Raw genomic sequence first — 144179 nt, forward strand, 5'->3', positions numbered from 1 at the left:
CCTCTATGGAAAGGAGTCCCTTCAGTTCAAGACATTCTTACACTTTCCAAACAGGGATAGCAGTCGATTATGGGAAAATGCTGTCCCCTAGAGGTCACTGCAATGCAACACACTGTGTTTTCCATTAGCAAAGATGAACTATAGTAAAGTCCCATCAATCGCACCTCTTTGCCATCGTAAATTCACTTATCTGGGCAAACATTATGTACAATATTTCATTAGCCATGGTTTTCAGAGAAAAAATACTAGAAGAAAAGTTGGAGAAAAATGGGCGGCAAAATGAATATTTTAAAAATATGATGTGAAAGGTGTCCATGACTGGACTAGACCACACAGTTCCTGGACTGGAACACATGTTGTCTGTCATGGTGTTAACCTGGAATGTTTGCACATGGCTGGTTATAGTTATTATGATTTCATTTGTATCTACTGTGCAGGATCTGAGCAATCTTTTTAAGTCACCATTATTGAAAAATGAGTGACTCTGAACCAAGCAGTAAACATTCTAGAAAAGCAAAGACACTTACCGAAAAAAAAATGGCAATACTAAATAGGCTGAAAAGTGCCGGTGCTACTCAGCCTTGAGGCTAAGGTCAAGAGTCAGGTGAAGCCCAAGATGGGGTGCAATGCCTCATCTTGTCAGCTTGAATCTTGTTTGTCTCCCTGTGGGAGATTTTGAATTGGATTCAGTTGGATTTTGAATTTGGTTTTTGTAGCGAGCGAGGATTTAGGTTTTCCCGGTCCACTCTGAGCATTGGCTTTGTAACTTTAAAAAAAATCTTTAAAAGAGGATTTGTGCTACAATGATGGCCAGGAAATACAGTGATAATGAATCACCATTCGGTATATTAGGCAGTCTGAAGATAAAATAAGGGCCAGTGTTGGTGTTTCTGACAGTTACGCTTCCAGATTGATTCCTGTAAATAGGAGAGGTCCACCCTTTATTGTTTTTATTGTCTTTTATTCTCTGAACAGAATAACGTTTTGCATGATTGCAACTTCTCAGATTATAAAATATATTCAACATTTCCACTTGGTGTGTTTTTCCCAGATTATAACCCCGAGGCACAGTGGAATTTGCTGTATCCCTCAGAAAGCCTTCTGCATTGTAATGGTGATCTGCCCAAGGACAGGTCCTCTGTCTCTCTCGCTGCGAAGACTGTCCCATTTTTAATTTCAATGAACAATATGATTAGGGAAAAGAATACATGAGACGGTTCATAGAATCCTTACATTGCAGAAGGAGGCCATTCGACCCATCGAGTCGGCACTGACCACAATCCCACCTAGGCCCTATCCCCATAACCCTACATACTTACCTGCTAATCCCCCTGACACCAGGATTAATTTAGCATGGCCAATCCACCTAACCTGCACATCTTTGCACTGTGGGAGGAAACCGGAGCACCCAGATGAAACCCATGCAGACACAGGGAGAATGTGTAAACTCAAGACAGTGACCTGAGGCTGGACTTGAACCCAGGTCCCTGGCGCTGTGAGGCAGCACTGCTAACCACTATGCCACCGTTCCTGCAATAACTTTAAGGATTGGCTCCACCAGTTAATTATAAAACACACAATTTATTGCAACTGTAAACAACTATTTACAGATTGCTTTAAATGATCTTGCCACACTCAACTGTGGTGTCCAACTGCTGGTACAAGTCCCAACATTTTCCAGCAAATTCCCAACTCCATTCCTGCATGGACTAGCAGGTCACATGATTCTGCCCTCAGAGAATGCCCCTTAAAGAAGCCACACTTTCTATTGCCTTCCTCGTGCGTGCTTAATGGGAAAAAACAAACCCTCTTCTTGCAGGATCTTCCACCAAAGATGTTTGGGTTAGATTAATTGGTCCCTTAGTGTCAGGGGGATTAGCAGGGTAAATACCTGGGGTTATGGGGATAGGGCCTGGGTGGGATTGCTGTTAGTGCAGGCTGGATGGGCTGAATGGCCTCCCTCTATTCTATAAGCAGCCTTTGTCCCTCAAGGTTTTAGCTTTTCCACCATCACCACAAACAATTCAGCTTCTTCTACCATTGGCCATTGCTCATAACCCTGATCATGTGACACTGACATGGGCCTGGGGCAGCTCACAAAAGGGCAGGACGATTGCTCCCTCAGGTCTCAAACGATCCTACTACCTCACTCACTTTATGTAACGTATCCACTACTAATGTTCAATTAGATTTATCCTTCAAAAGTGAACACTTTGAAAGTTCCTTAATCAGAGGTTGAAGGCATAGTGTAGGATTCAAAGGCATAAATTTAGGATTTTCATTGACTGCAGCATTGCCAAAGGTTCTACTCTTTGTAGAGATATTTAACCGAGTCCCTTCTGCTACCCGGCCCATGTTCTACTGGACATTATGATTCCTCGACATTATTCAGAGAAGGGCAGTGAGTTCTCTTCCCTCGACTGGAACCTCACTGTTACTTATGGCACTTTGCTGTGTCCCAATTGGCTGTTGACAGACCAACATTCACTCAGGTTCCTGCATAAATGAAATCTTTTTTCAACTGATTCAAGGACATTTCTCCTTTGAAAGGTCGCAAAATGATGGGCTGATTCCTCACCCGGGAATGTGAGATGCTGTAGATCCATTTACCAGTGAACACTTATATTCTTCTTCTGAACCTACTGTTATTTGGAGAAAATCATTAGCATTGGCTGGAGGAGAGATGGGGAGGAGATGGGGAGGAGATGGGGGGGCGGGTGCAATGTTGTGGAGGAGACTTACAGGGCTGCTGCTCCCCAGTTATATTCTACCGGGACCTCTTAAAATCCAGAGCTTCAAGCTGTTAACTTCTGAAAAATGTGTTTTGGGTACAATATTTCTGGAGTACTTAAACTTAAAGTTAATTTATTAGTGTTACAAGCAGGCTTACATTAACACTGCAATGAAGTTACTGTGAAAATCCCCTAGTCACCAGCGCCTGCTCGGGTACACTGAGGGAGAATTTAGCATGGCCATTGCGCCTAACCAGGACGTCTTTCGGACTGTGGGAGGAAACTGGAGCATCTGGAGGAAACCCACACAAACACAGGGAGTCTCTGCACAGACAGTGATCCAAGCCAGGAATCAAACCCTGGTCCCTGGCTCTGTGAGGCAGCAGTGCTAACCACTGTGCTGCCCAGTCACGCTGTCAACCAAAACTCCCTCTTCAAAGAAGCCTCAGGCTTCCTCGCAGTCCTGAACCAAGTGTCTTCAAACAAGATCTCTTCACTCTTCCCTTACAGCAGGTCCTGCCTTGACCTGAATATCTAATACTAAAGCTGCCACTGGCCTTAATGTTACACTGACTCATTAATCTGCTTTAGCTACCTTCATAGACACAATGGATTCTCACTGTTGCTTCTATGCTTTGAAAAAATGTCTCATTGTCAATGTCAAATGTCTCAGGACAAAACAGTCCTGGAAACCACAGGGTGTATTTGCAATATCTAGGGGAGGTCCTTCCACAATATTCCATTGCACATCACAGTGCTCCTGTAATCTGGGTCGATGTATTAAATACCTGTGAAAACACCACATACACCCCAGGTATTACACAAATGCCCCAGGTATTACACAAGTGAAGCTTGTGGCTTACTCTTGGCACTTGGTTAAGCAGGTGAAGGGAATCGATGAAGGGTCAGGTGCCTCATGCAAAACAAGGCAGTGGTTTTAACTAAAATGAAATCTGTGCCAAATGGGCAAGAAAACACAGATGTTTTGAACCAAATCAGGTTTACTCTATTCTATAAGGGAGGGAAGGAGAAAATAAAAAAAAAATTGGCGAGTAGATTTACCCAAAGCAGCTTAACTCAATACGTGCTGGGAAAAAATTAGAGGAAGAAAATGTCCATGTTTCAGACTGGGGACAATCCGATAAGCACAATCAGCGAATGCTGCTCCCAAAAGCAAAATGCATTCCTGCGAAGTTCGGGGAATTTGCTTTGTTCCCATACAGGATTGCCATAGAATAATTCCACCTCCCTGAGTACACTGGGGGCAGTGCAAGGAAACCTTGTTTTACTGTGACAGCAAGTTGGTGCGAATGGACTTTGGAAGCAGATACAGTAATAAAGGCCAAAAGAGAATTGATAAGGGAAAATGTTACAGCACTATGGGGTAAAAAGCAGTGGTTTGGGATTGACTTGACAAAACTGCTGGCACGTGAACAATGGGCTGAGTGGCCTCATTTTATGCTGAACCCTTTAACGATTCCAAACCAATATATAAGCATATATACGAGGACAAATTGCTTGCTCATACAACAGTCTGTGAGATTGGTTGTAGAGTGAATTCAGACATTAAATGAGGTTGAACACCAGTCAGCGTGCATTCCAAAGGAAAGCAGCAGGAATCTACGTTAGACAACAGATCTACCAGTTATCCATACTCTGCAACTCTGTATGTCTGTGTTGGGTGAACATAGGGTGAATGTTGAATGGCCTTGTGCACTCTAAAAGTCATACTCAACATAATTAAAAGTCCAGTTACATTAATGAATCCAGAAAGTCATCACTTATCCACACAAGACCAGAAACTCATTTAACAGAATCATAGCGTCCAACAATGCAGAAGGAGGCCATTTGACCTATTGATCCCACACCCACAACAATCCCACTCAGGCCCTATCCCTGTAAACCCACATATTTACCCCACTAATATCCCTGACACTAGGGGGCAATTTATCATGGCCAATCAACCTAACCTGCACATCTTTGGAGTGTGGGAGAAAACCGGAGCAAACCCATGCGGACACAGGGAGAACGTGCAGACTCCACACAGACAGTGACCCAAGCCGGGAATTGAACCCGGGTCCCTGGTGCTGTGAGGCAGCAGTGCTAACCACTGTGCTACCGTGCCGTGTTATTTGCATGGATAACATTATGCCAACAGATAGACAGGCCCCAGCAATGTAGGAGAACAGGTCCGTTCCCTTGGGCATCCTGATCTGTAGGTGTAGCTGGTTAAGGATTCTAGTTTCTTGCTCACTTACCACCACTAAACATTTTCATAAAAGCAAATTGACTGCAAAGTGGATTTTGCCACAGGCCTGTCATCTCTGTTAATAATCGACATTGTAACATCAACTCCACTTCACAAGTACTTCATTCCATAAAGTGCAATGGGACAGCCTGAGGCCTTTCTCCCTGGTCAAAATGACAAGTGGAACATTGGCCTTTGAAATAAAGGGAAGGAAAATCGAGGACAGAAATTAAGGAATAGAGAGGAGATCCAGTTACATTCCATGTTAGATTATTTCCGCAGTTAAAAAGTTGAAAGACCAGCTGGAAACCTATCTGTACAGAGGTCATGTGTAACCTGCTCTTGGGCTAAAATCACACATTGTTTACATTTAGATTTACTTTATCGCACTAACTGGAGACTCAGTTCTCCTTTCACTCCTTGCTAACCCAAACAATGATGCTTCCTGCAACACTGAGCATTTAGTGGGGACTGAGAAACATCTTGATGGGGGCTGGTACCGTGTGTACAGTCAGAAACAGTGGAAGTGGTAATAAAACCACTGCCACAAGTCAAGAGGTGAAGAAGGGAGACATCTGGAGGATTGAGATCAACTAACTTCAAATGTGAGCGACCACATCTTATGTCATCCTGATTTTAATCATTAACTTTCTTAATATTTAACTTCAATCATAAAAGTCAAGTGTACCTGTGTGTTAAATTATTCCTTGGTGTACAGGCACTGGACTGCAACATAATATTATGAAATTTACTTTTGTAGGACAAGTTTTGTTTCAGTTGTACATAATTTTGGTCAGAACTCATGAGGATCATTGCATTCAGTTCCGGGCACCCCATTTCAGGATGGATTTATCAAACTTAGAGACAGTACAATGCAGGCTAGCCAGAATGACATAGGGCTGAAAGGATTATATTCCTCCTCACAGCGCCAGAGACCCAGGTTTGGCTCCCGGCTTGGGTCAATATCCGTGTCTGTGTGGGTTTCCCCCGGGTGCTCCGGTTTCCTCCCACCGTCCAAAGATGTGCGGGTTAGATGAGGAAATTGTAGAAGCATTGGTGGTGATCTTCCAGGAATCGCTGGAGGCAGGGAGGGTCCCAGAGGACTGGAAAGTAGCTAATGTAACACAGCTGTTTAAGGGGGGAGGGAAGGAGCAGATGTGAAATTATAGGCTGCTTAGCCTGACTTCAGTCATTGGCAAGATTTTAGAGTCCATTATTAAAGATGAGGTCGCTGAGTGCTTGGAAGTGCATGATAAAATAGGACTGAGTTAGCACGGCTTCCTCAAGGGGAGATCATGTTCAAGATTCTTGTTCAAGATTCTCTTAAGGTTAACATACAGTTCAGTCAGCAGTTAGGAAGGCAAATGTCAGCATTCATGTCGAGAGGGCTAGAATACAAGAGCAGGGATGTACTCCTGAGACTGTATAAGGCGCTGGTTAGACCCCATTTGGAATATTGTCAGCAGTTTTGGGCCCCATACATAAGGAAGGATGTGCTGGCCTTTAAAAGGGTCCAGAAGAGGTTCACAAGAATAATGCCTGTAATGAAGAGCTCATCGTATGAGGAATGGTTGAAGACTCAGGTGCTGTGCTTGTTGGAGTTTAGAAGGATGATGGCAGATTTTATTGAAACTTACATGATACTGTGAGGCCTGGATAGAGTGGGTGTAGAGAGGCTGTTTCCACTAGTAGGAAAACTAGAACCAGAGGGCACAACCTCAGGCTAATTGGACGATCCTTTAAAACAGAGATGAGGAGGAATTTCTTCAGACAGAGAGTGGTGAGTCTGTGGAACTCTTCACTGCAGATGGCTGTGGAGGCCAGGTCATTGAGTGTCTTTGAGGCAGAGTTGATAGGATCTTGATTAATAAGAGGATCAGGGGTTATGGGGAAAAGGCAAGTGAATGGGGATGAGAAAAATATCAGCCATGATTAAATGGCATTCGATGGCTCGAGTGACCTAATTCTGTTCCTACCTCTTATGGACTTGTGGATGGCTATGCTAAATTGCCCCTTAGAGTCAGGGGTTTATCTAGGGTAAATGCATGGGATTATGGCGATAGGGCATGGGTGGGATTGTGGTCGTTGCAGACTCAATGGGCCAAATGGCCTCCTTCTGTACTGTGGGGATTCTATGATTATAATGACAGGTTGCATAAAGTTAGGTGGTACCCTTTGGGATTAGGATGTTGAGGGGCAATCTAATTGATCTAAACAGATAGAAGGATTGGATAGAGTAAATACGGAGGTGCTATTTCATCTGGTAAGGAAAGTCAGAATAATCTGGTGAGGGTACAATTAGAGCCCAGCCAGTCAGAAGTAAATTCAGGAAGCACTTTGCCTATCCAAAGGTGTTTTTTAAGAAGGACGTTGATTTCCATTCAGTTGTGAACTGATACTATTCATAGAATGTTTAGCGCATCTCCAACAAATAAAGCTCGTTGTTCCCTTTTTCAATCCAGCACAATTTGTCTTAACACAGATGAGGTACTTCCAGACGGCACAGAAATGAAAGTCATGAAGCTTGCTGTATAATACTGTTAAGGTTCAATGAAATGAATACAAATCAGAAGCAATAGGGTCCATTCAGTGCAATAAATGCAAGCAATCCACTAAAATTCAATATAGTGTATCCTTTCATAGAGATGTCATGGTAAAACACCAGAAACTTACCACATTGACACGCTCATTGTCACTAAATTAAAAAGCCGTCAACATTTATGAGCCGTGTTAGATGACTTTTTTCCAAATATTTCTCACCGATTGAATGTCTGAACCTGGCCAGGAAGAAGCTGCCAACTGCTCAGGGCAGGCCTGGCCTGTCCAGGGATGGAAGGTCAATCTCCAGGACACAGCTCTGTGCAAACCTGGAGGAAAATCATAGGAGCATTTTGAAAAAAATTGTCCTTTTTTTGTCATTTTCTTTGAACACTCGTCTTTCCCGAAGATGGAAATATTGAAAATGAAGGGAAAAAAACGCTAATTGACTGACAGTCGAGCATCACCCAAGTGGGTAATACGTCTTTCGCCTTTCCGATTGGCAAAGGAAGACACAAGAGTTGATGTGTTGGTTGACTGCAGGATGGAGTGTAGAGGAAACTCATGCAATGAAGTTTCCAGGAATACATTTATGACAGTTTCCGAACACAGCCAGGAACTATTTAGTTCTGAGGCCATTTCTTAAATTAAATGACCTATTAGTGGGTAAACGCACCCCTATTGTGTTTCCTTGGAAGGAATTCTTCAAATGCAAAACAATAAAAATAGAACAAAACTTACTCCAACTTATAAATCAAAGACAGGGTTTAATAAAGAAACTTCATTACTCTAAACTTGGGACCTCACCCTGAGCCACTCCAAAGTCCCCGCAATTCCCAACAGATTCTTATTTATAATGAGTCAGCTGACCACCACATCATTCTGTAATTAGTTCCATGGGTCAGCTGACCCTTACAGCTTTTTACCATTGGTCACATTACATCCAATACAAAGTTGTCAGTGGTTACATTCTAACACAGTGCAGCTAAGTACACCAGAAGATCACAGGTTCAAATCTTGGTCGATTCGAAGAGAGTTGTTTTCATCTAGAACAGCAGTTGGAGTACCACAAATTAGAGTTGGTGGCCTGCTTGAGGGTAGATGGAGACTAGGAAAACACAGACAGCCAAGGTTTCAACTCCTGTTCCTAATATATGAATATTATGGGCTGGGTGAGGACCTAGAAACTATCATTATTATGAAAGAGGTAGTGTTGGGCAAGTTAATGGGGCTAAAGGTAGACATATCATCTGATTCTGATGGAATGCATTCCAGGGTACTAAAAGAGATGGCGGGAGAAATAGCAAATGCACTAGTGGTAATTTACCAAAATTCGCTGGACTCTGGGGTGGTTCCCGCAGGTTGGAAAACAGCAAATGTGACATCACTGTCTAAAAAAGGAGGTAGACAAAAGGCAGGTAATTATAGGCCAATTAACTGCTGTAGTTGGGAAAATGCTTGAAGCTATCATCAAGAAAGAAAAAGCGAGACATCTGGATATAAATTGTCTCATTGGTAAGACACAGCATGGGTTCATGAAGGGAAGGTCATATTTGACTAATTTGATGGAATTCTTTGAGAACATTACATGTGCAGTGGACAATGGGGGACCTGAATATGGTGTATCTGGATTTCCAGAAGACATTTGACAAAGTGCTTCACCAAAGACTGCTACGTAAGATAAAGGTACACAGTGTTACGGATAACGTATTAACATGGATAAAGGATTGCTTAACTAACAAAAAGCAAAAAGAGTGGGGGTAAATGGGTGTTTTTCTGATTGGTGATTAGTGATCTGCCTCAGGGATCAGTGTTGGGACCGCAATTGTTTACGATTTTCATAGATATTTGGAGTTGGGGACCAAATGTAGTGTGTCAAAATTAGCAGATGACACTAAGATGAGCGACAGAGCAAAGTGTGCAGAGGACGCTGAAAGTCTGCAAAGGGATATAGATAGTCTAATGTTGATAAAATGCGAGATCATCCATTTTAGTAGGAATAACAGCAAAATGGATTATTATTTAAATGGTAAAAGATTGCAGCATGCTGCTGTATAGAGGAACCTGGGTGTCCTTGTGCAAGAATCACAAGGAATTTGTTTGCGGGTGCAGTAGATAATTACAAAGGCAAGTGGAATTTTGTCCTTCATTGCTAGAGGGATGGAGTTTAAAAAGAGCGAGATTATGTTGCAGCTGTATAAGGTGCTGGTGAGGCCACCCCTGGAGTACTGTGTACAGTTTTGATCTCCTTACTTGAGAAAGGATATACTGGCACTGGAAGGAGTGCAGAGGAAATTCACTAGGTTGATTCCAGAGTTGAGAGGGTTGGCTTATGAGGAGAGACTGAGCAGACCGGGATTATAGTCATTGGAATTCAGAAGAATGAGGGGAGATCTTATAGAAACATGTAAGATTATGATGGGAATAGATAAGATAGCAGCAGGGAAGTTGTTTCCACTGGCAGATGAAATTAGAACAAGAGGACATGGTCTCAAAATAAGAGGAAGCAGATTAGGACTGAGTTGAGGAGGAACTTGTTCATGCAAAGGTTTGTAAATCTGTGGAATTCCCTGTCCAGTTGAGGCTACGTCATTGAATGTTTTAAGGCAAGGATCGATAAATTTTTGAACTGTAAAGGAATTAAGGGTTATGGTGAGCGGGCAGGTAAGTGGGGCTGAGTCCACAAAAAGATCAGCCATGATCTTATTGAATGGCAGAGCAGGCTCAAGGGGCCAGATGGCCTACCCCTCCTCCTAGTTCTTATGGCCAAATCAAGTGTCAGACAGGCAATTTGCTGTGTGAAGTGGGGCTTCACACCCATGCGAGAGTCTAGACCAGGACGTCACGCAGCAGAGGGATTATGCCTTTCAACATTCTCTCAAGAATCTAATCAATATTCTTTTGAAATCATTGATTGTCTTCACTTCCGCCATCTTCATAGGCAGCCAATTCCATGTCATTACCACTTGCTGTGTAAAGATTAGTTCTTCCTTGCATAGCCCCCTGTAACTCTGGCCCAAAACCTTAAATCTGTGTCCCCTTAGTCATTGCATCATCAGCTGATTGGACATTTTGCACTTGTTTAACTCGTCTAAACATGTCATACCCTCATTATTCTACAAATGTAAAGTTCCCCTACTCTCTCAATCTTTCTTCATTTCTTATGGTGGGCACAGAAAGGTAAATGAATGAGTTTAATTAAAAAAACATCTTTACTAGCAGCATCTACTGTGGCCAAGGTCCCAGTGGCAGGCTTATCCTTCTGCTCTAATGTCATCTGGTCATAAAAGTCACATGATTGGTTCTAATGTATGCCTGTCGGTAATCCTGGGTAGCTTGGTTGTTAGAGATCTAAGGAAGGCTTTCACTTAGAAGAAAATGCAAAGTACTTCGGCTCGGCAATGGCAGCAGTCTCTGGGTTTACCATGAGTAGACTCTGAGCCTTCTAACATCTTAGAAAAGCGTAATAGGCATAGGGTTGACTATCACAACTGCACAAGAGGTGGTCATTGTGTCCATGCTGGTTCTCTTTAGAGCAATCCATTTTGCCCCATTATCCTGCTCCATGTACTCAGCCCTTCAGCTTTTCCTCAAATACAGCCAATTTCCTTTTGGAATCATTGTCTTAGCTTCCACTGTCTTCTTAGGCAGCCTATTCCAGCTGAATACTATTTGCTGTGTAGCATTCTTCCTTGCATCCCGCACCCCCCTGCCCCACCCCACCAAAAACTTTAAATGTGTCCCCTCATCATTCTACCATCATTTAATTGGAAGTTTGTCCATGTTTACCTTACCTAAACTTGTCATAATCTGTACAACTCTATACAATCTCTCCTCGACCTCCTTTGCTCCAAGAAAAGCTGCCCAGCTTCTCTTGTAGAAAAATTGCCTCATCCCTGGAACTATTCTGGTAAATCGTAACTGTATTGGCTGAGGGATTTTCACATCCTCCTTCTCAATTTCTTGTATTTGGCCTTGGCTCTCCCTTGAAGTTTTCAGTTAACGTACATCATTCATCCTCTTTTTATGTTTCTTCGTGTTCTCAATCTCCAGTGTAGTTCCATGAATATTAGATTTTTGGAATGTAGCTAGCCTGTACCCGAAATATCAGGTCCAGCAATGCCTCCTTTTCGGTTGGTCTGAGTCAAGGAAGTTCTCCTGAAAACAGTTCAAAATTCCTCCCCCTCCTTACCCTTTACTGTAACATTATCCCAATTGCTACTGAGCAGATCCCAATTACATCATACTACAGCTTTTCCACATCACTGTGATTTCTCAGCAGATTTGCTCTTTCATTTCTTTCTCATCATTGGGGATATATTCTTGGTCTCAAGTAATGTGATCAAACCCTTTTTGCTTCCCAACGCTAACCAAATACATTCTCTCCTTACCCCCTTAAGGGCATCCATTCTTTCCAACATTACACTGGCCAGGAATTTCCTGCCCCACTCGGGTCCCAAAGGAGGGATGCAGCAGATTACCCAAAAGTCTATCGAATTTAGGCGGGATTAGAAGATCCAGGCCAATGCCTTCTTTAATCATATTGTCATCTAACATCCTTTTTTCCCCTTGCCTATCTTTAGTGAATATTTTGTTCTGAATTTTTGCACATCAAATGGCAGGGGAGGTCCAGATCCAGACATCCTCTTCTCAAACAGGAATTGGGGCAGTTTCTAACGTGTGCACCATCGATTCATGCAGGCAATTACATATACTAAAGTGCAGTTAACTCAGACAAATTTGATTTTAGCTTGTGCACATCTAAAACACACCGGGTGGGATCTTCCAATCCTGCTGAAGTCAATGGCTGGATTGCTGCATCCACTGTAGAGGGACCCATTACGACAAGGCTGCAAAATCCTGGCCAACGTGTATACTTTATACCTGGTAGGAGATTATCGGATGGCACAGTGGTTAGCACTGCTGTGTCACAGCGCTAGGAACCCAGGTTCAGTTCCCAGCTTGGGAGACTGTGTGGATTTGCACATTTTCCCCCTGTGTCTCCGTGGGTTTCCTCCAGGTGCTCTGGTTTCCTCCCACAGTCCAAAGATGTGTGGGTTGGCCACGCTAAATTGCCCCTTACTGTCAGAGGTACTAGCTAGGGTAAATGCATGGGGTTGTGGCGATGGGGCCTGGGTGAGATTGTTATTGGTCCAGGCTTGATGGACAGAATAGCCTCTTTCTGCACTGTAAGATTCTAGGATTCTAAAAGTGCTGGAGTTCTTTGAAGAGAGAGTACCTTTTTGGATGTGGTCTCAAGCCACATTTGGGAGTAGTAAGGAATCCTTTGGGATTGTTAAAAGTAAACACGAAAGCATATAAAAAGTGCATAAACTCATTTCTACTGTGAAGCTGATTGCAACTCAGAATGGACCTCAGACACAACCTTCACTGGATGGAAAATCCCAGAAAAATGTAAGGAATTACCTTTGTACATGGCCTCTTTCAACCTCATAAAAACCTTTGACTCTGTCAACTGTGAACACTAATGGAGCATCCTCTACAAATTTGGCTTCCCTCTGGAACTTATCATTCTCTGCCGATTCCACAATGACATGCGCACTGATCCTCACCAAAAGAGCTGCCACAGATCCTACCTCAATGAAGAATAGCATTGAATGAGGTTGCATTATTGTATCAGACTTCTTCCCCATCTTCCTGGCTGCAGTATTGCTTCTCACCTCCAGAAAACTGGAACAGCGTGGGGCTCATTTACAAAAATGACAGGAAACTATTTAATCTTATTTAAGTCTCTGAAGCATATAGGAGCATTGGGCAAACCACAACACCACACTCAAGTTTGAGATTGTGCTCTGTAAATACACTATTTCTCAGTTGGATAAAAGCCAAGTTGGCACATTGAGATGAAGATGAATTTTATCATTGCGAGAAGGAGGAGAAGTCCCCAGGATCTGACGAGGTGTATCCCAGGACATTGTGGGAGGCTAGGGAGGACATTAAGGTCCTCTAGCCGAGATATTTGAATCATGGATAGTCACAGGTGAGGTACCTGAAGATTGGCGAGTGGCAAATGTTGTGCCTTTGTTTAAAAAGGGCTGCAGGGAAAAGCCTGGGAATTTCAGGCCAGTGAGCCTCACATTTGTAGTGGGTAAATTGTTGGAAGGTATTTTGAGAGAAAGGATCTATAGGCATTTAGAGATGCAATGACTGATTAGGGATAGTCAGCATGGCTTTGTGAGTGGAAAATCATGTCTCATAAATTTAATTGAGTTTTTTGAAGGGGTAATCAAGAAGGTAGATGAGGGCAGTGCACTTGATATTGTTTATATGGACTTTAGCAAGGCCTTTGACAAGGTACCGCATGGTAGTTTGTTGCATAAAGTTAAATCTCACGGGATCCATGGTGAGGTATCTAAATGGATACAAAATTGGCTTCTTGACATAAGCCAGATGGTGGTTGTAGAGAATTGTTTTTTCAAACTGGATGCCTGTGATCAGCTTGTGCCTCAGGAATCAGTGCCGGGCCTACTGTTATTTGTTGTTTATATTAATGAATTGGATGCGAATATAGGGGGCGTGGTTAGTAAGTTTGCAGATGACACCAAGATTGGTGGACAGTAAGGAAGGTTATCTCCAATTGCAGCAGAATCTTGATCAATTGGGCCAGTGGGCTGACAAATGGCAGATGGAATTTAATTTAGACAAATGCAAGGTGTTGCATTTTGGTAGATTGAACCAGGGCAGGACTTACTCAGTTAATGGTAGGGCGTTGGGGAAAGTTAAAAGAACAAAGAGATCTAGGGGTACATGTTCACAGCTCCTTGAAAGTAGAGTCACAGGTGAACAGAGTGGTGAAGAAGGCATTCGGCATGCTTGGTTTCATCGGTCAGAACATTGAGTACAGGAGTTGGGATGTCTTGTTGAAGTTGTACAAGACATTGGTTAGGCCACGCTTGGAATACTGTGTGCAGTTCTGGTCACCCGATTATAGAAAGAATATTATTAAACTAGAAAGAGTGCAGAAAAGATTTACTGGGATGCTACTGGGGCTTGATGGATTGGGTTATACAGAGATGCTGAATAGACTTTTTTCCTCTTAAACCTGGGAGGCTCAGGGGTGACCTTATAGAGGTCTATAAAATAATGAGGGGCATAGACAAGGTAGATAGTCAATATCTTTTCCCAAAGGTAGGGGAGTCTAAAACTAGAAGGCATAGGTTTAAGGTGAGAGGGTAGAGATACAAAAGTGTCCAGAGGGGCAATTTTTTCACACAAAGGGTGGTGAGTGTCTGGAACAAGCTGCCAGAGATAGCAGTAGAGGCAGGTATAATTTTATCTTTTAAAAAGCATTTAGGTAGTTGCATGGGTATGATAGGTATAGAGGGATATGGGCCAAATGCAAGAAATTGGGATTAGCTTAGGGCTTTTAAGAAATATGTAAGGGTGGTATGGACAAGTTGGGCTGAAGGGCCTGTTCCCATGCTGTAAACCTCTAAGGTTCCCAAGATAATGAAAATAGTCCACATTCTCCACATCTCACCTTTGGTTTTAATGAAAGGGGGAAGTGCTGTGCTGAGGGATCTATTTGGTGAGGCTAGTTTTAAGAACATAAGAAATAGGAGCAGGAGTAGGCCATCTAGCCCTTCGAGCCTGCCCCGCCATTCAATAAGATCATGGCTGATCTGTCGTGGCTCAGTTCCACTTTCCCGCCCTCTCCCCATAACCCTTAATCCCCTCTCTTATCAAGAACCCATCAACCCGCTTCTTAAAAATATTTAGCGAGGCAGCCTCCACCACTTCAACGGGCAGAGAATTCCAGAGATTCACCACCCTTTGAGTGAAGAAGTTCCTCCTCAACTCCGTTCTAAACCGCCTCCCCTTTATCTTGAGGCTGTGCCCCCTAGTCCTACTGTCTTTTTTCCTGGGTTCTTAATGAAAGGTACATTTTCTCTTACACCTCAGAGGCTCAACAATGACCTGCAGTTCAGTTACTGAGTGAGACTGTACACAAACTTTGTTTGCATACTGAAGCTCAATGATTAAGGTAGGAGTGATTTTGAATTGAAGGATGCATGGGTTGTTAACAGTTGCGCTGTAAAGTCTCCATCTACTAAGATGAAAGAGAGCTGAGGTCAAGATCAACAAATTAACATGTCTACCCAGCTACAGGGTTACAATGTGAGGGAAGGACAGAAGACATTCTGAGAACAGGTTACAGCCTTCCCTATGAATCCATAAACATCACAGACAAGAAGTTCCATGCGGTCAGCAGAAGAGAATGCTCCACTTTGTGAGCTACCATAGCCAAATGCATGAGGGAGATAGTCTCCAGTTGAAGAGACACATCTTTTAGTCTTCAATGGATTCAGGAAGATTTGTTCTGGCATGGTTGGGGAAAGAATCATCCATGTGGAGATGCTGGCGTTGGACTGGATCATCATCCAACAGGCTTTACTTACCGCTAGTGGTGGATTTCAGAAACTCCAAAAAGCTGCGGATAGCACCTAGACATTGTCACTCAAAAGCTAATATTTGCTGAAATGGGAGTACTGCAACCCAAAATCACAGAATTGTTACAGCGCAAAAGGAAGCCATTTGGCCTATTGTGTCTGCATTGGCTCTCCATATGAGCATCATGACTTAGTGCTATCCTCCTACCTTTTCCCTGTACCCCTGCACATTAATTGAATAAAAACAATCATCTGATGCCCTCTTGAATGCCTTGATTGAACCTGTCTCCACCATTCTGAGGCAGTGTTTTCCAGGTCAGAACTGCACATCGTATGAAAAAGATTTTTCTCATTACATTTGCTTCTTTTTCAGGTCACTTTGAAGCTGTGCCCTCTCATTCTTGATCCTTTTACAATTGGGAATAGTTTCTCCCTATCCACTCTGGCCATCTCTATCAGATGACCTCTTAGCCGCTTTCTCTCCAAAACCAAAGTTTTTCACCCCAGAACCATTGTTGTAAATCTCTTCTGCACTCTACAATGTGTTCACATTCTCCCTAAATTATGGTACACAGAACTGTACACAATTTTCCAGCTTAAACTCCTTGCTCTTGTATTCTATCCCTCTATTAATAAAGCCCAGAATACTATATATTTTACTTAGTTTTCTCCACCTGTTCTGCCACCTTCAATGAGCTATGCACATATACACCCAGCCCCCTCTGCTCCTGCACCCAAGAATTTGACCTTTTTGTTTTATGTTTTCTCTTCAAGTTCTTTCTACTAAAATGCATCACTTCTGCTTCTTGGTCTTGAACTTCACCTGCCACCTATCAGTCCACTCCACTAACTTGTCTATGTCCTTTCAAAGTTCTACAGTGTTCTCTTCGCAGTTTACAATACTTCCAAGTTTTATCTCATCCACAAACTTTGAAATTGTCCTGTACACACCAAGATATTTTATAGCAAGAAAAAGGGTCCCAATATCTGGGGAACACCATGACAAACATTGCTCTAGTTTGAAAAATATCCATTAGCCATTAATCTCTGATTCCCATTATTCAACCAATTTTATTCCAGGAGTTATAACTTTTCTCACAAGTCTGTTGGGTGACACTGCGTTGAATGTCTTCGAAAATCTATGTATACCATATCAACATCACCCTCATCACTCCTCAAAAATTAGCAAGTTAGTTTTCCCTTTAGAAGTCCATGCTGTTTCTTCCTAATCAACCCACGTTTTCCCATTTGACTGCTAATTCTAGCCCAAACGCTTGTTTCTAGAAATTTGCCCACCACTGACGTTAAACTGCCTGGTCTGAAAATGCTGGGGCTATCCTTACATCAAAACTTCTGCAATTCTCCAGTCATGTACTTCCCCTGAATATAGAGACTGGAAGATTATCACTAGCATTCCTAGTTTCCATTCTCACTTCCTTCAATATCCTTCGATGCATCCCATCTGGTCCACGTACCTTAAATTACCAATGGTCTATTCAACATTTCCTCATCAATTTTGAAATCTTCTAGAGTTTCATCTACCTCCTTGGTAAAGATGAATGCAGAGAATTCGTTTAATACCTCAGCAATGCCCCTAGCCTCATGTGTAAATTCCCTTTTAGTTCCTAACTGGTTCCATTTACCACCCTTGCATTACTCCAATAGAGGTCTTTGGGATTCTCCTATAGGTTGGCTGCCAGTCTTTTCTCACAATCCGTCTTCACTTCACCTCCCCTCAGAACCTTCCTCTTGGTTTTCAACTGTATTTTCTACCTGACACCTGTCATAAGAACAATTTTTCTTTATCTTAATTTATATCTGCCTTTTCATCCAGGGAACTTTGGTTTCATTTGTCCAACCTTTCCCTTTTAAGGGAATATATTTGACTGCCTGGACCATTTGTTTTGAAGATAGCCCATTGTTCAGCTACAGATTTATCTGCCAACCTTATGTTTCAGTTCCAGTCAACAAGGTTGTAGATCTTTGGAGTGTGTGATGGGTGATAAATATTCATGGCATTTTCTGTGGTTAAAGTTGCTTACCAAGGGAAAATAATGTTTAATCAATAATGTCTTCAGTCATTTATTACATTAGTTTTAAATCTTGCTGAAACAATCCTTCAGAGATGATGTGGTGATGCCAGCATTGGATTGAGGTGGGGCACAGTAAGAGTTCTCACAACACCATGTTAAAATCCAACAGGTTTATTTGGAATCATGAACTTTCGGAGCACTGCTCCTTCATCCATCTAATGAAGGAGCAGCCCTCTGAAAGCTCGTGATTCCAAATAAACCTGTTGGACTTTAACCTGGTGTTGTGAAAACCCTTCAGATAGTAACTGGAAGTTCAACTACCTTTTCAAGCACAATCAGTCTCTGTGGAAATCGTAACAAATCAGGGGCTCTTTGAGGGGTTTTATATCCACAGGCTAAGATGAGGACACTGGGATTTGCCATGATTTAGATGAACAAGATTTTACAGTGGATTTTGCTATATTCATTGAAATGTTAAAATTTATTATGTCTATTGCTGAAGAGAGAGGATTTGTCTGAGTACCTTTCAACAGTGAGCAAAGGTTAATTTGAAACCAGTGACGGAAAAGTTGAAAACAGTGCTGGAAGTAGGTGCTATAAAAGAACTAATTGAAGTACACTTGAGCCTTAAGGGAAGAAAAGGTAAAAAAACAAGTTGAGTTAGCCAGGATTCTGTTGGGAATGAAACAGCTGGAACTCGAATTCCAAAAAGAAATGGAAAGAAAATGTGAAAACCTGAAATTGAATTTCAGAGTATTAGAATGTCAGTTTTTCATTTCAGCTTTGATTTCTCTTCTGTTCATCTTTGCACTTTTTCTACATCCATTGGGGTGCGAGGGGAGCATGGCATTAGGAAGGGAGCTACTGAGTACAGCTCATTTTCTAATGGCTTGAAGGAGAAAAACTCTCTCCCCATTCTTCCCTATCTCTAACCCTCTCACACAGCTGTTGATGCCTTTGTCCCTTTTTGATCCCAGTACAATGTCACCTTCTGGTTTCACTGATATTGCATCCATGATATTTTGCACTTTGAACCATTTCCCTAGCCTATTATCATCTCCTCCTCACCACTAGCCTATTGTTACTGTTCTCTAGAGCATTTATCTATCCTGCATGGCTCATCCCCAATTTCCACAAATCAGGTTCCCTGCCCTACCCTCTCAGCTGTCATCAGCACCCCCATTCCCTGTCCTCAATACAATCCTCAAATTATTAATCTCCAGCCCTTTTGCAATTGCTATCAATCACACCCATACTCATTTCTGCCCTTCTGTGCTGTGTCTGCCATTCTCCCCTAATATTCCAATACTGCAAACCCACATGGATCAGTTAGACTAGGGATGCCAGGAAACAACCAGGAATGATACTTTCATTAAGTTTGGGTGGTTTACATTCTAGAACAGGCTAGTAAGTAGGACAGAGACTGGAGGCCAGGAGGGGATGGGGCTTTGTAGAATCTCTGACCATAGGGATAGCTAAAAACATAGAGAAGCCCAGTTATAGCATATGAACCTCTTATTTTGGGTGGCACAGAAGGGGGGGGGGGGGGGGGGGGGAAGATGGGATGTTGCTAACACATCAGCAAGGAGACACTTTCTTACCAATTTAATTCCAAGTGCTAGGTGGACTTGAATTCGGGAGTGTTTCAGATCTGACTTTTAGACTCATTCTCAGGTGACCCCATCTGCACTCTGCCTGAAAAAAAACAGCAAATCTGAATCATGCTGCAAAAGTTTGTGGGTGTGACCTAACACGCCCAAAACCCTGCAGCCTCTGATCGAAGCCTTTAACTGCGCATGAGCAGAAATAGAAAAACGCTCCCCCTGCCACATATCTCCAGGTAATGCCTCCCCCGGCCCCCACAGACATTGCCCCGCCCTACAACATAACTGACCCCCTTACCCCCCCCCACCCTCCGCTCACTAGATGATCGCAGCCCCCTGCCCATCACACGTACAGTGACAGCGGGCCCCTCCTTCACCCCCACTGATCGCTTGCAGAGTAGCCGCAAATCCCCCTGCCCCCCAGAGAAAAAAATCCCACAATACCAGTTTAAAGTCCAAACAGGTTTATTTGTAGCAAAAGCTGCAAGCTTTCAGGACAGCTTGTCCTTTCGTCAGGTGGCTGGGTGTTCTGATTGTAAAAATGACAGACACAAACTCAATTTACATGCATAATGATTGGAATGTGAGTCTTTACAGCTAATCAATTCTTAAAGGTACAGACAATTTCCACTCACATAGTCTGTACCTTTAAGAATTGATTAGCTGTAAAGACTCACATTCCAATCATTATGCATGTAAATTGAGTTTGTGTCTGTCATTTTTACGATCAGAACACCCAGCCACCTGATGAAGGGACAAGCTATCCTGAAAGTTTGCAGCTTTTGCTACAAATAAACCTGTTAGGACTTTAAACTGGTGTTGTGGGATTTCTTTCTGTTTTACCCCAGTCCAACGCCGGCATCTTTACATCATCCCCACTACAGAGCCATCTGAACCGCCTCCCTCCCCACGAGAGCCATCTGAACTGCCTCCCTCTTTCTCTCCACCATCGATCTGAGTCAGAGAGCCACCAGAGGTTCAGAACTTACATCTTCAGAAGCTGGAGCGCCCAAATTGGACCTTTGCGAACCATATCCGTTTCACCGAATTTAGGCGGGTGAATGCTGTGGTAAAGGGGAACATAACGGTAAGTTTGGGCATGCAGCCCATTAAGTCAATTTAAATACATGCAAATGATTTAAATTGACTCCATGCCCCTTTCAGGCACAGTCCCAACTGCAGCCATTGGTAAAGGGGGAACAGCACAGAGGCGGGCACGATTGCACTATTTGCCTCACACCCGACTTTACAAAGTTTTCGCGCAACTTGATGGTAAAATCGGGTCCTTGATTTCCTTTTGCTGTTCTGGTGTGCTTGCGAAAGGAACAAAATTGTCATCTAGTGCTGAGAGGTTTGTCATTATGGCCAAACAAAGCTTTTTTCATTATCATACAAAATTACAACTCAAAAATCATCACAATGGAAGCAAGAGTAATGTGGGCAAGAAGTGCAAAGCATGTGCAAACATTTAAATACACTGGTGAATTGGTTCATGGTAAAATAGTGAATTAGTTCATGAAAAAATAGTGATTTGGTTTATGGAAAAATAGTGAATTGGCTCATGGTAAAATGACAATTTATTTTTATGGCAGTGCCCAGTGCCATTAACAAGACTAGTTGCTGTTCTGCTAGGATGTAAGAAGTCAGTAAGTACACAACACTAAATGGAATGCTGTCTAGGTTAGCAAATTAAGGACAGCACAAGGAGCTTTACTCTGCTCTGAGGCTCATCCATAATAATTGTGGGATGTTAACAGTAAACCATTAGCAAAGATGGTGAGAATCCCTCTTTGTACAGATTGAAAATACCATTAATGAAGAACCATAATGAACAATTTGATACTGCAACTAGACAGTACCACGCTTAAATTCCTTACCATGGCTAAATACTGAACTCAACAGGTCTGGTGTAACACTTGGGCTGGGCTTTGAGTAACATTACTATGCTTCATTGGCTTGGAAGCATGCCAACAGTCATGCTGCACTCTTACATGGAAGATGTCCAAGTTCGGAGACTTTAGACCCTTGCACCACAGAGGTTGCTGATGACTAAATGTGGAACAATGTCTTTGGAACAGCAAATTACATGTTAAATGTTGATAGAAAGGTATGATGTAAAATTTCAATGGGGGCAGAGAGCATACAAAAATTTTCAATATATAGATGGGATTCAAGAAGTGGTCAAATAAACTGAACATTTTTATCCTGATATACATGCACGAAAGGAAAAATAAATCTTGAATAAGGCCTCAGATACAGCACAGAATGGAACAGAACCTGCTCTGTGTGACTGTTGACAGTCAGTCTTAAACGGGCTGCCACTTGAATCTTAACTCGCAGATTGGGTAGGGGTGAAGCGGGCTTATTTTAATCTCTGTGTCTAGAGACTGAATAAATGAGCGAAACTGTTAAGTGATCTGGTTCATAACCACTTCAGGAGTAAATTCCACAGAACGCACAGTCCTCCATTCCCAATCAAAATCCAAATGAAACACAAGAAAAAGTTACTTGCTTCAACGCAGTTACCAATACGTCAAATTAAAAAAGGCATAATGCATACAACGTTTGTAAAAGGCAAGCTAACCTGATTTAACGGTTTTATTGCAAGGTCAAGCATACCCTCTTATCACATACACAGGGAGGTTCTAATCAAGTCTGTGATAGCAGTGTGTATTTTTAAAAAAATAAGTGGGATCTCAACAAAAAAGAAACACTTAAGAAATATCTATTTCATAATGTAGTTTTTAAAATATGTAGTATTTACATGTTATCCAAGACACACCATAAATCAGATCTTTTCTCTCGACCCTCATGTACTCATCATAATTCATTTTCAGCAGTATTAACACAACAGATTCTATTCAAATCTCATTTTCTCCAGTACTAGGAAATCCAAAAGTAAGGTTTGGTGCATTTTGAATACACCAAAAGCTCCTCAGCTATTCAGAACATTAGGTTAGCAAAACCACTGAAGCAAAGTCAGTTTTTATTACAGCTGAATGATTGCGCTTGCAAAGCTCAAATCTCCATACTATACACGCTACATAGAAAAGGTGTTTATTCACCTACCCAGGAAGTAATGCTCAGCATCTTCATGCTTAAGGTGACATACTTACAAACTGTACGAAGTCCAGAAATGATTTTAAATGGAAGATTCCACATCATAAAACCAAGCCTCAAAATGCCCAATTTCAGCTTAGTTCCCTGTGAATTAGTGCACTACAGCAATCAGCTGTCTGATCACCACAAATTCACAAGGAAAAGTAGCTGGAAATGGTACAGCAGTTTTACTATCTGGTGACTTGCCAGATTAAACACATTTCATTGGTTAATAACACTCCCTGCATGATCACCACAGATCTCCAAAATTCAATTCACATTCATTTCAGTTCCATATTTAACTCATTACAGAGATCTAACAGTACACTAGTTTTCTGTGAAGAATCCTCAAAAGCTAGCAAAGAGAGAGAGAAATTTTGAAGCAGCATTTTTATCACTCTTTCACAGAGGAATTGTAGTGTTCTCCTGAAATACTGCTTGGACACTCTGTGCTTGTCTGTTGTGGAGATGAAATCCGTGCTAGTGCGGGCATCGGTTTGTTATTCTCTGAAGACTGCTCAGTCAATGCTGCTGATTCACCCTTTCCAGAAACCCTGATTAAGCCAAGGGGTGCCAACTTGGGCATTGGTCTCCAAAGCATGTCTAAACTGCTTGGAACTTCAGTATTTGTTGAAGGTGAGGGTGCCTTCATGTGCACTAGTGGGGGTGGGGAAACGTTTATCGAACTGCCTGCATCACAGGTAGGGTCGCCCTCAAAGTCCAGTGTGCCATCGTCCAACTCATTTTGGGAATCCACAGGCATCCCGCCACTAAGCAACTGCTCAACATTCAAGTCCTCCCCCTCCAACTGCAATACAAGGGGGCTAGTGGATCCACCACTCTCTCTCTCTGATACCTGCTTCAGTTCAGTGGCTTCATCAGCACCATCAATGTCCACTAGTCTTATTGGCCCGTGGATCAACGACAATTCATCCATGTCATCTCCTTGACTTCCAGTATCAATAAAGCCCAGTGCCGGGTGATCAGATATTGAAGATGCATCTGGATTTTCCTCATCATCAGAGAACTGCTGGTTTAAAAATGCAAGCTCATTTAAAAGTGAAGTGAATGGCTCGTACCCCTCAGTGTCCATTTCACCAGATGCCGTGCCATTTGCTTTCAACAATGGTTCAAGTAGCTGAGATGATGACAGTTCTGCATCTCCATCATTTAGCCCAATAGTTTTACCTGTGCTGCTTGTCTGCACCTGAAGCTCCAATTTATCTCCGAGGATTACTCCAGTTGTTGGCGCTGATCCATTCGAAGTCTCCTCTTGTGCCCAGGCCTTTTCTGTGCCAGATACACCATAGAGATCCAGTGCCTTTGGCGATCTACTGACCTTGTCAGAACTCATTACTCGAGGTGTTGGAACCTGTTTTTGTTGATGGTGACGTTCGGTCTTTGAAGCCTCTGACGACACAATAAGAAATGGCATGATCTCACTTTCGCCAAGTACAGTAAATTCCTCGGTTGCTTGTGAGCTGTTCTTTAGGTCAGATGTTCTTTTGCTGTCTGTGTAACTTTGCTGTCCTTGTGTTGTACGCTGCTTCTTCCCTTTCATGCTGAAGTCAAGAGCTTGAGAATCCACTTCTGCAAAGGAATCACTCATCCCTTCTAGATTCAGTGATGGAGCTTCCCCAGTAGCCAGCGAGGTTACATTCACTATCCTTGGCATCAGGAAGGAAGAAGTTTTATTATCTGGAGTGAGATAGAAAAGAAGTAAACATGTAAGTGTGAGTTACTGATGCTCTATAGGTACTACATTTTGTGCATTTAAAGTTACATTGTAGCAACAGTACACAAATAAATTATTTTTCTCTTAATTCATATACTCCATGTTGCTAGTCACAGAATATGCAAGCACCATATTCTATTGTCTACTATTGTTCTCTAAGTGGTCACTGAAGTATGCAACCTCAACTTGAATGAATTACTTTCTTCCAGCATTCCAGTGAAGTGCCTCCCTCGGAGAACAATGAGAAAAGCAACATGTCAGGAACTGCAAGCACCATCACCAGTCCTACAACGCTGTTTCATTACACTCAATCTTGCCTTGCAACAGTAATCAGTCTGCCTCAAATTGAGTCAAATGACAAAAATCATAACAGAGTCGAATAAATGTGGTTTTGTAAAAGCGAAATCATGGTTGACAAAACTTAAAGCTCTATGAGCTGTAACAAGCAAAGTGGATAAAGGGAAATCAGCAGATGTAATGCATTTCCAAAAGACATTCGATTAGGTGCCAGGTAAGGTAAGAACTCACGGTATTGGCGTAATATATTAGCACAAAGGGCTGGCTAATTAACAGGAAACAGTCAGGAAAGAAGGGTCATTTTCACAAAGCCAAATTGGAACTAATGGACTGCCAAAGGGATCAATGCTATTCACAATCTTCAGCTATTTACAATCTATATCAATGATTGGATGGAGTGAGTGACAGTACTGTAGTCAACTCTGCTAATGATATGAAGATTGGCAGGAAAACAAGTTATGAGGAGGATATTTGCAAAGGGACATAGTTGAGTAAAGTAAATGGGATAAAATATTGCAGATGAAGTATCATGTTGGAAAATGTGAGGCAACGCACTTTGGCAGGAAGAACAGAAAGCAGAATAATATTTAAATGACAAGATTTCAGAATACTGCAGGACTGAGGGACTAGGGATCCTTGTACATGAATCACAAAGGCTAGCCTGCAGGTACATCAAGGAATTAGGAAGGTAAATGGAAATGCTGGCCTATATTGTAAAAGAGATGGAGTATAAAAGTAGAGTGTCTTGGTAACAACTGTACAGAACATTGGTAAGATGACACCAGAGTACCGTGTAGAGTTCGGCTCTCAGTTGACCGGACAGCTGTTAGTGATGCAGAATAACATCAACAGCACGGGTTCAATTCCCATACTGGCTGAAACTATTCATGAAGGCCCTGCCCTCTCAATCTTGTCCCTCACCTGAAATGTGGTGATTCTGAAGTTAAATCACCACCAGTCAGCTCTCCCCTTCAAAACGGAGAGCAGTCTATGGTCACCTGGGACAGTGGCAACTTTACCTTTACTTAAGGAGGGACATGTTTTCATTGGAAGTAGTTCAGAAATGGTTCCCCAAACTGATTAATGGATTGAAGATTTTGTCTTATGAGGAAAGGTGGAACAGGTTCAGCCTATAAACTCACTGGAACCTAGAATTAGAAGTAATCTTACTTAAATCTATAAGATTCTGAAGGGCTCTGGACAAGCTAGATGCTGAGTGGATGTTTCCCATTGTGAGGGAATTTAGAACTAGGGAACACAGTTTCAAATTAAGACAGACATTTAGGAAGAATTTCTTCTCTCAATGCGTTGTTCGTGTTTGGAATTCTCTATCCAGCAAGCTGTGGAGGCTAGGTCGTTGAATGTAGTTAAAGCTGAGCTAGACAGATTTTTGACTGACAAAGGAATCAAGGGTTATTGGAGGCGGGGGCAAGCACAAAAGTGGAGATAAGCCTATAATCAGATCCAGCCATAATTTTACTCAATAAAGGAACAAACTCGTGGGGGCTGAATGGCCTACTCCTGCTCCTATTTCTTATGTTTTCATGACATCATAAGGTTAACCCCTCCGTTAACCCTGTCATGTGCCCATGCAGTCTCAAACATGTTGCTACAGAACTATCAGCGAAACTAACCTAAATATTAGGGTGCATACTTATAAAACACGACTCAACTGCACACTACACAAACAGCAAAGCACCAAATCAAACTCAATATTGTTTCAAAACGATTGTGGTGATTGAATTAGGATCCATCAAGACTTATACAACTAATGCTCCTTTAGATGTCTTTTCTGCCCCAAAGAGACTGGCTGGGGATGGGGTGGGTAGTGGATGCTGAACCATCCAGGCACCCATGTCCATTAAATTCCAACTGCTTTTTAATTCCCAGAGATGTTGGACAGCACACTCCCTGACACACTGTGGTCGACAGCTATCTGGTACTTTCATGATCTACAGCCATCTGGTACCTGTCCCTTCACTCATGGGACCAACACACTCAATGCTATGCACCAACTATTTTGCATATGACAACAAGAAGTGAAATACAATCCTGCAATAAATACAGTGATATTGATTCATTCCAAACCAATACATACTGTGGAAAACACTCAGCAAAGTATGGATGTATTATTTCTTACCAACTGAATCGGTTGAAGCTTCCGGTTTATGTTCTTTCCCTTGCGCCAAATCGGCTGAACCAGCACTTGCTACCTCAGTCCCAGAAGGCTTGGTGCTTGGCTGTGCAGAGGTCATCCCTGCAGATTTGTGAGATCCCTCAATGGTACTGTTGTTTACCTGAAGTGGAACTGGCAACCCCTGCAGCTGGATAGTAACTAGAGCAATGCCTGGAGAGACAGAAAGGAAGAATTTTCTCACACCAAGGTAAAGACAATCAGAGCTCATGTCTTGGAAGTAAAAATAACACAAAATGGGACAATGGTTCAGAGCAACATCTTCAGACAAAAATGATTTGGGCCACTGATGCATCAATACATTATGCGACTGATTTGTAGGATTCAGGTACTCTCTAGGAAGCACTGTTCTCCGTGCCTGCAAACATGTACACAATCAACCACATATCAAGCGCAGGTACTGAGGGTACCCGATCAAATGACGCGCGCAGAATACAAAATTCCTATTGGCCACCCATCTCCTTGATGGTGCATGCAACCCAGTGTTAGATGCAGTAATGAGTGGCTGCAAACCCAGCAGGCGTTTAGCCCCCATGGAGGGGGGTGTCTATATTATTAAGTGAGATTTCAGCCCTTTGTGGGTGTGAAAGTCCTGACACTGACAGTGAGGGCGGGGAAAAAAATTGAGAAATGCAACCTCTCTGGAGAGAATCACATTTCCCGAGTGTCTCTGGATTTTCTACTTGGGTTGCCATTCTCTCTGACAACAAATGCAGGCTGAAGATCCCCTCCTCTCACAACCCCCAATGTTTTTAAACTTAAATAAGGGCAATTACGAGGGCATAAAAGCAGAGCTGGTTAAACTGAATTGGCAAATTAGGTCAGTAGGGATACAATGGCAAATATTTAAGAGCATATTTCAGAATAGAAACATTCCAACAAGTAAGAAAAAGTCCAAGGGACAAACATCATCCGTGGTTAAGGAGAAAGTTGAAGATAGTATCAAACTCTAAAGAAAAGGCATATAATTGCGCAAAGACAGCTGGAACTAGATTGGACAGAATATAAGGAACAGCAAAGGATGACTAAAATATTAATAAGACGGCAAATTTTGAGTACGAGAGAAAGATGGTCAAAAATATAGAAACAGATAGTAAAAATTTCTATAAATGTTTTAAAAAGATGTCAACAAAATAAGCATTGGTTTGATAGAAAATGAGTCTGGAGAACTGATAATGGGAAACAAGGAAATAGCAGATTAATTGAATAGGTATTTTGCATCAGTCTTCACTATAGAGAATACATGCATCATCCCAGAAGCAGCTATAAAATCAGCAAATGGTAGGAACTCAGGAAGATTACAAACACCAGAAAGATGATATTGAGTAAAGTGTTGGAGTTGTGGGATGACAAGTGCCTGGATCCTGATGGACTTTATTCTAGTGTCTTAAAAGATGCGACTAGTGAGATAGGTGATGCAGTGTGGTGGCACAGTGGTTGGCACGGCTGCCCTATGGCGCCAGGGACCCGAGTTCGATTCCAGCCTTGGGTGACTGTCTGTTTGGAATTTGTACATCTCCCTTGCGTCTATGTGGATTTTCTCCAGGTGCCCGGTTTCCTCCTCATAACCTGCAAATTTGCAGGTTAGGTGGATTAATTACGCTAAATTGTCCCTTAGCATTCCAAGATATCTACATTAGGGGGGATTAACAGGTAAATATGTAGTGTTATTGGGATAGGGTATGGGGGGTGGGGCTGGGTAAGATGCACTGTTGGAGAGTCGACGGGCCAAATGGCCTCCTCCTGCACTCTAGGGATTCCATTCTATTTTTCCAGAACTCCCTAGATTTGGGGAAGGTCCCATTTGATTGGAAGATAGCAAATTATTATTCAAAAAGGAGTCAAAGTAGGAAACTACAGGTCATTTAGCTTAAAATCTGTCATAGGGAAAAGGTTTGAAGCTTTATTAAAGTTATAGCCAGGCACTTGGACAGGTTCACGGTAATCAGGCACAGTCAACATGGATTTGTGAGAGAAATCACGTTTAACAAATTTACTGGAGTTTTTTGAGGAAATAACATATGTTGTGGATAAAGGGGAACCGGTGGATGTATTGTTCCAAGAAGGGATGGATGGGATGGTTGTCAAATTTGCCAATGACACAAAGATAGGTAAGAAAGTAAATTGCAAAAAGGACATAAGTAGGCTACAAAATATATATATAGTTTGAGTGTGTAGGCAAAGGTCTAGCAAATGGAATATATTGTGGAAATTGTGAAACTGTCCATTTTAGCAGGAAGATTATCTAAATGGGGATAGATTGCAGAGCTCTGAGATGCAAAAGGGATCTGGGTGACTTAGTGCATGAATCGCAAAAGGCAAGTAATTAGGCAAGCTAATAAAATGCTATTATTTATTGCAGGGGGAATTGAACACAAAAGAAGGGAGGTTATGCTTCAACTATACAGAGCACTAATGAGACCACATCTAGAATACGCTGTACAGTGTTGCTTAAGGAAGGATTGTATTGCAAGCAAGTCAGTGAAGGTTTACCAGATGAATACCTAGAATGGGCAGGTTGTCTTATAGGGAAAGGCTGGACAGGCTTGGCTTTTATCTGCTGGCATTTAGAAAAGTAACAGGCAACTTGATTTGAACAAATAAGATCTTGAAGGTTCTTGACAGGTTGGACGTGGAGAGGATGCTTCCTCTAGTGGGAAAATCTAGAACTAGGGGTCAATATTCAAAACACTGGAAGGTCCACTAACCTGGAAAAGTTAGATTCTGCCTCTTCCTGTTTCTGCTTAGGGAGGAGACAAGTAATTTGCTTCTCATTGCACAGAGACCCTTGGTGATATCCCATCTACGGCTATGTATGGTGACTTAAAACATTTCAGTTTTGTCACCGGTTCCCGCCTGGAAGGATCAGCAGGTTTAGAAATTTCAGGCTAGTGACCTCAATTGTCACTGGCAGTGCTGTTGTCACCCTGCTCTGTGGTTGCAGGTCTGGTTGGAAGAGTAAGTACAGTTCTGCGACTGCCTAACTAGTGAAATATCATCGACAGATACTGTCCCTGGTTGAGTTGGAAGAGATATATTCTCTGAAGACCATAGATGGGCGAATACCTTCTTTAATCCCCATGAATGGAAGCAAGTTTTCTATTCAGAGGCTTTCAAATCCAAATCTCTCCTTTTGTCAACTCTTCCAATAACATAGTGCACAGTACTTCCATTTCATAAGTCATTAAGTTAACGAGACCAGCTTAACCATTGCACTCTGCAGTATCAAAAGAAAGTTAGAAGCAACTCCCATAAGAATTACATTCTGATCCCTTTAACACTGAAGGGGACGTGTGTGGCTGAATCTATGTTCAGCTGCGTGTGTGATTGAGTGGGCATTACCAAGACCTGTAAGACCCAAAAACAAAGGTCATGTGACAAACTAGTGTTAGAAGCTGACTAATGTCACAACCTGCCCATTCTGTAAGCTTCCAGCACATGCTACGAATATTCGTGCTATCATTTTTCACTGCATAATGATAGATGCAGGCCATGCCAGAAGGCTGCCAGCCCCTGTATACTGCTGCTAGTTGCAGTGCTAGAATTGAACTTTGTGGCCTTGCAGTGTAGTCACCTCCATAATAAAAGATGCAGCAATTTTAATTGAGATCATTAACAAACAGGCCTGGAGAGAGCATGAATTAGGAATAGGAGTAGGCCACTTAGGCCCATGTCCTGTCCCATCATGAGGAGTCAAAACAATTCCTCCCTTCCAACCAAAGACTCTTGTTGAGATTTTTTGCATGGCTCATTGTCATTAATTCCTTTATTCAGTGACTTAGTCTCATCGTGATATTACCTTCTGTATTTGTTTTTTTTCAGGGTTTTCATCTTCAAAAAGATAAGACAGCACAAATACTCAAAATTATATTTTTATATATAATATATATATACACACACACACATATAAAATCTTTTATTCTCATATACTCAGAAGCACATTCAACAGAAACTGTATGGGATAATTACTTGAATGGGGAAAAAGTTCAGAGCTGTGGAAAAAAGATCAGGGGACTAGAACTAATTGGATAACACTTATGGAGTTGGCATAGACAAAATGAGCCAAATAGCCTCCTTCTATGTTGTAGAATTTTATGAAATGGTTACATCTGGTTTAGTTAAGTTAATGATTTACAAAATGCAACCAATCTGGGGGCTTTTGGTCAGCCATGCAAATCACCTCACATCAGCATTTATCTTTTGCTATGTCAATGAGATTCGGACAAGAGGTGTTGGGACTTTTTGCTTAAATACTAACCTTCATGGCAGGACATCGGTAGTCCATAAAATCAATAACCTTTCACACAACCTTTTTCATCACAAAGAGTGACTCAGAATCACTTTTGATATTTTAGCTTTCTGTTCTATCGTTACAGAGCCTCTCCCAGCACGAGAGCTTAATGTTAGTAAGAAGTTAGTAATAGTAATGTTAGTGATCAAGGCGGCGAATAGAATGTTGGCCTCTATAGCAAGGGGGATAGAATATAAAAGCAGGGAGGTCTTGCTGCAACTGTACAAGGCACCGGTGAGTCCACAACTGGAGTACTGTGTGCAGTTTTGGTCGCCGCATTTGCGGAAGGATATATTGGCCTTGGAGGGAGTACAGAGAAGGTTCAACAGGCTGATACCGGAGATGAGGGGGTTAGCTTATGAGGAGAGATTGAATAGACTGGGCCTGTACTCGTTAGAGTTTAGAAGGCTGAGGGGGATCTTACATAGACTTACAAGATAATGAAGGGGCTAGATATCTTGCCCCTTCAAGCGGAAAGAATCTCTCTACCTCTCTAGAGGTAGAGAGATTCTTTCCGCTTAGAAAGGAAAACAGAACTAGAGGGCACAGCCTCAAAATAAGGGGGAGGCAGTTTAGAACGGAGTTGAGGAGGAACTTCTTCACTGAAAGGGTGGTGAATCTCTAGAATTCTCTGCCCATTGAAGTGGTGGAGGCTACCTCATTGAATATATTTAAGTCATGGGTAGATAGATTTCTGATAGACAAGGGAATTAAGGGTTACGGGGAGAAAGCGGGAAAGTGGAACTGATCCACTTCAGATCAGCCATGATCTTACTGAAAGCCAGGGCAGGCTTGAAGGGGTAGATGGCTTACTCCTGCTCCTATTTCTTATGTTCTTAAGAAAATTTAAATGGAACTGATCTTCCCTTCTCAGTTTCCTTACCCAACGCTACCACAGTATTACACAAAGTAAAATGGGACTGGTATCCTTGAAGATATCCGGAGTACAGGCAGCTCCTTCCGGGCCTAATCCCAGGGAGACAGAAAATTTGTACTGGAGGAGTAACTACTCTCGATTCTTTCCCGTGCTCACTGTTCCTCCAGTCAAACTCTTGCACTGATTTCCCATTCACAAAACACCTGCATCTGCAATTGTTCAGTCTAGGTAGAACCATTTCTTGATCTTTTCACTCTCTTTGCTTTCTTGCAGGATACTTGTGACATTGACAGCAAATTTGCCCACGCCCCCGTGCATTTTGAATCACACTCACCATTCAGTCAGTCTTTGTCCCAGATCTCTTCATACCTTTAGTTAATAGAGATCTGTCAATTGCAAATTTAAAACAAACAACTGACTTAGCATCCCCCATTGCCATTCATGGAAGAACATTCCAAACTTCTACCACCCTTTATATGTAGAACAGTTTCTAACTTTACTCCTGAGGGGTCTGGCTCTGACTCTGACTTTTTCACTATGTCCTCTAGTTCTCGGCTCTTCAACCAGCAGAAATAGTTTCTCTATCTTCCTATCTGTTTGAATCTGCATCAGAGATGCAATTCTGCAAGAGGTTAGAGAGAAGCAAGGCCATGAGGGATTTGAAAACAAGGACAAGAAATTTAATTTCAAGGGTATTGCTGCATCAGGAGCAAATGTATGTTGACAGGGGTGATAAAGACAAACTACTGAGAATGCATGAATGAGGACCTATATTCATTTTACTCAAATCTGTAACCCTTAAAGAAAAGACTTTCTTCTCCAATATAACTTCCTTACTTTTTGAATTCTTCCTCCATTTATAAAGCTTCCTGTTGAACTGAGGAATGGCAGTACTAGGAATAGAACTTTTTTTTTATTCTGAATGCCCAATATCATGGAATTGGAACTGATTCCGGATTATGAGTTTTTCCTTCTGTGTTCCAACAACCTGCTGTGTCAGAATTGGAATTCCATTTCCCATACAAGCTATCCCTGTGGCTGAAGTAACAACTGAACATCAGTGGGAGACAATAATTTTCCCCCAGTTTTTGCAAGAGGAGAATAAATGTTCGATTTGAAAGTTGGTTGGATTGCAAACCAGACCCTAGAGATGGAAGCACTAAGACATTGTGTTGTCTGTGTCTCAGTCACATCATTTAATTGTTGCAACATACATTTGCAAGAACAGAATGAATGCAAGATTGAGTCCAAAACTCAATTATATTACCTGCAATGCTTGTCCCAGTAGTGTCATCTCCCTTGGATATCAACTGGTTTCCATGTAGGAGTCCCTCAGTGGTGAAGACTGGGGTTTCGCCAGAAACAAGGGGGCCCTTTAAAGTTAGAACCTGACCCTGTGGCGTCATCAACAAACTCCCAGGAGTCAGAGAGACAGAAGAAGCTGGAGATTCTGGCAAAAAAAATATAGAAACAGCCCAATAAAAAAATGATGCACTGTTAATGCTGAATTTATCCTCTTATACTTCTCGATAAGATCCAAATAATATATTGTTGCCTGGTAAGCAATCCTCTTCTATTTCTTGTTTCCAAATATAATTTCCTTTTTCCAATTTTCTCTTTCCGCTTTTGAACATACTGACTCCTCTCTGCTTTGCAGGTCTATGTGATCCCACCCTTAACAATGTGCCTGTGCGTCAGCAGGTTATTCAATTGTGAAATTGTGATGCAGGAATGATGTATTTCTCGTCTTTAAATCAATACCATCTCCGAATTTCTTTGTCATTTTTCTAAGCTGCAAATGCATCATGTGAAGTTAAAGATCAGGGGGAGAGCAATTCCCCCATCCTGCTGCGCTGATTTTTTTAGTGTAGCAGGCTCCTAGTCAGAATAGGTCCCACCCACTGATATTTAATAATATTCAAGCTGGTGGCCTCCGCATTGTACAAGTGTGGGAGATTCTAGTGTGAACTCTCACTGTAAAAACCAGTGTGAATTACTCCTGCGAATTCAACACTTAAAATTTTTTGAGAGAGGATTCTGCCCCAGATTTGTATTGTTGTTTTCATTTTAACCTTACTAATTGTGTCCTGGTCCATTTGTCTGCTTTTTACTTCACTTTCTCAACAATAAAAAGTTAAACTTAGAAATCTTCAGGTAGAAGGTGCCATTCAAGATAAAGCCCAAAAAAACTTCAACAATTATCAAAATGATTTCACAAACATGAAACTAAACATACAATTTTCTGTAGTTATCAGATTGTGCAGATGAGAACCCTTTACAAGAATGGGAGCCAGTGATTATCTGTGCAGCTGCTCCCAGTTATATGAAATTTTACATGTTACTCTGCTGCAAAAGACTGCAGCTAAAACGCAAAGGTAGCAACAAACGATTAATTCTACAAAGAACAGCCTCCAGTGTTCCAAAAAAAGTAATGTTTTTTAATCCGTTTTGTATTATAAATGAGGAGACAACAGCTATACACTATTGCATCAATGGACACCCATGGAGGAATTTAATGAGGTGGCAGAGTGATGGTTGGGGTTCTCACCACCTTTCCTCCTCCATCCCAATTAAGTCAATAGCAGAAAGGCCCATAGGTGGACTTCCTGACCCATGTCAAATCGAGGTTCTCTAGTGAGCAATTAACTCCCTGTTGAAGGCCTCATCCCGTTGCCAGTGGTATTAATCCAGAGATGGGCTGGGGCTCACCATGCAGGGTGCACGACCAGCAAACTCCTGCAAGGTTGCTTGTGAGCACCCTGGAATTCCTTGTTCAAAGGCACTAAGTGCCTGATCAAGGGATTCAGCATTTTGGGGTGGGACGGGCATGCTGTCGACCCCTCTCATCCCCTGTGACAATTCTGCCACCATCACTCACCAGCGGCCTGGGCTCCAGCAACAAGTTGAGGGTACGTGTCATACTGACAGCAGCCACTACATTCCCACTTGTGCTGCCATTGAATGGAGCTGCCAGCTTCTAATTGGCCAGCATTTCTTGGCAGGTGGGACTTTTGCCTCCAGGGTCCATGATCCCAAAGAGAGCCTTGCTGCTGCCCAGTTAAGTGCCTGAATGGCACACGTGGCAGTCTTTTCTTAAGAGGTAACACAAGGCTCTCCGTGGCTCTCTAGCCTGTGAACAAGAGTCCCATCTCCTCCATTAAATACTGTCTTCAGTGTCCATTACTACAACATTGTCATGCTCCTATGTAGAAGGCAAAGTTACATACGTGAAGCCACTGATGATCTTTTCCTACTCAGAATAAGAGGTTTGCCAGCCTCGGGCACCAGGTCTTGCCCGCTTTTCAGCATAGTGACATTAGGTGGTTTCTGGATCTGTAAACTCATTGCCACCTTCTGGAGAGGATCCATAGTTTCAGATGAATTAGATGCTTTTCTCCAACTGCTACAGTTCTGCTTTCTTGTATCAGCTTCTTGCTGTAGGTTGTTTTTCTTCTGAACATCTAATGCTCTCTGTTTGGCACAGATGTACTCCAGTTTTTTCAAAATAACCTCCTCAGTCTTCCCTAAAAATAGGGCACACAATTATGAAAATTAACACAGTAATAATTAAGTCTTACTTAAGCTGACACAATCCCTTCTGCATCACCCTGAGTGGCGTTATCACTCTCTTATATCTCATGCCATCGAGTATCTGATCATTTGAGTTTTGATTTTAATTGTAAAATTAAACACTACTAGATCCAAAATGCAAGTGTGTTTAAGCTTTATCAAATGATGTAATCTTGATGTACAGCCAAGTACTACTGTGGCGGATGTGCATCATATATATTAACCATCACTGGCAAAACACATACAATTCCTCTGCCCACTGCTTTGAGGGAGGCATTAGCCTGTAATTTGATCTGAATCATCTGGCATATATCATACAGCCTAGTTTATATACAGTGTAAAAGGACAGGGCAGAGCCGAGAGAAAATACTTTGATATCTATACAAGATTCGCCAAATAAATTTTCAAGTACTGGGGCAAACGTAAAATACAGAAGTAAAATACTGTGGGAATGCCTAAAGTCTGAAATGAAAACAGAAAATATGGGAAGTAACTCAATTGGAAATAATCAGCAGAAAACCTGACTGAGCTCACCTAGTCCTAAAGGACATACCTACTAGACTGGGTCTGCAGCAGGGGATGAGGGAACCAACAGGAGGAAAAGAATTATTTAATCTTGTCCTCACCAATCTATCTGCTGAAGATGCAACCGTCCAAGATAATATTGGTAGGAGTAACCAGCCCACAAATCAACAATGACACTAGGTGATTTTTATTTAATAATTTTGTACATCTACACGCAAGAGACTTACTGTCTCGACTTTTGGAAACATCTTTTGATATGAAGTTAAATGTCCTCCAAAACCATGAGTGTGTATCAGGCATTTTCTATCTACAGTAACTGCAAGGTAAATTGTTACCAATGGCATTTTTCTGCCATTACCGAGAGTTGCAACCAGCTCTTACCTGTCAAGAAGGACACCTTTCGAATGAGCAAATCCCTTTTACGTGCCTGGATGCTTCTCTCAGCAGTTAGACGATCAGAGTGATCCTGCAGATTCTGGATTTCGGCAAATGCCTAAAACCGTACAGGAATTAACAATCATAAAATATTCCAGCCATCATAAAAAAAGTCACTACATTGTTAATTGGTAGTTCAGGTAAAAATACCCAATTCCGGAGCACTTCTCTCATAGAATAGAATCACTACAGTGCAGAAGGACGCCATTTGGTCCATCGTGCCTGCACCAACAACAATCCCACCCAGGCCCCATAACCCCATGCATTTACCTTGCTAATCCCCCTGACACTAAGGGGCAATTTACCATGGCTAATCAACTTAACTCATACATCTTTGGAAAGTGGGAGGAAACCCATGCAGACATAGGGAGAATGTGCAAGCTCCACACAGTCACCCGAAGCTGGAACTGACACAGTCTCTGGCACTGTGAGGCAGCAGTGCTAACCAATGTACCAGCAGGTTTCCTATTGTTCTTTCCCACGAAATTATTCTATTCACATGTGCACTGCACAAAATATACAAAAGTAACGAATTTCAACAAACCCTCACCAGAAGGGCCATGTTAAAATACTGTGATCTAGCAATGAAAACCATCTTCTCAGCCATTCAAATTACAACAGACAGGAACCAGCCCACTGACCACGTTTTTGCAAAAAGCAGTCTGAGATCTAACTAATATCCCAAAGTTGCAGTCTATGTCATCATGAATCATTAAAATTAATAGGGTTTCCATATCCCAGTCCTTGCTGGATTTTCTCCACAGTAGCCAACACCCTCCCTGCTATTAGCAGCACCAAAGACTGAAGCAAAATACAGAAGAAGACAATTAATGCAATCGGGTCAATCAATACCTTTGTTAAAATGGTAGAGAGGGGAATTTTCTACAAGTGTGTTAACTGTTCAAATGATAAGACAGTAAAAAGTCTGACAACACCAGGTTGATAAGATAACACAAATGATAAGACCCAGAAATAAACTCTACTGTTAAAATGCCTCAAAGATATAAAAAAATGTATAAACCTGTTTGAGAATGTAATGCTTTGAGGCCTTCTGTTCTCTTCGGAGTCCCAGAGTTCTCTTCAGTTTTTCGAAGAGTTCTCGCATCTCAGAACGCCGCCGCCTCTCATTCACTGTATGTGTGGTTCGATATACCATCAGGGCATCCAACTGAGCTTTTGCTTCCTTGCTGAGAAATGGGCTGGGTTTCTAAAGCAGAAAAAAAAATGCAGTAGAGGATTTTCAGTAAGCATCTTTCTGAAGTCACTTGATATTCAACAACAGAAACAACAAAACCCTCTGCATGTTAATCGATTTCCAAAATGTAAATCCACCTTGCCAAAAAAGCACCAATTACTGTTCCACCGATGCCACCAATAGTTCCAATGTACAGTCATCCTCTCCCTAGCGCAATAATTCTCTTGGGTTCTGAGACTCCTCCCACATTAATTCCCTCCACGTGATTTCTTACCTCCTTGGGTTTGGGTTCCTCTTCTGGTGCTTTTTTAATAAGGTATGGATTATGGAAATGGCATCTGGAAACAAAAGAAAATTAGATTATTACACATTGTGAAGAGGTCGAAAAATAAATCCTGTTCTTTTCACTCATTACAGACTGTAGAGACTTCTCATCAACACATTTTTGCAATTTCAAGATTGATCGATCCATCTCAAAATATAAGGACACAAGACCAAGTACTGAGCAACCCTCCCTATAAGTTTATTTTAATTCCAACCTTTGGTTTTGAAGACACACAAGCACGCAACATGGAGCCCACATACATTTAACCTTATATGTGGGCACCCTACAGGGGTTTGTGCTATGGCCTCAACTTTTTTGCAATTTACATCAATGACTTAAATGAGGGAACAAAGGCATGGTAGCAGACGACACAAAGATAGGCAGGAAAATATGTTCTGAAGGCATAAGGAATTTGCAGATAGATTCAGATATTTTGAATGAGTGGGCAAAATCTGGCAGATGGGAGCATAGTATGGGAAAATAGGATATTGTTCACTTTTTCAGGAAAAATATAAAAGATGCAGAGTATCACTTAAATGGAGAAAAACTGCATGTTAGTTTGCACATACAGCATATGATCAAGAAGGCTAATAGGATGCTATTGTTTATTATAATAGGAATTGAACATTAATGTAAGGATGCTATGGTAAGACCACATCTTCAATTATGTGTAGAGTTTGGTCTCCTTATTTAAAGAAAGATGTAAATGTGTTGGAAGAGTTCAGAGGAGATTATTAGATTGATGCCTGAAATGACTGAGTTGTGTTATGATGAAAGGTTGGGTAAGCTGCACTTACTTCCACAAGAGTTTAGAAGAATGAGGTGTTATTTGATTGAAGAGTAAGATCCTGAATGGTCTTGACAAGGTGGATGTGTAAAGGATGTTTCCTCTTGTGGGCAAGTCTGAACTAGGGGCCATGGTTTTAAAATTAGAGGTTGCCCTTCGAGAATGGAGTTGAGGGGACACTTTTCAGAGAGGGTTGCACAAGTTTGAAATTCTCTTGCCTCAGAAGGTGGGGGAAATGAGGTGTTCTTTTGCATGCCAAACAAGTAAACAAACTCAAATTAACTTAGGGATTGAATACTTTTAAAGCAGAGTAGATTAACTGATTAAGGTTATTGGGGGTAGATGCGATAGAATTCAAGACAGCTAGGATCTGGCCTACTTCTGCTCTTATTTTGTATGTTTATAATGTTAACTTCACATTCACATTTATTTGCAAATATCTCAAGTTGATGTAACCAACTGATCATGTTATTATGATTTAGGATTTATCAATGAGCCAAAGCACAGAAAAAGACATTTAGAAACTTCCAAAGTCACAAAATATAAACTGAATAAAATGAGTAAGAAATATAAGCACGATTAGAACAGTTGCCTGAACATTCAACCTTACAGGCTCCTAAGTGCAGATTGAACACCCTTTTTCTATTCCATACCTTGTCCAAGTTTGCAGATAAGTAAGTTGGTCCAAAGCACTGCTAAGGCCTGCATGGAAGGCCATATCATTTTGCTTTCAGACTTGTGTTCCTTTCAATTGTACTAAATCTCTCATTCACTGCCTCCATTCCTCTTCAAAAGATAAAACATTCACACTAACAAGAATCTGCCTGCATCGTATGACTCAGATTCAAAAACGTGCTGTGCTTGTACATGTAGTTCAACGTTCTCTCCACATTTCTCCAATTTTACTTGTATTTATGCGCTTGTAGAAATTAACCAGAAATTTTTGCTGCAAAGATTATGGCACAATGCAACTGTTTTAAAAGTAGGGAAAGGCCAATCAGTATCCAAAGGATCTGAACAAACTTAAATTTTAAAGCAGCAGCTGAATCACTAGAGCAACTATTTCAGCAGAATAGGAGTCTCTCAAAACCCTGTCAAATGTGATATTAACTGTGGGAAACTGCATGCTCTTGATCACTCACAGCTTGGACTCATTCAGTAAACTTTTAGTGGTATATCAGAGAGGTTTTACCAATTTATCCATCACTTTAACTATGAGGCTGATGCGATCAGCTAGATTAGGCATATCCCAAAACAATTTTTCAAATAAGATCAAGAGTCATGTCATAAACTTTAACCAAAAATGAAAAATAAAGATCAACACACCTTCAATAAATCTGTTTCAATTAAGGTGGAGCAGGTCATCTGCTTCAATAAGGATGACACAGAATCCTCAACATCTTGAAGTTGGTGCAGTGATTGCAATGTGCAATTAACAGCCTATTTTTAGGTCAAACCAAGTAGGCAAACTCATGTGCAATTAAGAGTGACTGCTCAAAGTAATGAGGCAGTACACTTAAAGGGAAAAGTACATTGTAATTGCCAGCATACGCTCCAGCCACAGAGTAAATCTGAGCTGTGAAACATTAAATGGTCACACAACATTGGAAGGAGAATGCTCCAAGGTTTTCAGATTCTGCACTGGAGACCTTGGTGGAAGAGGTAGAAAGAAGCAGAAATATCTTGTATCCACAGGAAGCCAGCTAGTCATCAGGACAGGTATTCAGAAGGCAGTGGGAGGAGATAGCTATACAAGCATCACCAGGAGCCCAAACCCAAAAAGTCCAATGAACTCAAATAATTGGTTACTGTCATTGAATGAATCTTCAAATGCCAGATTCTACGAACAGCATCACTAAATTTAAACACTGCTCAACTCACTACATCCTCAACACAATCTTGACCAATTGGGACTCATACCCAATACTTACATGCTCCACCTCACCCTTGCACACTTAGCACTGCTATAAGCCTCACACTGATATCTCAGCAGCACATATTATTCGACCATCACCCAAACAAACTTCACTATACTCACTGACACACTTCCCTCTCTTGTGCAGGACAAGGTGGCACAAATCAGAGGTAACAGGAGCTCACCAGAGGAGATAGCATGCCTGAACCCCCATGGTGAGGACAGTGCTCTCCACTTGTGTCTTCATTGCTAATCCTCCTCCAACTCCCCTTCATCCACAATTGCTTCTGATTTACAATTGCAAGTGATTATTCACCTCCCCACATCACATTATCCATATGACTTTCTCCTTTCAGCTATCGAACTGGTACAACATGACCATGAAGTGAAGAATCAGCAAGAGGACAGTGATGAAGAAGACACACTGTTAACTGATTCCACGCTGCAAATATCTGCAGCTCCAGACTGATAAGGCCAGATGCATTAAAATTCATCGTCACTATCACAACCACTGTATGATCTGCTCCTGCCCTGAGGATGCACTTGTGGCAGATTTCAGCGAGGAGGCAAACATTTCAGACATTGTTCCTCACTGAATTTCAGGGAGGAAAACTGCTTCCTAAACATCAGAGTGCATACAGCCTCCTGCTGAGAGCTCTCTTCTGCCCTTTCTTCTACTCATAGCTTGTCCTGCTGTGTGGCCTCTCTTCATTCTGCAAATCATGCTGCATGCCAAGAGGAATGCCAACTAGTTAACCCTTGTCTAGCAACAACTGGTTTGTATAGAAGCCTTGAAATGGGTTACCTCTGGATGCTCCGGTTTCCCTCCACAGTCCAAAAATGTGCTGGTCAGATGGACTGGCCATGCTAAATTGCCCTTTAGTGTCACAAAGATGTGTAGGCTAGATTGGCTAACCAAAGTAAATGACTGGGGTTACAGAGATAGGGCGGAGAGAAGGGCCTTGGGTGGGATCCTCTTTCAGAGTCAGTACATATCTGGTCTCTTCCTGCAATGTAGGTATTCCATGGTTCTAAAACTGCACTGGCATCTGACATATAATTCTCTGTAGATTTTTGCAGCTTTAAACAATAGAAAACACAAAACTGGTAGGATTGAAGGACGAGCCTGAAGAAATTAACCAACAATGAACCTTTAAACACCTTTAATTGACAGAAGGATTAAAGGGGAGTTGAGAAGTATTTTTATCCAGTGGATGCCTATAGCAGAAACTCACGTGACATCCAAAAACTATTTGGAGATGTACTTGAAGTGCCATATCCTACAAGGCTTTGGATCAAGAGCTGGAAGTGGGGTTAGGCTCTCTTTCAGTCAGCAAAGGCACTATGGGCCAAATTCCTCCTTCTGTGTGTAAATTTGACATGTTTTATTTGATGATCCCTGGTGGTGGAATGTCCTTGCAGTTGTGAAAATGTGTTGATCTATGCAAGGTTAAGTGGGGAGTGCTGAACTTCAAAGTGCACAGCTGGCAACAAATTAGCTCTGCTAGCTGATAGATGTCATGATTTGCCTAGTCAGCATACTTACAGTTCACTGCACACACAAAGCCATTCTGGATTGTTGTAGACAGGCACGTACTATCCCAATTTTGTGTTGTCACTCTCTAGTTTTCTACAGACTTAGTCCAGCCTATTTGGAGCAATCAATACACACCAACTCCTCAAAACAACTCTTCATAGTTCTACTCAAGCAACATGATAATGAGCCACCCCACAACCTCCAGATAAGTTAGTCACAGAATCAATACAGCACAGGAGACCATTTGATCCATCATGTCTGCACTGGCTCGTAAAGTGAATAATGCCTCTTATGCCATTCCCATGCCTGCACATTCTTCCTTTTCAGATAACAGGGATGATTTTCCCATTCCCACTGTGCTGATTTTTTCGCACAACGGGCTGGGAGATTTCAACGGGTCCAGATCTGCGCTGGGCGTCTGGCCCCGAGCGCATCCCCCAGCGCTGAATTTCCGGCGCCGTCAGCAGGCGCAAAGCTTATGAATTATTTAAATAAGTATTTTAATCTAATTTAAATCCTATTAGTGGGCCAGGACTGAAGTCTTGAGCCTGACAACCTCACCCACTCCACCAAAAGTGGCTCTTCCCAGCAGGGTTTACTATAGCCCCCTGTGGGGGCCAAGGGCTGGCCAGAGTTCGAGCTGGCCAGCAATTGGGAGGCTGGCAGGCAGGGGCCACTACACATGCAGATCGATGCAAGCGCAGTGGCCCATTCAGTGCTATGCTGCCAGCCTCTCCAACAGAAATAGGTCCTGCCCACTGATTTTCAGCGTGATTCATGCTGAGGCACTCAGCAGTACAGAGAGTGTGGGAGATTAATTTTTAAACTTGCACTGAAAGATACAGCATGATTTACTTGTTTTCACGTAGAATTTTTTGGGAGAATCCTGGCCAACCATCCTATTCCCTCTCCAATACCTCACCTGAACCAGCCTCCACCATATCAGCTCGCGCTTTCCAGATCTTGACCACTCACTGTGTGAAGAAGTTTCCTCTTATGTCTCGATTGCTTCTTTTATCAAATACCGTAAATATGTGTCCACTCGTTCTCAATCCTGTGGAAAGTTATTCTGTATCTATTCTGTTCAGACCCGTCAAAAATTTAAATCCCTCCATCATATCTCCTCTCAATTTTCTATTCTCAAATACAAACAGTCCCCATTTATCCAATCTATTTGCATAACTGAATTTCCAGAATTTTTTTTAGCACTCACTCTCTCTCTAATGCCTCCATATCTTTCCTAAAGTGTGGTGCCCAAAACTGGGCAGTTCTCCAGTTGAGGTCAAACTAGTGTTCTATACATGTTTAGCAGTATAGTGTAGTCTAGTATAGCGTTCAAGGCAACAAAGCCTCACTCTTTTGTTCAGCTATCTAATAACCGTCCCAACACACTGCCATCCCAAACATCCATAGCCATGCTGATAATAAAGTTTACAAAATCACTTTACTATGTACATTTATATTGATGTTCTTTGCATCACTGGATCAATTTGCAAGACATTGTTTGACAAACGAAAGACGTAACTACACAAAATAGTAAAATACAGTGATTAAAAAGTAAATTAAAAATACAATCTCATACTTTGCTTTGGTGTGATGACGGGAAGCAGAAGCAATAAGACGAGCAATGTTGATTTTTTCAGATAATTCATCCACTGTCTCGATATCTACAGCTTCTTCACTGGAGGTTGACTCAAACTGCAAAAATGATTGTTAAAAAAAAAATCAGCAAATGTCACGAACAGCAACACTTTAAAGTACTCACTCATTCCTGTACAATATATTCATGCAGATACAGTATGTGTACAGTAGGGCAGTCTCAGATCTGGACTCTTTATAGCAACTAAGGATAAAACTGAAATCCATGACATTTGTCATCTGTATCAGTCACTGGGAGATACATATTCCTTCCCAAGTAGAAGTACTAGTCAGTTCTTCAAGGAAATGGCAACTCAGGGTATATTTACCACAATGACAGGGCTGATGGATGGTGAGGTGCCCAACAACACAACGAGCAGCCCCACAGCAATAGAACGCTACTGGACTCATTAATAATGAGTGACTGGATTGGAACGGAAAATTGGAACAGAAGTCCCAACCCCTGGAACAGCTGGGCAATCCGATTGGCTGACAGTTCCATCAGTCCTGGCAATGTCAGGAGGCAGCAAGGGCAGTTGTTGACACTGCAGCTGAAGAAAGGAGCCCAAGACAAGGTTTAAGATCCCTGGAATAGGTAATTTCACGTCTTAGGCTGGGAATGTGTGGGAGTGTTAGGGGAAAAAGTGGGTGTCAGAAGAAGTAGGTAGAAAGGAAGGGGGTTCAGTCAAACGGGAGCAAAGGGCAAACCCTGAAGAGCGACAACCTCCCCCAATCACTTCAGATTAAAAATCAGGCTTCCGGCTCTTGCCTTGCTGTCTATACCAAACATATGGCATGGGCAGCATATCATTAGGGTCAATAAACTTGATAACAAGCCTAATTGACCCTTAAAAGGTCATTTTTATATAGTGGCTGGCTAGCTGATTTCAGTGCCTGTCTGCTCACTCCCTGAATTGTAGGGGTGAGTTCAGGTGCGGGCAGAAAAGGTGGTGGGATAAACGCCCATGGCATTTTACATGCCCCTCCCTGTCCTCCCCCCAGCACCCCTCCAAACACACCCTGCACACATGCGAGAAATATTGATGGATTTCATTTAAAATATTAATAAACCAAATTTAAATGCTCCATCTGTTCCTCAGCATCATCACTGAAGGAGCGACTATGCAACATATATTTACAGCCACAACTTTTAATGCCATAGAACTTTGAACAATTAATTATATCAGAAATGAAGTAATTATGAAGTGTCAGGTGCCAATATACATGGAAATTGTGAACCTGGATTAGGAAAACCTGGGGAAAGGAATGTTTAATGCAGATTCACTTTCTGCATGTTCTCCCTTATTTTTAAATTGCACCTGGCAAATAGAAATCACAATGCCCAATGGTTTAAATCCACCCAAGACTCCCTTTGGCCATGAAGTCTTTGCTCTTGATTCTACTTCATGTCTTTCAGTGTAGATGACACCGTTTCTCCCTCCAGATGCTGCTAGATCTCCCGAGTAGTTCAGCACTTTTTAGTTTTTATTTCAGATTTCCAGCACCCACAGTAAGTTTGTTTTTATTATAGATGCCAAGCAAGATTGTATGAGGGAAAGATACAGAAGAAAGAATGTACTCAGGGGAGTGGAACTTCTTGAATAGTTCATTCAAATAGCTAGCCCCCGAGAAAGTAGCCTCACTAGGTAGGAGCACGTTTTAGAATTGGCTTCCATAATGATAAATGAGCTATGATTGTGCTATTACAGAATGAAGCTTCACATGTCTCTCCTTGCTAGATTTACTATGATAAATAGTACTGGATGGACTGAAGGACAAAAGGCATGGCAACATGGCTACTGGTTTATAGTTAATTTGTGTTCCTCTCTCTTACACAGAAGTTAAATTTTTCAACCCAAAAGCTAGTTGAGGTAATCTCTTTCCATCTATGCTCCCGCAATGGAGGTTAGCCTTAATTTCAAGTTAAACACCATCCAACTTGTTTTTAAAGATCCTAATGAAAACAAAATACAAAAACATTTATTTTGTCCACTATTCCTAGTTTGGGACTAGTTAGTTCAGCTAGTTAGACATTATTGTAGCATGGTATTTGACATAGCATAATCTATATGACAAGATACTAGAAGGCCTGCTATATTATATAACTGATTAGTGACAACACTCACCATTTTCTCAACATCAAGTTCATCTATATCACTTGGAATCTCACCATCCTCTAAATCACTTTGAAAATCTGTATCTTTATCTGATTCCAGATTGTTCGCATACTGCAGGTCTTTATCAAGCTCCATAAATTCCTCATTGCCAGAATCCTTTTGGTAATCCTCTTTCTCGTTAAAGGAAATAGCAGAAGAATTTGTTCTGCTATGGTTTTCTTTAACTTCTGTCTTCAACTCCATTATATCATCTAGCAGCCATTTTTTCTCCTCTGTACTGATGGTATTGTCTGTCTCTTTTCCAGCTATTTTGTTGCTACATTCTGAAGTACTTTTTTCAGTTTCTGCTGCATCCTCCCAGAAGGAATTTCTATTTTTACTTTCTTCCACAGCTTGCATTTCACTGGTGTAAGAATGGTCGGCCAGTTCTGCTGGGGTTGACTTATCTATTGCAGCTTTCTGGCCCAAAGAATCATCTTCCAATTCATCATCCACCTCACTGAGGGAAGGAGAGGAGGGTGCTGCATCATATTTGTCTCCCAGTTTAACTTCTGGTAATGAGTCAGCACTTGCATGGTCCTCTCCAGGTATGTTTTCAGACACCGTTGTTTCAACAAGTTCAGAGTCCGCAAAATGAATGTCCTCTAACTCAGGTTCAATCAACTGCTCTTTTGACGTGCTACTGCTCTCCAGTTTGGTGATTTTCGCATCCACATTATTCTTCTCATTGCCTTTACTTTCAGCCAAAGGCACACCAGGTTGAGGACTCACAAACCTAAGTGGTCCCCCAGTGGTTATTATAGTGTTTGGCAAAAGTTTCTGCCCTGGAGGTAACTGCAGTAAAGCAAACCCAGCTGGCTGTAAGGAAACCAAATTGCCTGCACAAATAGGATTATTGGCTGCATTAACAGTTATAAACTTTGTCCCTGGTGTGGTTGTAATGGGAACTGCCAAGCCCATGGGTGAAGCGGAAGATACATTTAGTGCAAAAGAGCTGGTTTTTGTAGCAGAAGTAGTACGTGGTCTCCCTCTTTGTGGTATTATCCCCTGTTGGGCAACAGGTGGTGTAGTATTATTGCTGGGAACAGGAGTTGAAAAAGAGGCTTTTGTAGGTGTGGGGAAGCGGATTGTTCCTGTGGATCCTGATATGTGAAAAGGAAATGTTAAGTAAAGCAGTCAAAGTACAATGAAAATAAATTAGGAGGTCACACAGTCAAATTATATATTGTTACAAATCAGGGTATGGTTCATAGTATTAACTGTCATGTGAAGAAACTGTAGCAATTATTAATTCATGATAAACATAAACACCCAAATATGGCAAAATCTGGCAATACAAGTCTCATTTACATAATAAGGAAGGCACGTGGTGAACAATAAAGAATTATCTGGTTTATGGCACTCAGAGCATTCCCCAATCATCCCGAGATGTTCCTCAGTCAGAAAATAAACAGTGCATCCTCCACAGGACACACATATACAACATAGAAAATAGCATTTATGTTCACTTGGCTAACCCCAGCATTCAAAAACAGAATACACGATTCACTTCTGAAATCCCTCAGCTAATTTTCTCATTCTATCCCATGCAATTTCTATTTAGAATTACTGATGTCATCAGCCTTGATTATCTCTCTTGGCATTAATCCAGTTGTGGATGAAACAACAACTCTGGAGGCTCAATTTCACATCCAATAATTTATATTCTTTATGTGTAAACTACTGTATCCTTATTTTACACTATTTTCTAGTTCCAATGTGAAGAAACACCAGTGCAAAAAGGGTTAATTTACAAAAAACTAACTGATTAACTTGAACATATTAGAATATAGTAATCAAACGGAGATCCAAATGAGCTATTTAATAGAATTGGGCATGTTGCCAAAAATAAGCTATCACCTCTGGTAGGTCATGAGGTGGTGGGGGAGTCTAGAACAAGGGGCATAACTTTAAAATTAGTGCTAGACTATTTAGTAGTGATGTCAGGAAGCACTTCACTCAAACACTAGTGAAAATGTGGAACTCTCTCTCAAGAGAGGGGTAAGCCAATTGAAAAGCTTAAGACTGAGTTTGGTAAAGTTTTTGTTAAGCAATAAAGGTTACTGAATAAAGTGGGTAAATGGAGTCAAGAATATAGATCAACTATGATCTAAATGAATAGCAAAATAAGTTCAGGGGATTAATGGCATACTGGTCTATTCTGTTAGTCTCATTTATATTGTTAACTACAGATTTCATTTCTCAGCCCAACTTCCTAATCTTTATGGATGTTTTGCATCTTTCACTCCACACTTGTTTTCAATTCCTCTGGTACATTAGTAACAAAGGTACTTTTGGCTCTATCCTTACATTGACATATGAAGGGCATGTTAAAAGGTTCCAGCATCAATCCTTGAAGTACCTTCCTCATAGCTTTGCACCAATCCAAAGTGCACTTACTTTGATATAACCTGTTGTGAAACCAATCCATTAATTGTATACCTTTTTTATGCTTTTCCACATCAAGTAACAGTTTACGTCTTTATCAAAAGTCTTGCCAAAATCTTAAATAATATCTATAGAGTTTGAAGACCTCCGCAGTTCACCTGTCAAGCTTGTCTTTTTTCTTGCTGAAAAGCTATACTGAATCATCCTGATGACTTCATGCTTATTTTATAGAGTGCCTTCTAGGATTTTAACCTGAATAGATGTCAAGCTTATCACTTTTTAAGAAAGTCCTTTTATTTGCTTAAAAAGTGCCAAGAAAGAGCAGCTAATGTGAGCTCACTACAAGAATTGTTTACAGTACTTCTTTCGACCTGCATCAACAAAGACTATGGCCTCATTTAACAATCAGTTCACTTTACAAAAATAAATCTTCAGCAAGACTGTTTCAAGATTCAAAGCTAGAACTTACCTGGATTTCGTCCAGTAACAGGGACCATCTGGTGGAGATTTGGCCGATTCCCAGGACCAGAATTTGGTAAAGGCACAAGTTGGATGATCTGGCCATTTGGGTGTCGGAATAGGTTCCCACCTGGACATCTCAAGGGCTGTAGTATCATCTTCTGTCCAGGTGTGAATTGTAAGTTCTGGACAGGCCGGACAGAAGGCACAGTAGATTGTGTTGGTATCAAGAGCAGTCGCGGTCCATTGGTTTTCATCGTTTTTAATGAATCGGACGGAGCAGAGTTGGCAGCTTCAGGCTGCTTAGATATCCCTGTCATAACAAATAACTAAATGAAACACAGAAACATATAAAATCCTGATGGGACTGGACAGTCTAAATGTGGGAAGAAAGTTCCCACTGCTAGGGAAGTCCAGGACTAGGGATCACAGTCTAAGAATAAGGGGTAAACCATTCAAGACTGAGATGAGGAAGAACTTCTCCACTCAGTTGTGAACCTGTGGAATTTTCTACCACAGAAAGCTGTGGGGGCCAGTTCATTAGATATGTTCAAGAGGGAGCTGGACATGGCCCCTGCGGCTAAAGGGATCAAGGGGCATGGAAGGAAAGCAGGAGCGGGATATTGAAAGTCCATGATCAGCTATGATCATATTGAATGATGGTGCAGGCTCAGAGGGCCCAATGGCCTACTCCTGCACCTATTTTTTTCTATGAATACATTAATTAACACAACTCAAAGTCAATGTGCTTAGTTACATTTCAGGTACCATTTTCTAAAGGGGCAGTGGCAACCGTGGACTTTCAGTGGATTGGTCTGTGATTATGCTCGGCAAAGTACGATAGTATTTTGCCATTGCCTGCATTATAGCTGACCAGGAAACTCTCCTGCTCTTACTATCTGCCATGAGGTTAACTGGAAGGATTTACAAGCTGATAACTTAGACGGGTGGTCATATTATGCATACACCTTTGGTGGTCAGAGGCCTGAAGGAGAACTTGAATACAGAGCTTTGGCCCAGTGGTATGAATGCTACTACTGCCATAAGTATTTTTATAACCCTAAAGGTATGTTTTAAGTAAACAAAAGGAAACATCAGCTCTGTAGTGAGGCAGTAGGGAGTTGTCAGCACCTGTAGAATTATTAACCCAGTGATAATTAGGCTCTTCAGGAGGGAAAAATGAGATGGGAAAGCAGGGAAAATAATTACTGGACCAATACTTCAAATTTTCAGGAACCACACACTTTGAAAATAGCTTTATAGTTGCAGATCTCCTTGGACTAAACTAAGTTATTTTGAGGATATAACTAAAGTAATTATTATGAGAAAATTATTAAATATAACGTATTAAGGAGCCAATTTGCCTTGAGCCATTGGCTGGTGTGCACTGGGCATGCTTCTACTAAAGGTATCCAGGGTCAAAAGTATCTCTGGGGTGTGGTGAGGTAAAATGGAAGACTGGCAGTTTTGTTTGCTGCTCAGTCAGCACTCTTATCATCTCTCACCATTCTGTGTCCAACTGCACTCCTCCACTGTAAGGAGAGCTAATATTACTGCAGTTTCCCAGCAACATTGAAGAAATCTAGGCCACTAAGTGGTCTTCACTCACACTGCTCCACTAACCTGTGCATTTCATTCAACCTATCCTCCAAGTCACTGATTTAATAGGAGGCTGAGGATATTCCACCCACCCAAATTCCATTTGTTTGGGGTGGGTGAAATTTATGTGTGCGCAAACTGAGCGACAATAGGATTCTAAATAATGACCCGCTGTTGGACCATGCCAAAATTCCAGCCTCCTTCAGGTGTTTCATTTAATATGCACCCAGATCCACCACGGAAACTGAGACTTCTAGGCTAAACAAAAATACTTAATTTATTTAACACCTTTTATGATCCCAGGGTGTCTCAAAGCACTGTACCACCACTGAAGTATTTTTTTAAGTGTAGTCACTATGTGATGCACAGCAAGTCCCCACAAAAAGCAGTAAGATTAATTAGTAATTTAGCTAATGTCAGTTGGGAGATAAATATTGACCAGATGGAAAACAAAACCCTGCTGTTTTATCAAATTATACCATGGGATCTTATATGCCCATCTGCGGGGCAAGTCAGGGCCTCAGTTTAACAAGAATAGCACATTCAATAGTTCAATACTGCACTACATTGTCATTGAAAGTGGTTATTTTACATTTTTCCTAGTTTTTAGACAGTATACATTAAAGCACTGACAGAGCGAACAATAAAGATTTAAATGATTCTTTAAACAAGGGGATAGCTTACACATGTGAATGCAGAAAGAGAATTAAACAAGTAACTATGATTTTAAAACATACATGCTGATATTTCAGATACATTTAAGTACTGTATGAATCATTATTCACTTTGGTCAAAGCAAGTTACCGAAAGGCATAAACGGACAGATAAATAGTTGAGAGCCAAAGGCTAGGGAACCCATTAGCTAGCAAAACTCTTATCTGGAAGTTTCTTATGAAGGAATATATTTTGCAGCAACAATGAATAGATTCAGTCACTGATCAGACACAGAACAGATAGGCCCCTGGATGCAGGAACACATGTCTATTCAGCTTGGCAGTAAGTTGGTGGGAAGATCCACTCTGACCTTTACGGTAGCATCTACCATAACCTTGCAACAGAGAAGTAGCTCGAATTTAATGAACGAATGAAATACCTTCATGCTGGAAGGAACAGTGCAGTTGGCTGAGGTACTTGACAGATTAGTATTAACATGTGTACTAAATGAAATTAATTTTAAACTAATAAAGGGCAAGGAATCTGATAAAGAAAATGTATAACTTTTGTGTTTTTACTGATAACTTCAGAACTTGTTTGAGAGGTCTGGGTATTCTGTATCTGTGACCACTGAGATAATTTCTTCCATCGATCACTGGTCTTTAGTAATCTTTTACCTTTTGTACTGTGGCATTGGTTTCCTGAGTCTAATTGCTACCTTTTCAAAAATCCTGCTAACATTTGCGCATTTGCAGGACAAGTCAGGGTCTCAGTTTTCAGTGCAGGCGCGAACAGTGCAATATACCTTCAATACTGCACTGCAATGTCAGCCTAGGATTTGCAAGTCTAAGTGCACCCACAATTGTCAGACTCATAAGAACATGAGAAATAGGAGCAGGAGTAGGCCATCTAGCCCCTCGAGCCTGCCCCGCCATTCAATAAGATCATGGCTGATCTGTCGAGGCTCAGTTCCACATTCCCGCCCTCTCCCCATAACCCTGAATCCCCTTGCCTATCAAAAGCCTATCAACCCGCGTCTTAAAAATATTTAGCGAGGCAGCCTCCACCACTTCAACGGGCAGAGAATTCCAGAGATTCACCACCCTTTGAGTGAAGAAGTTCCTCCTCAACTCCGTTCTAAACCGCCCTCCTTTTATCTTGAGGCTGTGCCCTCCAGTCCTACTGTCCTTTCAGGAAGAACCTCTCCACCTCTATCCTATCCATCCCATTCGTCATCTTATATGTCTCAATGAGATCTCCCCTCATTCTTCTAAACTCTAATGAGTACAAGCCTAGTTTATTCAGCCTCTCCTCATAGTTCAACCCCCTCAACTCCAGTATCAGCCTAGTAAACCTCCTCTGCACTCCCTCCAAGGCCAAAATATCCTTGCATAATTGCGGCGACCAAAACTGCACACAGTACTCCAGCTGCGGCCTCACCAGTGCCCTATACAGCTGCAGCAAGATCTCCCTACTTTTATATTCAACCCCCCTCGCTATGAAGGCCAGCATCCCATTTGCCTTCCTGACCACCTGCTACACCTGTAGGCTGGGTTTTTGCGACTCATGCACAAGGACCCCGAGGTCCCTCTGCACCATTGCATGCTGCAGTTTTTCGCCACGTAAGTAATAGTCCTTCCTACCAAAGTGGACAACCTCACATCTGCCAACATTAAATTCCATTTGCCAGTTCCTGGCCCATTCGCCCAGCCTATCTAGATCCTTCTGCAGACTCTCCACACCCTCCGCACAATTTGCCGTTCCACCAATCTTGGACCAAATTTTGACACCATACACTCGGTTCCCTCCTCCAGATCATCTATATAAATGGTAAAAAGCTGAGGCCCCAGCACCGACCCCTGGGGCACTCCACTAGTCACCAACCGCCAATCCGAATAGCACCCATTGACCCCCACTCTCTGCCTCCTATTTGACAGCCAATCCTCTATCCACGCTAACACCCTACCCCCAACTCCATGCCCCCTGACCTTCTGTAATAACCTCTTGTGAGGCACCTTGTCAAACGCCTTCTGAAAATCAAGAAACACCACATCCACCGGCTCTCCTCTATCCACCACCCTAGACACATCCTCATGGAATTCCAATAAATTCGTCAGACACGACTTCCCCTTAACGAAACTGTGCTGCGTCTCCTCAGAGGTGAGCATGTCACTAACTGATCCACAGTTTATAATAAACTTTAGCAAAGCTTTTAACATTGTATCACATAGATGACTATGCAATATAAGTGCTTTAGTTTGATGATTCCTATGGGTCACTTAGATACACACTATGATTTAAACTTGGTGTTGCCGCAAGAATCCAATGTTCCTGTTAATTTTTTCTAGCGGCTCCTTATAAGATGGTCCTGTTGGCTGAATCATTTTTATCCATCAGTAAATTAACACAGCTAAAAATAACTCATTCCAAATCTCTAGGCTCACAATATCCAAGAGGTTAAATCAGTGAATAAGAAGTAAAATGTTTGTGGGCCAGGCACTGCAAGTGTCAAGTTCACATGCAGCCCACTGCTCATATTTTGACGATTCCAAGTTTATAAGGTAGAAAAATTTGATTTATTATTGTTAAATGTATTAACATAGTGAAAAGTATTGTTTCTTGCATGCTGTACAGACAAAGCATAATGTTTATAGAGATGGAAACAAGAGCGTGCAGAATGTAGTCTTAGTCATAGCTAGGGCATAGAGGAACATTAACTTAATGCAAGGTAAGTCCTTTCAAAAGTCTGACAGCAGCAGGGAAAAAGCTGTTCTTCAGTTGGTTGGTACATGACATTAACTTCTGTATATTTTTCCTAATGAAAGGAAGTAGAAGAGAGAATGTCTGGGGTGCATGGGGCCCTTAATTATGCTGACTGCTTTGCCGACGCAGCAGGAAGTGTAGATAGAGTCAATGGATGGGTTGCTGGAGTAGGGAGGAACTTTTAAAATAGGTAAGTAACTAGTTGGGTCAGAGAAGTCAAAGTTTAATTGTTATGGGAGTGATATTGAAATTGGAAGCAATGGTTAGCTGTTCTACCTGGGGTTTATTCAGGGGCTGCTATTTTTGTTGTGTATACGTTAATAAATTGAGTGAGGATGGAGACAAGTGCTCAGAGTTTGCCAGTACTACAAATTGGGGGTCAAGGAAGGGAAGGAACTGCAAAGCAGTGAAGCATAAACAAAGCAGATCTGGACAGGTCACATTGAACAAAAATTAGAAATGGCATTTGAGAAAATCACGTTGTGAAATTGAAAAGGAAAATAAACAAGGGTACAAAACAAACGTGAGTTTTGAGGCAATTCAAGAGGATAGATTGGGTTCTACACATTTCAATGAAAAAATTCTTGAACTATCATCATAATGTAACAAAGATTATTAAAAAAGGTAATCAGATTCTGTGGGGCAAGGTATAAAACACAACTTCCAGCAAATGACAAATAATTTGTAGAAAGCATCAATGTATCTTCATTTGGAGCAGCACACAGTTCAAAATACCCAGTCACAAGGGAAAGGTTTAGAGGCAAGTGTTAAGAGGACATGGATCCTACTTGCACAAGAAAAAGCGCAGACACAGTGAAGATACAACTTTATGCAGAGAGTGATAATATAGATTAACAGCCTAGCTACATCAGTTCAAGCAGAGCATGTTATAAATTTCAAGAAGGTTTTAGTAGTATCAAGTTGTCGAGAGATGTGCAAAATAAAGTAAAATAAGAAAATGGCAACTTTTTGGTCCTGCTGAAAGTAGTCTCAGCCTTATGTACATCTTTTGGTCACTTGATAGTCAGAGATAAAAGCCTCTGAAAATGCTACTAAAAATTAACAGATTTTCCTGTAGGTCTGATTATAAAGAAGTTATTATTAGAAATTGGGAAGGTAGTAAGTAGATGAGATTGCACCACTGAATGGTTTAGGTAATGTTCATGTACCTAAATTATGTTTTCATTAAATAGCTTACTACATCCCACTGCCGTCATTTTAGTTGGGAAGTTAGTTAGCTCAGTTGGTTGGACGGTGGTTCATGATTCAGTGCAGTGCCAACAGTACGGGTTCAATTTCTGTACTGGCTAAGGTTACTCATGAAGGCCTGACTTCTCAGTCTTGCCCCTCACTTGAGGTGTGGTGATCCTCAGATTAAATCACCATCAATCAGCTCTCCCCATTGAGGGCCAACGGTCATGTAGGACAATGGCAATTTTACTACGTGAGCACACCAGTTTCTGAAAATAAGCATTTAACTCATTAGACAACAACTTCTTTTGAGCTTAACCATACTAACTCAATTTATTGATTGATTTATTAGTCACAAGTAGGCTTACATTAACACTGCAATGAAGTTACTGTTTAAATGGCAACTTCAAAGGTTTTAAGGCCATGATCCTCCCGAATAAAAATGAAGTGCCGCCTCCCACTGGCAGTGCCTGTCAGGTGGAATTCAGCCACCGTTATTTAAAAATGTGCAGAATGTAGAACACACCAGCCAGCCTGGCTTCGCAGGGGTGCCATTTTTAAAGGGTATCCAGATCACAAGAGTGCAATGTCAGCAACAGCCCTCCCCTAAAACAATGGGAGATCTCCTCTACAGGACAGCGACCTCCCCTTCCCCACACAATGTGAGCATGAATGCAAACCCAAACCCCAACAGGAGAAAAGCAGCAAAATAAGGGTAGCAACTGCCCCACTCCTGCCATTTCAACCCTCCTCCCCCCGCAACAGTGCTACTCGTTCATTACCCCTTGGCATCCTGTCAGTGACACCAATGGAGTGGTGCCAACCTCTTCTATAGCTGAAAGCTACCCTCCAGTGCAGGAACACTATTCCAACATGAGTGGTTGAAGACTCACCATGGACAAAAAAGTCATCTTGCATTCAAAAAATAAGCCTGTATATAAACATTCCAATTAGAAAATAGGAAGTGAAAGCTCCTGCCTGCTGTTTAATAGCCTGGATTAGTCAATCAGTAAACATGGTGGTTAGAAAAGAGGAAGTTTTTGACGCTTACTGGATTGTATCAAAAAGAAACTGTTTGATCTGCTCTGGAACTGTCAGAGCAGTTCAAAGTGGCCAGGCTGCTTCTGCAGTATCTCCAGTCAGTCAGAACTGGAATGAGGGGTTAGATATGTTCAAGAAGGAGCTGGATATGGCTTCAGATCTCCCAGTCAGTCAGAGGACTTCAAATGGATTTGCTCACACCTGTGATTTCTGAGAGAGAGGGGGCAATTTTTTTGTAGAATGGAGTGCTGCTGTAATCTTGATGGCTTCAAGATGTCCAGGATACACGCAAAGTAGTGACCAGGCCACATCAAAGGTTTCAGGCTCACAGTGCCAGGGACCCGGATTCGATTCTCGGCTTGGGTCACTGTGTGAGACTCCCTCTGCAGCCTGGCACATAACTGGCGCCGACTGGACTTCCCACTTTTGGGCATGGGGAGTGGGGTGTGGGTGGAGGAAGCAGCATACCAGCAGGCTTGAGCAGATGGCCTCCAACCCAGAATTAAGGTGCTAATTTTATTTATTTTGATGTATTCATGAGGATTGCACCCACTCTGGGTGGGAACTTCATCAGGGCCACCAAGATAGGCTGGGAGAATCACAACAGGCTTAACACCCGGCACGATTCCTGTTTTGGCTCTCATGTCCAATTCAACGGACCAGCCTCGAACCCATCTACAACTAGCAAGACTGGAAAACTGTCCCCTTATATCCTCAATTGCTTCAGGCAAAGAAATCAGATCATCGCATAAATATTTAATATCAATAGTCAATGGCTAAGAATGTTGCAGTGAATTTTCTCTTCACTTGTATCAAACATAAATTCACGTTGCTCAAACAAGGGCTGAAAAAAAGTGTGATAACAGGAAATGGACAACCTAATAAGGATATGGACCAGGGGCTTAACATGGACATTTTGGCTCCAATATTTTCAAGGATGCAGTGACCCATAAACATGACAGTCCTGCTGAATTCAATGGCAGAAGAATTTTGTTGCTCAGTTCCCACCCAGCAGCCCGAAGGGGTGGAATGAGGGTGTTTGGTGACCCCATTAATGGGAATGTGGAGATTACACAGTGGGCGTAAGACTGATTTTGAAGGGAGATGCTGAAGGGAAGAATCCTGGCACACAAGTAATTCTGGAAAAGCACTCAGCTGCTCAATCTGGCAATTCTGTCCTTTAGCTACAGATTTTGATCAATCTGGGAAACATGGCCCGCAGCCTTTAAAATCCAAACTGTTGCTAAATTCTGAGACATGCAGGCAGTGTACTGGCATATCAATCAGCATCGGACTCTCGAGAACAGGTTACTTGTCATTCCTCACACTGCATCAAGTCAGGTGTGTTTGTGATAGGCTGGGGTGAAGATTCTTATTATTTTAAATTTATCCTGCCCTTGGCAGTCCTGTGGAGTTAAAGTTGTCCCCCTTTTCTCTCTCTGGATCTGCCCTGACCATTGGTGACTTTGATTTTTACAGATTCAATGCGGACATCATTCTAATTCAAATGCCAACTTTCACAATTGTAGTCATGTCAGTAGAACTGTAGCTTACCTGCAGGTGTATTTGGTGTTGATGCCACAGACATAATGGTTGTTCTTGTATTAACAGTATTGGTTAAAGCAGCAGTGCTCGTGGTAGAGGAGCTGGGGGAGAGCACTGGAGTTAATATCGCCCTGACTCCGGAAGCACTTGCAGAGATCACAGCAACCACAGTTGTTGCTGTACTTTTCGCTGGAGTTTCAATGGTACTTGTAGATTCAGCATTCTCTTCAGAAAATCTTTTTGTCAGCACGGCAGAAGATTTTGTCCCGCATGCATCTGTAGTCTTTGAGCTCTTTGATGTGGGGGAGATACCTGTGGTTACTGAAACAATCAAGCCATTGCTTTGTGATTGACCAGCTATAACAGGGATAGCACTTTGGGCAGCTGTAATAACCATAACTGTTGATACGAGGGGAGAACTGATTGGTGCAGCAATGCTGGTTGGTGGTAATGTAGTACCACCCTGTTGCCCACTAAGCACTGGTTGCAATGACCTGAAACAGGATGATGACTTTTGCAAAGCTCTGTCTTTATTTATTACAAGATGAGTGTAGCCATCAGGTACAGCATGAATCCCTGCAAACAAAGAAGATGAAGAAGAATTAAAAAATATAACCATATACTGATCATTTGTTTAATAAACAGCACAGAATGCTGACAGGACAAGAGTAAATTGCAAACAGATTAATTAGAAGGGTCTTTGGATTTTTCTCTCCAATTCTCTCCCCTTTTCTCTAACTCGCTGAAGAATGCTGAGGTCAGGTTCATGAATGCCTACCACCTTCAAATAGTATATCAAAGTCAAGCCTAACATTACTCAGTACCTAAACAATACAACATATATTCTAGCAGCATAATAAAAGCTCCATCAAAGCTAATGCCTTTAAAACACAAGAGTGCTCTCCCAGCCTTTTAAGCCTTCAGACTGCTTTCTACCAATTGTGGTTTCATCTTACTGCCATTAGCAGGGACCACAACTTCTGCCACTAAGCTTAAATCTCCACCTCTCTCTGTTGACTGACAATCCCTGACCCCAACCACTACCGAGGTTTGATTCCTACACCCAATCCCCCTCCAGATTGACTGCCTTCAGCTACTGACCCCCTGCTGTAAACTATTCTCTCCGGCAATTGGCCTGTTTGGTTGGGAACCAGGTGAAAAGCAGAAAAAGAAAGTGTATTGAAATCCTGCCATTATTGTTTCCTCAGATTTTCCACCTTACCCTCCACTAGCATGCTCTCTCACTGGACTGTAGCCAAAGAACAGCACCCTAACCAAGGTGAATTAACTCAAACCCCAATGAGCCTGTGATTACGATTCTGTGCAGTTCAGTGTCACAGAGCTATTCAATCATCTGGTTTCTCAAAATTAAGCTTGCACTTGCCACCAAATTAAAAAGGTCCAGATAACAACTTCAATACTTTTTTCATCATCTCATTTCCAAATGTGTTGCTGCTCCATACGATGCAGTAAAAACTTGGATTTTAAATTAACTCAGTAGGGGAAGAAATCCACTTATGCAGCACTACTCCTAGTTGTTATAACATAACCAATGATAAGATTGGAATCTGTTATAATGTAACCTATGGTACATGCTGAGGGTCAGCTGACCAGTTCACCTGGGAGACAACGTAACTAATGGCAAAATAATGTGGAGGTCAGCTGACCCAGTATAAGTAGAAAACAGATGGGAATTGTGGGGAGCTTGTATGGCCCCAAATATTGGGAATAATGAAGTTTCTTTATTAAACTTTTTCTTTCAAGTTTGAACCTTTTACTTTATGAAATTAGTTTTTTTTATTGCTTGCAACTGAAGTATCCTTACTACCGGATGAATATTAGTGGTGCTGCATCGACTAATTTGTATGCTCAGACAGTGCCACAGGTTGATAACTGCGAAGCATATAAGCATCAAACAGGAATGCCACGCTGGCTGCACTGCTAACAGCTCACATATTACCTGCCCCAGAGAACTGATAAAAATCTGCATAGCATGGCTTCATGCTAAAAAAATTTCCCCATAACTTCTACCCCCAATTTATGGCTTAAATAAAAAATGGTTATCTAATAAATGACCATTACAATTTGTTCCACCTGTCATTTAGATCCTTGCATCACAAGCTGGCATTTATAATTGCACATAACCTTCTACAGTACTGCTGGCCACTTGTTAATCCATAGTATGCTGATCCCTACTTTAACTCGTTTCTGTTGGCATAATGAGATTTCTCATCCATGTCTTGTTTTTAACATGCATCTTGTTTTTTGGGTATCCTCCTTACCTGTGTCTTTGTTAACAGAAGTAACAAAGGTATTCTGTGAGATTTTGCTGTCAATGGGTGTGGTGAAAGATACTGCATCCTTTGAGGCAAATTGAGCTGAGGTTGAAGTGACCGTTGTACTCGAGAAAGACTTGAATGATTCAGTGGACTTCACTTTCCTTGTAAGGTTAGCAATCACTCTATTGATTGAATGAAGCGCTCCAACCTGACCTAGTGTCAGCTTTGTCTCGTCAGTTTCATTTCCACTGACCTAATCAAAGAAATAACAACAAAGAATAGAGACATAGGGAAAAACTGTTCAATCGTGAAGGGTTCATCATTGAAAGGAAATTCTGCCAACAGAAATTCTTTTATAAATCATAAAGATTTGGTAGAATTTAATATTTTAATTTAATAATAATACTCAAGCCATTTACATTCAAGTGCAGCAGCACAAGGCATCACATGAACTACATCATTTTTCTGTTCCCTCTTTCTACATACCTGGATCATGCCACTTTGGAGAGAAGCGGATGCCGTAGCATTGGATACTGGCTTTACCTTGCTAGCCACTGGGAAGCCTGAACGAAAGGTGGTTAGCACAACTTTCCCTTTTGTATTGTTGATAGGTGTTGCTTTTGGTGCAATCAGTCGTGTTTCTGTAAGCTTGCGTCCTGAAGACTGGGAGATCTTTTGGATGGAAGCAGTGTGAACTGACACCTTGCCATCTTTCTCTTCATTGCCAGGTTGAGTAATTTTCACCAAGGAGCTATAAATTGGTACACCTCCAGGTGAAAGGTCTTGACATTTACTGTAATTTGACATGATCTCAACAAGGAAGTTACCAGTGTATATTTTCTCCGAAGTCCCCTTATTGGCAGTGTGGCATGCAATAACTTTAAGGATGTTTGCACGCTCTGCTTCCCAATTACAATTTGAAATGATCTCAATCAGTTTGGGTGTATTCTTGGACTCCGCTGATGTCTGTGGCTCTGTTGAAGGAAGTTCTGCAATCTCTTTTTGTGAAATGTCACCTTGTACAGCCAAGTCCATCTCCTGTGTCTTCTTTGATATGCACATCTCATCAGGATTTGGTGTCGTCAAGTTGCTTTCACAATCTTCCAATTTCTCACAGTCCAGCACTAGACAAGCCAAACAAAGTGACTGACTTTGAGTTTTGAGTGATGAGGCTCAGGTAATGCATATAACATATTCTGCAGAGGCCAAGCTCTGCAGATATATTTTAGATTACCTACTGGTGTTATGTATTCCCTCATTATTTTTAAAATTCTTCACTATTAACATATAAATGAACAACACAAAACCACCATCCCGATGTTAGAAGTCTGAGTGAACAACCTTCCCTAGCCACCTTAAAACCTACAATCCTATCATCTAGTATGATACCTCAACTCTTCCCAGTGAAAGGATGCATTTATTGTCCTATTACTGTACAAGGCATTTAAAGAGGATGACGCAAGTTAACAAGAAGATTGCAGAGGTCATTAAAATAGTACAGAAAATGAACATTTTGGTCATCAAGACAACACCAGCTCTCCATAAACCAATCCAGTCAATCTCATACCACTGCTCTATCCCCATTGCTCTATAAGTTTATTTCCCTCAAGCATCCATCCAATTTCTTTTAGAAATCAATGTTCACTCCCACCACCCTTGGATAAGTTCCTGAACATTACCGCTTTAAAAAAGTTCTTCCTCACATCTTCCCTGCATCTCTTGCCTAAAACCTTAAATCTGTGTCCTCCAGGCCCCTGTATCATCAGTTCACGGGAATGATTTCTCCTTGTCTACCTTATCTAACTAAAACTGTCATATTTTGGTACACTGTTTTCAAAATGTCCCTGAATCTCCTTTGCTCCAAGAATAACTACCACAGTTTTTCCTACCTAGCCTTGTACCTAAAATCCCTCATTCCCTTGAATCATTCTAATAAGTCTCCTCTGCATTCTTGCAAAGACCCTCACATTCTTTCTGAAGTGTGGTGACCTGGAATGGACACAATACTCCAGCTGGAACTCAGCATATGTTTCTTCTACTCAATCAATGCCTCTATTAATGAAATCCTAGATCCTATATGCTTTGCTACTTATTAATCAATATGTCATGTCACCACCTTCAAGGATTTGTGAATAAAAATCTAACATCCCTCTGTCACTGTATGCTATTTAGAACTGTGCTGTTAAGTCTATGGTCTTCTGCCAAAATACATCACCTCACACTTTTCTGTATTTAATTCCATCTGCCACCTGAGTGCCCATTCTCCTAGCCTATGTCCTGCTGCAGTTATTTTCTATCTTCCTGTTTGCCTTACCTGCAACTTTGGTATCACTGGCAAATTTTAAAATTTTACACTGGTGAAAAGTCAATGTATTTGATGACTAAAGAATAAAGAAGGCCCACAGTTGATAATTTAGTGCTCAACTTCCATACAAAGGTCAATTATGTCAAAGAAATACAGGAAACAATCCAGGAGTCAGTTCAAAGTGTGTAACACCTCATGGTGCCACGCTGGACACTAATAGAAAACAAGTTATTTGTGCAAGAAAAGCAACACTGCCAAGCCCAATCTTTTTCTCACTTAACAGCCACTTACAAATTCTAAGGGGGGTGGGGGAAAGGATAGCATAAACAGAGATTATGCTTGAGAACTCTGGCTCGTTTTCCACTATCAAGTGAAAAGGGAGAGAGAGCAGAAGCAAATTATTGTCTAGTACCAAAAACAATTGATCCTGGAACGTTCTTGACCATATCATATATAACAATCCAACACCAGATGGACACGAGACGTATCAGCCGATGGAAACCCCTTATCTTAAACTCTGTCGTATCCTGATTTAAATCCAAAATGGGTATGATGTCATGTTTATGTTACTGTTAACCACATCATTAACTTTATCTCCATTAACATCATTATTGAATCTCAACCTCATCATTGTTCCTGGTAAATCCCTCATCCCAACTCCATTAAGCCCAAGGAACAGCCTGCAAGTTCTTTGGCAGAAAACCAGTTTAACCACCTACTGCCAGGTTTGACTGGACCAGTTCGACTGGTCCTGCTCTCACTAAAGCTGCTCAATAGTCAAAATTCACCCAGGAATGCAAAGATAATTCCTGGCTTCTCTTTACTACAAATTGCCTTCTTGAAATCACTCTCCCTTGTCTCTCATCATTGCTGACACCAATTGCAAAGAGTTCATGAACTTTTTGTCAGAACAGACCGAGGACATCCATTCAACCGCCTCTGTAGCTTCCCTTCCTTTCCCTCACCCAGCTTAGCCCACCGGACCAGACTTCCCTCATGTTTGTCTAGCTTAGGACACATATCTTTTGCTGGATTCTCTCTCACTTTCTGTCTTCCTCTCTAAGCTCATCTTGCCCACAAGACCCATCTTCTGCTCCTGCAATCTTTTTCTGACCAAGTAAAAGCAAATTACTGTGGATGCTGGAATTTGAAGCCGAAAGGGAAAACAAAGGGTCATCAAAAGGTTAGCTTTTTCCTCTCCTTGCAGATGCTGACAGACCTGCTGAGATTTTCCAGCGTTCTCTTTTTTGGTTTTTCTGACCAAGCTATTGATAATTCAATTTCCCTTTCACTGCCCAATGTTAGCTGGTATTATTAATAGTTCCCGCTCTTTGGGCACTATTCACTCCTCCGCAAATCTGCTATCATCACCTTGCTTCTCAAACAAAGCCACTTTGCCCTCTCCGTTCATTTAAACTAATCTCACCGCCCAATCATCTCAAACCCTGCTTTCCTCTCCAAACTTCTTGAACAGGTTGTCATCTCCCAAATCCATGCACATTTTTCTCCAAACTGAATGTCTTCAGTCAGGCTTCCGGCCAGATATAGTATTGAAATGATCCTCAAAATCACAGATTACATTCTTTCCGATTGTGTTAAACCTTCCTTCTTCATCATTCTTAACCGAATTACAGTCTTTGATACAACTTACCTGCAACTTTGGTATCATAAGCAAATTTTGAAATTTTACACTGGCGAAAAGTCTGTATATTTGATGACTGAAGAATAAAGAAGGCCCGCAGTTGATAATTTAGCGCTCAACTTCCATATAAAGATCAATTATGTCAAAGAATTACAGGAAACAGTCCAGGAGGCAGTTTCACCAAAGTGTGTAACACCTCATAGTGCCATGCTGGACACTAATAGAAAACAAGCTATTTGTGCAAGAAAAGCAACACTGCCAAGCCCAATCTTGTTCTCACTTAATAGCCACATACAAATTCTAAGGGGGTGGGGGAAAGGATAGCATAAACAGAGATTAGGCATGAGAACTCTGGCTCATTTTCAAAAGGGAGAGAGAGCAGAAGCAAATTATTGTCTAGTACCATAAACAATCAGACGCCTCTAATATCTAGTCTCCATTGTCCAGCTGGGGGAATTGCCCTTGTTTGGCTCCATTCTTATCTGTCGAACGTAGCCAGAAATTCAACTGTGGTGGCTTCTTTTCCCATTCCATACCATTATCCCTGAAGTTCATAGAATGCCTACAGTGCAAAAGGAAGCCATTCAGCCCATCAAGACTGAACCAACGACAATACCATCCAGGCACTATTCCAGTAATTCCACATATTTACCCTGCTAATTCCATCACACTAGGGTCAATTTAGCACAGCCAATCAATCTAATCTACATATCTTTTGACTGTGGGAGGAAATTAGAGCACTCGGAGGAAACCCATGCAGACATGGGGAAAATGTGCAAACTCCACACAGACAGTGAACCGAGGCCAGATTTGAACCCAGGTCCCTGGCACTGTGAGAGAGCAGCGCTAACCACTGTGCCGAGTTCACCAAGGATTTTCCTTGGCTCCTTCCTATTTCTTCGCTATATGCTGCGCTGCAGCAACATCAACCAAAATAGCACTAGGCTCCACATATGCATTGGCAATGCCTACCTCTACCTCACCACCATCTCTCTCAACCCCTCCAAACTGTTCAGTGCTGGTACTGGATGAGCAGAAATTTCCACGAACTGAACACTGGGAAGTCAAAAGCCACTATCTTTGATCCCCAACAAAACTCTATTCACTAGCCACCAATTCCATCCCTCTCCTAGCAACTAATGTAGGCTGAACCAGGCCCCAAGATGAACGATTGATCACATATCCACACCACCTATTTCACCTCCATAACACTGTCTGACTTTGCCCTACCTTCTCTCATCTGCTGCTGAAACCTCTAGATTTGATTACTCTAATGCATTATTTGCCGCACTCTCACTTTTTCTTTCACGGGGGGGGGGGGGGGGCGCGTGCGAATGTATCCCTCATGATGTACATCTCCCAATTATTACCATTTCTGACTCCAGCAGTGGTAAATAGGACATTGGGTTATCAAGCAAATGAAGTCAAACTCAAATCACGTGATACTGTGCACATGCAGGATTCACATCACCCCCCTCCCAATCTGTAATCTTGTGTACATTTCTTATCACAACATAGCACGAAAGATACATAGTAGTTGATCCTCCAAGTACATTATTACACACGGTCGTGAACCTATCAGTTCCTTCCTTGTATGATACATGTTGGAGATTTGAGGGGGCTCAAGCGACTGCAATTCAATAAACCCAATTCTTATGGACATTTTCTTCCGGCAATCTTAAAAATTCTCTATTTCATTTCATTTACCTGGAGTTAGCATACAATATGTACAAAGTGATTCTTACCCTCTCTCGAACTGGAGTCACTGCAATCTTTCAACTTGCATGGTTCAACTGTTTCTTTGTTATTCACCTTACTGTATGAGCTGCTTTCCTACAAACAGAAAAGGTGAATAAATTCTTGGGAACTAAGCAGAATCATCTATTGACAAGGATGATGACTCGATTTGCAAGCTAAAGCCTAAGAACGAAGAACTGTGGGACAGATAAAACGCGCTAATTTGAAACATTCATGTCCTAATGCAAAAATACAATAAATAAGACTTTTTGTCATTGGACTAGTAATCCAGAGGTTAATGTTCAGGGAAAGGGCTATAAATCCCACAGTGGCAGTTGGTGAAATTTAAATTCAATGAAATCTTGAATTGAAAGTTAGTCATAGTTATGGTGATCATGAAACCATTGTTGATTGTTGTAAAAACCCATCTGGTTCACTGATATTCTTTAGGGAAGAAAATTGGCCATCCTTACCCAATCTGGCCTACGCCTGACTCCTGATCCGCAGGAATGTGATTGATTCTTAAATGCCCTCTTCAAATGGCTTCAAGGCATGCAGTTCAAGGACAATTAAGGATGGGGAACAAATGGAGGCAATGTCAGACAGCCACATCCCATGAAAGAATTTAAAAACTTTTTAAAAACTTGGGATTTTTAAAAAGTTACATATCTTTCTTTTTCTGCAGCTGTCTTTGAACAGCTTGCACACATTTCTAATACATCAGCTGTGGCTCAGTATTAATACTCAAGAGGTCGCAGGTTCAAATCCCACTCCAAACACTTGAGCACAAAATCTATTCTGACACTCATTACAGCACTGAGGAAGTGTGGTGTACCATCAGAGGTGCCACCTTTTGGATGAGACATTAAGGGTGGGATTTTCTGGCCACACTTTCCCCAAGAGCAGAAAATCCTGTCTGAGGTCAATGGACTTTTGCATGGTCTATGACCTGCAGCTACGATTCTGGTGTCAGGATGAATGAGAAAATTCCACCCGAAGTCTCTCAGGTGGATGTAAAAAATCCTCTGCAATTATTTCAAAGAGCAGCAGAGTTTTCCTTTATATCCTGCCTATCCCTGAACCAACACCTGAAAACAGATTATATGGCCATTAGCTCTTTGCTCTATGTGGGAGTTTGCTGTGCTAAAACTGGTTGCCTCATTTCCTACAACAGTGATTACACTTCAAAACACTTTGCTGGCAAAAAGTACTTTGGGATGTCCTGAGGTTGAGAAACGTGCCAATAAAATATAAATCCTACTTTCTTTCAACTCTTATGTCTCCAAGCTTTGCTCAATCATAATCGCTGTTTCCATATCCCTCTGGATTCTTCTCATTGCTTGCATTCATTTTCAATTTCCTATGTTTGCTCAATGATCTTCATATCTTCTCTCTGCATACTATTCACATACACCTCACACTTTCTTTCCATACACTTCTCTGTATGTTCTTCTCCTAATTTTAGAGAACTTAAGATAGACTCAAGGGTTGGGGGCAGAAAAGAAGACATCTGTGTCCTGAAAAGTTAAATCTTGGAAGAATCTTGGCTTGGCTGAATCGCCACCTTGGCCCCCCATAATCCATTTGCTGCTGTCACTGTTTGGTAAAATATCGGCATGACTGATGACTGCTGCAACATGCCAAGATAACAGAAAAACTGGGATGTTTTTAAACACTGAAAATTTGAACACAGTGGGCTCCAGACCTCTGCTGGGACTAGGGCTGGGCCTTGGATAAATTAAGAGAGATGGAGTTGAAGGCAACATCAATCTATTTCCCAGGTGGTCAGCTCAGGTACAGAACTGCCTGATCCAAGATGAATGCAAGCAGCACACAGATCTCCCCATAGCTCTCATTATGATGAGCTCTGGAACATGTTTATGGCTGACCTGGATACTGAAGGTAAGGCATCGGCTTTCCATTATTTTGCACCACTGAAGCTGCTGAGCTAAAGTACCCAAACATTTGGGAGCCTAGCTTCATAACTGGCTTAAAACTGATATTGAGGAAGAGAAGTGGTAAGCAGCCACTGTCTCATGCTCATCTCAGCTGAGGTGACTCCATGTTGAGACCATTTAGACAGACATACAACGGATTGACACAATTATTTTCCTCCTAGATTAACAACAAAACAAAATTAATTCAGACCAGCAAGTTTTTCTGTAAACTGAAATTCAAACACCACTAAAGCATTCTTCCTATACATTAATAGACAGAAAACAGATACCCACTGCAGCAACCTCAACAGTTGCTGAAGGAGGTAAAGGACACTCCAATATCATCTCACCTCACTTGCATTAAACAACAGGGAATCAAAATCCCCTTCCTACACCACTGATATTTCTCACCTGTGCTAAAAACAATGTACTTTCATTGATATAGGGCTTCTTGCAGTCACAGGACATTGTTTAAAAAGTGTTTTTTAATCAACAAAGTGCATTGAAGTATAGCCATCACTGTACTGTAGCGTAATGTACTGTAGGAAAGCTAACAGCGAATTTGCACACAGCAAGCTCCACAAAAAATAATGTGTTAATGACCACATTAGCGATGTTGGTTGAGGGATAAATAAAGGCCAGGACATCAGCGAACATTTCCCTGGTTGTTTTTGTATAGTGTAATAATGTCCATCTGACATGGCAGGTGGGATCTTGGTTTACAGCATTGTCAGTAACGCTCCTTCAGCGCTGCGTGGGAGTATCAACCTAGATTGTGCGCTCAAATTCCTGAGTGGGACTTGAGCATATAAAGAGTAGTAATGGAGATACTGCACCTGCACTCCAACTTCTGTCTGCAGGTCATTCCTTACTGCACTAAAAGAGACCTAATAGATGCCAGAAAGCAATATAGATTTGTAGTTTACCTGTCCACAGTCATGCTCTGAACTGCAGGTGCATATTATTGGCCTCTCGACTTCCTTGCGTTCAAAGACACAAACACGTGCACAAGTCATCATACTCTCAAAATACCAGTATACTGGCCCCTTCTCATCAGTCTTGAGTAAGCATAAAAATAAACAAAAATGTTAAAGTTAAGAAAAGTTTACCCAGGTAGCAAGGAACAAAATGCTCACCTATTATATGTTAATGTTTGATGACTAAATGGCTTTAAATAATATTCACTGGCACATCCCTGATAATCTGGAGGATGATTTTCAGGCCATGTATTTTTGATGTAGAATTACAGAATGAAATTGAAGTGTTTGTTATTCAACATATTCCTGGAATAATTCTGCAGTTTTTACCTTTGAGCAGCAATACTGCTTTGGCTTTCAAAGGAATAAAAGGTTTGCAGGGTTTGCTGTGGCAGTGAAAGAGGCTCCCTGAGCTAAATGGTACTACTGCAAGACCTCTCACTCAGCAGGCAAAATGCACACTTCAGTATTTACAGAGAGAGTTCACTAAACCCTATAATCAAGGCAGCACGGTGGCACAGTGGTTAGCACTACTATCTCACTGCACCAGGAACCCAAGTTCAATTCCCGGCTTGGGTCACTGGTCTGTGCAGAGTCTGCACATTCTTCCACGTCAGCATGGGTTTCCTCCGGGTGCTCTGGTTTCCTCCCAGTCTGAACCATGTGCTGGTTAGGTGCATTGGCCAAGCTAAATTCTCTGTGTATATGAACAGGCACCACTGTGTGGCAATTAGGGGATTTTCACAGTAACTTCATTGCAGTGTTAATGGAAGCCTACTTGTAATAATAAAAAATAAACTTTAAATTAGATCACTAGTGTGTTTACAGGTTCACGAACAGGAAGCCCATCCAATCTAATTTTTTTGCTTTTTTCGAGGGTGTGACAGAAAACAAGCAAGTGTATGGCAGTGGATTTAGTGTTGTGAGTCACAAGCGTTATACTAAATTTTCAGATGCTCCAAAGCTAATGAATGTGGTAGACCCAAAAGCTGAAAAGAATAAAATTACAAGAGAATTTGAACACGATTGGGAATTGGGCTTGACAGATGAAATTCAATGTAGGCAAATACTGAAAAAATGCATCATGAGCAGGAATATAACACATTTTCTTGAAAAAAATGAGAGACACATTACAGGAAGTAGTACTGAAGTAGTCCTAAAAAAAATTAGAGAATTTTTCCATTTTGTATTGGTAGTGGAGGCATTTTGGAAACTAACATAGTTACTACTCCTAAAAAACCTTATCAAATGGTTACCATTTTTCAATAACTACCTAATTCAACCAGGATGTCCGCAGGTGCAGCTTCAACATTTGATTGCCCTTCCACTCCAACTAAGAGAGAAGGCTGCTCCTGCAAGGCAAGGAAATTTTGTCTCTGCACTGTTAAAGGACCAACAGTGTGCAAAGCCAATAACCTTTTCCATATCTGCAAAAATAGTATAAAATGGTCCATGGGACATGAAAAACTAAGAAAAACCAAACAAATTTCCACGTCCATGAAAAGACCATTAGTCTTCTTAATCACAGCACCTCAACCCTCAGTCATAATGAGATGAGGTTATCCAGGAGGCCAACATGTCTACCTTTGGTTTGCTCATAATCCTGGAAGTTCTCCTCTCAAGAAGAGCGTCTATTACTATGTTACCAATGCATGCATCTGTGTGATAAAACTGGAACTGAATTGGTGCAGTGTCCAGAAGGAGTAGCGAAAAATAAAGCTGCAGTCTCAGTGGTGCTCCCCATTCAAAAGATAAATGCCAGGTTCTCCTTTGATCATAAATGCATTATATCAATAAATCCGGTATGTTTCAAGAGTTCAGGTGAACCAATCAAATGGATTAACTGGTGAAAAAGTTGACTAGATTGCTCCTGATGTATGCAAAAAACAAAGTGCCAAAAAATATTGCTTATTCTGAAAGTACATTTCTTGGACTTGTTCACGTAATTTTCATCTGCTTACCTCAGAGGGTTTTGGTGAACTACCAGGAGTTGACAACGCTGTGTGTGCTTCGACGGAGTCAGGTTCCTTTGGACTAAGTGGAGACTGTGGTTGGGATAAAGAGGGGCATTTGGTGGTGTGACAGGATTCCAAATGAGGTGCAGTGTAGACTGGCTCAGGGTCCACTTCCCCCTCCTGCCGAACCCACAGAGGATATGAACGCACTGGTTGCTCTGGTTCAGGAACTGCTGCAGGGAAGAGAGAAAAATCACAGTGGAGATGGTGGCTAATGGTAATGTCAGTGGACTAGTAACCCAGAGACCAAGTTAATAATCTAGGGACATGGGTTCAAATTCCGCCATGGCAGCTTATGGAATTTAAATTTGGTTAATAAACCTAGGCTAGTAATGGTGACTATGAAACTATGACCGATTGTTACGCAAAAGTATCTGATCACTAATGCCCTTTAGGGAAGGAAATCTGCCATCTTAAGTCTTCTGAAATGGTCTAGTAAAGTTCAGTTCAAGAGCGTTAGGGATAGGCAATAAAAACAGGTCCTGCCAGTAGCGTCCACATCATTTAAAGAATAAACTTATGCACAATGCTGGCTTTCGGCCTCATTCTGCACATTTCTAGATGGATTTATGCCAATTTAGGAGTAGCCATTTGTCAACAATCAGGCAGCAACATTTATCAGTCTCGTAGGCCCAGGGAGAGTAAGATGGAAGTTTCAAAACCTATCAAATTTGTCATGGGACACCTGATAATAATAGAATACATGAAAAGAGTAACAAAGTGACAACAACAACAACAACAGCAGCCCATGGAGGAAAAAAGGTAACAATGAAGCAACATAGAATGAGAAATAGATAGAACAGTAAAGGACACCGAAGCAGGCAAGACTAAATGATGGAGTCAAAATTAAAATGATAATTCAAGTATAGATTCTAGTGTGTAGGAGTCTGCTAAGATTGTTAGTGTATGGGAGATGAGGCTTGGTATCATAAATGAAGGAACTCTTTCAAACATATGGAAACCAGAATTCCAGAGCCTGGGAAATTCTGAACAGTAAAAGAGGGTATAGACAGCTGGACCCTTGAGGGGCCCATAAGCAGTTGCACTGTTTGTAGACTAGAAGCTGGAATTTTCCCCCTTCTGTATCACCACCAAATCAAACCCCTGCTCCAAACAGATGTCAGACGATCACTCCGTGGTTTCTTTTCCATCTAACAGGTATTAAAGCTGTCTCGCTGACTGGTCGTTGGCAAGGAACTTCTAGGAAGAGATCTGGGATATCTGTATTTCCAGAGCTATGATGGCCAACGTGGTTAACGTTTTGGATTCGAAATCCAACGGAGTTTATCTGTTCAGGTTCGAACCCTGCTCAAAGCGATTGAGATTGAAGCTTGCCTATCCAGGACTGTCACTGACCGAGAATGAATCGGAACATCCAAAAGTCAATTCCCATCCAAAACACCTTTATAAAGCACCACATCCATCTCCACTCAACACAGTCCCGAATAAATATCATGGTCTTAGAAGTAGTAATATGAATTACCTCTATTATCAAAATATCTTACAGTTATTGGCCATTAAACAAAAGAAAAATCAGGTCTTTTGGCATGTATAGAACGTTCAACAGGGAGAACTATAAACAAGATTGAAATCTGTCTATAATGTTCATTAAGAATTCATTGCAAAATATTAAAAAGAATTACAATTTTCTCTAAGAATAGTTTGTCGGAGATGCAAGCCTTTCCATTATAACTGTTCTAACTGTACTGTGAAGAACCAAAGTCATGCAACCCATGAAATTTGGCCTGTAATCTGGAGAAACGCACAAGCTGTGTTTATGGACTAGTATTTTCAACTTCTACTCAGTTACTAAACCCTGCTCTCCATTAGATAGTTGATATGGCAAGCACTAACCATATTCAACCACTTTCTTCTTTTTTCTCTTTCTGGTTCTTGGTTTCCACTCTTCATCATCTGCTAGAGCATCGTAGAATATCAGATCTTCCCGCAGTGCCTTGCTCAGTTGCCTCCTGCGTCTCCCAAATGTCTTCAGTACTAACACCTCACGCTTTGGGCACTTACAGTTGAACATGCACTCTGGTTTACGACAATGTGTGGGCGGCTGCTTCATCTGTGACAGACTGGAACAAACGCAGCCTAAACGGCAGAACTCATTTTTACACACTGGTGCCCGCTTTGGTATCACCCGATGTTTTCTTGATTGGAGCGTTCCCTAGATGAGGGGAATATGCATTTTTATAACTTAATCAAATATTAAAATAATACTCAGTTAATTTCAACTTAGGTGAGTGTAAACTTCATCACAGCATAAACTTCACCACAAAGGAAATGTTATCAATACTCATTACAGAAAAGAAAGAATCTGCTTTAGAGTCCATGGAGGCGATTCTCACAGCCCGCTGTGTTGCTCTAGTGGGCGACATAAACGGAGGCCATGTAGCAGGCTTCCTGCTGAGCGCCACGGCTTCTGTGAGTTTCCAGCGTCATCAGAAATCGGCATGGAGCTGAATTGAATATTGAAATTCACATTTAAATCCCAATAGCAGGCCCAGGACTGAAACAGAGAGCTGGCGGCCTGATCCCACTAGAGTGAAGGGAGGGCATGGAAGTCCCCAGGAGATTCACGTGAGTGCACTCTGTGATGCACAGAGTGTGGGAGATACATTTTGAAAGTCTCGCTGAAAAAGCAGCGGGATTTACTCCAATTTTTTACACAAATTCAGCACTTAGCAGTTTTGGGAGAATTCCATCCTAAGGCAATTCTCACACTGGGCCGGGAGATTCTTGCATCAGCCAATTTGCTGGATTCGCAACAGTGAACACGCCCCACTTGCATTTCCCGGCGCCAGATTTCTGGCGGAGTTTGCTCCGCACCAAAAATCAGCAGGGAGGCACAAAGATCGTTTATAGTGCCAAGGGGTGGGGCATATGGGAGGGGCTCAGGGGTGATCATTTGTGGTGCAGGGGTCCTGTGGCCACTCTGCATAGGGATTGGTGGAGTTAGGAGAGAGACCAGTGATCTGGGCAGGGGGTGCACGCCATAGATCGTAGCAGGGCCCACAGTTGGGCCTGGGACTGGTTGAGGGACCAGCGATCGAACCATAGGAGAAGGAGAGAGCTCGTGCCACGAAGCTGGCCAGCAACTGAGCTGCCCAGCAATCGGGAGGCCATCAATGCAGGGCCACTGTGCACGCGCCGATCTCAGCGCTGACAGATCGGCGCATACGCAGTGGCCCATTCAGTAGTGATTTCAGCCTCTCCAATAGGAACAGGCCCTGCCCCCTGAAATTTCACGCTGGTGGCTTCTGCAGTGCACAAAGTGTGGGAGCTCTTCTCTGACCACCCCACCACTGAAAAAAACAGCATGAATTACTTCAGTTTTCACTCAAGTTCAACACTTTGAATTTTTAGGGATAATTCCGCACCATGTTTTTCTGTCTGTCTTCTGGAATTGGTTCAGCAAAAATCTACTGCTGTCTTTTGCAACACTATTTCTCTTCTGTTGAGACCATACCTTCAGTATCCTACAACAATACTGCACAAATCTCTCGCTGGCTTCAAGCAGTGCACACATCTGGCATGTGCATCCTGCAACATTCACCTCATCAGTTAATCCATCAGTGGAGAACAAAACTACAGTAATGGTACCTGGAGTATGACAGGCTTCCCTTGTATAAATATAATTGGTTATCTTCCATAATATAGGCACAAAATAACCAGAAAAACCAGACCCTAGATATCAATAACTTGTTTAAAATGTAGTTTTTGATTACGGCTTCAGTGAACTGGAGTTTAAAGAAATTACTGAGCCTAACAAGGCAGCAAAAGGTGCATGTACACGCTTGCAATATATACTGTACGGCAACCACAACTCTTCAGAAGGACCATGTGACATTATTCTCCCAGCTCATGCCTACTCTTGTGTGTTCAGGTTGAACAATTTTGAAAATCACCACAGTCTACAATTAATAATATATTGTTAAATCAAAGCACAAGGTGTAGTCTTTGTTTTAACAAATATACACTTCCAATGTTTGAGTATTTGAAAATTGATTAAGATAGTCTTTTTTTTAACCCCCAACTGCACATAACTTTATGAACAACATTTATTGTAGGTGCATTACATTTTCTAATTAAAAATAGAGGTCAATTTCCTCGTGCTTTGAATTCATAAGAACATCCGAACAAGGAACAGTAGGTCATTCAGTCCCTCGAGCCCCATTTAGCCCTTTGTCAACATATTTCTCCGGTTTCTCTTCAATATAAAACTGAACTGGTACCTGTGCTGTTAGAAGGGTAATAAGTGATGCCTCTGCTCGTTCTTCTGTAATGTAAGTCCTTGACTTCCCATCCCAAAGGGCACTATTCTCCAGATCCATCAATTTCATCTGCTTTTTGGATAGCGCTGGGGGTCTCATACGTGCAGAACAAATTGGGAAGCTGGAAGCTTTAGTTGGTGGGCTCACTGTTTTTGAGGTTGGTTTTACACTGTTTGCCGACTTCTGCTCTTTGCCAGCCAAGTTGGAACCCATTACTTTTCCACTCTGTTTGGTGGCTTTGGAAGCAGAGCCAACTGAAATGGGCTGTGGCAAATCCATAGTTTGACTGGATGAATGGGACTGTTGAAGGGTGGCATCGGGTGCCCGGTGTTTTAATACGCTATCCAATGTTCGAACGTAACTAGAGCTTTTGGTGGGCAGCTGATACACAACTTTTGACATTTTGTTAACACACAAATCAGCTCGCTGTTTGATGATTTTCTCTTCATTTTCCAGGTATTCATCTAGTTTGTCACTCAAGAAGGCAGAGCGATTTTTCATGGTGCTTTCCAGACTGGTACCTGAAACACCACCAAAACAAAACATCAGTTCACTTCTTATTGCTGTCCAAAGAAACTTTCATTTATTGATTGAGTACTTCAGCTGAGATCCCCTCCTCACCACAGCTGTCTGATGGCAAGTGTGCAACTCTTTAACATGTTTAATACCATATACTGAACCAAGTTGCTCAGGGAAAGCTAGCTTTGACTCTGAATGGCAAAGTTTACATGGATTAGTTGCTATCATGTATCAGCAAGCACTCTGCACAAGAGATGCACTGACACATTCTACTGAAAATACAAAGCCCCAAATAAAACATTGTCTCTCTTCTCTGATGGCAAACTCCCACTATTATGCCCATATAGTGAAATATAAACAAACATTATTGCCTAGACAACAACAGACTAACTGGTCAAGATTCAAGGCTCCCCTGCTTTTGTGCCTCATTTATATGGAGCCACCATATTTGGCAAGATCAGGGTGCGAACAGTTGAGGAGAAGATGGTACAAAGACCAACAGCAGCTTGTGTTTATTGAATGTGGGTTCAGGTGGATCACTTTTGTTGCGTATGTGCTTCCAACTAACAGACTGCTTGATAGTCCCACATTGAAACCAGTGGAACAAAAATCAATGGAATGAAGAAAAAATCAAGTGGCTTTCACACATAGTGGGATAAACCACTCCATTTGGTTACCAGTTGAAAGCTACCCCCATTAACTTTACACATTCACAAGGCAGCACCAATTTATGAACTTACTTGCTTCAGTCTGTTTGGAAGTAGATGTCCCAGGCTGCTGTACCAGTTTTTGCTTCCAACCCTTTAGCTTTGTGAAATCATTTGTTTTTCCTGTTCTGGAAATAAAGGGAATTTCTTCTTCTGCAGAATGTTTATGAAAAAAAATTAGAGAAGACCACACCAACTGCAACCACACAAACGTTATCAAATCTAAAAGTGATGGTTGTTGCTCATGGAAAAATGAAGATTGGAGGATAGGGAGAAGTAAAGCTTTTTAATAAAGGGCTCATTGCTGATCAATTCACTGGCTGTTAAGAACATAAGAACATAAGAAATAGGAGCAGGAGTAGGCCATCTAGCCCTTCGAGCCTGCCCCGCCATTCAATAAGATCATGGCTGATCTGTCGTGGCTCAGTTCCACTTTCCCGCCCTCTCCCCATAACCCTTAATCCCCTCTCTAATCAAAAACCCATCAACCCGCGTCTTAAAAATATTTAGCGAGGCAGCCTCCACCACTTCAACGGGCAGAGGATTCCAGAGATTCACCACCCTTTGACTGAAGAAGTTCCTCCTCAACTCCGTTCTAAACCGCCCCCCCTTTATCTTGAGGCTGTGCCCCCTAGTCCACTATCCTTTCTGAGCGGGAAGAGTCTCTCCACCTCTATCCTATCCATCCCATTCATCATCTTATACGTCTCAATGAGATCTCCCCTCATTCTTCTAAACTCTAACGAGTACAAGCCTAGTTTATTCAGCCTCTCCTCATAGCTCAAACCCCTCAACTCCGGTATCAGCCTAGTAAACCTCCTCTGCACTCCCTCCAAGGCCAAAATATCTTTGCGCAGGTGCGGCGCCCAAAACTGCACACAGTACTCTAGCTGCAGCCTCACCAATGCCCTATTCAGCTGCAGCAAGACCTCCCTACTTTTATATTCAATCCCCCTCGCGATGAAGGCCAGCATCCCATTCGCCTTCCTGACCACCTGCTGCACCTGCAAGCTGGGTTTTTGCGACTCATGCACAAGGACCCCGAGGTCCCTCTGCACCGTCGCCTGCTGCAGTTTTTTGCCACGTAAGTAATAGTCCTTCCTACCATTATTCCTACGAAAGTGGACCACCTCACACTTGCCAACATTAAATTCCATTTGCCATTTCCTGGCCCATTCGCCCAGCCTATCTAGATCCTTCTGCAGACTCTCCACACCCTCCGCACAATTTGCCGTTCCCCCAATCTTGGTGTCATCAGCAAATTTCGACACCCTACACTCGGTTCCCTCCTCGAGATCATCTATATAAATGGTAAAAAGCTGAGGCCCCAGCACTGACCCCTGGGGCACTCCACTAGTCACCATCCGCCAATCCGAATAGCACCCATTGACCCCCACTCTCTGCCTCCTATTTGACAACCAATCCTCTATCCACGCTAACACCCTACCCCCCAACTCCATGTCCCTCGACCTTCTGCAATAACCTCTTGTGAGGTACTTTGTCAAACACCTTCTGAAAATCCAGAAAGACCACATCCACCAGCTCTCCTCTATCCACCGCCCTAGACACATCCTCATAGAACTCCAGTAAATTTGTCAGACACGACTTCCCTTTAATGAAACCGTGCTGCGTCTGCTCTATCAAGCAATTCCCTTCAAGATGTCTCGCAATTTCCTCCTTAATGACGGATTCTAACATTTTACCTACCACAGATGTTAAACTAACCGGCCTATAATTCCCCGCCTTTTGCCTGGCACCCTTCTTAAACAACGGCGTAACATTAGCCGTTTTCCAATCCTCCGGCACTTCCCCGGAATCCAACGACGTCTGGAAAATAACCACCAAGGCATCCACTATCACCTCCGCCATTTCTTTCAGAACCCTCGGATGCATTCCATCCGGTCCTGGGGACTTGTCCACAATCAGCCCCTCCAGTCTATCGAGCACCACCTCTCTAGTAACAGTAATGTCATTAAGACCCTCCAGTCCTACCACCTTTCCATCACTAACACCCGGCAAATTATTCACGTCCTCCTCCGTGACGACAGAAACAAAAAAGTTATTCAATACCTTAGCCATATCCCCATTCCCTACCACTAGGTCCCCTTTCTCATCCTCTAAAGGACCAACGTTCACCCTAGCCAGCCTCTTCCTTTTTATATATTTATAAAAACTCTTGCTATCCTTTTTTATATTAAGAATTATGTTAAGAATCTGGATTCACAGTTAGTTTGGAAAAACTGTTGTAAGGGCCAAGTATCTTCCAGTGAAATGCATTCTATTTATAAAAATGGAAAGGGAGAATAATGTCTGTGTTCTTTTTAAAAAGACAGAACTTATTTGAACAAGGTGAGGAAGTGAACCAATAATCTAAGGCTGAGTCAATTCTCCAACATTTGAGTTAGATAGCAGGAGCATGAGAATGGATGAAGGATGGACAGCTAATTTATTAGCTGTGTTATGTCTGAGGTGGAGGGGTAGGGATGGGGGGGGGCATTAAATTAATTTGCTTTTAGACAAAGAAACAGTTATAAATCTTGCTTGAAAATATTGAGAAGCAAAACTTTTGTTCATATATCCAAATAGTGCTGGTAAGCTGGCCTCAAAAATCTAACAATGTGGCTCAACAGGCAACAGTCGCCTCTCATCTCCCTCCAACTGCACTATTCCAAATTTTCTGGCCTCAGCTTGATGTCTCCCCATGACAACATGTCATGGTAGACTAAATATGTGGGAGTAGAACTGCTGTGGGCATAAATTGGTATTAGTTTGATTTCTTTCCAATTTTATTTCAATATAACGCTTTCATTGAAAAGGAAAAACAATCTGGGTTTTGAATACTGACTTTTATCCAAACATTTTACAAATGGTGAAAATTTTTGGTTCCATATTTCATTTCTTTTTTTCCCCTCAAAATTTGTGTTTAAAAATTGTTTTCTTTCTCACAAAACTCAGAAGTCTGCAATGAATTACATGAACACTAAAAATTAATTGCATTGCAATCTCTAACACCAATTCTAAAAATGCTCTGGCCTACTAATCAGTGCTTTAAACTTAATTATAATTGCAAGGATACCAATGTCAGGAGGAACAATAACTTTATAGTATATGAAGAAGGTGCTGATTGGTTGGCAAGTGGGCTCAGACTGATGGAGGTGTAGCCATGGCAAATCACTAGTTGATGGTGACTCTCAGTTTACTGCTGAATGTTGCTTGAAATTTGAATCTGGCAACTTGACTCTGATTGGTCAGGGTACTATCTTGTGGAAAGAACCAGAGAATGGCTATCACTTATGTGTACTCACCAAGGGTACTCTGCAAAGAACAGGGCCTTGTGTATTAATATATTTAGCTTCCAGTATACACAAACATGCCAGGCTACAAGCCTGACTGTCAATTTTAAATTGGTTCAGCATAATTTTTAGCATACTGAGTGAGGATTATTTAGCAAATGTTGAAGTCCACCATCAACTGGTGCATTCACCATGACAAACTTCTACCAGAGTCCACCTGCCGACCAAATCTGCGTCCTCTTTTCCTTCAGTATAAAGTTGCTGTTTCCCCTGACATTGGTCTTTTTGCGATTCTCCTCTTAAGTGCAAGATGAAAAAATTTGACAAAAATGTTCTTTCAGCAATACTTCAGTAAAAATTAGCCTAAATTTTCATGGTCATGACCAAAAGATAGAATGAATCGAGTCGATTCCCAATGATAAAATCAATACCGATATTGGGGTGAAACTGAACATGAGCCCCAAGACTGCCTGATGTCAAATATTTTTGTTTAATGTTTGGAGATGTAACATACAATTTCTCACTAAATTGGCTGTTTACTCACCAAGGGTACCCTGGTCAGTTTGTTTGGCGGGAAAATTTTCTAAGGAGTCTCTCCAATCAGGTTTAATGACTCCAGCTGATGAAGGCACTATTACCACTCCCAGGTGTTTCAGATTTAGATTGACTGTTGATGTCAGGGAGCTCGGCTTAACACCAGCTGCAGGAAGAATACATTCAGTTAGTCAGACAAAGTTTTTTAAAGAATACATTAATCAGCATAGAAACAGGTCGCAGCTTATGTCTTATCTTTTGTCCAGAATATATTATAATACTGTAACATAAATATGATTACATGATTACATGAATGCACCTGCGCAAGGATATTTTGGCCTTGGAGGGAGTGCAGAGGAGGTTTACTAGGCTGATACCGGAGTTGAGGGGGTTGAGCTATGAGGAGAGGCTGAATAAACTAGGCTTGTACTCGTTAGAGTTTAGAAGAATGAGGGGAGATCTCATTGAGACGTATAAGATGATGAATGGGATGGATAGGATAGAGGTGGAAAGACTCTTCCCGCTCAAAAAAGACAGTAGGACTAGGGGGCACAGCCTCAAGATAAAGGGGGGGCAGTTCAGAACGGAGTTGAGGAGGAACTTCTTCACTCAAAGGGTGGTGAATCTCTGGAATTCTCTGCCCGTTGAAGTGGTGGAGGCTGCCTCGCTAAATATTTTTAAGAAGCGGGTTGATGGGTTTTTGATAAGAGAGGGGATTAAGGGTTATGGGGAGAGGGCGGGAAAGTGGAACTGAGCCACGACAGATCAGCCATGATCTTATTGAATGGCGGGGCAGGCTCGAAGAGCCAGATGGCCTACTCCTGCTCCTATTTCTTATGTTCTTATGTTCTTATGAATTAGATTAACTTTAACTAGGAATCAAGACAACTAGATACATCTCTGGTCAGTTTGGTACGTTTTAACATCTTTTGCAAGCATATTGGCACAAACCTTCATGCAATGTTACAAGTACTAGTCACCTGCTTTAAGTGATGGGTGGAGAATAACTCTGGGATCTAAATGAGTTAAGTCCTCAATCAGCTTCTCTTCTAGCTGTTCAATTTTCTCCTCATCACTTTCTTGGGGGACTGCAAGAATGGAAAGTCACATATCATACTAATTGTAAAGCATAGCGTTGAGTACAGAGAGAACATGGATAGGACTCAAATTTGCTCACAGAATCACTTAAAACTTCAGGAGACACTAAGACTCCAAACAAAATTTGAAACATCGAGTTAATATCCCACCCTTCAATGTATGTGTGAGAACAGACGCTCAGCTGAAGTATTAACATTCTGCTAAATAACATGGTTAGAAGGGAGCTGTTTGAATAACTGACTAGGAAAGGAACTGAAGGTTATGGAGATAACTAATTACATAAAATCAAAATACTGCAGATTCTGGAATCTGAAACAAAAACAGAAAATCTCAGCAGGTCTGACAGCACCCGTGGAGACGATAGAGCTAGCGTTTCAAGTCTGGATGATCTTTATCAGAGCTCTGATGCTTTCACAACAACACAAAGTTCTGTTGCACATTCTCCCAGAAAGTTGTTTCCAGTCAATTAGTTAAGAATTTTACGTGTTAATTTTCTACATTTCTACCACTGAATTCAGGAATTGCCACACAGTTCTCATCAGAAGCAATGGAAAGATTCTGATACAAAGAAAAGCTTGGGTTAATTAAGAGAAATCATTCAAACTCCAAATTAGGGTTTATGTGATTGATAGCTCAGCACATACAAGTAAAAAGAAGACTTGGCGTAATTAGTACCTGTCTGTTGCATGGGATCACTTGGGTCCTCTGGCACCTGCTCAACCAGGTGGGACTGCAAGGCATCCTGTACAAATATTAATCCAAATAATTAAATCAGATAAAGGCCAAACAATTCAGAAATAAAGACATGGGCATGTACCAGTCAGCAAAACCTGGTTAAAAAGGCAAGAAATTAAGATGATCTGGATTGGAGGCAAAATAAACAGCTATAATTGAGCCAACTCTTTCAAACCCTCATTCAGCAGTTTGGTTTGAGCTCTGAAACAATGTCTCTATTCTCTAAACCCCTCTGCTTGGTTATCTCTCCAACCTTAATGCTCATTCTCCTTACCTCTTACCAAAGCCGCTGCTGCCATTACAGTGGCCTGGATTCCATGATCAGCAGCAAATGAATTGGGATTTAGTATGCTTACACTTGTCCACAAAATATCTGTGGGCTTTTACAGCTTGATTAGTGATTTTCAGATAATCAATAGACTGTAGCATCACCTACAACTGAGACCAGTTTGAGTATGACAAGCGATGGCACATCTCAACTAAGCGTACTAAAGCATGCTTACTGAAACATGCACAGTCTAAACTAGAAGATGTAATTGAGAATATTTAATTCAGTGTAAAATCATATATCGACAGCAAAATAACGAGAAGGAAAGAAATACGTGATCAGGAGATCAGAGATGAAAAGAGAAAGGGGGAATTTTTTAAAAACTGGCATTTATACAGGCCCTTTCACAACCTCAGCAAGTCAAAAGTACTTTACAGCCAATTGAGTATTATTGAATTGTAGTCACCGCTGTAATGTAGGAAAGGTAGCAGCCGATTTCTGCATAGCAAGTTTCCATTCTAAGAAATGATAATGACCAGCTTTTTTAGTGATTTTTTTTGAGGGATAATATCAAGGATAACTCTTCTGCTCTTCTTCAACATGGTGCTGCTATAGGATTTTCCACCTGATGGGACTGCTGAAACAAAGATCAAAATCTGAAGAAATGTAAATATTTAATGCCTAAGAGGTTGTTTGGCAGTAATTAAGATTTATCATTAAAAATTCACTTGAACAAACAAACCTTAAGTTTTTCTGGCACCGCTTCTGCTTAGTGGATAAGTATGGCAACTTTACACTCTCGTCTCATAAAATAGCAAACCTACTGACATGGTGTCAGTGTAACAAACTTTAGAAGAAACAGGGCAACTCACACAACAACTTCCTGATTGCCATGTTTAACTGTGGATTTGTGAAACCTGGAAGTCGTTGTCAGATTTAGTTCTTAATAATGGTGAGCACTACGAACTTCATTATTATTCTTATTGCAAAATCAGAGCCATTATCTTTCACACTCAAGTCTGCAAATAAAAAAAGTAAATTTAGTTATCCTCCATTACTAACTGAAGTGATGTGGGGATGAATTTTATCTACCAAGGCAGGTAGTTTCTGTGGGGAAACTTCCTGGCTTGATGAACTTGCCTTTGTATAAAGGCCTCTCAATGCCACAGTCTTAACTCTGGGGCTGGTGATGTGGGAGAGAGTTGGGCCACTGACCCCAGAAGCAAAGGCAGCAAACCAAATACAGGTGGCTGAATGCTGAGGGAGATTAGTTAGAAGGCTCACCGTGGTTCTCTGGGACTTCACTGCAGTTGGATTAAAAGCTGACCCTTTAACCCTCACCCTTCACACCCACTCCCCATGCCAACTCATTGCCCTTCCAAGCTATTCACTCACTGTACACCATGTACAGAATCAATAAGCCGTATAATATCGGTAGCATTGTTCAGAAAAAAAACACCTGTTCAAAAATTGGGCAGGATTTTCCACTTTCCCCACAACGTGTTTTGTGGTGGCAAAGGAAACCTGCTATTGGTCAGCAGCAGGATCTTCCGGTCCTGCCACTCAACGAGTTTTCTTGTTCACCCTCTCTGCTGCCAGTGGGACTGGAAGATTCCCACAAATGGGAACAGCTGGAAGACACTGGCAATTTTTTTTTTGATTAAAAAACTGTAGTTCTCGCAATTGTGTCAGGCAGATTTAACTATTAATAACAGGGCTTCAAACACTTCACAGTTCTTAATATTGTATAAATCGATACTGATATTGACAAAAAAGACCACAGAAAGAACCTACTATAATCACTTGAAAGTCAATCAAGCAAAGTCAACATTTATATCAGCTGTCAATACAGAATACCCCACTGAGATAATACTTTACAAATCTGAACTGTCAGTCAAGCAGCAGTAATGAGGACAGATGTAGGAACTCTTTCAGTACAATTGGATAGCCTCATTATCTATGCCTGGCTGAGCGCACAGATTCAAAACAAAGGAGAGCAAAACTGTACATAATTCTCTAGGTATGGTCTCAACAATGCCATTTAGAGCTGTGGCAAGAGTTCCCTATTTTTACACTCCATCCCTCTCATAATCAAGGTCAACACTGAATTGCCTTCCTAATTACTTACTGAAACTAGCTTATAATTAATGTACAAGGATACCAAGATCTCTCTCTGCTACAATATTTGAGTCTCTCTCCATTTAAATTTTCTGATTTTCAAAGTGATCAACCTTGAGTTTTCCCACATTACACTCAAAAAGCTTTTTGTGTACAGTGTCTTAACCTTTCCACAGATGATAAATCATAAATTGATCTCTAATTTTCTTATGAGTCAGATACTGCATTCCACACCCATTGGCAGCATTGATCTAATTCAGGGATTCATACAGAGCAACGTTTAATGTTTTATCAACAACTAGATTTTTGATGCCTATTGAAAGCGAAAAAGGAATCATTAATTTGGTTACTTATAGTGAAGCAATGAACCAGAAGGGTAGACTGGGGACAAGTATCATAAGGGAGGCCAGGACAGTACTATCTCCTAGATGTATTGCCATAATTACTTACTCAGTTTTTGTTCAGTTGTAACAGTCTGAAGTCCCACTCCAAGACTTCACCATGAAATCTATGCTGTTACTCCAATGCAGTACTTTCAGATGAGAGGTTCAACATAATCAACTCTCTCGGGTAGATGTGAAAGGTTCCTTAGTACTATCTGAAGAAGAGCAAGGAGTTCTTTTTGGTACCCTAAACAATATTTATCTCTCAAAAGATGTCACTAAAACAGATTGGGCCATACATTGACAAATTTTCCACCCTCTGTGAAGATGCAGCAACATTCACTGCTCTAAATTCAAGAGCTCAATACAACACCCTCAAATAAACTTCATAATACTTTCAGAAATTTTGAAATAGCTAACAAAATTCAAAATTACCTTACCTCCAAATTAGGTGCCTGGTTCTTTATGTAACAGTGATGCTAGGCACCTCTGGTAATTGAATGATTTTTGGTGAGTGGCAAGCAAATCCATTGTATAGAACTGGTCCAAACTTAGGAGTTGACATTTCACCAATGTGTAGGACTGTGTAAGATCATGACAGCACTACCCCAGCTGCTTCCACCACAAGCATGGGATGCCTGCATGAGCGCTCTTCTTAATGTAGGGCATCAAATAATCCAAGCCAGAACAGCTGGAGGTGCAGCATACACCAGGGTATTCAGCTTCCACAAGGGTTTTGTACCTATTGTCAAGTTTCCTACATTACAAGTGTCCACACTTCAAAAAAATTACCATACGGCTATAAAGAAATTCCTGCGGTCATGAGAAGTGTTAGATATAATGCAAGTCTTCCACTCAAACAGAAGCTTCAGATTGAAAGAAAGTTAAACACATCAGCTCCAATGGAAACTCAAACATAGCACAGAACAAGATAATGAACCACTGGAGCTTGAAAAAAAGTGATCCCCCTTGTTTTTTTCCTAAACTTGTTGCCTCAAATGCACTTCTGTATACCATGGTCAGTTAAAAATAATAGCAGGGAATAACGCCATTGTAGATTACAAGGGGGTTGTTGAATTGGTCTGACTGTGCAATATTGACTCATGCAAATTGGCCATCTTGTCCTGATTTTCTTTGCAAGCATGATGTAAAATAAGTTTCTCAAATATGAATCTATCATAGGCCAATTTCACCCCAATGAGTGTGATTAAGTTGAATAAATCCACTCATGACTGAAGTCACCACACTCCATTAGTACACATTTAATGATTATCCTTACTAATACTTTTAAATTCAATAATTTTCCAACTATTGAGATCCAGAGATAATCAAAAAAACTCCCATCAACTTTTTTCTGATTAACTTATGTTATATACTTAAGTTATGTTATATAACTTAAGTTATATCTAAGCATTCAGACAAAACTGAAATTCTCACTTGTTAACAATTCTGTCAATAACACCTTAACTGGGGTAATTGTTGAAACAATGTTTCCAGTATTCCGACACACTCTTTAACCATCTACACGAAATCATTGAATGAGATACATGCCTAAAAATGAATAATAGCCTTACCTGAGATGCATACGACACAAAAGTAACACCCTCCACATCATCCAGATCTGGACTGACGTCACAGAACATTTCTTCCTGTTCTGGAAGCTGTTCAGGGGTGGCCAAAGAAACAGCTGCTTCAGAGACAGAACGGGGAAGTTTTGGAGACTGCCGCAGTTTTTTCGTTCGAGCCCGTCTATAAGCTCTGGCTGTGAACTGCTGCTTTGACACACGTGGTGACCTGGAACTGGTGCGTGGTTTCGGTGTTTCCTCAACACTATCGGTTGTGCCATCTGGAGGTCTCCAGATTCCAGAACTGAATGCCTTAGAGGACAAACGTGTTGACTTAGAGCAGACAGGCAAACTCTCAGTACAAACACCAGAACCTGCTGCCTTCTCAGTATGTTTAATCTTGCAAAGTTCAAAATCTTCTCCTGAGGCCTTTGGAGATGGCGTACTATGAGACGCAATTGAACTATGTGCTATTGCAGAGGTACTCCTTTTCTTCTCAGTTTTTCCAGACACAGAGTCAGAGTCATTCTCTTTGTATTTGGTACACTCTGGTGATGAATCTACACTTCCTAATTTGGAAGTTTCAGTAGAGCTGGGTGAGCGAGTAGGTTTTTCTGCTGAATTCGGAGAGCTGAGAGCAACAGGTGTCACAGATGTCCAGTTCCTCCGACAAGGAGACAGTAGGTTTTGCGGAAGTTCAGATATTTTTATGGTACCTTTTGTAACAGTGCATGGTTCCAGGTAAACAACAGGCATTTTGCCGCTTTCTATTCGCAGCATTTTGGCTTTGGCTGTCCCTTCAGGGCTGCTTAATGGCCGCTTGGTGACCCCAGTAACAGTTGCATCCACTTCACTGGCACCATTTTTATCAATAGTTTTATTAGCTAGCTCACAATTTGTTCCATCAAGCTGCCGCCTTGATACTGGAGTGCTGTGGCTGGAAGAAGAATCAAAATAATCCTCCTCTTCCTTGCACTTCAGTCTAGCACCATCAAGGTCCTCTGGGTTTGCTGTATGGTCATACTCATCATCAGGTGGCTCTTCTTTGATAATAATATTAAATGATTCTTCCTGATCTTCAGATGATGCTGTATTGAATGGATGAGTTGAAAACACATGAGGGAGGTGTTTCAAGATGCTGGAAATGAATAAAGAAAATAACGCTTAAGGGCAATTCACACTGAACATACAATATGCTTAAGAATTCAATATATTTAAATCTATAACCCAACATTAACGAGGTTAATTTCAAATTAGCATAGCATTAATGAATATCAGTACAGTTAATTGGCATCCAAAAACGCTTACTGAAAAATTAGTTTTGATATTTATACTAAACAAATTCTATTAGGGGATGTTAAAAGGATGCCATAGAGTAGTACGTGCAGGGAAACCATTTTTTCTGTAGGGGCAATCAAAAAAGGAGGAAACATTATCTTATAATTGGAGCTAGGCTATTTAGGATGGCATTAGGAAGCAGTTTCACCCTTCCTCCATAGTGGAAGTAGGAAATTTTCTTCTCCAAAGTGCTATGGAACAACTGGAACTTCCAAGGCTGAGATAAAGAGGCTATTGTTAGGTAAGGATATCAAGCAATATGGAATGAGAGATAAATGGAATGGAGGTACAGATCAGGCATGAACTGAATGGCAAAGCAGATTCAAGGAGCTGAATGGTCTAACCCAGTTCCCATGAGCAATGTGGTTACAAATTAAATTCCTTTATCTTTGTAACATTCACGAATTTTATTCTTCAAATATTGGGCTGAATTTTACATCAGCAACAAAACAATGGTTCTTTCTGCTACTCACAAAAAGTGTCAAAGATTTAACAATTTTTGTGGCATAGTTTTCCTCTTTCTTAAAGTCAGTTTGAATCAGCCTTCAAATCAACAGGATCTTCGGGGTGCATCAACAGGATCTTCGGGGTGCACCAACAGTCATGTCAACAAATAGGATAAGCAGCCAATCACATTTATGTATTCTCATACACAGGAAACCAGAAAGTATAGATAGTGAAATAAAATGATTGGGCCGTGCACAAGTGTGACAACATAGTCTCCATTTGCCTGGATTCATTTGCAGGTTCAACAGAACAACACCATCCAGAAAACAGCCCACTTTATTGGCATGCCATTCACCACCCCTACCACCACACAGTGGAGGCTGAATCTACCATATATATGAAGCACTGCAGCAAACAACCAAATCTTCTTTGACAGCACCCCCAAACCCATGACCTCCATCACTTAGAAGAACAAGGGCAGAAGATGCACAGCCACACCACCACCTGCAAGTTCCCCCCCCCAAGTCACACACCATCCCAACTTGGAACTAAATCCTTATCCTTTACCATCAATGGGCTTTCAGAACTCCCTTCCTGACAGCACTGTCAGTATACCCACATCACGTGGGCTTCAGTGGTTCAAGTCAGCCGCTCACTACGATCATCTCAAGAGTCATTTGGGATGAGGAGTAAATGCTGGCCTGGCCAGCAATGCCATGTTCCATGAAAGAATGAACAAAAAAAACATTGGATTAAGGTTGAAGCTAAAAATCATTAAATTTAAAATAATTAGGATTGTGGAATTTATTATTATTAACTTAGTACATTATTAAAACCTACTTAGTGCAACCTTTTCTAAGAGTTCTTTCACTAAGACTGATTGAAGGAGTGTGCATCAGTTCAATTCTTAATTAACTGCATTCAGGGGTACTTCAATAGTGCACCCTCATAACACAAACTTCTATATTTCCATTTTAAACTGTGCATGCACAGACTCCAAAAGTTGCTGTAATTTTCAGAGGACTGAATGCTGACATTGCTGCTATCACTCCTACCATAAAATATGAGCCAATCATTTGATCCCTCTCAGGACATCTAAACTACATTAAAACATAAAATACTGAAAATTCAGAACATGGAAGACAAGGACCAGAATTCTCGTTCACCTCACCAGCGCTGCCAGCAAGAATGGAGAATTTGGCGTTCAGCCAAATCTCCATTCACAGGAGGACTGGAAAAGTTCAGCCACGAACAAAGTCAGAGAAATCCAGCCAAGATGGAATAACATGCTAAAAATTCCCACCCTTTCTTTTGTTTACTAACCAAATTTCTATGTTGTCCAGGAATTTTATGCCTTTAGATTCAATTTCCAGCATTAGTCTTTATGCATATTAGATATAAATAAAAATATTGTACATGGTACGCATTTTCCACCCACACACCTTATTTCTGGCTGTCATACATTTTAGTTATGTTTTTTAATTACTTAGAGTTCAAAAAGGTACATAATGACATTTATAATGGGAAGTTTTCTCCACGAAGTGTTTATAACACAATATACTTGTGGGCTTTGGTCACTAGATGGCAATGACGCTCAAATAACTCAATGGTCTCTGCAACTTTGTCTATCTGACATCTTCATTTTCACACAATTTTCACAAGCAAGATTTGATTTGTTAATTTTTTACTTCCTAGATGTGATTCCCCTACCCCACTTTTCTCCTGTCCTGCCTCTTCAGAAGCTGCAGCTGCATTGTCTCCAAATCCCTTACAACTTTACCCCACTGCTCTCCCCATCACAGCCTTTCCTGACCTTACTTGTCTCCTGCAAGACTCTAGTCCTTTGGCCGGAACTCCCTCTGGCCTCCTTGTTCCTTTTCAGCCTTTCAGTATGTATCCCTGCCCATGCCTTATCTTCCTATGCTTTCTATTCCAGCCCAATGTTGTTCCCTTCCCACTGGTTTCTTCAGACCTGTTAGCTCTTAATTCTTTTCTTGATTATTTATCTTTAGAGCCCTGCAGCTCACCTACCTGCTGTTTCACAAACCACATCTTCAACCTGCCAGCATTCCTTCTTCCAATGCAGTGTACCATGTCAAAACCCAAAATCAGCCATGCTCTTTGCTGTTTCCTAGTACTGTAGTGGCAATTCAAAACCTGATTTCAAAGGTCCTATTGCGGAATAAACTATTTGTCGTGTCATAATTAATTTATAAACAGATTGCTGCTTCCCAGTCTTAAGTGAGGCTTTATAACATGATTTTGTTTTAAACGGCTTTCTTTAATTTGAGGTAAAATGGAGTAAAGAAGAAAGTAACGTGAATTCTATGAGCTCTGCCCGACAAAAAGCCTGTGTGTTGTGGTTACCACGGGGACAGGGGGCCCAGGTCAGATGTTACTGAATTGCAGATATGTGCATTTAATATCCGAAAACAGATTTTCTAAGGAGAGAATTTACTATTTCAGACTTTGAACAGCAATAAGTGCGCTCGCGTAGGTGGACGTTGGAGAAGAGAAAGCCAGGCAGATAAGAAACAAAATTTGCTGCAGTCTGCAAAGGTAAAAGGCCGTTTTCACAGTTGGCTACAAGGCAGACTGCTCCTGCAAGCTTGTCCACCGGTTGAAGAGAAAGAACCTGCAGAAATTTAGTTACTGGATGATTCACTATGGCTTGGCTGGAAGAGTGGGCCTTACTGTTTGAAGTTAATTCAGAAATTCTGAGGGCAAGGACTTGGAGCAGTCACAATGATTCGGTGAAACAGTGAGAAGTGAACTCATTTGAAGTGCAGAGTGACTGGTGGAGTCAGGGTTATGATGTGGGAATGCCGGCGTTGGACTGGCGTAAACACAGTAAAAAGTCTGACAACACCAGGTGTAAGTCCAACCGATTTATTTGATAATACTCAAGTTTTCGAGGGGACTGAAAGCTTGTGAGTATTATCAAATAAATCGGTTGGACTCAAACCTGGTGTTGTCAGACTTTTTACGGAGTCAGGGTTTGCAGAGAGACACCTTTGATCGAGGCAGGAACCTATGGAGGGGAGCCCCCAAGCTTCCTTGATGCCCCTGAGGCATTAATTAAGGCAGTCACTGAGAAGCAAGGGATATTGCTCCTGGCATCAAGCACACAAGAGATAAGAGCAGAAGATCAGCTATTTACCATTTATATAGATGATCTGGAGGAGGGAACCGAGTGCAGGGTGTCGAAATTTGCTGATGACACCAAGATTGGGGGAACGGCAAATTGTGCGGAGGGTGTGGAGAGTCTGCAGAAGGATCTAGATAGGCTGGGCGAATGGGCCAGGAAATGGCAAATGGAATTTAATGTTGGCAAGTGTGAGGTGGTCCACTTTGGTAGGAAGAATGGTAGGAAGGACTATTACTTACGTGGCGAAAAACTGCAGCAGGCGACGGTGCAGAGGGACCTCGGGGTCCTTGTGCATGAATCGCAAAAACCCAGCTTGCAGGTGCAGCAGGTGGTCAGGAAGGCGAATGGGATGCTGGCCTTCATAGCGAGGGGGATTGAATATAAAAGTAGGGAGGTCTTGCTGCAGCTGTATAGGGCATTGGTGAGGCCGCAGCTGGAGTACTGTGTGCAGTTTTGGGCGCCGCACCTGCGCAAGGATATTTTGGCCCTGGAGGGAGTGCAGAGGAGGTTTACTAGGCTGATACCGGAGTTGAGGGGATTGAGCTATGAGGAGAGGTTGAATAAACTAGGCTTGTACTCGTTAGAGTTTAGAAGAATGAGGGGAGATCTCATTGAGACGTATAAGATGATGAATGGGATGGATAGGGTAGAGGTGGAGAGACTCTTCCCGCTCAAAAAAGACAGTAGGACTAGGGGGCACAGCCTCAAGATAAAGGGGAGGCGGTTTAGAACGGAGTTGAGGAGGAACTTCTTCACTCAAAGGGTGGTGAATCTCTGGAATTCTCTGCCCGTTGAAGTGGTGGAGGCTGCCTCGCTAAATATTTTTAAGAAGCGGGTTGATGGGTTCTTGATAAGAGAGGGGATTAAGGGTTATGGGGAGAGGGCGGGAAAGTGGAACTGAGCCACGACAGATCAGCCATGATCTTATTGAATAGCGGGGCAGGCTCGAAGGGCTAGATGGCCTACTCCTGCTCCTATTTCTTATGTTCTTATGTTCTTATATGATTATCCAGCCCGTTGAGACTTCTCTGCCATTCAGCACAATCATAGTTGATCCTGGGTTTTAACGCCACTCTGCTGCCTGCTCATGTTGGAGCATGCAGTCATTTGGGATAGACAATTCTGAAGATTCCCAACCCTTTAAGTGAAGAAATTTCTCCACACCTCAATCCTAAATCATCACCCCCTCAAACATCATTCCCTCCTTATCCTGCAGTAAAAGGAAGCTCACACTAGCCACAGGATGTCTCAAATGTGTAGAATCAGCTCTGAGAGAGGGTGCCATTGTGGAAGACCATTGGTGAAGGCAAAACGAGTCCACGCAGAGCAAGATCATTTGAAAAAGCTATCTTCAGATGAAGAACATGGAGGATACATCTGCCCTGTGTCTATTTTGCTGTTTGACCACTGTCATTTATTGAGCAGCTTTGAGCAGCCAAAGTTCTCATCAAAACCTTACTTCACACAGCACCTGCAGACAGGGGGGAGGAAACTGAAGGCCCAAAGTCATTGCTGACCTCCTCAGCAGGGAGAAACTCCATTGTCACATCATACCTCTGCAGTATCCCTCAGTGCAGATACACTTATCTCAGTTGGGCCTAAATCAACTTAGAATGGAGAGCACTAGGTAGTCGGTATGTTACAAAAAAATCAAGAGAGTCAGACGTTTGCAGTATGGAAACAGGCTCTTCGGCCCAACTTGTCAACGCCACCCAGTTTTTACCATTAAGCTAGCCCCAAGACAGCGAGACTGTCATTGTGGCCGCTGCCCATCAGAGGATGAGGACAGACACAGGCATGCTTCACTGGACAAAGATTCCTCAGGCATCACAAACAAGGGTCTCCCTGGAGCATGAGGAAGATGAGCTCCCCAAAGTTGGGAGTTTTTGCGGTGTCATGGAAAGAATCTATGCAGCGCGTGTGCATCACGTTGATTCAGGGACTTCAGCCCAGGTTCATCCACTAAGAGAAGGCCAATCTCTTAGACACTAAGTGGATTCTAGAACATTGTGCTAACATGCGTACAAAGTGTAGCAAGACTATTCAGTGGCACTTATGGAGCAAAGTACTCGAGTGGATGCCAGATGTGCCCCAGCTGATGGTACTATCTAGCATGCTACAGTGCCATATAAGGGCTGAGGCAGCTGAAGAGGCTGGTGAGAGGGCCACCCCTCAGGGAAAACTGGCATCATCCTTCACCTTCTCGATTACTGACTCAGGGCCCATCCATGCCATTACGGGAAATGGATGGCAGAGGCAGTGTGTTGCTTCTGTTGAAAAAAAATCAGCGTGTTTCTCTGCAGTAAACTAATTGGTTTTCTCTCCGGATTCAACCACACTGCCAAAAAATAATCAAGGGGACATGAATTGTGCTGTCATAGAGATGGGTGGGACATAAACACGCTGGCAAAAATCTGGCTGCTCAGAGATCAGGGCCCCATCTTTAACAGGCACGCCAATGAAAACTACAAGAAACCTCTCCCACACCATCACAGAGGTCTCAGGGTGCCACGCCCCCTCCCATGCCCCCGATTGGAGCAATTGGCATGGTGCTAACCTGGCAGGCCCACATTCCTCTCCCCCAGGGTAGATATTTACCTTTACATCCCCTGAAGACCCTCACAACAGGTTGATGTCTATGTGAACTGCACAGACATGATGTTACTTCAGCACACTGTCAATATCTGGCAGGGCGGTCAAGATACAAGCAGGAGAGGGCGGGGACACAGCTGGGGCAGACTAATAAGATTAAAATACATGCTAATACATTTTTCCCACACTTCAAAGATGTGCAGGTTAGGTTGATTGATTATGCTAAATTGACCACTAGTGTCAGTGGGGTTACAGGGATAGGGCCTGGATGGGATTGTTGTTGGTACAGGCTTGATGGACTGAATGGCCTCCTGCAATGTAGGGATGCTATGAGGAGATTTTTTGTAATTGTCTTATGAGTTCTGCATTTGCCATCATTAATATAGCTTCTGTCCAAAGTAAATTAGGCCGAGTTCAAAAGCTGCACCCAGATTCAGAGCAGCAAAGTTTAATCAATTGTTAATGATGTAACAATCCATAGTAAGAACAAAATAAGGGAGACAAACTTCAATGGGATGTCTCTGATATGCCTGTCAATCTTTGATTCCAGGTTAACTGCAACAATGGACTGCCTCTAAAAGAGAATATGGTTTGGGTACAATCAAAGTACATAAGCAAACAAATCCATAACTCCCTGGATGATGAAAGAGGTGGCGAGTAAGTCAAAGAAGGAAAAGCTTAAATAGAACAAACGTTAGGTGGAAAATACAATTGAGAATCATCCTCAATATAGAAGGTTCAGAAGAAAATTGAGAAAACAAAATTAAAGAAATAGAGGTTTTGAGAAGAGACTGGCAGTGAATCCAAAATATTCTATTGGCATTTAAACAGTAAAAGTGGTAAACAGTGTACTGGGGCTGATTAGGGAACTAAAAGGGAATTTACTTTTACTGACGGCATGACTGAGGAACTGAATGAGTATTTTGTATCTGGCCTCATTAAGATGAAGGTCATACAACACCAGGTTACAGTCCAATAACCCTTAGCCTACAACCTAGTGTTGTGTGCCCTCTCATCTTGTCATCCCAATCCAACATGGGCATCTCCACATCATGACCTCATTAAGGGAGAGGATGTTGCTCATGTCATGGTAAAAGGGGATAGTTGAAACATGTAATGCATTTAAAATTGATTCAGAGAAAGTATTACTCAGGCTGGCTATACTTAAATTTGACAAGTCACTTGAGCCAGATGAGGATATGAGGGTTGAAATGGTACAGGTCCTGGCCATATTTTTCCAATCCACCTTGATCTCTAGTCAAATGCTCTATCATTGAGCTATACCCCGTCCCAGACAGAGAGGGCTTATATAGAAGGATGGTGCCAAAGGACTAGGAAATTGTAAATGATATTCAAGCGTATTCTAGAGTAACTACAGATAAGTCAGTTTAACCTCAGTGGTAGGGAAATATTTAGAAACAAAATTAATGTGTTGCCTCAATAAATGTAGGTTAATTAAAGAAAACCAGCATGGTTCTGTTAAGGGCAAATCATGATTAACTAATTTGATTAAGTTTTTGATGAAATAACAGAAAGGGTTGATGAGGCTCCTGCAGCTGATGTTGTGTACATGAACTTCCAAAAGGAATTTGATAAGTGTTACTAACTTGAGTAAAATTAGTAAAAAAAAGTAGCAACATCATCAAAACTGGCTGAGTGATTGGAAAGAGTGGTGATGAATGGCTGTCTTTCAGAGTGGAGAAAGGTTTATAGTGGAGTTCCCCCGAGATGGCTGTTAGGATTCTTGTTCCTCTTCATATATACCAATAATCTAGACTTTGGTGTACTGTGTCTGGTCTGGGCACATGGTTTAGGAAGCGTGCAAGGGCATTATATAGGGTGCAGAAAAGATTCATTAGAATGGCATAAAGGATAAGAAACTCCAGTTACATAGATCGGTAAAACATGCTGGGACTGCTCCCCTTGAAGAGATTGAGAAAAATGGGTAAATTTGAGACATGACTTAGAGGTATCAAATCAAATCATGAAATCAGCATAGAGTAGATCAAAAAACTGTTTCCATTGCTGGAAAGATCAAGAATCAGAGGTCACTAATTGAAGGTTCCTGGCTAAAGACATGACTTTTTTTAATGCAGTGATTGGTTAGGGTCTAGAACACATTGCCTGGGAGTGTGATGAAGCCAGATTCAATTATGGTTTTCAAAAAAGAACTGGATTATGAATCAAAGAGGAAAATAGTGCAGGATTACATGGAAAAGGTCAGCGAGTGGAATTAGGTGAATTGCTCTTGCAGTTAAATGGTACAGATGCATCAGTCTGAATAACCTACAATAGAGTGACACACAACAGCCACATTTGCAGTAGGTTTCTGCAACTTAAAGAACTTCACTACAGAATTGATGAGATAATGGGTGAGCTTCAGATACTGATATGCATCAGGGAGGGAAAAAGTTACCTGCACATGTTTTATCTGGGAGGCAATTAAGAACATTGGAGGAGAGCACCGCATGGCTCATTCAACCTGCTCTGCCATTCAATGCAATCATTGCTGACCTGAGCTTCAACTCTATTTTCCCACCCATTCCTTATATCCCTTAATTCTGAGAGACCAACAAATTTCTGTCAGTCTTTAGCACATTCAACAATGGAGCATCCACAATCCTCTGGGGTAGAAAATTCCAGATTTACAATCCCTTGAGTGAAGTAATTTTTCCTCATCTTAGTCCTAAATGATCACTCCCTTATCTTGAGACTGTGCCTCTGTTTTTGATTCCCCAACCGGTGTAAGCAATCTCTCACTGTCTACCCTATCAAGTCCCTTCAGAATTTTGTAGGTTTCAATGAGACCATATTCTTCTAAGCTCCTGAGAATGTAAGCTCAGTGCACTTAACCTCTCTTTATAGGACAATCCCTCCATAATAGGGAATAATTTAGTGAATGCCCCTTTACGTTAAGTCCTACAGATTTGTCCATGTTAAGGGACAGGGAGGTGTGACTACAATTGGGCTTGTGATTTTTGTCCTTTGTAAAGAAGTGAGTGCACCACTGAGTTCAGGATCCTTTCAAGTTGCACCTCATCAGCTGTAAGATGGCAGAAATTGAGTGGTAAATATGGGAGAACATAATTACAACAAAAAGAGTTCTCATAGTATGCAGGAGTTGTAATAGGCGAGGACATGAAACAAAGAAGAGGTATTTGAAAAGTGAACTACACAAAAGAAAAAAGGCTTCAATAAAATTCACCCTCAACTGATTGGCTGTCAATTACAATAACATGCACTTGTATAGTATGTTTAATAAAATAAAACATGGTCAGAAGTGACAAATTAGATGAGAAGTGACTTGCAAAGTACTTTCCAAAATCAGAATGTGTGCTACACTTTGCAGCATTTATTATTTATCCTTGGTTGGCCTGAGGGCTGTAAGAAACAACCATTAGTGTGGAACGGGGCCACGCGTAGGAGACACCTACTTGGAAGTGGCAAATTCTCCTCCCGTAAGAACATAGTAACCCGGCGAGGTTTTCAAAACAATCTGATGCTTTTATTTAGTGGCAGTCAGAAGGAAAGGAACAAGGGGTAGGGGAATAACAATGGGAAAGTTTTGAGAAGGCTTTTGAAAGAAAGGAGAGGATAATAAGGCTTTAGAAGAGTATTGAATGCAAGATTGATGTAGTTGAAGGGTTTTTGGCTGAAAATAGAGCAGTGAAGCTGAGCAAAAGTGAAAGAGACCGGAGTTGAAACAGCAGATAACACATATAAAGAAACTAGATTGAACAAACTTATAATTGTAGGGAAGAGCGAAGGCATGGAGTTCAGGCAAAGGATTCTGAAATCAACAGGAAAATGAAATAATGAAGGTTGATGTGTTTAGGAGTAACTGGGAATAGGACTGAAAACAAGACAGGGTGATGGTTGCAGAGTTTTGAACGATAAAGGGAAGCTTTGCAATAATCAGAACTGTAGGCAAGATACAAGTAAATTTGCAATGGAGTGAAAAAGCAGCAACGTTGTGGGGATGGAATAAGATGATACTGCTGGTGTAAAGAATGTGGAGATTGAGGATCAGTTCCACATCAAATAGGACATGGAGATACTATACCATCTGAAGGAAAGTCAGATGCTGTTGTGTAGTTTTAGGTGGAAGCCTTTGGCTTTGTCAATGTTGATATGAAGGTATTCCTTATAATTCCTTATAATCCAAAATTTGGTACTGTCCAAGCAGCTGAACAGCAGTGATAATCAAGGGTAAAAAGTAGTACTAAAGATAAAGTAGCACACATGATGCCTGAGTAATGATGCCAAGAGGCAGCAATCACATCAATCCCCAAGAATAGAAAATTCCAAGGATTCACAACCTGCCAATGAAAAAATTTCTTATCTAGTCCCAAATGATCAGTCTAAACTTTATTCTGAGTCCATATTCTGGATTCCCCAACCAGGGCAAACAGCCTCTCAATGCCTACACATAAGTTTTTTTTGTTATTCTTTCATGGGATGTGGGTGTCACTGGCAAGTTGCCTATCCCCAATTGCTCTTGAACTGAGTGGCCATTGCAAGAGGGCATGCAAAAGTAAAACAGATTACAAGTTTTGTAAATGTTAATGCTCAAAGTGGTGTGCACATACAGGAAATAGAAGGTTAGCATGCAGGTAAGGCAAGCAGTTAGGAAAGCCAATCACATGTTGGCTATTACTTCACCTTTTAAAATTATATTCTGCTTTTCAATTCCTTCTACCAAGTGAATAACCTCATTCTTTCCATAAAGTGCAAGGTCTGGAAGACAGGAGAAATTAAATGACAAGAGCCAGTGGCGTAGGGCCAAAGGGACCACGTTATTTTGTTATGGGACAAGTAAAGAAACAGTGATATTTCCTGGAAGTGTGAACAGCAGAAGAATGAACAATTGCCATCCGAAAGCAAAAACAAGAGTGCAACTGAAACCTGCAAAGAAAACTGAAATCAAATGAAAGCAGATGTTACAGTCTGAAACGGCTGAACTCAATATTGCGTCCGGAAGCTATCATGTGCCTCGTTGAAAGAAGAGCTGCTGTTCCTCGAGCTTACATTGAATTTCCCTGAAATACTGCAAAAAGCTGAGGACAGAGAGATCAGCATGAGAACAAGGTAGAAAGCTAAATAACAAGCAAACAGAAGCTAAGGGAGAAGCTTAGTGCAGCCTCTGCTTCTTGGAATGCACTAACTGGCATGAAAGTTCAGAAGAAGAAATGAATAGGTATGATCGCAGGCTCACAGTGCATTTATAATGGTGGAAGAACTGTCACCATGTCATAATTACTCAAACAGGCAGCATCTTTCAGGGCCGATATGTGCAATTCAACATGGAACTCAATGCTGCCATCAATGATTTAGGAACCAATGAGGGATGATATAGGAACCAAAGGGCAGAAAGTGGAATCGTTGTGGGTGGAGATTAGGAACAGCAAAGGGAGGAAGACGCTGGTGGGTGTCGTTTAGAGGCCCCCAAATAATGATCTGGTGGTGGGGCGGGCTGTTAACGTGCAAATAAATGCTGCGTGCAGGAATGGAACGGCGATAATTATGGGGGATTTCAATCTACATATTGATTGGTCGACCCATGTTGGACGCGGTGGGCTTGAGGAGGAGTTCTTGGAATGCTGCCTGGATAGTTTCCTTCAACAGTGTGTTGGAGCCGACGAGGGAGCGAGCTATCTTGGATCTGGGGTTATGTAATGAGGCGGGTAGAATTAGGGACCTTGCGGTGAAGGATCCTCTTGGGAAGAGTGATCATTGTATGGTGGAGTTTCTGATGCAGATGGAGGAGGAGAAAGTGGGTTCCCTGACATGTGTCCTTTGTTTGAACAGAGGGGAGTACGGTAGGATGAGAGAGGAATTGGCGAATGTTGATTGGGGGAGCGCGTTGGAAGGTAGGTTTGCTGAGGAACAGTGGAAGATCTTTAAGGAGATCTTTCTTGGTGCTCAGCAGAAATTTATTCCGATGGTTAAAAAGGATCGTAGGAGGAGAGATAATCAGCCGAGGATAACAAAGGAGGTAAAGGAAAGTGTTAAATTAAAAGCGGAGGCGTTTAGAGTAGCTAAGAGTGGTGGGCGAGAAGAGGATTGGGAGAGGTTTAAATGTCAACAAAGAATGACAAAAAAGTTGATAAAGAAGGGTAGGATAAACTATGAAGCTGGGCTAGCACTTAGTATAAAAAAGGATAGCAAGAGTTTTTATAAAAACATAAAAAGGAAGAGGCTGGCTAGGGTGAACATTGGACCCTTAGAGGATGAGAGGGGGGACTTAGTGGTAGGGGATGGGGAAATGGCTGAGGCCTTGAATAACTTTTTTGTTTCGGTCTTCACGGAGGGGGACGTGAATAATTTGCCGGGTGTTAGCGATGGAAAGATGGTAGGAGTGGAGGGCCTGAATGACATTACTGTTACTAGAGAGGCGGTGCTCGACAGACTGCAGGGACTGATTGTGGACAAGTCCCCAGGACCGGATGGAATGCATCCGAGGGTTCTGAAAGAAATGGCAGAGGTGATAGTGGATGCCTTGGTGATTATTTTCCAAACGTCGCTGGATTCCGGGGAAGTGCCGGAAGATTGGAAAACGGCTAATGTTACGCCGTTGTTTAAGAAGGGTGGCAGGCAAAAGGCAGGGAATTATAGGCCAGTTAGTTTAACGCCTGTTGTAGGAAAAATGTTAGAATCCGTGATCAAGGAGAAAATAGCAAGGCATCTTGAGGAGAATTGTTTGGTAGAGCAGACGCAGTACGGTTTCGTTAAGGGGAAGTCGTGCCTGACAAATTTATTGGAGTTCTATGAGGATGCGTCTAGGGCGGTGGATAGAGGAGAGCCGGTGGATGTGGTGTTTCTTGATTTTCAGAAGGCGTTTGACAAGGTGCCTCACAAGAGGTTATTGCAGAAGGTCAGGGGGCATGGAGTTGGGGGTAGGGTGTTAGCGTGGATAGAGGATTGGCTGTCAAATAGGAGGCAGAGAGTGGGGGTCAATGGGTGCTATTCGGATTGGCGGTTGGTGACTAGTGGAGTGCCCCAGGGGTCGGTACTGGGGCCTCAGCTTTTTACCATTTATATAGATGATCTGGAGGAGGGAACAGAGTGTATGGTGTCAAAATTTGCTGATGACCCCAAGATTGGTGGAACAGCAAATTGTGCGGAGGGTGCGGAGAGTCTGCAGAAGGATCTAGATAAGCTGGGCAAATGGGCCAGGAAATGGCAAATGGAATTTAATGTTGGCAAATGTGAGGTTGTCCACTTCGGTAGGAATAATGGTAGGAAGGACTATTACTTACGTGGTGAAAAACTGCAGCATGCGACGGTGCAGAGGGACCTCGGGGTCCTTGTGCATGAGTCGCAAAAACCCAGCCTGCAGGTGCAGCAGGTGGTCAGGAAGGCAAATGGGATGCTGGCCTTCATAGTGAGGGGGATTGAATATAAAAGTAGGGAGGTCTTGCTGCAACTGTATAGGGCACTGGTGAGGCCACAGCTAGAGTACTGTGTGCAGTTTTGGTCGCCGCACTCACGCAAGGATATTTTGGCCTTGGAGGGAGTGCAGAGGAGGTTTACTAGGCTGATTCCGGAGTTGAGGGGGTTGAACTATGAGGAGAGGCTGGATAAACTAGGCTTGTACTCGTTAGAGTTTAGAAGAATGAGGGGAGATCTCATTGAGACATATAAGATGATGAATGGGATGGATAGGATAGAGGTGGAGAGGCTCTTCCCGCTCAGAAAGGACAGTAGGATTAGAGGGCACAGCCTCAAGATAAAGGGGGGGCGGTTTAGAACGGAGTTGAGGAGGAACTTCTTCACTCAAAGGGTGGTGAATCTCTGGAATTCTCTGCCCGTTGAAGTGGTGGAGGCTGCCTCGCTAAATATTTTTAAGACGCGGGTTGATAGGTTTTTGATAGGCAAGGGGATTAAGGGTTATGGGGAGAGGGCGGGAATGTGGAACTGAGCCTCGACAGATCAGCCATGATCTTATTGAATGGCGGGGCAGGCTCGAGGGGCTAGATGGCCTACTCCTGCTCCTATTTCTTATGTTCTTATGATTTCTTGCTGTTCCACAGGGTACACTGACTCAGTAATCATAAATGCAGTCATCACAGAATCACTGAGTTGATATGAATGTTTTGTGTCATTCTCATAAAAATCATTGAAAATATTAAACCTTGATGAAAGAGATGTAACTGTATTTTTAAACAGCATACCCAGCCATAATTACTGAATAACTTCTGAGCCCAAAAACCTAATTTTATCCATGTACAGTATCATTCTCTTTGTTCCACATTAAAATTCTATGAGTTTTAAAACAGTTTACGTTTAGTACTTCATTTTTCACTTTTAACCCCTGCACATATGTCCTAATCTTCATTCTGCTTTGTATGAAATCATTAAAAAGTAAATCATTATCTATGATTTTTACTTCCTGGTTTACTGTGTGTGTAGGAGTCCTTCAATCTGATTGGCTGCTCAGCCTACTTGATTGAACATATCACTGGAATAGGGTACATTAACCTCAAGGAAAGGCAGTGGTGTAGTGGTATTGTTGCTCGACTAGTAATCCAGAAACCCAGGATAATGCTCCAGGGACCCAGATTTGAATACCACCATGGCAGACAGTGAAATCTGAATCCAATAAAATTAGAAATCTAATGATGACCATGAAACATTAGTGAAATCAGATGGGTTTTTACAACAATGTCCTTCAGGGAAGGAAATCAGCCGTCCCTACCTGGTCTAGCCTACATGTGACTCCGTGCACAGTTGACTCTTAAATCCCTCAGGGATGGGCAATAAATGCTAGCCCAGCCAGCAACACCCACATAAATGAATAAAAGAAAAATTCCACAAAACCTTCATAGACTCACAGAATCCCTACAGTGCAAGAAGAGGCCATTTGATCCATCGAGTCTGCACCAACCACAATCCCACCCAGGTCCTACTCCCTTATCCCTACACATTTACCCTCTAATCCTTCTAACCTACACATCTCAGGACACTAAGGGGCAATTTTTAGCATGGCCAATCAACCTAACCTGCACATCTTTGGACTGTGGGAGGAAACCGGAGCACCCAGAGGAAACCCATGCAGACACAACGAGAATGTGCAAACTCCACACATTCAGGAACCCAAGCTGGGAATCGAACCCAGGTCCCTGGAGCTGTGAAGCAGCAGTGTTAACCACTGTGCTACCGTGCTGCCCAAATATAGGCAGCTTTCTTAGAGGTCAGTAAAGGCCAACATTGCCTTCATCTCTGACTGTAAAATTTGGTCTATTACCTTAATTCAGTAAACTAGATCCACAAGTGAACAAAGCCAGATGTATTCCAATATGCAGTTTTCTGATTTAAGGTCACAGAAAGGAGAATTATACTCTCAATGTGAGATTGCTGGTAAATCAAGAAAATACTGAAAGCAGAAGCATGGGAACACTTGAACAATTTGCATGTGGAATGCGTGGGTGAAAAGTGAAGACATCTAGACTATCAGAAGATTTTTGGAACAATAGTAGAGCCATATTTTCTTTCAGGGAAAAAGTTGCTTTTACATTTAAAGCAGCAAGAAGATATGTATACTAAAAGAAATCAAAGTGAATACAGATGGCTTTGGTGAAGAAAGATTTTCAATTTGCACATGGGGACTAACTTCTTCTGCAGTTTTTTGGTGCATTAAGCCCTGCCCACTGGCTTATGCTGTGTGAATCTGACGCGCTCAAACTTTTGCAAGCAGAATGCATATGGGGGGGGACTAAAAACGGGTCTAAAGTCAGATCTGAAACTTTCCCAGTTTCAAGTCTGCCCAGCACTTAGAATGAAAATGGTAAAAATGCCCCCTAAATGTTTGACCTTGCCAATTGGAATCTGTCATTGAAAATTGATGCCCTTTCCACAGATGTAGTCATTTTTATGGGTATTCCACAACACCAGGTGATAAAGGATAGTACTGGAGCAAGATCTCTAGGGTTAATACAAATCAAGAAGTGATTATGTGGGGAAGTAGACTGAGGACAGGAATCAAGAAAAACTAAGGGGAAAGGGGCATGGAGAATTTGCAAGGAAAGTTGAAATCATCAAGAATGCAGAGCAGGATGTTTCCAGAAGGCTTAAAGGACAATCAAATTAATACTGCAATGTACTGAAGCAGCAGCAGAAATTTAAGGCAGTGAACTCCTGGCCGAACTGTTACAACCAACTTAAGAGCACCACTGAACTCAAGCACTTACTGCCTTATTCATTAAAACCAAGTCAAAACATTCAGCAAAAGTATACCAGTTACTTTAAGTATCTGCCATGTAATGCTGAGAAGATCCTCCACATTGTATATCAATTGTGTTTAATTACATGCAGGTGGAGGGCATTATTTGGAGTTTCACTTCAGCGCACATATATAAAAAAAATTAAAATGATACTTATTGAAACTGTGGGTGGTTGCATTTGAAAACGTAGGATTATAATGTTTCACTTTGTAAATGGATAAGACTGTGTAAAGAATGGCTCCAGTGCTATCCTTTATCAGCTGGTGTTGTGGAATACCCATAAAAATGACTACATCTGTGGAAAGGGCATCAATTTTCAATGACAGATTCCAATTGGCAAGGTCAAACAGTTAGGGGGCATTTTTACCATTTTCATTCTAAGTGCTGGGCAGACTGGAAACTGGGCAAGTTTCAGATCCGACTTTTAGGCCCGTTTTTAGTCCCCCAATATGCATTCTGCCTGCAAAAGTTTGAGCACGTCAGATTCACGCTGCATAAGCCAGTGGGCAGGGCTTAACGCACCAAAAGACTGCAGAAGAAGTTAGTCCCCATGTGCAGGCCTCTGTTGCTGCACATGCACATTAGCGGTAGCAGCTTTCTTACAGACAAGAAAGAGCTGTGAGAACCCTGCTATTGCAGGCTGTCTGAAGCAGCCCCACCCACCCCCCCCAATCAGGGGACCCACGGCACGAGACTCAACCCCGCCAACTTCCCATCGTCCAGGCCGATCAGGACAGCCTTTCCCCACCGATCACAGACCCCCTGCCTTTCCCCAGCCGATTACTATACAGTGGCAGCAAACCCCTTTCCCTCTCACCACTCCACCTCCCCCCCCCACCCCCCAACCAATCCCTGCAGAGTGGCGGAGGGCCCCCTCTCCCCACCAAACCGAGTGGCAGTGGGCTCCCTCCCATTAGCCCTGCCATGGTGGGCACTGCCCAGGTGCCAGACTGGCATTGCCCAGGTGCCAGGGTGGCACTGCCTATCTGGCACTGCCCATCAGGCAATGGAGAGCATGTCTATTCCTCACTGGCATGAACCTTTCCCGGAGAGATCATAAGGTGGGGGCCGAGCCCGGACGATTGAGCGCTGGGCTCAGTAAGCAGATGCAAGTGTTCATTTTAATAGATTTAAATATATAAACCAGCTTCTCGCCCATTTCCACTGAGAGGCTGACCATGCCAGATATCTGGTGCTTGTAAAATGATGCCCGCTGAGAAAATTGGCACCAATCACACTCAGCACTTTATGGCCCACTTTAAGAAAACGGACGCAATGCGATAGTAAAATCGCCTCCTTAGTTTTGTGTTCTAATATGTAGTTTGCCAATCTCATTCATGAGTTTTAAAATTATCTTCCCATAACAAACAAAGATTTCAGTTCATTTAACCAAAATAGTTCTTATTCTGTCCTTGCTAGATATACATGTTAAAAGTCACACTTCCTACAAATGCTCAGAACAATCAGACAAAACCTCAAGTACATTACACATGGTTTTATCTGATTGCCAATGAAGAGATGGTGAATGAATCACAAAGGCATGCAACTCGCTAGTCTTGAACACTGAAATTAAATGCAACTATCTCAAGTGAAGGGAATCTAAGCTGAAGCAACATTACTTGGTCAAATGTATCTGAGATATGCCTGCTTAAGACAAAATTCAAATTCCACGTGTTACTTGTCAAATTGTTCAACTACCCAGTCACCATTCATGAATTGGGATAACATTATTCAACTGAACATCCTGCTGAGACAGAGCAACAGTTTGCAACAAAATACACAGGACTACATTGATAAACTACTCTTTCTGTGCTGCTCTATTCAGATTTTATTCCTCTCAAGAAAGATATGCTTTAAATTTCTCTTGGCCACACAACATATTTAACAAGTGGTTATACCACTTTTCAGTGGATTTGCTGACACTGTCAGGCTAACAACGATTCAGCACAACACACCAAATGCAGAAAGTTTCAACAACGTTCTGAAACTAGAGTTAAGATAGGTGGTTACAATTTAACAGATAGCTGTTCTGGAAACATAAACTCAGTAACTTTGAAATGGATTAGATCTGCCAATTACATTGTCAGGCATCTCACAAATCAACCCACTGTGCCGCTTTCAAATTTGTTACATATTTGACTTGCACTCTGTATTAACTTGCCTGTCCTTTGTTGAACCCAGCTAGCTAATCTTCTTCACAATAGCACATCAGGTAGTTTCTACAGCAAGGAAGTTAATGGGTGTTTGAAGACTGAATAACCTAATGGATCAATGCACTGAGATAATTTATAGAAGCAACAAGGTCCAGATTGAAAATGGAAATGTCACACTGTTGCAGTAGAGGTATTTTGGGACTGTACTGATACACCTTTAACTTGCCCTTTAACCTATCCTGCAAGTCCCGTGAGCATACTTGATGGAGGGAGGCAGTGAGTGAATTTTACTTATCTTAATAAGTATGGAGTGCATCAAACCAAGTTAACAAAAAGAGCCAATTGTCTGAACATTAAAGGCAATAAACAATAAGTTCTTAGAGTCAAGTTTTTATTGCCAGTATAAAACAAAAAGAGTTATTTTGCTGTAAAATTCGAAACATTGCATGAAAATAACAAGACATGGTGTATTTGTTATTCTTTTAACGCCTTTGCTTACCTTTCAGTTGTTCTCTTCGGTTTCATGCTCATTTCTGCATTAAATTCACTTGTTTTTGGTATCCCAGTTTCTAAGGACTCTTCCTCTTCATCAGTGTTATACAATTCCCCATCAAAACTTGCACCCGGAGACGCATGGATTTCACCCTGCATCTTCTTGTGCTTAGACTTTGTTTCAGATTGTCCCTCACTTTTAATTTTCAAGTGCCCGCTGGACTCAGTTACACTTTTGGAAGAAGCAGAATCATCACTGCAACCTCCGTCTGTTGATTCATTGCTTCGGTGCCTCAACTCCCGCATTGGCTTACTGTTTAGCCCATCATCCCGAAAGCCTTTTGCAAATGGATTGAAGTCAATCTTCAGTTGAGTGATCTTTATGTTCTGATATGCAGTCACTGCCACAAACTCAGTCTGTGGAAAAGTGAAGGTGAGTACATTCGGGCCATTGAGGGGAATTACATCAGTGAGTTTGTCAGCAGGAATGACATGCAAGCGTGGCAGGTACCGATGCATGGAATGCAGGATGATATGACCTTCTTGGTCAAGAGTATTGTTGGTAAGTTTCAGTTTGTAAAAGGAGATAGGTTGCCTCATCCAGTAGCTCCCACTGGAAGGTGAATTAGGATGAATGTACACCCTGCCAAGGACATGTGGTTCCGCTTTACCATTTACCTCCCACCAACGCCCATTCCATTTATAGCGGTGGTTGTCAACAGGAGCAATATCCATTACTAGGATGTACTTCCGTGAAGAATCTAGCCCCGAGATGCAGAACCTACAATTTGGGAACATGCGCCGGCCATGTTTTGTAAGGATCATCTCTGTGCCACGCTTATAAAACTGACTCCACATCTCTTGGTTCTCTAATGTGACGCAGACATTTCCAGAGTAGCACTCAAATGGGTGGCGGACTCTCCCTGGTCCCAATTTGTTCCTTTTTTCCAAGATGCAACCGACACCCCCAAGTTCTTGTTTAGCCACCAACATACTGCGCTCAGTGCCACCACTCCCAGGTGCCTGCTTGAGAATGACAAAGTATGCAGCAGGTGTGCCTGAGTTTGGTGAAGTGTTGGTCTCCTGCTTTGCATACACTAATTGCTGATTCTCCATATTCTTTAGCGGTCAAAGCCCATCCAAGAGAGAAAGAGGGAGAGAGAGAAAGACCGACATCCAAAACCTGTCGTCAAGAGAGGCCCATTTACCACTCTGTAAGATACAAATAAAAACATTTACGGCATCAAATAAAATTCCAGCAGGATCTTAAGCTCAATTTCACTGCAATTCACAATCCCATGTATCCAATTCTCAGCCCCAAATTAATATGTATCAGTGCCATACAATGAATTCTGATACTAAAAAGGAAGCTTCCTGGCAGGGAGTGAAAATTCAATCGTTTCAGGTTAATATTGTGTTATTGCATGTGATTGGATCCACTTTTCTGATATGGATCACATTCAGTTAGGAACCCTGATGTCTTTCTTCCATAACCAGAAAGCAGGCTGTCAGATGCACAGTATTTAATTTTCCCGGTGTATTTCATGAACCAGTACTGTACAGAAGCAAGAAACTTAGTGCTATAAAGACAGGCCGAAACCAACACATCCATTAGTCTTAAGGTCCTGTAACTAGCAAGTAACATGGAAAGTTTATTCAGTACTCCAATATTGTTTTTAAAAAGAACACACTTCTCTAGTATCAGGAAAAAGTATTTGTACAAATTAGCTTTTGTTTGTTATCTTCTAACCCAGGGCCAAAACCAAGATTTTCCTTCATATTTCATCCCAAACAATGACTGAAAAAAATTGCAACGCTCGAACCCAGTCGCATAATGAAACAAACCAAAGCTCATATGTGTGCAAGCCCCACATGGAAAAGTTCCAAAGCCCAATTTCCATGACTGTTAATGAAACAATACAGTAGTACAGCAACTATCATGTTTAATACTTGGATAAATATCCACCTGTCTGATTCAACCAGCGGTTCAAAGCAGCAGAAATTTCTGAAAAGAATATTCAGGTACATGAAAAATTTCAACTGTCTCAAAGTTTACAAACATCACATTAATGGTGTCTTAGGGGTTAGAACTGCTGCCTCACAGCTCCATTCCAGCCTTGGGCAATTGTCAGTGTGGAGTTTGCATATTCTCCCCATGTCTGCATGCTTTCCTCCAGGTACTCCGGTTTCCTCCCACAGTCCAAAGATGAGCAGGTTAAGTGGATTAGCTATAGGAAATGCATAGAGTTACAGGGATAGGGTACAGGAGAGGGTATGATACTCTATCAGAGTGGTGCAGACTTGATGGGACCAATGGTTTCTTCTGCACAGTAGAGATTCTATAATTCTGTGCATTAGGCAGAATAAAAATTACAAAGTAATCTTGGAAAATGCATGTTGACTGCCACTAGCAACAGACTGCAATAGTAAGATTGAAGTATTCCATCAGCTTCTCAGTGCAATCAAATTGCTTCATTTTCATACCGAGGCACTCTAGTCACATATACATTATCATCTCAACTAGATACCATCACTTCTCGGCCTTTTGTCTAAAATTAAATGAGTACTGAAATGCTGTGCTCGGTTGAAGTCATTAGATTACATTTTAGCTTCATTTGAAGCAATTTTTAAAAGCGGCATCTCGGCCTTTTGGCTAAAATGCAAATGAGTTCAAGCCTTGGAGGAAGAGTTATGCCTACTCCCATCAGCTTGGACCATGTAGATCAAGCCCAAGACAGGAGGTGAGAGCCCTGTCTTGTCAGCTTGGATCGGGAATGTCTCAACTCGTTCAGACTCTGAATCGGACTTGATTTGATTGAATTGGAATAAAAACAAAAAAAAAACTAGATACCAGATGATATTTTGTTCAAGTGTCTAATATTATCTATAAACTATTCAAACCCCTCAATGAAATTCTAGCAACTTTCTCCCAGGCATCTATCAATCTACACACATATAAATGAATCTTAATTTTTCAAATTAAATTCCAGTCCATAACTCATTTCAAAATATATTTAATTCTGTACAGAAGAAACTGAAAAAAATTAATTCTTGCAATGTTTTGCTGGCTATTTGGTGTAAACTCTAATTAGACAAATAAACAAAGAATGAGGAAATAGAAGTCAATTTCTGGCCTTTGCATCTTTACAATTTTGTTTGCTCCAGCTTTGGCAGCTGTCTCTTCAGTTTTCTGGGCCCCAAACTCTGAAGACATCTCTAAAGCTCTCTGTCTCTCCTAACCAAGAATTTGAACACCTGTCCTTATCTCCTTCTATGAACTGGGGTGATATTTTGATTTGATAACGCTGCAAAGAGGTGCCTTGGGACATTTTATGTGCTAAAAATGCTGTACAAATTTAAGTTGTTAAACAAAATGGTCATCTCAATTTGACCCATCATTATGTGTAAAATTATAATATTTGTCAACAGTGAGTAATGCAAAGATGCTAAGTAGCAGAGCATAAAATACAGATGATGAACAAAGTAAATCAGATTCTCATTCATTAATAACTATTCTCAAAACTATTAAACATCGTTTTAAACGTGCGGAATAGATTGAGCAAACAATTCTGCAATGCTCCAAGAAGAACTGTCCCCGTGACTAAAAATGTATTTATCTGCTGTGTAATACAGGAAATATTCAAGTTTATCTCAAAATATTAGTATGTGGAATAAAAAGTTACACATTAAATTGTTAAACTGTAAAACATAAAATTTAAAATTCTGTTTCTCTATTGGCTATTGGTTTTGTTATTGTTCCACCAAATACTGTTTTCTTTAAAAATAAATAAATAAACAAGCTCACAACTCAGGACAATCCTGGGTACACAAATGTCACAATCACCAATGTGCTTTTCAGATCTCCAATCTGCAAAACGACGAAATCCAAACTGTGTAAATACCTACATGCAAATATCCAATTATCCACGGGGCAAAACTGATGACAACTGTTTTTGTTCAACAGCCTGATTACGCTACATGAATCAGAGGGAGAATGTGGAGGGTACATAGCTCCTCTAAAAAAGAGAGGGGCTGAGCGACCAGGGACTGAAATCGACAGAGAGCGTGCTGCGCTCGATGTACTCTGCCTTGTTCAGACAGGTTTCACTCTGATGGTCCCTCTGCAGCGCCCCAGACTCCGGTGAATCAGGCCGTCACCGGGAAGGGGTTGTGTAGGTGGCTCAGTGCGAATCCTGCCGGTCAATCACCGGAGCCGCTTTCAGTTTCCTCCTCCCCACGTGAACGGGAGTTGTTGCCGCCTCAGGCCCCTCCAATCGAGCTCCCGCGACCCGATTTGGCGCCTTCTTCAATCCACCTCGGCCCCGACTCGGAGCTTTGGGACCCCCAGCCACAAACTCTAAACTCCCATTTCTGAGCCATGATAAGCTGCCCGACCCGACCCAGCGACAGAGAGGGCGGAGGCAGGAGCTGCTCAGCCGAGCGGCCCCCAGACTCGGCGACACTGTCAGCGGTCAAGTAGAGCGACCAGCAGCGGTGCTGGAGGCACTGGATCCCGGGACAACAACAACACCCAGAGCCGTGACAATAACCCTGAGGATCAGAGCCCGGGACAATAACTCACCCCGACCCTGGGGATCAGAGCCCGGGACAATAACCCACCCGAACCCTGGGGATCAGAGCCCGCCACAATAACCCACCCGGACCCTGGGGATCAGAGCCCGGGACAATAACCCACCCGGACCCTGGGGATCAGAGCCCGGGACAATAACCCACCCGGACGCTGGGGATCAGAGCCCGGGACAATAACCCACCCGGACCCTGGGGATCAGAGCCCGGGACAATAACTCACCTCCACCTGGGGATCAGAGCCCAAGACAACTACACCCAGAGCCCGAAACAACCCACCCCAGCACCCTGACCCTTGGCATCAAAGTCCGGGACAATAACCCACTCCGACCCCGGGGATCAGAGCCCAGGATAATAATACCCAGAGCCCGGGACAAAAACACAGCCCCCGACCCTGGGGAGCAGAATCCAGCACAACAACCTACCCCGACCCTGGATCAGAGCCGGGGATAATAACCCACTCCGACTCTGGAGGTCAGAGCCCGGGAAAACAACCCCTCCAAGGGATCAGGGCTCGATACAATAACCCCCCCTCCCCACAACCCGAAGGATCACAGCCCTGGACAACATCCAACACCAGCACCCCGCCCCCCCCACCACCACCACCACCAGTAGCCTACTCCCCCTCCCAAACAACCCCCGTCAGAGCCCGGGGTAATACCAACCCCCCCCCCCCAACTTAACACACGCACTCTGGGGTTCAAATTCCGGGAAAATAGCGCCTTCCCACCGTGGGATCAGAGCCGTGGATAGTAACACGCCTTCAACACCCCAGCCCTAGGGATCAGAGCCCGGAATCTCCACCAGCTTGACACAATGTGGCCCCATTTAGTTCCTTTGCGAAGAGGAAGGGAGGCGCGAACGACCCTGCTGATTCTTGAATCTCCCTCCTGAGGAAAAGCCAATTTCTTTCCTTCCCCCCATTACTGTCACCCATATCCCAACTCAAAAGGGAGGAATTAGGGGTTCATCAAGCTCCAGAACAAAAAACAAAGCGGTGTCCCCGGGAGCCAAAAGCATTTTAACGGGTCTGTGTTCCGCCCAGTGGCGATCCCCATGATTGGTGTTTGTGTATCCAAGCCCAGGCGGGGTGGGCGTTACCACATCTGTCAACACCAAAAGACGCTGTTTGTTACCACTCTTCCCAGAGCCGAATGATGCTCTGGCTTTACATCCTGGGTTTCACACTTCCATCCCAGGTTCCCTCCTCCCAAAACAGTTCAACCTCTTTTCAACCCGGCAATTTTACTAGGCACAGGCCAAGGTTCAAGCCGTGGGCCTCTCGATTTACCAGCAAACACGGTGCCAAAACAAATCTGCAGGAATTTAAAATTAAGGATGGCAAACTCCCACCCTAGTAAGGCAACTTGCATCAGTGCATAGGAATCCCAAACAAAAGCGTGCCGTTCATTATTTTTCTTAAAGAAATAAGTAGTCAACATCCGCTCCACTGTCCTTTAAACCTTTGGGATCTGAAATCCAGACGATGCTATCGTTTAAAAGTGAGACCTCTTACCCTCTGGCGTGGAAAATAGACCCTGCTCCCGTTTGCCTCCTGCAAATTCACATCCATCAACGAGACCCTTGAATCTGGGAGCGGTCCTGTGGCAATCGCCAAAGCAAACTCTTCCACCGTTGACAAGTCCTTTCCCTCTTTATTTTTCAACCACAAGGCCTCGATGCTCACTTTGAAACTTTGTGTGGCGTGAATTTAGACGGATGAGGAGTGGTAACCATCCCAATTGGTGCTGGGTGTCCCTGTCCTTGCAAATGAGCCGCAGACCTCTTCCCAAGCGTAGGGTGGGGGGAGGCGGCAGGGTTTTTCGCACGCGGTTGTCCCCCGACTGGGGACAAGGGCGGGCTCCCGCTAGGTGCTAATTTCTGCACCAACTCCGCCTTGATGGCCAATTCCTCTCCCCCGCCCAAATAAAAACCAGATCCTTTCTGCACAGCCACCTCCTGCGGCTCTCTCGCCGCTTTCTGTTTATCTTTCTTCCCTTCCCCTTTTGGTTTTAATCTCAGGGCTACTTTCTGGCTCTCTTCCTCCACTCTCCTGCTCCCTCTCCCCCTCCCCCACACCTCGCTCGCTATCACGTGCTCCCTGCCTTGTTTTGTTGCTGCTGCCGCCCGTCGAGCGGTGCACCCTGGGAAGGTGGAGGAGTGGGACTTGTAAGAGCTGCTGGCCCGCCTGGGCGCGTGTGAAAACCAGGGGCCTGGCCCGTGCGCGCTGCGCCTGCGTGCGTGCGTGCGTGCCTCCTCCCTTACCCCACTTCACACGCGACACCAAAGCCGAGAAAAAAAATTGTAAACCCCCTCCTCTCCAATCTACGATACCTTTTTCAGCCTTCCCCCAAACCCTACGGGCTATCTCATCGGGTTATCTTGGTTTATACGACCAAAGCACCCCCCCACCCCTCTTCTTTCTTCCGCTCCAACTCTATTGCTGCGTGTGACCTAACGGCTGGGAACATGCGTGCGCACTGACGCTGACGGCAGCAGCGCGCCTGCGCCATGGGCTGGTCTCCCGCCTGCGCCTGCGCGCAGCGTCCCCGCCTCACGCCGCTCGGGCCGAGGTCCGCCCCCTCCCCAGTACGCATGCGCGCGACGGGGCGAGGCAGGCAGGCCTCCGCCGGTAGCGCATGCGCGGAGAGAGGAAAAGCCGGCGGGGGGGGCCGCCGCGCCTCGAGGAGACGCGAGGGGTCTCTGGTGAGCATGCGCATTCCTCAGCTGACAGCCTGCGGATTGAAGCTAGGGAATCCTGGAGCGCGAGATGTTGGTGCAAAGTAGCGACTTCGACGGTGGGGGTGAGGGAACGGGGAATGCAAGTAGGAGCATGTCCCCTCTGCAAAGAACTGTCTGGTAGCGGAAGCACTGGCCAAGGGGTTCTGCAAACAGAGCGGGAAGCACGCAGTGCTATTTGCCATCATTGTAACACTTCGCAACACTGACAATGTATCCAGCATTCATTCATACAGGCAGCACCAGTTCACTAGAGCCACCCTTGATACGTTAATCTGACCCTTTATGTATGAATCCTTTCCCCCCCCCCCCCCCCCCAGCATTTCCCTTCCACCTTGAAATGCTAACGTTGATCATTCTCTTTGCCTGGGAGAGTCATTCTGTGTTGGAGTCGTCAAAGGGCGTCATATAAATGCTTCTTTCTGACGTCCCAGTGTGTAGTGAGCGAATTGATGGTGTACCTTTTTTCTGCAAAGTTGTTTATTGTTTAGTGAGGTTATTTCCGTGCATTAAACCTACTTTTACAATCTTACGAGTCATTTTTGGCAGTTACAGATAAAGGAACAAGAGATAGCACGGAACTCGTCCGAACTGTTTGAAGCTTCAAATCCATCATTATTCCATATACATTCCAATAAACGTACAAATGTCCGTACGTTTCAATTATTAACGTTTGTAACTGCTTATGTTCTAGGTAAGACATATATTAGGAAGACAAATGTAATGATCTCCTTTATTGCAAGAGAATTGGAATGTAGCGCTTTCGTACCACCTGGAGTATATAGCTTTGGTCTTATTTAAGTACTCCGAATAAGGTCTCACCAATGCCCTATACAACTGAAGCATAAGCGCAACAGAAAATGCTGGAAAATCTCAGCAAATCTGACAGCATCTGTGGAGAGAGAACAGAGCCATCGTTTCCAGTCAGGGTAACTCAAAATCCTGATTCGAAACAGTGGCTCTTTTCTCTCTCCATAGATGGTGTCAGACCTGCTGAGATTTTCCAGCATTTTCTATTTTTGTTTCATCTGCACTACTTTGCTTTGATCTGAAGCATAACCTCCCTACTTTTGTAATCAATTCATCAATTTCACCCCCCATAAAAAATAACATTCTATTAGCTTTCTGATTGAGGTTGATAGATTACTCGTACTAAGAGAATCCAGGGATATGGGGGAGGATGGGAACGTGGAGTTCATGTAAAAGTTCAGTCGTTGTTTTATCTTACCAGTGACCTCTTTCTGCAGCATAGCAATTTTATGATGGTTAAATGGAGAAGCAGAGTCAAGGGGCTGTTTGGTTTTTGCTATTGTTTTGTACAATCTGAAAACTTCAGACCTTTTGATTAGATCCCACCCTATATGTTAGTGCAAGAAAATCCTATGATTCTATACAAAAAGCTTCCAAACTCCTGATATCCACCCCATATTTCTAGTGTCCTGCATATGAATCATCTAAAACCCTATCTTACGTTCCAACCTGCAATACCCTGGATTAGATAATGCATTATTTGATGTAAACTACAGACCAAAACTAATGTCAAGTAGTCAGAGGATTCATATGCAAACTTTTAAAAAAAACTCTGAATTTTCTCCTTTGATAGCCCCAGTTAACCAGAAATTAGCCTAGACCAGCTATCGAAAATCCAAGGTTACTAGAGTACGTCAGACTCGATATACTGCAGCAACTGGCTTGCCTATTGACTCCCCAAAGACTTTTCACCAAATATACGAGACACAAGTCAGGAGTGTGATGGGATACTCTTCATTTGCCCGGATAGGTGCAGATCCAAAAACACTCAAGGAGCTCAATACCATCCAGGATAAAGCATGGTACTTTATCAATACCCCAGCCACTGGCTACATCCACTCTTCCAGCACCAGCATTCTGAGGTGTAATTTCTGCTATCTGCATTGCCATAAATTGTCAAGGCATTTTTGGCAGCACCTTCCAAATCCACAACCTCCACCATCTAGAAAGGCCAGGATAACAGGTACGTGGGAACAATAGCAAGTTACCCGACAAGTCACACACCATCCCAAATTGAACATATAATCATTGTTCCTTCATGGTCACGGGGTCAAAATCCTGGAGCTCCCTGCCAACAGCACTGTGGGTGTACCTTCATCATATAGACTGCAGCAGTTCAAGAAGAAGGCCCACTACCACCTCCTCACGGATAACTACAAAGTTGGGTAATAAATGCAGGTCTTACAAACAATGTCCAAATTTTAAATCTGAATATTTTTGAACAGTTCCTGTTGGTCACAATTTAGTAACACTTGGTAATGCAATGTCTCACAGTAATACTTGATACAATTTGGTAGGTATTGCAGCAAATCCTGCTGTTTGCTTCTTCCACCATTGGTGGCATCATGACATTCACCTCTCAATTGTGTCTCTGTCCATTTTCTTTACCCCAGCAGATGATTGTAGGTGTTGGAAGCCAGCCTTCCCAGCACCAGAACTTCAGGAGTTGTTCAGGGCAATGACCTAGGCTCAGTCATGTTTGCTGCCATATCAATTATCTTGCCTTCATGTTTACATAAGAACATAAGAAATAGGAGCAGGAGTAGGCCATCTAGCCCTTATTGTATGCTGTATAGTTTCATTCACAATTCCTCATAATGAGGCAATCCATGCCTTCATGTGGTAAACATTTGCACCATGCAAGTGCCGAGGAATGACCATCTCCAACAAGAGAGAGTCTAATCACCTTCCATTGACATTCAGCAGCTGTCACAGAATAAAGTACCCCATTATCAGCATCCTGGTGGGGTCACCATTACTGAGGAATGTAATTGGACTAGCCATATAAACAGAATGGCTACAAGCACAGGTCAGAGCCTGTGTATTCCGTGGAGAGTAACTCACCTCCTCACTCCTCAAAGCGTGTCCACCATCTACAAAACACAAGTCAGGAGTGTGAAGGAACACTTGCCTAAATAAATGCATTGCAACAAAATTCAAGAACTTAATACCATCCTTGCCAAAGTAGATCAACAGATCACCTACCACCTCAAAACATTTACCCCCTGTACCAGTAGTGCAATGAGTCTGCAGTGTGTATATATACAAGATACAATGCAGAGCTCACCATGTAAATGCGCCTAGTTTGGGGGCGTTCAAGAGATCCGTGGATAGGTTTATGGATGAAAAGGGATTGGTTTAGGTTAGAGGGTCATTGTTTTTTAACTGGTCGGCGCAACATCGTGGGCCGAAGGGCCTGTTCTACGCTGTAATGTTCTATGTTCTATGGCTCCGTCGACAGCAACCTCCAAAATACGTGACTTCTGCCACCGAGTAAAGCAAAAACAGCTGATATGGGAATACCACAATCCCTAAATTCCCCTCCAAGTCATCCAAAACCCTGCTTAGAATTATGCCAACGTTCCTTTGGAAACAACTTGTCATTTTCCCATTGATTCCATGACCTTTTAATTTTCTAACTGGTCAACCATGTGGGACTTAGTCAAAAGTATTGCTAAAATCTATGTAAGCTACATCAAATGCGAAACCTTTCTTGTTACCTCCTCAAAAATTTATTGTGGTAGACACAAACTTCTCTTTACAATTCCATGCTAACTTTCTTTGATTAATCTGTGCATTTGTAAATGATAATTAATTTAATAGTATTCTTAGATCTATTTCCAATATATTGATTACTGGGTCCTAGTTAATCAGGCTATACCTGTCCCCATTTTCTAAACAGTGTTACAATGTTGATAGCCCTTCAATCCTCTGGCACCATACCTGTTCTTAAACCCTCTGTACCTTTTACATAGAAACATAGAAAATAGAAGCAGGAGTAGGCCATATGGCCCTCTGAGTCTGCTCTGCTATTCATTATGATTGTGGCTTATGATCAAACTTAATATCCTGATCCTGCTTTCCACCCATATCCCCTGATCCCTCTAGCCCCAAGAGCTATATCTAATTTCTTCTTGAAATCACACAGCATTTTGCCCTCAATTACTTCTGTGGTAGTGAATTCCACAGATTCACCACTCTTTGGGTGAAGAAATTTCTCCTCACTTCAGTTCTAAAAGGTTTACCTCTCAGCCTCAAACTGTGACCCCTAGTTTTGGACTTCCCCATCATTGGGAACATTCTTTGAGAATCTACCCTGTCTAATCCTGTTAGAATTTTATAACTCCCTCTGAGATCCCCTGTCAATTCCAATGAATACAATCCTAACCTACTTACTTTCTCCTCATGTGACAGACCTGCCATCCCAGGAATCAGCAAGGTAAACTTTCGCTGCACTTCCTCTATAGCAAGGACATCTTCCTCTGATAAGGACACCAAAACTGCACAAAGTGCTCCAGGTGTGGCCTCACCAATGCCCTGCATAATTGCAGTAAAACATCCCTATTCCAATACTCAAATTCTCTTGCTATGAAGGCCAACATACCATTTGCCTTCTTTACTGCCTACCATAACTGTGTGCTTACATTCAGTGACTGATGCACAAGGACACCAAGGTCTCGCTGAGTATCCACCTCTCTCAATTTACATCATTGAAATAATAATTTGCCTTCCTATTTTTGCTACTGAAATAGATAACCTCACATATATCCACATTATACTGTATCTGCCATGCATAGCCCACACACTCAGCCTGCAACCGCCTCACAGATCATCCTCCCACCCAACTTTGTATCATCTGCAAATTTAGAGATAAAACACTTAGTTCCTTCTTCTAAATCATGAATATATGATGTGAACCATTGGGCTCCAAACACAGATCCACTAGTCACTACCTGCTAACTGGAAAAATGCCCATCTATGCCAACTCTTTGCTTCCTATCTGCTAACCAGCTTTTAATCCATCTCAAACATTCTACCCGCAATCCCATGTGCTTTAACTTTACTTGAAAGCCTCCCGGTGCTATGGCACTGATTAACCTACAAGTTTTATCATTTGTTTGACACCTATGTCAGATTCCTATTTATTGACTACAGCGAAGCTTTCAATACCATAATTCCTATGAAACTCACCTCGAAACTCCATGGCCTGGGGCTTGGTTCCTCTCTCTGCAACTGGTTCCCGAACTTCCTAACCCACAGATTGCAATCAGTAAGGAAAGGCAACAACACCTCCTCCACGATCATCCTCAACACTGGTGCCCCCACAAGGCTGTGTCTTCAGCCTCTTACTTTATGCCTTATACACCTATGTGTATAATTCTCCTCCAATTCAATTTTCAAGTTTGCTGATGACCAACTGGCCGGGTCTCAAACAATGATGAGACAGAGTATAGGAATGAGGTAGAGAATCTGGTGAACTGGAGCGACAATAATAATCTCTTCCTCAATGTCAACATAATGAAGGAGATTGGCATCAACTTCATAGTGGATAATATCAATGGGGACGAAGTAGAAATGGTTGAGAACTTCAAGTTTCTAGGATCACCAACAATCTGGTCCCCCAATGCCTCTACTTTCTCAGAAGACTAGAAGTAGGCAGCATGGTGACACAGTGGTTAGCACTTCTGCGTCACAGTGCCAGGCACCCAGGTTCGATTCCCAGCTTGGGTCACTATCTGTGTGGAGTTTGCACGTTTTCCCCGTATCTGTGTGGGTTTCCTCTGGTGCTCCATTTTCCTCCCACAGTCTGAAAGACATGCTACTTAGGTGCATTGACCCAAACAGGTGCCGGAGTGTGATGACTAGGGAATTTCATGGTAACTTCATTGCAGCATTAACGTAGGCCTTACTTGTGACTAATAAATAAAACTTTAATTTTAAGACTAAGGAAATTTGGCATGCTAGCTATGAGTCTTGTAATAACTCCACGGAGGTGAAAATCCCGTCACCAAGTTACTTTATTTACACCATACATCTGTACACAGCTCTCCAGTTGTTCCCTGCTGGATGCAGGCTGGGAGTCTGACACACCTGCGTTAAATAGGGAGCATGAGGCTCCCTGATTTAACTGTCAATTAGGACCCATCACATAGTTCATAATCTAGCAAGCCAACCTCATTAGCCTGGCTGAAGTCATCACAACTCTCACCAACTTTTACAGATGCACCATTGAAAGCATTCTTTCTGGTTATATCACAGCTTGGTATGGCTCCTGCTCTGCCCAAAACCTCAAGAAACTACGAAGGGTCCTGAATGAAGCCTTGTACATCATGCAAACCAGCCTCCCATCCATTGACACTGTCTACACTTCCCACTGCCTTGGAAAAGCAGCCAGCATTATCAAGGATCCCACGCACCAAGGACATTCTCTCTTTCACTTTCTTGTGTCAGGAAAAAGATACAAAAGTCTGAGGTCACGTACCAATCATGACCTGGCAGATGGCTGATCGTCGAATACAATATCCTGATTCCCCCCTTCCCCCCATCCCTTGATCCCCTTAGTCCCAAGAGCAATAGGAAGTAAATTACTAAGAAGAATAGAAACAATAGGGCATGAATATTATTGGATTTCTACTCCCTAAAATTAACAGGGATGAATTCAGTGTAAACAGTGCACAGGACATAAAATTCTTAAAGTGAACAGTGCATAGGACATAAAATTCTTAAAGTGTATTCAAGAGAAACATTTTAACCAGCATGTAGCAAGCCCAACAAGAGACTGGCAGTTCTGGACTTCAGGGAGTGGATTCTGGCAGGGGCCAGCGGTATTGGACGGCCAACATGTTAATCTGATACTATTTGATTCTGTACGGAGATATTCACTCAGAACACAATGTCACATTGGCAAGGTTGGAAGGTAAACATATCTTTTTAATAGTGATTTTTAAATTATTTTCTGATGAGTTTATAACACTTAATTATCTTCTTCCTTGCTGCCATCAGACCTTTGAATAGCCCTACCTCGCACTAAATTGACCTTTCTCTACACCCTAGCTATGAATGTAACACAAAATTCTGCACTCTCTCCTTTCCTTCTCTATGAACGGTATGCCTTGTCTGTATAGCATGCAACAATATTTTTCACTGTATGCTAATACATGTGACAATAATAAATCAAATCAAATCTCAGCTGAGTAAAAGTAAATTTCCCAATTTAAATCTTTTATCTTTAACCTATCTTTATGTTTAACCTAGGGGAATTTCAGTTAACTTCATTGCAGTCTTACTTGTTTACTAATAAATAAACTTTAACTATCTTTGCCCTTTTCCACACTGAATCTAACTGAATTGTGAACACCACCAATGACATGCTGTCCGTCTGATACCCCTGCCCCTGCCAGAATCCACTCCCTAAAGTCCAGAACTGCCATTCTCTTGTTGGGCTTGCTACATGCTGATTAAAATGTTTCCCCTGAACGCACTTTAAGAATTTTATGTCCTCTGCATTGTTTACACTGAATTCATCCCTGTTAATATTAGGGTAGTTGAAATCCAATTGCATTCACGCCCTATTGTTTCTATTCTTCTCAGTAATTTACTTATGTATTTGCTTTCCTATTGCTCTTGGGGCTAAGGGGATCAAGGGATTGGAGGGTGAAGGGGGGATCAGGATATTGAATTTGATGATCAGCCATGATCAAAATGAATGGTGGGACAGACTCAAAGGACTAAATGGCCTACTCCTGCTTTTTATTTCTATGTTTCTATAGCTTTTCTATTTCCCCCTGACTGCCTGGCAACCTGTAGTGTACTCTCAGCAGTGTGAATGCCCCTCTTTTATTCCTCAGTTGAATTCATATAGCCTCATTTAGCATTATTTGGAAATTCTACCAACCTATATTCAATGGTCCAGCCTCCACTGTTCTTTGGGGTAGAGAATTCCAAAGATTAACTACCCTCAATCAAGAAATCCTTCCTCATCTCCATCTTAAATGGGAGACTCTTACTTTGAAACAGTGACTCCCTAGTTCTTGGTTCTCCTGTGAGAGGAAACATCCTCTTAGCATCTATCCTTTCAAGCCCCCTCATTCTTCTCATTCTCATAAGTCTCATTCTTCTAAATTCCAAAGTGTATAGGCTCTACATTTCTTTATAATACAACCTCTTCATTCTAGGAAATGCCATAAAGAAAGTATATCCCTCCTTAAATAAGATCAAAACTATGCACTGCTGTAGACGCAGACTCACCAATACCCTATATAGTTGCATGTTTACGTTCCATTATCTTTGCAATAAAGGCCTGGTGGTGTAGGTGAAATGGTTTTTGGTGAGGTGTCCCAGGCTCTAAACCCAGTGATCATTGGCTGCAGACATCTTGTAAGTCAGAGCAGGAATCTGAGCAGTACTTACATAGCTCTGTTGAAGCAGTGATTGCACTACATTGGAGTGAGAAAGGAAAGTAAAACATGTGTAGTTCCTCAAGAGTATTCACATGGATGTTTGTGAAAGTATTGCATACTTTATTTAGTCACATAAAATTTATTAATTTTGACCATTTTCCTGTGTTGCCCATTTTCACCTGGCAAGTGCCAACTCGGGTTCTCAGTAGTTGATGAATGTGAAGACATGCAATGGGTGGATGGTTGGTGACAGAACTGCTTTTTGTCAGTTAGGGGGCTTGAGTTCGGTCATCCAAATAGTTATTTTGGTCCAGTCTGACTAACAAATCTTTGAGCTATTAGAGCATCCCTTGCATCCTGAGAAGCAATGTGATCAGCTGGTGTATCATTGGGTTCCCATTGTTATCCTCCACTCCTCTGGGATCAGAGTGCTGAGTAAGTTGTTCCTCCTGCGTATCTAGTCTTCATTGCTGTGCGCTTTGTTGTGCAGAGTGCAACATACCACAAATACCCTACAGCCCTTGCTGGCAGGTACTGAAGAATTCTCCAGACCTATTTGGACACCTGAAGCACATATTGATCACGATCATGGCTTGCCTGATGATACATCTAGTTGTCAAACGGCTCATATCATAGCAGTCCTTGTGTCGTTAGGAGTTGATCACCTAACAGTAACAAGATTACCAGGTGTCCAGAGAAGAGGTGTAAATTGCTATATCAGAAACATTGTTTACCAGAAATCAGTGGGGCTACTCTGTTTTACAGATAGATTTTTGAACAGTAAAAGAAATGAGGGTTATGGTGCATGGGTGGATACGTGGAGCTGAGTCCACAAAATGATCAGTCTGGTCTTGTTGAATAGCAGAGCAGACTTGAGGGGCCAGATGGCCTACTCCTGCTCCTAGTTCTTATGTTCTGTACAAATGATAAATTCTAAAGGCAAGGAGTTTGAGAGATCGACAGCCAGATCCCTGGGGGGCATATCATAATGGCAGCTAACAGTATAAGTTCTAGCATCCTCTTTGAGGAAGGAGGCTAGTCTTCCATCCAACAGCCAAACAGGCCAAAATCTTCAGAGAGGCCTGTGTTAATTGGTGGAGTTCCTCAAAGTTGCTGTCAGCTAGGTTTGAAATGGATATGCATTATTGCCTTTCAGCCACCCCTTAACACAGGTTCCACCCCTTAAAACAGGTTCCAACAAGTCAGGATGTTGGGCTCTTGTAGTGTGAAAGCTTCCTGACAGAACATAAGAACATAAGAAATAGGAGCAGGAGTAGGCCATCTAGTCCTTCGAGCCTGCCCCGCCATTCAATAAGATCATTGTTGATCTGAAGTGGCTCAGTTCCACTTTCCCGCTTTCTCCCCATAACCCTTAATTCCCTTGCCTACCAAAAACCTATCTACCCGTGTCTTAAATATATTTAGTGAGGTAGCCTCCACCAGGAATCTGCTCCCAGAGAATCTGGCACAGACTTGCATAAATCTTTCCTTGTGGTTACAGGCCAGCTGAATATTGATGGAATGAAATCCCTTGTAGTCTAAAAATATGCGTGGTTGATCTGGAGATCACATGTGTGTAGTCAATGATATTCTGCTCTGGCAAGCTAAACAAATATGCAAATCTGAGTATCGACTCATTTTGGCATTAGAGGACAAGTTTATGTATCACCCAACCCCAGAAAACAATCCATCTGTCCCTAATTTATGCTGTCATACGTAGCTGTTTGAGTGCCTCTTGCTGTGTCTCTGGTCATGCTCTAGAAGGCATCAAACGAAAAGTAATTGAAGGTGGTGGTGCTTTAGTAACACATGGTAATCAGGACTGCTTCTAGGACGTTGAAGATGTCTGTGACCACCTAACATGGTAATCTCAGCATTCAGATGCACTGCCCTTTCAATAAGTCAAGGAAGCTGAGCCTTTCTCTATAGACCATCAGGGGCAGTGCCTGTTACAGATCTGATACCTCTAATGCTTCCCTCTCTGTTGCTGATCTGTAGCTCCCTCCAGAACGCAGTCTTGTTGCTATGGGTTTTTTTCTGCATCTGAGGTCCAATCAAAAGCAACCATTACTTCGCCTACCCTAACGTTGTCTGTGTGAAAACAATAACAACTGACATTTATACAGTGCCTTTAATGTAACAAAATGTTCCAAGGTGTTTCACAGCAGCATTATGAAACGAAGTATGACACTGGGCCCCAGAAGCAGATGCTAAGTCAGATAATCAAAAATTTGGTCAATGGGGTAGACTTTAAATAATGGCTTCAGGCAAGCAAACAAGGTAGAAAACGGAGAGGTTTAAGGAAGGATTCCTATAGTTTAGAACCAAAGCAACACAGGGCTTGGTCACCAATGGTGGTGTAATTATAATTGGCAATGGGTAAGAGGCCAGAATTAGAGGAGTGCAGGTGCCTCAGAGGGTTGTGGGGCTGGAGGATATTTTTATCCTCTCACAGGATGCAGCGTCGTGCTAGGCCATCATTTATTGCCCATCTCTAATTGTCCTTGAGAAGATGGCAGTGAACCGCCTTCTTTAACCACTGCTGTCCATGTGGTGTCGGTATACCCAGAGTGCTGTTAGGAAGGGAGTTTCAGGTTTTTGAGACAATGACTGTGAAGGAATTGCAGAGATAGGAAGAGGGTGAGACATTAAAGGGATCTGAAAACAAGGAAGAGAATCTTAAAATAAATACATTGTTTGAATGTGGACCCACTTCTGTTCCCAAATATTTCATACACTGCCCCTTCTTAGAGGTTGCACAGAAAGAGCCAATTTCAGGAAAATGCATCCATTTTTAGTTACTTTTTTTCTCTTGTTCAGTTTGTTTAGTTATTACTGAGGACAATCACTTTGATTGATTGAAAACTCCACATCCCATTATGCATCAAGTTCTTGCTGACAAGAGTTCAGTCTTTCCCCTTAACATAACAGTGGTGATTGTCTCTTTAAGGATTCATTAACAGAGTAATGGTCACATAACCCACAGAATCAATCGAGAACAGGGTGGGGATCATCCCGTGAGTTTGACTTCCTGTTTCAGAACCTTCTTGGCCTCTTTAAAAGTCAAATCAAATAAACAAACTCAAGTTAAATCAGGACAAAGTAAAACGGGCAGCTCCCCAAAAGGAAGGGGAACAGCCTGAACAAAATCAAAGTACAAAGGAAACTTGAAAACATCAAACTAAAATGTAAATATTAGGGTCAATAATGCACTCCAGCCCCTGCGGTGCCCAACAGGCGTGGAAGGCATCAACTGCGCCCATGGACACCATATGCTCCCTCCCCAGGGATACCTGGCCGTGAACGTAGCCGCAATAGAGGGGCAGACAGTCAATATGGATGGCCCCCTAGATTGCCCGCTGCCTGGACCTGTAAATGGTGCGTTTCGCCAGGCCCAGGAGCAGGTTCACGAGGAGGTTGCCATCCCAATCCGCCACCAGGTGTCTGTAGATCAGGGGCGTGGGACTGAAGTGCAAACAAAACATTAATAAAAGGTTTTTCAGGAAAATGAAAAGGGGGAGCAACCTAAGACACAAAACATAGACATGATCCACAGATTCCACAAGGGCACAGAAAGGGCAAGCTTTGAAGCCTGTGAACCAGTGAATCCTACGGTTGTGCAGAACTGCTGCATGCATCTCGCTCCACCCCAGGTCCCTGATGTAATTCCATAAAGGGACCTCCACTGCCCAATGTCAATAAGGCTCACCAAGGTCTATCTGAGCAACAGGTGAGGACGCAATAGTGGAAGGTATGCAGCAGCAGCCCGTACAGGAAACGCCTCCGAGCGGTGGAAAAAGGCATGGAGAACATTCCCTCATGCTATGGGGCACCTGACCGGAGGAGGGGGGCTGAGGCTTTGGGCCAATGTGGTATTCCATCCGAGCAGGGGAACGCTTGGGAGGGATCCCACCGCATGGCTGCGCAGAACCTTCTTGGAGGCTAGTTAGCAGTCATGAAGCTGCAATCCTCTGTATTATAGTTATATGTAAATAAATGTTACAGCTGTTGTTTACAAGAATTTTTACATTGGTGATGAGAATAAAAGGGAAAAGAAAGGTCCCAAGATAGTGAGTATAAAGTTATGTTAATGTTTGGTTCAAGCTGAGAAACAGGAGTGTGTTTGCAAATATGCCCCTATTTGGACACATGGACTCTTTTCAAGACTCTGTGGAGGATTAGATATAAAATGTTGAATGTTGGGCTATTTTCATGCCAACAGAATAGAGGAGGAGGGGAAGAGAAAGATAATCCTCCTGAGCGCTTGTGGGACCTGGGCCCACAACTTAATATGCAGTCTCACATCCCAAGTCATTCACTGAGATAGTGATTTGATGAAAACTTGTTACATCCCAAAGGTATCAGTATTTTGCGGTGATTTAAGTTTAACTCAGTTAGGAGAACTTCTAAGGAAACTATTTATGTTACCAAGTTTAGACAGATCTCAGTGCAGTGCAACTTCAGAGCCACACTCAACAATATTCTGTTGGACGGTTTAGTTTGTGGGGTAAACAATGACCAAAGGAAGCTATTGGTAGAGGCCGAGATAGATTTTAAGAAGGTGCTGAAGAGCATTGAGAAGGGTGCACAGGAGCTTCAGAGTGCGCAGAATGGTGCAGTTCACCAGTTAGGACAAGAAGTTACAATCAGAAGTGGTGCCAAAAATGAAGATGTAGTTTTAGTATGGGAAGCAAATGCAACGACAAACAGGACAAGAAGATTTAAATGAGCTCACTACCCAGGATTGAACTAGTGTGCTACCAGTGCGGGGTAATCACTCCCCTGAAGCCTACAGATATAAAGACTCTGAATGTTTTTTTTCTGCCACAGGAAAGGTCACTTAGGCACCAATGTAAAAGTAAATAAAGTTTACTCAGTAACAGAATTAGCAAATGAGATGATGCACTTGGAATAGGTCTCATAACCAGAAGTCTATAATGTGGAAGAGTCCAGTACTAAGGATTTAAATGTTCACTCATTGTTCAGCATGAGACTGGTAAGATAGTTCCCATAACTCTGATGCTTTTGGTAGACCCTTAAAGGTAGAAGTTCATATGACAGCCTGTGCCCCGATGATAGAAGACACATTTCGATATTTATAAGGAGGAATCCAATCACTGAGTTTGAGGGATACTACAGCTAAACTAACTTAGACAGGAGAAGCCATCCAGATAAAGGGTGCAGCCTCAGTAAGCTATCGGCAGCAGTCTGCACAGCTCCCAAAACACCCATCAGAGTACAAAACATACATGTTGTCTATGTACGAAAAATAGTTATTGCAACCTCACAGCAGTAAAATAAGGCAGGTCAAGTTCATTTTATTTTAGAATGTTAACGTGCTCAGTGAATTGAAGATAGTGCAACGTCTTTTTAAATATAGACATTTTCAAATGAAAAAATACATTTTTCTGTATTTGGTGTCCAAAGAGAATGGATTTTGTCACAAAATTGTGGAACTGAAACTGGACACATCTTCAAATAGACCTAACTGAGACCAGGAATCCGATCCAAAGACTGGGACAAAAATTAGCTTATGAAAATCTGACAATGGTGTGTGGTTAACAAGCTAGCACACACAACAAATGGTATATTGCCACCACTGATACACTTCTATTTGATTCTTTATTGAAAGTTGTATTTGATAGTACATTTCTAGCAATACTTTTAGTATCTTGCATGCTTTCCAAAATTTCAATCTGAATCTTTCACAAATAGCTCCAATGTTTCAGGAATATTGCAATGAACTGTTAGGATTTAGAATACGTCACCTGATAAAGTGGTGGATACAGATTCAATAGATTTATCCTTTAAATGGGATAAATACTTATGGGGAATATGTTGTAAAGATGAGGGGAAAGAGAAGGGGAATGGAATGAACTGGATTGCTTTTCAAAAACTCTGACAGATTCAAAGGGCTGAATAGCCTTCTTCATTGCTGTATTATTCGATGATTCCATTACATGAATGCAGCTGCTTCATAATAACACCTTCAGAACCCTTGGAAGTTTAGCATAGGCAAACTGGAAAGGACTGGAGGTCTGATGGTAGACTTTGTGAGGAAGAATCAATGACAGCAATTTTGATGGGCATAGGCATTAGGAGAATGCTAACAGTACATCGAATAGGAGATAGTTGGGTTGACTTAGGTCTCATAACCTAGGGTGGCAGGGTGGCACAGTGGTTAGCGCCAGGTACTTGGGTTCAATTCCAGCTTCGGGCCATTATATGGAGTTTGCACATTCTCCTCGTGTCCGCATGAGTTTCCTCCAGGTGCTCTGGTTTCCTTCCACATTCCGAAAATGTGTGGGTTAGGTTGATTCGCTGTGCAAAATTGCCCCTTAGTGTCAAGCAGACTAGCAGGATAAATATGTGGGGTTACAGGGATAGGATGGGATTGTTGTTGGTGTAGGTTTGATGGACTGACTGGCCTCATTCTGCATTGTAGGGATACTATAATTCTGTGATAACCAGAGATGAACCTGATCTCCCACACAAGGGCTGAACAATTCAAAACTAGAGATCCTGAGCCATCACCTGCCATTATAGGAATAAAATAATGATAAAGCAAAATGTTAAAATATGTATTGAGGCAATTACATGCTGCAAACTCTCCTCAACATAACATACCTTGCTTAAAATAAACATTTCAAATTGCAGATCAATAAAAGAATCACAGAGATCCTCAGCAACACTGAATTTATTGGTTCTGAATTTTTAACTCAACAAATATGTTTTGTTTCCCTATCAACATTTACATAGCATTTGAACTGTAAAATGCCAAAGCTTTTCAGGAAACTTGGGCCATGGGGATAAAACTAGAATCACAGAATACTGCACAGGATGAGGCAATTTGGCCTGTTGTATCTATGCTGGGATTCTCTGAGAGCAACTCACCTAGTGCCACTCCCTGTAGCTTTATAAATCATAGAATGGTTACTACACAGAAGAAGGCCATTCGGTCCATGTTCGTTCACCTGGTGCCACTCCCACCTTTCTCCCATAATCCTGCAATTTGCTTCTCTTCAGATAATGATCCAAATCCGTTTTGAAAACCACAATTGAATTTCCCTCCCTTGTATTCAGTAATATTTAATACCCATTCCTGGCCTTCTTTTGAACTAGATTTCGTTATTATTTTTATTCATTTACAGGATGTGGATGTCACTGGCCAGGACAGCACTTCTTGCTCATTCCTAATTGCCCTTGAGAACGTGATGGTGAGCCGCATTCTTGAACTTTGAAGTCCATGTGGTGCAGGTAAACCCACAATGCTGTTAGGGAGGGAGTGTCCAGGATTTTGATCCAGCGACAAGGAAGGAATGGTGATATATTTCCAACTCAGGATGGTGAATGGCATGGAGGGGAACTGCCAGGTGGTGGTGTTCCCATGTATCTGTTGCCCTTGTCCTTCTAGATTGTTGTCGTTGTGGGTTTGGAAGACACTGTTTTAAGGACCTTTGGTGAATTCTGCAGTCCATCTTGTAGATGGTATGCACTGCTTCTACTGAGCGTCAATGGTAGAGAGAGTGAATGTTTGTGAATGGGGTATCAGTCAAGCAGGTTGCTTTGTCCTGGATTATGCTAAGCTTCTTGAGTGCTGTTGGAACTGCATACATCCATTAACTCCCAACATGTGCCTTGTAGATTGTGGATAGGCTTCAGGGAGTCAGGAGATGAGTTACTTACTCAAGCTTTCCTAGCCTCTGACCTGCTCTTATGGCCATAGTATATGGCTGGTCCAGTTTGGTTGCTGGTCAAAGCTGTTGATAATGGGTGGCAATTCAATGATGATATTGCCATTGAATGTCAAAGGAGGATGGTTACATTCTTTCTTGGTGGAGGTGGTCATTGTCTGGTATTTGTGTGGTGCAAATGATATTTGTCAGCCCAAGTGTGAGTATTATCCAGGGCTGGCTGCATTTGGACCTGGACTGCTTCAGTATCTGAGAGTTCCAGCGGTGCTGAACATTGTGTAATCATCAAAGAACATCTCAATTTCTGACCTAAGGAGGAAGGTCACTTATGAAGCAGCTTTTGGGCCAAGGACACTACCCTGAGGAGCGCCAGCAGTGATGTCCTGGACTGTGATCATTGACCTCCAACAATCACAACTATGTTTCTTTATACTAGGTATGACTCCAACCAGAGGAGAACTTTCCTCCTGATTCCCATTGATTCCAGTTTTGCTGTCAATGAAAGTCAACTCTCATCTCACCTCTGGAGTTCAGTTCTTTTATCCATGTTTGAACCTAGGCTGTAATGAGGTCAGGAACTGAGTGGCCCTGGTGGAACGTAAACTGAACTTCAGTGATCAAGTTATTTCTAAGCAAGTACCACTTGATAGCATTGCTGATGAGCATTAATGACACATCATCATATTCCCACATGACTATCTGTCTCTGCAGATCACCAGCTTATATACTTGCATTCATGTACGTGCCATTTAGACCATATTACATTCCCTCTTATTCTCACCCTACCGTCCTACTCTAACGCTATCTCTCCAAAAGAGCATCTTACCTAGGCCAGGTCTACCCCATGCCCGCCCTATCCCTGTAGCCGCAAGCATTTACCATGGCTAATCCACCTAACCAACACATCTTTGGACACTAAAGGACAATTTAGCATGGACAATCCACCTAACCTGCACATCTTTGGAGTGTGGTAGGAAACCGGAGCACCTGGAGGAAACCCATGCAGACATGGGGACAATGTGCAAACTCCAGTTTCCCAAGGCTGGAGTTGAACCTGGGTCTCTGGCGCTGTGAGGCAACAGTGCTGACCACCGTGCCACCCACAGAAGTTCAGAAGTTCTTTTCTCTTCAGAAAATTATCCATGATTGAATCTGCTGCCACTACACTAACCACTCACTGTGTAAGAAAAAAACTTTTCCTTTTGCGTCTCTGTTAATTTTTTCCATGGGTCAGCTTAAACTGATATCCTCTTGTTCTTGACTCTTCTGTCAATGGTGACAATTTCTCTTTATCTACTCTGTCCAGATCCCTTACGGTTTTGAGCACTCTAGAAAATCTCCCCTCAATTTTCATTTTCCAAATGAGAACAACCCACTTCTTTCCAATCTATGTGTGTAACAGGAGTCATTCACATAAATCGTTTCTGAACTCTCTCTGAAGCCTTCACATGCTTCCTAAAGTCCACTGCTAGAATCAGGCACATGGCTGCAGTGAGACCAGGCAGTGCTCACCCCAGTGTTTTATAAAAGCTCACCATAAACATGTCACTTTTGTGCTCCATATCATTTTGTTTTACTCATTTGTGGGACATGGGCATTGCTGGCTGGCTGGCCAGCATTTATTGCCCATCCCTAATTGCCCAAGGGTGGCTGAAAGGCAACCCACTTCTGTGGCTGTGGAGGCTAGACTGGGTCAGGACTGCAGACTTCCTTCCCTAAAGGACATTAGTGGTCCATTATCTATATTAATAAAGCCCAGGATCCACAAACACCTTCTTAATAATCACTTTTTGCCCTGATATCTTCAACAATTTTTGCATGCATCTGGACACTAAAGGACAATTTAGCATGGACAACTCACCTAACTTGCACATCTTTGGAGTGTGGTAGGAAATTGAATATAAAAGTATTGTGATTGAATATAAAAGTAGGGAGGTCTTGCTGCAGCTGTATAGGGCATTGGTGAGGCCGCAGCTGGAGTACTGTGTGCAGTTTTGGTTGCCGCACTTACGCAAGGATAGTTTGGCCTTGGAGGGAGTGCAGAGGAGGTTTACTAGGCTGATACCAGAGTTGAGGGGGTTGAGCTATGAGGAGAGGCTGGATAAACTAGGCTTGTACTCGTTAGAGTTTAGAAGAATGAGGGGAGATCTCATTGAGACGTATAAGATGATGAATGGGATGGATAGGATAGAGGTGGAGAGACGCTTCCTGCTCAGAAAGGACAGTAGGACTAGGGGACACAGCCTCAAGATAAAGGGGGGGTGGTTTAGAACGGAGTTGAGGAGGAACTTCTTCAAAGGGTGGTGAATCTCTGGAATTCTCTGCCCGTTGAAGTGGTGGAGGCTGCCTCGCTCAATATTTTTAAGACGCGGGTTGATGGGTTTTTGATAAGCGAGGGGATTAAGGGTTATGGGGAGAGGGCGGGAAAGTGGAACTGAGCCACGACAGATCAGCCATGATCTTATTGAATGGCGGGGCAGGCTTGAAGGGCTAGATGGCCTACTCCTGCTCCTATTTCTTATGTTCTTATGAAACTGGAACACCTGGAGGAAACCCATGCAGACAAGGGGAGAATGTACAAACTCCACAGTTTCCCAAGGCTGGAGTTGAACCTGAGCCTATAATTGTTCTTGCACTCCGATTTAGACTTTAACCCTTTATACCGCCTCTTCTCAGTCCTCATATTAAAATTCATCATTTCACACTTCTCTGCACTTGACTGCATCCGCCACCCAGTCTATATCAATGTCCCGTGTTTTGAACAGCCTGCAACACGTGGGAATTCTTAGATATTTCTTTTAGTTTGGATGACCATGTGCAGAAGTGCCTCTGAGTTGATCAACTTCAGAGCCAGGTTTCGGAGCTTCAGCATTGGTTGGAAGTGCTTCCGTGAAGCTGAGAGATTCATTGAAAGCAAGCTTTTAGATGTAGTTGCCCCGCAGCTTAAGGAAGTGCAGTCAGAGAGGGAATGGACAATCACCAGTCAGGAAGGGGAGCGGGGTGGTGTGCAAACGAGTAGCCAAGAAAGCCACAGAGTTCATCTCACCAAAGGACTGTTTTTCTGTGTTGGAAGATGGTGAGAGTAATGGTTCCTCTGGGAACTGCAGCCAGAGCGAAGTTCATGCCACTGTGGGTGGCTCAGCTGCACAAAGTGGGAGGCATAAGAATGGGAGAGCAATAGCAAAAGGAGGCTCAATAGCGAGAGGTGCAGATAGGCGTTTCTGCAGCCGCAGACATGACTTCAGGATGGTGTGTTGCCTCCCTGATGCCAGGGTCAAGGATGTCATTGAACGGTTGCAGGGCATTCTGAAGGGAGAGGGTAAACAGTCAGAGATCGTGGTTCACATTGGTACCAATGACATAGGTAGAAAGACAGATGAGATCCTGCAACAAGAATTTAGGAAGCTAGGCAGCACTCTGAAAAGCAGGACCTCAAAGATTGTAATCTGAATTACTCTTGGAGCCATGTGCTAGTATTGAAATAATTGGATAGAGCAAATGAATGTGTGGCTGAAGAGATGGTGCAGAAGGAAGGGCTTTAGATTCTTGGATCACTGTGTCCGTTTTTGGGGAAGGTGGGGCAGATACAAGTCGGACAGGTTGCACTAGAATCACGCCAAAGTCCGTGCAGGGATGTTTGCTGATGCTGTTTTGGGGGGGGTTAAAAATAATTTAGGAGGTGAATTGGATATGGAGTGGAGGTACAGTAGGGGGTGATGCACAGCCAAATGTAGAAGAAAAACTAAGTCAGTCTGGAAGGCAGAGTGTAGATGAACATGTTAAGGCACAGGGAACATGGCAAGGCTGGATGGCATTTATTAAAATACAAGGAGTCATTCAGGTAAGGCAGATGAATTGAAGGTGTTGATTAACACACAGGAGTATGACATTATTGCGATGACAGAGACTATGGAAGAGGCAGGGCCGGCAGCTCAATATTCTGGGTATATATCTTCAGGCAAGATGGGGAAAGACGTAAAAGAGGAAGTGGTGTCTCATTATTGAGGCCATATGGATAAAACTTAAAAAATGAAAGTGGGGCAACCACTTTGCTGGGAATGTACTACACACCCCCAAACAATCAAGGGGAGCTAGATGAGCAGATATGTAGGCAAATCTCAGAGAAGTGTAAAGATAATAGGTTAATACTAGTCAGGGATTTCAACTTCCCCAATATTAATTGGGTTAGTCAATGTGTGAAAGGCTTAGAGGAGGTGGAATTCTTAAAGTGCATCCAGGAGGGCTTTTTGAGCCAGCACATAGAAAGCACTACAAGAGAGGGCAGTACTGGACCTAATGTTAGCAAATGAAGCTGGGCAGGTGGAAGAGATGTTAGTGAGGGGGCATTTTGATGCTAGTAATAACTCATATTGCAGTGGCTCTATCTCTAATTTTCAAATCTTCTCTGGTCACAGGAGAGGTTCTAGAGGATTGACAGGCAGCTAATGTAAGTACCATTATTCAAGAAAGGAAGTTGGGATAAACAACATTACAAGCCAGTGAGTCTAAGAATAATGGTAGAGAAATTATTGGGAAAAAAATCTGAGACTTGGAGAGGCAAGGATTAATTAGGGATAGTCAGCATGGGTTTGTCAGGGGGAGATCATGTCTAACAAATTTGATTGAAATTTGAGGAGGTGACCAGATGTGTAGATGAGGCAAATGATGTAGTCTACATGGACTTCAGTAAGGTTTTTGACATGGTCCTGCATTGGAGACTGAGCAAGAAAATAAGGGCCCATTGGATCCAAGGTAATTGGGTAAATTGGATCCAAAACTGAGCAGAGGATGATGGCTGAAGGTTTTTGTGACTGGCTCCCTGTACGCAGGGATTTGTGCTGGGTCGCTTGCTCTTTGTAATGTACATTAATAATCTAAACATGACTGTAGGAGGTATACCCAAAGTTCATAAATTACACAAAATTACTGGTGTGGTAAATAGCAAGGAGGAAAGCCTTAGATTACAGGATGATATAGACTGGCTGGTCAGATAGGCAGAACAGTGGCAAATGACTCTTCACCCTATCTATAACTGCAACACTGTATTCTGCACCCTTTCCTTTCTTCTCCCCGAAGTACTCTATGAATGGTATATTTTATCTGTACAGCGTGCAAGAAACAATACTTTTCACTGTATCCCAATACACGTGACAATAACAAATCAAATCAAGATGAGTACTTGAAACTCTATAACATACAACCCAGACCAACTCCTGAAAAATGGGATTAGAATAGATAGGTGCTTGATGGGCAGTACAGACATAATATTTAAGTTTATTTTATAATTTTTCACAGGTAAGTTTACATCAACACTGCAATTACATAACTTTCACCACACTACAGTGCCTGTTGGGTATACAAAGGGAGAATTTAGCATGGCCAATGCACCCTAACCAGCACATTTTTTGGACTGTGGGAGGAAACTGGAACACTTGGAGGAAATCCACACAGACACAGGGAGAACATGCAGACATTGCACAGACAGTGACACAAGCCAGGAACTGAACCCAGGTAGCTAGCACTGTGAGATAGCAATGTTAACTGTGCCACCTTGCAGCCTTATACAACGGACTGAAGGGCCTCTTTTTGTGTTGTAAAATTACATGACTAGGAATGTCTTCACAGTTCACACTTGAGTGTCATGTGTAGCTGCTGAAATTGTGCCGAAGTTTAACACAGCTTAGGTTGCATCATTCCCCTATTAAGATCGTGCCCAGGTTTTATCACCTTGAGCTGCTGCCTCTGACTTTCTCTTGTCCCTCTAATAGGCGTGATGTGGAGATGCAGGCGTTGGACTGGGGTAAACACTGTAAAAAAAGTCTCACAACACCAGGTTAAAGTCTAACCAGTTTATTCCACACACCTGACGAAGGAACATGTTTCCGAAAGCTTGTGGGTTTATTATCAAATAAAATGGTTGGACTTTAACTTGGTGTTGTGAGACTTTTTACTGCCTTTAATAAGCTCCAGGCAGCTGCAACATCCCACGCCCTACGTCACTTTGGCGGGATTCCCTGACGTCAGAGGCCATCACGTGAGCCGAGACCACCCCCCCCCCCGCCCACTCCAGATCACGTCTCCCAGCCTATCGCTTCCGCGCGCGGTTATCACGTGAGACTAAAAACCACACCCCGCGCGGGAGAGTTCGTTTCGCCCAATGTTTATGATCGAAAACACAAAAAAACCTTCGCCATTTGACACTTGGTTTGTGAAATAAAGTAATAAATTAAACATCCCCCAAAAAAGGAAGCAGCCCGTTACAAACTCTCCACACGGCAAATTTAAACGGCGCGTTTTGAACCGTCGCTGGAGATTGGAATCACGTGACCTGAACGGCGCGGGGTTTCCCGGGTTCCTGTGCACGGGGTTGTGCGTTCGCCGCCTGTTTCCCCGCCTCTGGAGTTCAGCATCAGACTCTACTGGTCCCTTCAAATACCTAATTTCCCCCCTCTGTTATACTTAAGCCTCGGCAGGTTTCGCCATCCCCATCGTGCTGTTACGGCCATTACCGGAGCACTTGGCACTTCCAGGCGCCGGCCATTTCCCCAATCTGCCGCTCGGTTTCTCGGTTGTTTCCGGAGCCCGCCACTTCGTCCTTTCGGGAGTTTCCGGAGCCCGTCACTCAGCCCTTCGGGAGTTTCCGGAGGCCGCCACTCGAGTCTTCGGCCGTTCCCGCAACCCGCAGTTTTCGGAGGCCGCCGCTTCGCCCTTAGGCCATTTCCGGAGGTCGCGGCTCCGCCTTTCGGCCGTTTCCAGAACCCGCCGTTCCGCCCTTCGGCCCTTTCCGGAACCCGTTGCTCCGCCCTTCGGCAGTTGCCGGAGCCCGCTGCTCCGCCCTTCGGGGGTTTCCGGAACTCCACTTGTCCAACGTCAGTTACACAGCGAAGAGGAATCAGAAAACTGAAATCCATTTTACAGAGCGAAACCCCAGCTTAGTCCAGCCCTTCATGCCTGGCTGGCTGTTTAAATGTGTCACTTGTACATTCAATTACTTTCACCTATGAACCCACTGGTGCAACTTATTTATGCTGCAGCACCATTGCAGCTGGGGTGACATACAAAATTTTCTCCTGTTCCAAAAAACTGGTCTGGCCCAGAAGCTGGGAGATCCATGGCGAAAACTTACCCACTGTCATCTCCCAAAACTTGTCTGCTATCCACAAGGAATAAGTCAGGGAATTGAACCCGGGTCCCTGGTATGGTGAGGCCAGGGTGCTAACCACTGTGCCACTGAATGCTGTCTTTGTGTTATCCCATGATTAAATAAAAATTCTTGGAGAATAAGAACCAGAAGCAGAAGTAGGCCATTTAGCCCTTCAAGTTTGCTCCGCCATTCACTTTGACTGTGGCTGTTCATCAAATTCAATATCCTGATGGAATATTCTCCACTTGCCTGGATGAGTGCATCTTTAACACTCAAGAAGCTTAACACCATCCAGGACAAAGCATTTGATTAGCACACACCCGCGTTCACTGCCCCTTCACCTGCACATCACTACTTGGTAGTTCTCCAAGAAACTCACCATCCTGACATGGAAATTTATCGCCGTTCCTTCACTGTCACTGGATCAAAATCTTGAAACTCCCTAACAGCTTTGTGGGTTCACCTACCCCACATAGACAGCAGCAGTTCAGGAAAACAATTTACCACCGCCTTCTCAAGGGCAATTGGGGGTGGACATTAAATGCTAGCCTATGCCAGCAAAGGCTACATTCCATAAATGAAACTGTGGGAGCAGTGTGTGCCATCTACTTGATATATGGCAGCAACTTGCCAAGACTCCTTCAACGCCATCTTCCAAGCCCACGATCTCTACCAGCTAGAAGGACAGGAGCAGCAAACGCATGGAAACACAACCACTTGCAAGTTCCCTATCAAATTACGCACTGTCCTGACTTGTAAATACATCATCATTTCATTGCTGTTGCTGAGTCACAATCCTAGAACTCTGTACCTAGCAGCACTGGGTGCAGCAGTTTAAGCAGGGAGCTCACCACTACCTTCTCAAGAGTAATTAAGAATAAATGGTTAAAGTATTGAAGTTTATTTATTACTGTCACAGTAGGCTTACATGAAGTTTCTGTGAAAATCTCCCAGTTGCCACATTTTTGGCTCCTGTTTGGATACACTAAGGGAGAAATTAGCATGGCCAATGCAGCTAACCAGCACGTCGTTTCGACTGTGGGAGGAAATTGGAGCACCTGGAGGAAACACGCAGACATGGGGAGAATGTGCAGACTCCGCATGGACTGTGACCCAAGCCGGGAATCGAACCCGGGACCTTGGCGCTGTGCCACCGAATGCTGGCTTTGCCTTATCCCATGATTAAATAAAAATTGCTGGAAATGCACTGCCAATCAGTCAGTATTTATAGGGGGAAAAAAAGCAGGTGAATTGTTGGAGAATAAGAACTAGAAGCAGGAGTAGGCCATTTAGCCCTTCAAGTTTGCTCCGCCATTTATTTTGATCATGGCTGATCATTGAATTCAATATTCTGACCTCCCCCCACCCCCCACCAAGTCACAAAGATGGATATGTTGGCCGATGAATGGGTGGGGACAAGTCATGAGATGAAGTTTGCAACCTTACTGTCCACACATGCTGTCTTACCTGCTGCATATTTTCATAATTTTCTCTTTTATTTGTTCCAAAGAATAATTTAATTGGTCAAGTGGTCCATTGAAATAAATGCAGGAATTTGATAGGTAATATAAGAAGCCAGCAAATCATTGAACTTAATGTAGAAAATTATGCTTTGAGTGTTTTACTTTATTATATTCTTGGGTTCATTAAAAGCATAAAAGGTTATCGCATTATCGCATTGTCTCTTTAATTCGATAATCTCCCAGCTTTCACTACTCACGCTTCATTCTTTTTTGCAAAAAGGATACAAAAGTAAAATACTGCCGATGCTGAAAATCTGAAATAAGGACAGAAATTTTTTCAAATAGTCAGCAGTCTGGCAGCATCCGTGGAGAGGGAAGCAGAGTTATCAGGCAGGATTATCCTTCTAGGAGATGGTAGTGGATATCGGGACTGTTTCTGGATCCTGAATCCTGCCTCCTGGAATGGTCCAATCACAGGTCCCAATTTTCACATGGGTGGATTACTAATTGGCCAGATTGTGGATTGGATGGCCACTTAATAGCCATGAGGGTAGGATTGAAAGCAAGCCTGGTTTAAATCCACCACGACAGCCACTACTATGGCTGCCATTTCATTATTGTGTTACTTCCTGGGAATAAAAAGATGGAACAAGAGAGGTAGAGACCTGGAATCCAGGGCATTGCGGCTCCCCCCTCCCCAATTTTGCTCACTGCCTCGATGTTCTCCTCGAGGCAGTGAGGGAAAGGATGGAGATCACAGGTCTACATAAAGCTCAGCAACACTGCAGATGATGTGGTCCACAGAAACTGGACTATATAGAAAGAGGTTCAATGGCCTTCTTCACTCTATCATGATGTGGAGGTGCCAGTGTTGGACTGGGGTAAACACAGCAAGAAGTCTCACAACACCAGGTTAAATTCCAAAAGGTTTATTTGGTAGCAAACACCACTAGCTTTCCAAAAGCTAGTGAAAAGCTAGTGGCGTTTGCTACCAAATAAACCTGGTGTTGTGAGACTTCTTACCTTCTTCACTCTGGCAAGGTGAGTGCAACACTGCACCCTCAGACAGACATCTGGATATTCAACCTCCTGCAGACACACCTGGGGCACAAGGGGTCAGGGCCATGCTACTACTCAGGGCCTGTCAGTATCATGTCCTGCAGCTTTTTATGTATATGAGTCACTGGCATTGACTTAAACAGGCCAGCAGTGTGTAATCTCTTTAATTCTGCCCTTGCAGGAGAAGTGGACACATAATGCCCACTTGAGAGCCCAGATGGTAGGTGGCTGTCATCACCACAATTGAAGAGAGAGCCATGAAGACAAGTCAGTGACACTGGTAGTCAAGTCAGGGAAGGTGAGATGAGTAATTGTGGTGGAAATGGTGATTAGAGAATGCAAAGTTTATATTAAGGAGGAGTATTGCATTCCAGCTTGAGGGTTGCCAGTGCCTCTCTTCATTGGGAAGCCTCCGCTTTGCAGTGGGCATCTGCTCTCCAAGACTAATTCTCGTGATCTTTTGTGTTTCCCACAAATGCTGACGTTGAGGTGCTAAGATTGATGCCTGTCATCATCACCTGGTTCAGCACCGCCAGAGCAGAGCTCAGGCTAAACACAGTCATACCTCATGAGCACACCATTTACCAGGACAGATTTAGTCACCTATGGGCTCCTGCACACAATTAGATAGGGTAGGGCTAGGCGAAGAGCATGTAATAAGTGTGGAAGAGGAAATGACAGAGACAGCCGTGTTCAGTGCCCCCAGAGGATAGAGGGCAAACGTAGCCTTGCTCAGCTGGACACCTGTTCAAGGTCTCAGTCATTTCCTCATGAAAGTACAAAAGAAAATTACAGCACAGGAACAGGCCCTTCACCCCTCCAAGTCTGCATCGGCCATGCTGCCTGACTGAAGTAAACCCCCTGTCCTTCTAGGGACCATATCCTTCTATTCCTATCCTATTCATGTATTTGTCCGGGCGCCTCTTAAAAATCACTATCGTATCTGCTTTCACTACCTCCCCTGGCACCCACCATCCTTGTAAAAAACTTGCCTCGTACATCTCCTTTAAACCTTGCCTCTTGCACCTTGAACTTATGCCCCCTAGTAATTGACTCTTCCAAAAGGCTGGGAAAAAGCTTATGACTATCCAGTCTGTCCATGCCCCTCATAATCTTTTAGACTTCTATCGGGTCACCCCACAACCTCCATCATTCCAGTGAGAACAAACTAAGTTTCTCCAACCTCTCCTACAGCTAAGGCCCTCCATACCAGACAACACCCTGGTAAATCTTTTCTGTACCCTTTCCGAAGTCTCCACATCCTTCTGGTGATGTGGCGACCAGAATTGAACACTGTATTCCAAGTTTGGCCTAACTAAGATTCTATAAAGCTGCAACATGACTTGCCAATTTTTAAACTCAATGCCCCGGCTGATGAAGGCAAGCATGCCGTATGCCTTCTTGACTACCTTCTCCACCTAGGGGGTTTTAGAGAGTGACCTGTGTATCTGTACACCCAGATCCTTCTGCCTTTCAATACTCTTAAGTGTTCTGCCATTCACTGTATATTTCCAATCTTTATTAGACCTTCCAAAATGTATTACCTCACATTTGTCCAGATTAAACTCCATCTGCCATCTCTCCACAAAAACCTAAAACTAATCTATATCCTGCTGTATTCTCTGACAGTTCTTTTCCTCCTACCTTTGTGTTGTCTGCAAACTTACTAATCAAACCAGTTACATTTTCCTCCAAATCATTTATATATACTACAAACAGCAAAGGTCCCTGAGGAAAGCCACTAGTCACAGCCCTCCATTCAGAAATGTACCCATCCACTGCTACCTTCTGTCTTCTCTGACCGACATGATGTACAGATGCCAGCGTTGGACTGGGGTAAACACAGTAAGAAGTCTCACAACACCAGGTTAAAGTCCAACCAGTTTATTTGATAGTAATCCCACAAGCTTTCGGAAACAGTGTTCCTTCGTCAGGTGTGTGGAAGGTCCTCAGAACCTCATCTGATTGTACCCCAGGTTGAGAGGGAGTTAATCCCTTGCCTGACCATATTCTGGGAAGGGAGAACCGGCATCTCATCTGACCATACCCCATAGAGAGAGAGTGAGCACGTTATATGACCATATCTTGAGAGAGAAAGAGTTGGCACCTCATCTGACCATGTGTCAGAGTGAGAGAGTAAGCCTACTTTCTGCTATTTGCCTTCTTGCATTTAATAAATGCCTTCCTGACACAACGTCTTTAAAATTTGTCATGCATTCTATCCCACTTAAAAATATATATATTTCCACTATTCACCTCTGTCCGCATTGAAATGGTGCTGAAAACTAAACCCAGGTATTGCTCACCAAATAAACCCACCAACAGATACACACTTTTATCATAAAGTTTTACTGTAACATTAAGATGCTGAGTGCACTGAATGTAACAAATGTTGATCCATTTGAAAAATGCCACATAGGATAAAGGAAGAAGGTCCCAAATCAACAGATGCGCCCACTAAACTCAAAACAGACAAAATCTGTTATCATTTCAGATTGTTTCCATTTTGTTGGCAGGAAGGGCGTGAATTTAGGATAATTACAAAACTGAATTAAAGGGAAAGCTTAAAAAATAACTAATTTACGCAGCTGAGGGTTAAATGTGAAATTCTTTCTTACAAACCATTGTTGAATGAATCAGAGTCATTAAGTATTTCCACATTTCAACAGCAACAATTGTTTATGTATAATTTAGAACATATGAATCAGCCATTTAGCCAAACCAGACTTTTGTATCTCTACCCTCTCACCTTTAACCTATGTCCTCTAGTTTTAAACTCCCCTACATTTAGGAAAAGATATTGACTATCTAGCTGATCAATGCCCCTCATTATTTTGTAGATCTTTATAAGATCACCCCTAAGCCTCCTATGCTCCAGAGAACAAAGTCTCCTATAATTCAAACCATCAAATCCCAGTAATATCCTGGTAAATCTTTTCCGCACTCTTTCTAGTTTAATAATATCCTTTCTATAATAGGGTGACCAGAACTGTACACAGTATTCCAAGTGTGGTTCACCAATATCTTGTACAACATTAGCAAGAAGTCCCAACTCCTGTATTCAATGTTCTGACCAATGAAACCAAGGATGTCAAATGCCTTCTTCACCACTCTATCCACCTGCGACTCCACTTTCAAGGAGCTATGAACCTGTACCCCTAGCTCTCTTTGTTCTATAACTCTCCCCAACACCTTACCATTGACTGAATATGTCCAGCCCTGGTTTGATCTACCAAAATGCATCACCTTGTGTTTATCTAAATTAAACTCTATCTGCCATTTGTCACCCACTGGCCCAATTGTCAAGATCCCGTTGCAATCCTAGATAACCTTCTTCATTGTCCACTATGCCAGCAATCTTGGTGTCATCTGCAAACTTACTAACCATGCCCCATCAATTCTCATCCAAATCATTAATATAAATAACAAATAACAGTGAACCCAACACCGATCCCTGACGTACACTGCTGACACAGGTCTCCAGTTTGAAAAACATCCTCCTACAACCACCCTCTGTCTTCTGCCATCAAGCAATTTTGTGTCCATTTGGCTACTTCACCCTGGATCCCGTGAGATTTAACGTTATGCAACCACCTACAATGTGGAACCTTGTCAAAGGCCTTGCTAAAGTTCATGTAGACAACATCAATTGCACTGTCCTCATCTAACTTTTTGGTTACCCCTTCACCAACTCAATCAAATTTGTGAGACATGATTTTCCACTCACAAAGCCATGCTAACTGTACCTAATCAATCCTTGCATCTCTAAATGCCTGTAGATCCTGTCTCTCAAAATACCTTCTGACAACTTACCCATTACAGGTGTGAGGCTCACCAGCCTGTAGTTTCCCGAGTTTTCCCTGCAGCCCTTCTTAAACAAAGGCACAACATTTACCAACCTCCAATCTGTGACGATCGATGATTCAAATATCTCTGCTATGGGACCTGCAATTTCCTCCCTACCCTCCCACAATGTCCTTGGATAGACTTCATCAGGACCTGGGCATTTATCTACCTAGATGCTGTTTAAGACTTCCAGTACCTCTTTCTTTGTTATATGTACACTCCTCAAGACATCACTATTTATTTCCCCAAAGGGAAACAAAGTTCCCTAACATCTATGCTTTTCTCAACAATGAATACTGATGAGAAATATTCATTTAGGATCTCACCCATCACTTGTGGATCCGCACATAGATTACCTTGTTGATCCTTAAGAGATCCTACTCTCTCCCTAGTTACTCTTTTGCCCTTTATGCATTTGAATAAGCTCTTTGGATTCTCCTTTGCCTCATCTGCCAAAACTATCTCATGTCCCCTTTTTGCCCTCTTGATTTGTCTCTTAACTCTACTCCAACACCCTCTAAACTCTCTAAGGGATCCACTTGATCCCAGCTGCCTATGCATGTCATGTGCCTCCTTCTTCTTCCTGACCAGTGCCTCAATATCCCAAGTCATCCAAGGTTCTCCAGTCTTTCCCTTCACTCTAAGAGGAGTGTGCTTATCCTGAACCCTGGTTAACCCACTTTTGAAAGCCTCCCACTTACCAGATATTCCTTTGCCTTCCCCAAAGACTCCCCCAATTAACTTTTGAAAGTTCCTGGACGATATTCAGGCTTGGGTTAATAAATGGGAAGTAACATCAATGCCGCACAATACCAGCCATTAACCATCTCCAACATGAGATAATCTAACCTTTTAATCTAGACATTCAAT

At 42.4% G+C, this 144179-nt stretch overlaps 1 protein-coding gene across 2 annotated transcripts; it reads right to left on the reverse strand.

The window, feature by feature from the left end:
- Positions 1 to 22151: 22151 nt before the first annotated feature.
- On the reverse strand, positions 22152 to 113575 carry mgaa (MAX dimerization protein MGA a). Of its 2 annotated transcripts, none has more exons than XM_080203020.1 (25): positions 112671 to 113575; positions 106575 to 107779; positions 86184 to 87312; positions 81781 to 81847; positions 80988 to 81095; positions 80018 to 80173; positions 76214 to 76333; positions 74916 to 75475; positions 72529 to 72847; positions 70621 to 70844; positions 68609 to 68740; positions 65754 to 65841; positions 60548 to 61185; positions 60065 to 60314; positions 57792 to 58358; positions 49000 to 49302; positions 46113 to 47245; positions 43931 to 44046; positions 38059 to 38122; positions 37611 to 37796; positions 36536 to 36647; positions 35287 to 35583; positions 33327 to 33509; positions 26838 to 27044; positions 22152 to 24363 (listed from the first exon to the last, which is right to left on the reverse strand). In XM_080203020.1, the coding sequence occupies exons 2-25, from the start codon at positions 107681 to 107683 to the stop codon at positions 23060 to 23062; spliced, it is 9372 nt and encodes a 3123-aa protein (XP_080059146.1). In that variant the 5' UTR covers positions 107684 to 107779; positions 112671 to 113575; the 3' UTR covers positions 22152 to 23059. The 2 variants fall into 2 exon arrangements, with proteins under 2 accessions (XP_080059146.1, XP_080059145.1); XM_080203019.1 differs by having other exon boundaries at positions 70621 to 70847.
- Between the last annotated feature and the right edge of the window lie 30604 nt (positions 113576 to 144179).

The sequence above is a fragment of the Carcharhinus amblyrhynchos genome, chromosome 14 (assembly GCF_965287045.1).
Source record: "Carcharhinus amblyrhynchos chromosome 14, sCarAmb.v2.hapA, whole genome shotgun sequence".
NCBI classification, from domain to species: Eukaryota; Metazoa; Chordata; class Chondrichthyes; order Carcharhiniformes; family Carcharhinidae; genus Carcharhinus; species Carcharhinus amblyrhynchos.

Coding starts and splice junctions, on each gene's coding strand:
- mgaa (XM_080203019.1), bottom strand. CDS start 107,683: ATGGAGAATCAGCAATTAGTGTATGCAAAGCAGGAGACCAACACTTCA. Junction 36,648..37,610: donor AGCATTACATTCTCAAACAG/GTTTATACATTT, acceptor GTACGGTTTTAG/GCATTTGCCGAAATCCAGAA. Junction 27,045..33,326: donor TACTGGGACAAGCATTGCAG/GTAATATAATTG, acceptor CTGTCTCTCCAG/GCATTGCTCTAGTTACTATC.